The sequence below is a fragment of the Salvelinus fontinalis genome, chromosome 17 (genome assembly GCF_029448725.1).
Source record: "Salvelinus fontinalis isolate EN_2023a chromosome 17, ASM2944872v1, whole genome shotgun sequence".
NCBI classification, from domain to species: Eukaryota; Metazoa; Chordata; class Actinopteri; order Salmoniformes; family Salmonidae; genus Salvelinus; species Salvelinus fontinalis.
In genome coordinates this window covers 44128164-44230245 of record NC_074681.1, presented here as the reverse complement: position 1 = coordinate 44230245, position 102082 = coordinate 44128164, and the positions used below count along the sequence as shown (strand labels likewise).

The 102082-nt window shown below is 42.5% G+C and overlaps 1 protein-coding gene across 2 annotated transcripts; it reads right to left on the bottom strand.

Annotated features, from left to right (window-relative positions):
- Window positions 1-29424: 29424 nt before the first annotated feature.
- dnaaf11 (dynein axonemal assembly factor 11) lies at window positions 29425-101698 on the bottom strand. 2 transcript variants are annotated; one of them, XM_055867569.1, is made up of 12 exons: window positions 101383-101698; window positions 100910-101077; window positions 100658-100735; window positions 100298-100401; window positions 98574-98818; window positions 98203-98376; window positions 73562-73639; window positions 65398-65463; window positions 65230-65299; window positions 62089-62184; window positions 57747-57826; window positions 29425-29801 (listed from the first exon to the last, which is right to left on the bottom strand). In XM_055867569.1, exons 1-12 carry the CDS (start codon window positions 101390-101392, stop codon window positions 29648-29650), a joined length of 1323 nt encoding a protein of 440 aa, XP_055723544.1. In that variant the 5' UTR covers window positions 101393-101698; the 3' UTR covers window positions 29425-29647. The 2 variants fall into 2 exon arrangements, with proteins under 2 accessions (XP_055723544.1, XP_055723543.1); XM_055867568.1 differs by having other exon boundaries at window positions 100229-100401; window positions 101383-101697.
- Window positions 101699-102082: the final 384 nt, after the last annotated feature.

Sequence of the window (102082 nt, the reverse complement as noted above, 5' to 3'; positions counted from 1 at the left end):
CATTCGGCGGTCGACGTCACCGGCTTTCTAGCCATCGCCGCTCCATTTTTCATGTATCCATTTGTTTTGTCTTTTTCCCTACACACCTGGTTTTCATTCCCCAATCAATCTACATGTATTTATTCCTCTGTTCCCCATCATGTCTTTGTGGAAGATTGTTTGTGTTACGTGTAAATTGTTGACGCACCGGACTGGCTTGTTTTTGCCGTGTTATTTTCACAAATGTTTATTGTTAAACATAATTATTGTGACTGTTTTGCGCGTTTTGCACTTCTGCCTAAATAAAGTGTGCGCATGTTCACAAATCTCTGCTCTCCTGCACCTGACTTTTCTACCAGTACGCACACACCTGACAGAATCTTCCACCGACCATGGAGTCAGCAGGAGCATGTACCCCGGGTCAGAGGAGTCGAGGAGCGCGTCCAGGAACACGCGGCAATAATACATCATCTCGGTGCCATGATGGACCGCGTTGTCCAGACCCTGGACCACTGGAAGAGACAGGAAGACTCTCCAGCGCCTCGACCAGCGCAACCAGGGTTACCTCTACCCGTCCCGTCCGGATCCAGCGGGATGCGTCTCTCCCTTCCCAGGGAGTATGATGGGACGGCCGCACAGTGCCAGGGGTTCCTTTTACAAGTGGACCTTTACCTGGCCACCGTTCACCCAGCTCCCTCAGGAAGGGAGAGAGTATCCGCCCTCGTCTCATGCCTTTCGTGGAGAGCTCTGGAGTGGGCAAACGCCGTGTGGGGAGAGGAAGATGGGGCGTTGGACCACTTCGAGGAGTTCCCCCGCCGCTTCCGAGCCGTCTTTGATCATCCGCCCGAAGGAAGAGCAGTGGGGGAACGACTCTTCCATTTGAGGCAGGGGACGAGGAGCGCACAGGATTTCGCGCTGGAGTTCCGGACCTTGGCTGCCGGAGCAGGATGGAACGACAGGGCCCTCATCGATCACTATCGATGCAGCCTGCGTGAGGACGTCCGACTGGAGATGGCCTGCAGGGATGCCACCATCACCTGTACATCCGGTTGAATAACCTGCTGGTCATCCGTGGACGTCCTGAAGGGGCTCTGTCGGTTCCATCTCCCAGCACTCCCGCTCCGGTGCCCATGGAGTTGGGAGGGGCTGCGCGTAGGGAGGCTGGAGGAGGGGCTTTCACGTGCACCATCTGTGGCCGCAGAGGGCACACTGCCGGTCGGTGCCGGGTTGGTCCCTCTCGGAGTCGAGGCAGCAGGCAGGGCACTCTGGCGTCACCCCAGGTATGCACCACTCTTATCCAGAGTCCTCTGTTGTCCACCTGTTTGTACCTGTTTGTTTCCCTGAGTTCTCCCCGCATTCCTAGCATAAGGCGCTCGTCGATTCAGGCGCAGCTGGGAATTTTATCGACAGAGCATTAGCTCTTAGTTTAGGGTTACCCCATTCTTCCTGTGGATAGACCTTTCCCGGTTCACGCTCTGAATAGTCGACCATTAGGGTCCGTGCTAATCAGGGAAGCTACCATCTCCCTGGGCATGGAGACGCAGGGGGGTCACAAGGAGAGAATCAGTCTCTTTCTCATTGGGTCTCCTGCGTTTCCCGTGGTACTAGGCCTTCCCTGGTTGGCTCGTCATAACCCCACCATTTCCTGGCAACAAAGGGCTCTCACGGGGTAATCGCGAGAGTGGAGAGGCCCTGTTTACTGTGGAGGCCCTGTTTACACACGTCTTCCGGCACTACGGGGAGCCTGAGGATATAGTGTCTGATCGAGGTCCCCAGTTCACTTCGAGAGTCTGGAGGGCGTTCATGGAACGTTTGGGGTCTCGATCAGCCTCACCTCGGGTTTCCACACATCAAAAAGTTCTACAGCTGCACAATCGAGAGCATCCTGACTGGTTGCATCACCGCTTGGTATGGCAACTGCTTGGCATCCAGGACCTCTATACCAGGTGGCGTCAGAGGAAGGCCATAAAAATAGTCAAAGACTCCAGCCTCCCAAGTCGTAGACTGTTCTCTCTGTGACCACGCGGTAAGCTGTACCGGACCGCCTAGTCTGGGATCAAAAGGCTCCAACCTCTTCGGCACAAATCCCGTTATCGGGATCAAACTTGACAACATCCGGTGAAGCTGGAGCGCGTCAAATTCAAATGACAAAATTGTAATATTAAACATTCATGAACATACAAGTGTCCTACATCATTTAAAAGCTGAACTTCTTGTTAATACAGCCACTTTGTCAGATTTCAAAAAGGCTTTACAGCAAAAGCATACCATGCAATTATCTGAGGACAGTGCCCCACACACAAAAGCATTAAAAACATTTTCCAAACCAGCACAGGCGTCACAAAAGTCAGAAATAGCGATAAAATAAATCCCTTACCTTTGAAGATCTTCCTCTGTTGCAATCCCAAGGGTCCCAGCTACACATAAAATTGTTGTTTTGTTCGATAAAGTCCTTCTTTATATCCCAAAAAAGTCAGTTTAGTTGGCGTGTTTGATTCAGTAATCCACCCATTCCACTAGTTCAACATGCATACAAAGGAATCCCAAAAGTTACCAATAAACTTTGTCCAAACAAGTCAAACAACGTTTCTAATCAATCCTCAGGTACCCTAATATGTAAATAAACATTACATTTTAAGGCGGTGAATAGTGTGTTCATTACCGGAGATAAATAATGAAGTAAGCACCCTCATCCACGCGTGCCACAAGACTACAGTCCACTTTGGAAAAACTACAAATCCCAGCTCATTTTTCAAAAAACAAGCCTGAAACCCTTTCTAAAGACTGTTGACATAGGAACTGCAATCTGGGAGGTATTCCTTTGAATCTCCCATATACAAGGATTTCAATAGGTGGTCACCTCAAAAAGAAATCATTCTGGGTGGATTTTCCTCGGGTTTACGCCTGCCATATCAGTTCTGTTATACTCACAGACATTATTCTAGCAGTTTTAGAAACTTGAGAGTTTTTTTCTATATGCATATCCTAGCTTCTGGGCTTGAGTAACAGGCAGTTTACTTTAGGCACGTCAGTCATCTGAATTTCCGAACACTGGCCCCAGCCCTTAAGAAGTTTTAACTGCTTCTACTCCCAAGCCATAAGACTGCTCAAAAGTTAATCAAATGGCGTCCCGGACTATTTGCATTGACCCCCCTATTATATTTTTTCTTATTTCTTGCACAGGCTCAATGTACACTCATCACACACTCACACATACTATACTGACACTCCAACACACACACACGCAGGCACGCACAAAAAACACATACATGCCTGTTGACACCACACTCAGAGATTCACATTCCTTCACACTCTTTGCTCTCTGTTTATTATCTATGCGTAGTCACTTTACCCCTACCTACATGTACTGTACATATTACCTCAATTACCTTGACTAACCTGTAATCCTGCAAATTGACTCGGTACCTATACCCCTTGTATATAGCCTCGTTATTGTTATTTTATTGCGATACTATTTTTCCTTTCAGTTTATTTAGCGAAGTTCTTACTTACTTTTTTAAAACTACATTTTAGCAAATGTTTACTTTTTTAAAACTGCATTGTTGGTTAAAGGCTTGTATTAAGCATTTCACAGTAAGGTCTACACCTGTATTCGGTGTACAAACAAATACAATTTGATTTGATTTGATTATCCTGCTGAAAAGGTGAATTCATCTCCCAGTGTCTGGTGGAAAGCATACTGAATCAGGTTTTCCTCTAGGATTTTGCCTGTGATTGGCTCCATTCAGGTTATGTTTTATCCTAGAAAAACTCACCAGGCCTTAACGATTACAAGCATACCCATAACATGATGCAGCCACCACTATGCTTGGAAATATGGAGAATGGTACTCAGTAATGTGTTGTGTTAGACTTGAAATGTATTCAGGACAAAAAGTGAATTGCTTTGCCAAATTTTGTTGCAGTTGCAATATTTGTGAAGAGGCGAATCCGGGGTGCTGGCCTTCTATGCAGAGTTATAGAAGAAATTATCAGACTGGCCAATAAAAATAAAAGATTAAGATGGGCAAAAGAACACAGACACTGGGCAGAGGAACTTTGCCTAGAAGGCCAGCATCCCGGAGTCACCTCTTCACTGTTGACTTTGAGACTGGTGTTTTGCAGGTACTTTTTAATGAAGCTGCCAGTTGAGGACTTGTGAGGCGTCTGTTTCTCAAACTAGGCACTCTAATGTACTTGTCCTCTTGCTCAGTTGTGCAATACTCAACTATTCTAAAGAAGGCTAGTTTTATTGCTTCTTTATTCAGAACCACAGTTTGCAGCTGTGCTAACATAATTGCAAAATGGTTTTCTAATGATCAATTAACCTTTTAAAATTATAAACTTGGATTAGCTAACACAACGTGCCATTGGAACACAGGAGTGATGGTTGCTGATAATGGACCTCTGCACGCCTATGTAGATATTCCATAAAAATCTGCCATTTCCAGCGACAATAGTAATTTACAACATTAACAATGTCTACACTGTATTTCTGATCAATTTGATGTTATTTTAATGAACAAAGGGACTCGACTAAGGGACCTAACAGATAATTGTGTGTGGGGTACAGAGGTAGTGATTCAAAAATCATGTTAAACACAGAGTGAGTCCATGCAACTTATGATCTAACTTGTTAAGCACATTTTTACTGCTGAGCTTATTTAGGCTTGCCATAACAAAGGGGTTGAATACTTATTGATTCAAGACATTTCAGCTTTTCATTTTTAATACGTTTTCATAATTTACTTGGGAAAAACATAATTCTTTGACGTTATGGGGTATTGTGTGTTGGCGAGTGACGAAACATCTCAATTGAATCAATTTTAAATCCAGGCTGTAACACAGGAAAATGTTTGTGAATACTTTCTGAAGGCATACAGGATGAACTTTTACATGTGGAATTTTCAATGCAATCTCCACGTATCCATAGTTCTGATGATTATGTTTCAATTAGATTGATGTATCATACTCTCAGGTTAACTCATTGTAGTTTTACCCTATTTTCAATGTTTATAATGAAAACAGTACTGGTTGATGACGTTTTCAAATTGAATGTATATTCCACGTTGATTCCACGTCACAATATGTTGACAAAATGACGTTGAAATAACGTTGATTCAACCAGCATGTGCCCAGTGGGCACTCTTTATCCAGTCGTGACTCGCGTGTGCCTATATCTCTGAATGAGTAGACAACATGGCCTATGACAACATTTCTCCTTTAGGCTCATTTACAAACTCTACATTCTTATATCATTCTTTCCTTTGCTTGTGTTATACAAACGATATGAAATATGTTTTAAAATGCTTGTAGCCAAATAAACCCCATGGAATTCCCAAGCCAGTCCAAGTCCATACTATGCCTCTCTTCGAGTGAACGATTGAACTCTGGAGAGGAGCGCTCTCACAGTTTGTCCACCTCACGTAAAATATAGTTCACTATGAGCACTTCATGGGTAGTCATTGAAGTCTGTTATGCAGGTGCACGACACAAACGGACTGGCCGTAGGGCAGTACAGCTTTTCGGGCGAATGTCAGGTGGGCTGTTCCATCTTTAGCCCAGTGGATCAGGTTGCTAGACAGATGAGTGACAGAGGGACATGTTGCGATGGACCAGTGGTTTATATTTGAGTAATAGTGAGTACATTTTCTACTGCAGCTCTTATACAATAACATCTCTAACAGGCTTTTAAAGTAGAATTAAGATAAGTACCGGCACCTTTTTCATTCCACTTCATGCTATGGAGAAGGGTGTAACATGGCTCAGGTTTCTATGGACAGGGGTGTAACACAGGTCAGGTTGCTATGGATAATGGACTGATAAGGGACTGGTTGCTATGGAGTATACAGAATAAATGGGTCGGGATGGCAGGTTGCTATGACAGCCCAAGTCTCAGACAGTGCAGCAAAAGGGCCAGGGCAGAGCGGAGGAGTGGCAGAATGGGAAGGATAAGAATGGAAAATATATCTATGTATCCATTTGCACAGAATGTTCTATTTCTATTGCTACATATTTTACTAATAGTATACTGTATAGTAACATATATAATATCGCTACAGTTCCAGTTAAAAGTTTGGACACACTCAATCATTTTTCTTTATTTGACTATTTTCTACAATGTAGAAAATAGTAAAAATAAATAAAAACCCTTGGTGTCCAAACTTTTAACTGGAACTGTAGATACCAAACATGGATACATGGATTATTATATCACATTCAATAGGCAGTCCTCTGAATACTGTAACAGTGTCAGAGGGGGGAAGGGCTGACTGGTACTTTGGCATTGTCCTCCGTCTTCCAACTCCAGGTGTCAGACAGCACATAAACTAGGGCCGAGCCTACATGTGTGTGTGTGTATGGCATGTCAGGTTGGGTACCATATTCACTGAGGATAACTCTGATGCTATCTATAGGGATGTATTATCTCTGTGGTTACATTTATCTGTATAGGTTGAACTCCAAATGACTAAATACAACAATGTTTTATGGTCCTCTCAGGAATTAAGTCGTATTTACACTGGTCTCATCCCCCACACAAGCATTTAAATGCTGTGACACCCTGTTTAGATTGGGCCTTGTGGTCAGGTTACACTGTAAACTTGGTGTTGCTTGATTGGTCAAAGGGGGTATGTTTTGGGTTAAAAGGTTACACCTTCAGATGTTATAAATGGAATTAAATACCTATGTTCTCTCTCTTATCCTGTTTCAATCTATAGCTAAAGGACTCCTGGTATCTCCAGGAGTGATAAGTATACTTATTTTGTCTTTATCTGTTGTTGTCTTGTACTGTCTTTTTGCTAGCTAGGGCCATCTACTTTAACTTATTTTGGGAAAGGTGGGCAGTATTGAGTAGCTTGGATGAATAAGGTGCCCAGAGTAAACTGCTTGTTACCCAGGCCCAGAAGCTATGATATGCATAAAAGTAGTAGATTTGGATAGAAAACACTCTAAAGTTTCCAAAATTGTTAAAATAATGTCTGTGAGTATAACAGAACTCATATGGCAGGCAAAAACTTGAGACAAATCCAACCAGGAAGTGAATTTGGCGCCCTGCAATTTCACTGGCTGTTGGCGAGGTGGGACGCTAGTGTTCCGAACGATCCCAGAGAGGTTAAGTGCCGCATGTCTTCCCAGGAGCCTACTTGGAGTGTGAACGGCTGACTGCTCGTAATTTGCAGATAGTTGTTGACACATGAACCAGGATCAAGGAGGAGAGCAACTTGTGACTTGTTTTGGTAATCAGTGGCTGTATTAGAGGGGGAGTGGTTTCACCTCTCCTAGGCAATCAGCAATTAGTATAGGGAGGTGTGCTCTCCACCTCTGTTAGGCAATTAGCAATTAGTGTTAGTTCTTCAATCTCCACTCGTTTCTTAGTCGCAGCTGTAAGCGGTGGTCTTGTTAGTTGGCGGTTTTGTCGCAAAACTAAGACTGTCGCCGAAACAGACGGCACAGTTGTTCGAGGATACTCTCTCACTTGAGTATCTTACCTAGTTATTTACAGATTCTCATTTTGCAGGTTTGTCAACTATGTCTGTGTTTTCTCTACCTGTTCGCACCTCTCACTGTACACTTTACAGATGCTCCCCACCCCTTGGCTGCAACCCTTCCAATTTAGTGTACCCTGCGCGCACAACCCACGTGGAATTCCAGGTCTCTGGCAGCGTTTGAATTTGCCGACCTGCGGTCAAGAACGCCTAGTTCATCTCCGTCTATGCTGTCCTTCAGTCCCTTGACTTTTTGGCCCTGGCGGAGACATGAATCCCCCCAGAGAACACCGCTACTCCAGCTGCTCTTTCTTCATCTGACTGTTTTCTCTCATAGTCTGAAAGCATCTGTTTGTCGTGGTGGCACAGGTCTACTCAATCTCCATTTTAGGAGAAATTTCTCTTCTCCCTCATTTGAATTCCCTGCTGTCACTGTCACTTGTACACTCATGCTTAACATTGTCATCTATCGCCCACCAAGTGCCCCGGAGAGTTTCTCAATGAGCTTGACACCTTGATAAGCTCATTTCCTGATGTTGGCTTTTTGTACTTGGCGACTTCAACCTCCAAACATCTGCCTTTGATTAATTTATTTCCAAATCTCTTAACCCCTCCTTGACTCTTAATCTCACCATTTCCTAATCCCCTTCAAATCACAAGGGAGGCAATATGCTTGACTTTATCTTTATCTCATCTCCTAGTCTCTGATCACTACTTTGTTTCCTTTCCTGTCTCCCTTTCCTCCAACCCTAACCACTCAGCCCCTACCCAGATGGTCATGTGCCGTCGCAATATTCTCTCCTCTTCTATCCTATCATATCTCCCTTCTGCTAAATCCTTCTCTCTCCTGATTCTGCCTCTTCAACCCTACTCTCCTCCCTTTCCGCATCCTATTGGGGCAGCAGGTAGCCTAGTGCTTAGAGTGTTGTGCCAGTAACCGAATCCCCGAGCTGGCAAGGTAAACATCTGTCGTTCTGCCCCTGAACAACGCAGTTAACCCACTGTTCCCCGCTTGGCTGTAATTGTAAATAATAATTTGTTCTTAACAGACTTGCCTAGTTAAATAAAATAAATAAATAAAATCCTATGACTTGCACTGTCCCCTCTCCTCCCAGCCAGCTCAATCTTCCCCTCCTGCTCCGTGAATGAGTGACTCATTGCGAGCTTACAGAACGGGGCTGCAGGCAGCTGAGCAAAAATGGAAGAAAACTAAACGTATGGAGGACCATTCATCGTTTCACTCCCTCCTCTCTACCTTCTCTTTCTCTGTATCTGTTGCTAAATCCACTTTCTACCACCCTAAATTTCAAGCTTCTGCCTCTAACCCTAGGAAACTATGTTCCACCTTCTCCTCCATCTCTGTGGACAACTTTGTCAACCAATATGAAAAAAAGGTTGACGACATCAACTACTCATTCACTCAGCCTATTGAGTCCACTGGTCTCAGTCACACGGAACCTCCCTACGGCTTGACCTCTCTCTCCAGATGACATTCTGCAACTAGTGAGGTCTGGCCGCCCGGCAACCTGCCCTCTCGACCCCTTTCCCTTCTCTAGACCATCTCTGGAGACCTTCTCACTTCCCTCATCAACTCATCCCTGACCAATGGCTGCGTGTCCTCTGACTTCAAAATGGCCAGACTTGCTACAATAAATGTGACCTCAGGATTTGTGGTTTCCAGTGTAGTTCCTTGAGGGGGAATATACATGTCTGACTATAACCTAAAATAATTATCTTGGTAGGTAATACAGTCGGCATTTGATTGTGAGGTATTCTAGGTCGGGTGAAGAAAAGGACTTGATTTTCTGTTTATCACAATCACACCATGAGTAGTTAATCATGAAGCATACACCCCCACCTTATGAAGCCATTCTGTTGATTTACTTCTGTATTTTGGGTTGTTGTCCTGTTGCATCACTTAACTTCTGTTGAGCTTCAATTGGCGGACACAGCCTTACATTCTCCTGCAAATTGTCTTGATAAACTTGAATTCATTTTTCTGTTGACGATAGCAAGCTGTCCAGGCTCTGAGGCAGCAAAGCAACCCCAAACCATGATGCTCACTCAACCTGGCACGCCTGCTCCTGCTCTTCCCCCCCTGGCGCTCGAGGGGCCCTGCATTACGCACTCCTGCCACCATCATTTACGCACATCTGCCTTCCCTCGTCACGCGCTTCAGCGATATTGGACTCACCTGGACTCACTAAATCCCCTGTTTACCTCCCCTATATTTGTCAGTTCCCCGCTGCTGCATTGTTTGTCGTCTGTCTTTGTGTTTCCCAGTTCTGACGCTGTTCCTGTCCTGTAGCATGTCCGTTCCTAATTAATGTCAACTCCTCGTACCTACTTTTCTTCTCCAGCGTCATTCCTTACACCACCATAGTTTAGTTGGGATGCGGTTTTGATGTTGGTGTGCTGTGCCTTTTTTCTCTCCACACATAGTGTTGTGTGTTCCTTCCAAACAACACAACTGTAGTTTCATCTGTCCACAGAATATCTTGCCAGAAGCGCTGTGGAACATCCAGATGCTCTTTTGCGAACTTCAGACATGCAGCAATGTTTTGTTTTTGGACAGCAGTGGCTTCTTCCATGGTGTCCTCTCACGAACACCATTCTTGTTTAGTGTTTTACTTATTGTAGATTTGTCAACAGAGATGTTAGCATCTTACAGAAATCTCTGGAAGTCTTTAGCCGACACTCTAGGATTCTTCTTAACCTCATTGAGCATTCTGCGCTGTGCTCTTGCAGTCATCTTTGCAGGACGGCCAGTCCTAGGGAGAGTAGCAACAGTGCTGAAATTTTCTCCATTTATATACAATTTGTTTTACCTTGGACTGACTTTTAGAGATACTTTTGTAACCCTTTCCAGCTTTATCCAAGGCAACAAATCTTAATCTTAGGACTGCTGAGATCTCTTTTGTTCGAGGCATGGTTCACATCAGGCAATGCTTCTTGTGAATAGCACTCAAATAGCACTCAAAAGCTCTAACCAACATCTCCAATCTCGTCTCAATGATTATACTCCAGGTTAGCTGACTCCTGAATCCAATTAGCTTTTGGAGAAGTCATTAGCCTAGGGGGTCCACATACTTTTTCTAACATAATGATGTATTCACTATAGAGAAATACAATTTGTGTTATTAGCATACTGTGTTCGTCTATGTAAAATTTATGCAGACATCCAGGTAACTCCAAAGGGTTCACATACTTTTTCTTGCCACTGTAGATGAATGACATCCAAAAATGGACAGGTTTCATTAAAAGGAGGGTGTGAAAGGGAGACAAGGTTCTGAGAATTTACTCCAAGGCCAGTTATGTGCTTTACACTGTAGGCCATCTTCTCTGTTGACAGCTTAAAGAGCACAGGCTGTAACTTGTGTCTGTATGTTTGTCCAGGTCAAGGAACATTGTGTTCACACACAAGCACGCTTGCACACACACACTTGAGCCCCAGAGAATAGGGCAATTATCCTGCTGTTAAACAATGGAAGTGCTAATGAATTTACCTGCAGAAAAGCAGAGAACCATTCACACAGACCAGGTGCCTGTATTTTGGTTACAGGGTCTGTGAAAATGCAGGAATCATGACTAGGTGTTTTGTATGAAAGGGGTATTTAATTGCCCTGAATGCCCTCTTGAGTACAATGGATGCTGCACTAAAGTGTTGCAGAGAGGAAAGACACCCTCCATTTCTAACAATGTTAAACAGGCGTTGTTAAATTTTTCTGTGAACCTTTTCTTTAGTATTTCCTCAGTAATCCAATAGCCACTATATTATTGACAAAGGACAGAAATAATTATGAGCATCTAATTAGGTAAATATGATATATTTTAATATGAATATCATATGGTTAATAGTTCTGGAAAAGTACTATGAAATAAGACAGCTTGTATTCCCATAATTACAACACCTTCCGATTCAATAAATGAAAAATGTAGGCTACAGAGAAGTAGACTACTTGTTAATCAGTAGCATACAATAACCCTTCGAGAGGTAATAACCTAACTATGCTCCCTCATCTTCTAGCTATTAAACCATCAACCATAATAGCAATATTGTGATATAGAAGGGTAATTAATAAGATGCCTTTTTGTACTTGTCAGCTGGCTCCAATCAGTGGTAGTGTTTTCCTTCATTAATCTTTTATCTGGAGCCAGAGCTGCAGAGGGGTCACTTGCTGGCACGCACTTTGGCGTTTGTTGTCATGAGTCTTGTCCTGGACACACAAACGAGCGAATTCCCCTTATATAGGCCAGCTGCAAAGTCAAAATTGGCTATAATGTAACAATTAATGAAAACCAATTAGCTTTATTGTCTTAATTTAAGGTTACGGTTAGGCTTTAGGGTTAGCAATGTGGTTAAGATGATCTAAGCTTTCTAAAATCCGATGTGCCAGCTAGTGACCATTCTGCAAAGCTGCCTCCAGAAGAAGATTGATTTACAGGATAATTGTAAATGTGTGAAATCTTCTATCTGCCCATGGATCAACTATCACACACACACACACACACACACACACACACACACACACACACACACACACACACACACACACACACACACACACACACACACACACACACACACACACACACACAGCCATGGGGGTCCTCCAAACAGGATTTACTAAGAATAACATTAATAGTTCTAAGAATAGATTGATTCGGGCTCGATGCACAAACTATTTATACTTAATCATCGGCGGTGGGCGGATTTGACTAATCATTTGGATGAAAACTGTCACACCTGTCTTTGTGCTTGTCTCCACCCCCCTCCAGGTGTCGCCCATTATTACCTGTGTTCTCTGTCTGTTGCCAGTTTGATTTGTTTCGTCAAGCCTACAAGCAGTTTCCCCGTGCTCCTGTTTATCTCTTTCTTGTTTTGTAGCTTTCCAAGTTTTGGACCATTCTGCCTGCCTTGACCCTGAGCCTGCCAGTCGTTCTGTACCTTGTTATACCACCCTGGATTACTGACCTCTGCCTGCCCTGACAATGAGCCTGCCTGCAATTCTGTACTTTTCGGACTCTGCTCTGGACTACTGACCTCTGCCTGCCCTTGACCTGTCGTTTGCCTGCCACCTTTTTGTAATAAACTTGTGTTACTTTGAAACTGTCTGCATCTGGGTCATCTCCTGAGCCTTGATAGTACGAACTGACAATGACAGACCCAGCAGACTTGGACCAGCTCCGCAACGCCGTCTCCTCCCAAGGAGCCATGCCAAGTTGCATTGTGGTCTTATGAAAGGGTTCCAGACCTTGGCCGAATGCTATGACCGCGCATTGAACAATTTGCTGGAGCAATTCCGTGGGTTGCCTGTCAGACAGCCTACCACGACGGTAACCTCCCAGCCCCTCAGTAACCCAGCTGTTAGCAGTGTGGCCTCCCCGGCCACCCTGGTTTCCCAAGAGCCTGCTTACCTCCTCCGGAACTCTTCGCTGGAGAGTCGAGAACCTGTCGGAAGTTTCTCGAGCAGTGTTCTGTCATCATCGAGCTGCAACCCTCTTCATTCCCCTCGGACCGCTCGACGATAGCGTACCTCATCATGATGATGTCTGGGAGGGCTTTTGCCTGGGCTACGGCCATGTGGGAACAACAGTCGGTTGTTTGCTTCAGTCTGGAGGAGTTTGTGGCGGCGGTGAAGGTTTTTGATTCTCCATTGTCCGGGAGAGAGACTGCCCAGAAGTTACTCCAGCTTCGGCAAGACTCCCGCAGTGTGGCAGACTATGCAGTGGCTTTCCGCACGTTGGCAGCTGAGTGCCTGGAACCCGGAATCACTGTTCGACACGTTCCGAGTATTGGAGGAGGTTGAGGACGAACTAGCAGCCCTAGAACTACCTGCGGATCTCGACTCGCACATTTATTGCCTTGACCACCCAGATCGATGGGCGGCTGTGGGAAAGTAGGAAGGAGAGGAGGTCCGATTCCACTTGCCCTCCCAAGGATTCCATCTCATCTCAGAGGCATCCCAGAAGCCCCCAACCTCTCCATTGCCAAGAGGACCCAAGGCTACCCAAATTCCCCCGAGAGTCTCCGAAGTCTGCCGATTCACTTCAGCCGATGCAGCTAGGCAGAGCTAGGCTGTCCCTAGCAAAACGTCTACACCAGCTTCACACGAAGAGTTGCCTGTATTGCGGAACTACTGGTCATTTCGTGCCCTTCTGTCCACTAAAAGACCAGGCTCACCAGTAGGGCTGAGTACTCTGGTAGGCCATACAGAGAACTTTTCCTCTCCCCTAACTTACTTACCTACCCCTTTATATGCCATCATGCTGTGGGGGAACCAGTCAATCTCTCCGGGTACTCATCGACTCTGGTACCGATGAGAGCTTTATGGACGCTACCCTGCCTCCCGAACTGGGCATCCCCACTCAGCCCCTCTCCATTCCCATGGATGTTAGAGCGCTGAATGGGTGCTTTATAGGCTGGGTCACCCACAATACCACTCCCATCAACCTACGAGTGTCAAGGAACCAGAGCGAGGCTATCCAATTCATGCTGATTAAGTCTCCTCAGGGTCCCGTGGTATTGGGATTCTCTTGGCTCCATCGACACAATCCCCTTATTGACTGGACTGCTGGTGCTATCATGGGCTGGAGCCTGTTCTGCCACACACATTGCCTGAAATCAGCGCAGCCTGCCACGGGAATGTCTTCCGGCGGGCTCGGAAGTTGCCCCGGACCTCTCTGCCATTCCTGCGTTGTACCAGGACATCCGTGAGGATTTCAGTAAGGCCCGGGCCACTTCACTTCCACCGCACCCTATGACTGCGTGATCGACCTTCTCCCAGGCACCACACCACCCTGGGGACCACTGTACTCTCTGTCGGGTCCGGAGACCAAGGTTATGGAGACCTACATCGAGGACTTCCTAGCTGCAGCGCGTATCCGTCACCGTTTTCTCCAAGTTGGACGAGATGAATGCTTACCACCTGGTGTAGATACGGGAGGGGGACGAGTGGAAGACTGCCTTCAACATGACCGGCGGTCACTACGAATATCTGGTCATGCCTCGGCAAGCTCCGGTTGGTCTCCTTCAACCACTGCCTGTCCCTCACCGTCCCTGGTCTCACATATCCATGGACTTTGTCAGGGGTCTCCCCCTGTCTGATGGCAACACCGCCATCCTGACACTAGTGGACTGATTTTCCAAAGCCGCGCACTTTATTCCTCTCCCCATGCTACCCTCTGCCAAAGAGATGGCCCAGCTCATGGTGCAGCACGTCTTCCGGATCCATGGACTCCCGGTGGACATGGTCTCCGACTGGGGTCTTCAGTTCTTGTTCTGGAAGGCATTTTGCACTCTCTTTGGGTCGTCGGCCAGCCTGTCCTCCGGGATCCACCCTCAGTCCAACGGTCAGTCGGAGCGAGCCAATCAAGACCTGGAGATGACTCTCTGCTGCCTTGTCTCTGCCAACCCCACCACCTGGAGCCATTTTCCCCATTATCCCCAGTGTACTTACACCTGTGTTCTGTCTTTGTCGTTTTGTTTCATCAGCATTTTACTTTATTTATTTAGAAAATTATGTGCTCCTGCTTTTCTCTAGTTCCTGTTTTCTAGCTTTCCCGGTTTTTGAACATCCTGTCTGCCTTGACCCCGAGCCTGCCTGTCGTTCTGTACCTTGTTATACCACCCTGGAATACTGACCTCTGCCTGCCCTTGACCTGTCGTTTGCCTGCCCTCCTGTTTTTGTAATACATTTTTGTTACTTCGAAACTGTCCCCGTCCGGGTCTTCTCCTGGTCCTTGACAGAACTGTATGTACAACCCTGTAATTGAAAAGGCAATCATTTGACTTACCATGTCCACAGTACTATAGGCCCTCTCTCCCATTCACAATTCTGATGAAAAAGCGTCCGTAAAAGTGACAAAGAGAAGCACTACACGAGCAGGAGTGAAGCCATTGTCCACATCATACCAACTACTCCTATTGTTTTTGAAAAAATATTTTAGCACTCTGAATAAAGCCAACTTATCATATCCTATATTCTGTATCAGCAAAAAAAAAAAAATGTTTTACTTAACTCGCAGAATTTTAGCATAGCCCCATTTACACTCCTGGTTTACACCTACCACTAGAATCCTTGAAACACATCACTTATTAGCAATTCACTTTTCATATAGTTACATAAAATCAAGATAAACCTGTACCATCATAGTGGACATTGAACGTCTATAACCACACTGGCTAAAACTCTGTTGTTGGTAGCTATAGCTAGCCACAAGCTAACCTGAGTGCTATAATTAGCAGCAGTTAATCCAGTTATAATGGCTAAAAGAAACATTGGCCACCATGATATCCTGCAAGTTATATCGGCCAATAAAGATCAGGCAGTTCAGCAAAAATAAAGACATACCTTGAAATAAACAATGACATTTATCCGATTGGTATTTCATAATTTATTTCTGCAAAACGTGCAGTATTCTGATGATGTGTTTGTTGTAGCTTGCTTTCTAGCTAGCTCATTCCATCCCCAAACACCATGTTAGATCCGTGGGCTAGTTCGTTTTGCATGGCCCGGTGCACTTAGATAGCTGGCTCTTAGTTTATCATCTACTAGAAACATAACATGACAACTCTTTGGGCACTTTAGTACTACCTACTTACCCGATTCACCGAAGCCACCTGCAGTAGTAACACCGGTGGTGTCAGTGGACTTGGAGGCTATATTGACTGTGGGCACCTTTTTTTACTGTTGGTAACCATTGTAATTGCTTGGGACAAAGTGATTCCTGCATATGACTGAAGCGCCAGGTGTTCCCCTAACCCAGTCTGCCTGCCGTATCCTCATGAAGCGGTCCAGCTTTCTTCACATCTTCTCACATTTCGCCCAAACATGCATGCCGGTAAACACCAGGCCCCTCTCTTCTTAACCTTTTTATATTTAGCCACCAAAATCATGGTTAGACAATGTGAAATGTAGCTCAGCTGGTCAGAAAATGTCCTTGCGCCACTTAGACAGTGATCTACTCTTATACATAAATACTCATAAACGTGACTAAAAAATATAGGGTGGACAGGGATTGATAGACAATTTAATTCTTAATACAATTGCGGAATTACATTTTTTAATTTATCCTTACTTTTCAATACAGTTTGCGCCAAGCGAAGCTACGTCAAAAAACATGGCGTCCTAAGCCACTAAAATGTTTCGACAGAAACACGATTTATCATAATAAAAATGTCCTACTTTGAGCTGTTCTTCCATCAGTATCTTGGGCAAAGGATCCTTTCTTGGGAGTAATCGTCTTTTGGTGGAAAGCTGTCCTCTTGCCATGTGGAAATGCCAACTGCGTTCGGGATGAACTGAAAAGCGTGCCCAGCTATTCACATCGTTTCAAAAATAAATGTCCCAAAATCGCACTAAACGGATATAAATTGCTATAAAACGCTTTAAATTAACTACCTTATGATGTTTTTAACTCCTATAACGAGTGAAAAGATGACCGGAGAAATATAACAGGCTAAACTAACGCTTGGAACAGGGGCGGGCCGGTGTCCTCCACGCGCGTTACGCACCAAGAAAAGACTTGCTAGCTACAGGGTTTTTTAATTTATAGGGCCTGTGAACGCGCAATCGACCCCATTGGAATCGTCATCACGTAAAGGCATCCAGGGGAAGACGTAAGAAGTGTCCGTATAGTCATAGCAATAACAGTGCCCTTTTAACTGACTTCAGAACAGTGGCCAACATTTCTGAAATCTGACTCCATGTCAGGGAAATTGCTGTAGAATGGGCTCTGTTCCACTTAGAGACAAAATTTCAACTCCTATAGAAACTATAGACTGTTTTCTATCCAATAATAATAATAATATGCATATTGTACGATCAAGGATTTTGTGGGAAGCCGTTTCAAAAATTACCCAATTAGCATAAATAGTCTCAACAGCGCCCCCATCCTCAACAGGTTAACATCAAAGCCGCAATGTATTGTGGGTATGTACGTTTTTTCACAAATGTAATTCAATTTGCGAAAATCTAAGTGTAAATCCATTTTTCTATACTCTTTTGCATGAATACCATTTATATGGAATATCATCAATCTACGTTGTTAGGAAATATAGGGGCCCATTGGTCTCTTAAAAGAGTGTTGTAAATGTATGTCTAGTCCACCACAACCCTCACCAAGCAACCCAGTGTCACGACTTTTCATCAAATATTAATACAGCGAAGGGTTTCCGGTGGCCTTTTGGCAGAGATGCACGTGTAGTTCTGAGTACCATCTCAAAAGTTCAAAATCTGTCAAATTCATGACAACTGGCCTCTGAACCTTCAAAATGCTTAGTAACATGGACCCACGCAACCGAGGACACTCAACTAAGGCACAGGAAAGCCTAAAAGCGTCCCAAACAAAGAAAAACACTGAGCTAACAAACCTAACTAAAAAATAGAAAAGAGTAGAGGGCTTAGAGAGCTGCCCTGCGGTACACCACAGTTTACATGTTTGACATTAGAGAAGCTTCCATTAAAGAAAACCCTTTGAGTTCTATTAGATAGATAGATCTGAATCCACGATATGGCAGAGGTTGGAAAGCCATTTTTTCAACAACAGGTTATGGTCAATAATATCAAAGGCTGCACTAAAATCTAGTACTACCGCTCCCACAATCTTCTTATCAATTTCTTTCAACCAATCAGTAATTTTTGTCAGTGAGTACATGTTGAGTGCCCTTCTCTAGAAGCATGCTGAAAGTCTGTTGTTTACAGAGAAGTAGCAATATACACTGCTCAAAAAAATAAGCAGTGTATTTGGTCAAACACCATTTTTTCCAACAGTTTACTAAGAGCTGGCAGCAAGTTTATAGTTCTGCTGTTAGAACCAGTAAAGGCCGCTTTACCACTCTTGGGTAGATGAATTACTTTGGCTTCCCTCCAGGCCTGAGGACAAAGACTTTCCTCTAGGCTCAGTTAAAAAAAATATGACAGGAGTGGCTATAGAGTCAGCTACCATCCTCAGTAGTTTTCTATCTAAGTTGTCAATGCCAGGAGGTTTGTCATTATTGATCGATAACAATAATTATTCCACCTCTCCTACACTAACATAAAAAAATTCTAACTTGCAATGCTATTCTTTCATTATTAGTTTTTTAATGCTTGAATACAATTGCTCACTGTTCACTGTTGGCATTTCCTGCCTAAGTTCGCCTCCTTTGCCAATGAAATAATAATTCAAATAATTGGCAACATCAAATGGTTTTGTGATGAATAAGCCATCTGATTAGATGAAAGATGGAGTGGAATTTGTCTTTCTGCTCGTAATTTCACTTAAAGTACTCAAGTTTGTTTTCCATCATTCTTTATATCATTGATCTTGGCTTCATAATAAAGTTTCTTCTTCTTTTTGTTGAGTTTAGTCACATCATTTCTCAATTTGCAGTAAGTCAGATGTGCAGCCAGACTTATTAGCCACTCCTTTTGACCCATCTCTTTCAACCATACAGTTTTTCAATTCCTCATCAACCCAAGGAGCCTTAACAGTTCTAACAGTCAGTTTCTTCTCAGGTGCATGTGTAACGGATGTGAAATGGCTAGCTAGTTAGCGGGTACGCGCTAGTAGCATTTCAATCAGTTACGTCACTTGCTCTGAGACTTAAGTAGTGTTGCCCCTTGCTCTGCAAGAGCCGCGGCCTTTGTGGAGCGATGGGTAACGACGCTTCGTGGGTGTCAGTTGTTGATGTGTGCAGAGGGTCCCTGGTTCGCACCCGTGTCGGGGCGAGGGGACGACGTAAAGTTATACTGTTACATTGGTGCCGTGACCTGGATCACTGGTTGCTGCGGAAAAGGAGGAGGTTGAAAGGGGGGTGAGTGTAACGGATGCGAAATGGCTAGCTAGTTAGCGGGTACGCGCTAGTAGCATTTCAATCAGTTACGTCACTTGCTCTGAGACTTAAGTAGTGTTGCCCCTTGCTCTGCAAGGGCCGCGGCTTTTGTGGAGCGATGGGTAACGACGCTTCGTGGGTGTCAGTTGTTGATGTGTGCAGAGGGTCCCTGGTTCGCGCCCGTGTCGGGGCGAGGGGACGACGTAAAGTTATACTGTTACACATGTTTATCAATAATTGGAAGAAGCAATTTCATAAATTCATTAAGTGCAGCGTCTGGATGCTCCTCATTAATCACATCAGACCAACAAATATTTTTAACATCATCCACATAAGAGTCACAGCAAAATCTTTTGTATGATCTCTTATACACTATTTTAGGCCCAGCTGTTGGAACTTTGTCTTTCCTGAATATAGCCACTATATTGTGATCACTGAATCCAATGGGTATGAATACAGCTTTAGAACAAAATTCAACAGTATTAGTAAAAATGTGATCGATACATGTGGATGATCTTGTTCCTGTAGTGTTTGTAAACACCCTGGTAGGTTGATTAATAACCTGAACCAGATTACAGGCACTGGTTACAGTAAGAAGCTTGATGAAAACCAGTCAATATTCAGGTACCCAAGAAAGTAGACCTCTCTGTTTACATCACATACACAATCAAGCATTTCACACATATTATTTAGATTCTGACTGTTAGCACTTGGTGGCCTATAGCAACACCCCAAAAGAAAAGGCTTTAGATGTGCCAAGTGAACCTGCAACCACAACACTTCAATAACACTTGACATAAGATCTTCTCTAAGCATCACAGGGATATGGCTCTGAATATATACAGCAACACCTCCCTATTAAGCATTTCTGTCTCTTCTATAGATGTAATATCCTTGTATTATTACTGCTGTATCATCAAATGAATTATCTAAGTGAGTCTCAGAAATGGCTAATATATGAATGTTGTCTGATGTTAGCAAGTTATTGATTTCATGAACCTTATTTCTAAGGCTACTTATATTAATATGGGCTATTTCCAGCCCTTTCCTGGGTAGCTTATCAGATATAGACATAATACTGAAAAGAGCAAACAAAGCAAGATAAGAAGAAAATACATTTAGCAGTCCATTAATCAATTGGTGTGTGTGTGTGCTGAGGGGTTGAAGCTATGAACCCATAGGCCTGGCTCTCTCATCCCTTCCAGGCTTCTGGGAGGGAGGGTGGACAATGTCATAGCAGATGTAAGCAATGTCCTGACGCGCTCTGGCAGCTTTCATGGCTGGGATCAGTTCTTTCCTCTTTTGGCGCACAACTTCAGGATAGTCCTCGTTGAGGAAGGTATACGTTCCTCTCAAGTTCTTGGCTCTTTCCAGAACAGCTACCTTGTCCTTGAACCTCAGGAACTTGACTACTATCGGCCTGGGCCTATCACCTGGGCCGGTGGTGGGTTTTCCAGTCCTGTGGGCACGCTCCACCTCAATCTTCCTGTGGTCCATCTTCAATTTCTCAGATCATTTCCCTCACTTTGTCCTCAGACTCCATCCAGGTATCATGTGGAGATTCTGCAATTCATTCTACAACCAATCTGTCATTGTTATCATGGATTCACACACAGAACTGATGTCCTCTCTCAATGACTTACAGATTGCTGTCATCTTCCCGTTCTCCTGTTTCAACTCATCGAGCAGACCCTGGGAGAACTGCAAACTGTTCTTCAGGTCCTGGACCTATCTGGTCAGGTCGTCCATTATTTTATTAGTAGAATCCTTAAGTATTTGGACAAAACACTTGAAGCTATTTTGTTGTTGTTGTAACAACTACTTGTAGGACTCTTTTTGTTTGTTTAAAAGATCCTTCATGTGTGATAGAGAGACACCACTGCCCTCAACGGTACTCCTGCCGGCTTTGATCTTAGTCATGGTAGCAATGTAGGTGAGCTGTTACTTCTCACAGTTCCAGACAGGGCAGGTCACAGGGAAGATTGAAAACAACAAACAGCAGGGATCTAGACAGCCACAAACCCTTGATAATCCAAGGTCCCAGCCACAATGGCTAACCACGTCGCGGGCTGCGTTCAAGGAAACCCCGCTATCTTAATATGGGAGGGCCAAGCACAGGAAGTAGCTCTTTCAGTAGTTTAGTTGGAATAGGGTCCAGTATGCAACTTGACGGTTCAGAGGCCATGACTCTTTTCATGAATGTGTCAAGAGATACAGGATTTAAAAACTTGAGTGTCTCTGTTGATCCTGAAGTGAAAGCTATCCTTTCTTGTTGAATGCTGCTTTTTAGTTAGCTTTGCGACAGTATAAAAAAAGTGGATTGTTCTTATTCTCTTCAATTAGGTTGGAAAAATAGGATGATCGAGCAGCAGTGAGGGCTCTTTGGTATTGCACGGTACTGTCTTTCCAAGCTAGTCGGAAGACTTCCAGTTTGGTGGAAGCTTACAATACTTTTTGTTTTTAGGGATGTGACTGCATCTAGGGCATTACGCAAGGTAAAATGTATATCCTCAGTTAGGTGGTTAAATTATTTTTGTACTCTGACGTCCTTGAGGGAGTCTGGAAGGGCATCTAGGAATCTTTGGGTTGTCCGAGAATTTATATCGCGGCTTTTGAAGATCCTTGGTAGGGGTCTGAGCAGATTATTTATTGTGATTGCAAACGTAATAAAATGATGGTCCGATAGTCCAGGATTATGAGGAAAACCATTTAGATCCACAATATTTATTCCATGGGACAAAACTAGATCCTGGGTATGACGGTGGCAATGAGTAGGTCCAGAGACATGTTGGACAAAACCCACTGAGTCAATGATGGCTTCGAAAGCCTTCTGTGGACTTTTCCATCACCATCTGCCATGACTACAAGGTCCGATAGGAATTCAGGGAACTCTGTGAAGAAGGCTGTAGAGCTCATCACTCCCCCTAACTGAGAGGGCGCCAGAGAATATTACTCGATGCCGACACATCTTTCTAGCTGATTTACACACTGAAGCTGTGTTGCGCTTGGTGACCTCTGACTGTTCATCCTAACTTCGTTGGTGCCTATGTGGATAACAATATCCCTATACTCTCTACACTCGCCAGTTTTAGCCTTAGCCAGCACCATCTTCAGATTAGCCTTCACGTCGGTAGCCCTGCCCCGTGGTAAAACAGTGTATAATCGCTGGTTGATTATTTTTAAGTCTAATATTGCGGGTAATGGAGTCGCCAATGACTAGGGTTCTCAATTTGTCAGAGCTAATGGTGGGAGGCTTCGGCGGCTCAGACCCAGGCAACAGCTCTGGTGGACATTCCTGCAGTCAGCATGCCAATTGCACGTTCCCTCAAAACTTGAGAATTCCATGGCATTGTGTTTTGTGTCAAAACTCCACATTTTAGAGTGGTATTTTATTGTCCCTAGCACAAGGTGCACTTGTATAATGATCATGCTATTTAATCAGCTTCTTGATATGCCACACCTGTCAGGTGGAAGGTGGTCCCGTGTGGCTCAGTTGGTAGAGCATGGCGCTTGCAACGCCAGGGTTGTGGGTTCATTCCCCACGGGGGGACCAGGATGAATATGTATGAACTTTCCAATTTGTAAGTCGCTCTGGATAAGAGCGTCTGCTAAATGACGTAAATGTAAATTATCTTGGCAAAGGAGAAATGCTCACTAACAGGGATGTAAACAAATGTGAGCATTTTTTGAGAGTTAACCGTTTTGTGCCTATGGAAAATTTCTGGGATTTTCTTTTTTCAGCTCATGAAACATTTTACATGTTGCGTTGATTTTTTTTAATTGTATGAAATTGTACCAAAACTTCCTTTTTCCATCACAGCTGTCATGATTTTTTTAATGGGGTATGACTTTACTCACACAAAAACGGTGGAAGGAAACATGGTAAGTGATATAGTTTAAATTGTGATGGTGTGTAAAAAATGTTTTTGGATCCAACCTAATTTTAATATTCTGTCATAAAGAGCATATGTTGAAGTTCATACAAAGCCCATTTTCCCATCTCAATATATATTTTTTACTGTAGTAATTACTTCTCTTCAGAAAATCGGGCACTACGCTGTTCATTATTATATTACATTTTTTAGCGATTAAAACAAAAACATTGTTCAAAGCTCCACATTATGTCAAAGTGTAGGTCCATGTCTCGTGCTTCCATTGAGTGGTATTATACGGCAGATGGTTAGCGATGTTATGGTGTGTTCGTAAGCAAGTGGTAATTTACCACATATGGGAAAAATTCACTTGAATGGGCCTCCAACTGATAATTACTTGTCATCTATGAATCTCATTGTGAAAGGGTGAATGGAAGCTTGTTGTGTGCAATCGGGAGGGCAAATGAATGCAAGATTCACAAAAAATGTAAATTCTTAAAATATTTCTAGCCCGCTCAGTTTTTCACCAAAAAACATCAGAAAATGTCCAAAAAGAGTAGAAATGAGGGGCCAGCCAGAAGAGGACTTGCCACCCCTCATAGCCTGGTTCCTCTCTAGGTTTCTTCCTAGGTTTTGGCCTTTCTAGGGAGTTTTTCCTAGCCACCGTGCTTCTTCACCTGCATTCTAGCTGTTTGGGGTTTTAGGCTGGGTCTCTGTACAGCACTTCGAGATATTAGCTGATGTACGAAGGGCTATATTGTCACGTTCCTGACCTATTTATGTTAGTTTGTTATGTGTGTTAGTTGGTCAGGACGTGAGGTTGGGTGGGCATTCTATGTTTTCTGTTTCTGTGTTGGTTTTGGGTTGCCTGGTATGGCTCTTAATTAGAGGCAGGTGTTTGGCGTTCCTCTAATTAAGAGTCATATTTAGGTAGGCGTTGTCACAGTGTTCGTTGTGGGTGATTGTCTTCCGTGTCTGTGTAATTGTTTGCACCATATGGGACTGTGTACGGTTTGTTCGGTTTGTGTAGTCTAAATGTCCTATTCGTGCGTTCTTCTTGTTTTATGTGAGTTCGTCATATAGGTTTGTCTACACCGTTTGTTATTTTTGTTAGTTTATTCAAGTTCGTGTTTTTTCGTTAATAAAATGTCATTTCACTACGCTGCGCCTTGGTTCCCTCAATACTCCTCCTCTTCCGAAGATGAAGAGGAGGAGGACCGCCGTTACATATATAAAAAACTTGATTGATTGATTGATTGAGAAACAGCTCACCCACGTTTACACTATGGTTTAACTATTAGATGTTCAATGTTTCTTTTGAAATGAATATGTAAAGGAATAGTTTCACCACATTAAAACGAGAGTTCAGTTCACGCAACAGGGATGACCTTAAAATGAGTGGCAGACGTAAATTAATCATTAATCACAAAACATTTTGGGGTATTTTTGGGGGTTAGGGAATTAAAATCAGATTTATTGAATTCTCCGTGTTGTCTATATTAAAAGGCACAGGCTTTAACAGGCTTTTAAAATTCTGTATTGAAGCATAATTTCTCATTTTCTACACATCATTTTGTGGAATGACCCAGTACACATAAGTTCTGCCCGTTGGATGTTGGTTGCAATGCTCTTGTCAAGTTCGTTTATATATTTGTCATATGCACATGAAAGACATGGAGTCACTACATGACCGATAATGCATTATGTTTGTAGTTAAAAAATTATGCATGTTAGTGCTTTTGGTATGTGTCAAGTACAATAAAACATTATTTTGATAAAATATATTGTAGTGGCGGCTGCCTATTAGAAGACTTGGAGGCGTGGCTTGTTGCGGCGTAGCTTTGTTTTAGTGCTTTTTGGCCTCCCATGAGACGGCTTGTCATGCCATTTGTTCTGATGTGTTCTGTAATGGATTTTCTGTAATTAAACCAAAGAGTTAATTTGAACAAATGATCAAATAAAAGTTTGTACTTAAAAATATATTTGACTTGAATTGTTTTCCTGTATTGGTTCTGCGATACAGTTTGAATCGAGCCCTTAGAGTCAATTAAATGGCAAAATGAAGTGGGTTGGGATGAAAACCTACTGTACATGGGGTTTTGAGTGGACTTCGGGAGCCTTTGCTTAAAAACAATAGTCACTGAATCTTTTCCCAAAGTTGACACTTAGGGTTAAATGAGTTCCTAAATATCACTAATTAAGATGTGGGTGCCTCAGATAGCAAATGAAGCGGAGTGGGCATATTTCAAATGTAATCGTCATTGTTTTGTCTCCCTCATTAGATTGTAAAATAATTCTGGGAAAAAACTATGTACAGGCAATACGTGCTATCTTCATAGACCTGCCATATCAAAGAGTGTTCCCATTACTTAGGAATAATTATATGGCTCCATTTAGCTCCGTTTTGCAAAGGGCATGTTTTTTTCTTCATGAACAGCAGTTCAGAATTCAATTGGGGAAGTCTGGTGTTTTCTACAAACATTACACACATTTTTCTGTTAAAGCTACAATCTGGGATTCAAACAATAACAAAACCGCCAACCCCGCCACTTGTTTTGGTAAACAGTTGTGGGTTGGGGATGGAGAAATATAATCACTCTCAAATTTAAAGACGGTGCTATAGATGCAAGGACTGACCATGAAATCAAAATTATAGTTTTAACCATGTTTCTAAGCTAGACAGTGTTTGTTTACAATTACATTGTTTTATAGACTGGAGTAAAATAAGCTTCTAATAGGGGTTCTGATAGAGTAGTTGAACTAACCTCATGAGGCATTTAAAAGTTGTATTCTTCAAGAATCGGTGGCTAAAATTCTAAAACCAGTTGCTGAAATTCTAAAATGTTCACCCAATTTCAGTTTGACATTTAAAACCTTCTCAACCACTGAAATATATTTTCAATAACCAAAAATATTGTATTTTCAGCGGTTTGAAACTGGTATACATAACCGAAAGTAAAAAAAGATGCAAAAGCTAAACTTAATGTTTAGTTGAGAAGCAAGTTCAGGGAGTGAAGAATTTAATAAATAAACAAAACAAAACAAGAAACACGAACAACGCACAGACATGAAACTGAAACACCTGGTGAAGGAACCAAAGGAAGTGACATATATAGGGAAGGTAATCAGGCAGATGGAGTGCAGGTGAGTCTGAGGCGCGCGTAACGATGGTGACAGGTGTCCGTAATAATGAGCAGCCTGAGGAACAGGAACCTGATGAGCCGGCTGAAGCGCCGGAACTTGTCAAGCCGACTGTGACATGGGAGCCTGCCGAGTCACGAGAAATTGGCGAGCTAGCTAAGGCATGAAAGCCTGATGAGCTAGTTGAGGCACCTCGGTAGACTTGGCAACAGACGCTTGACCAACCAACCGAGTCTTGAGAACCTGATGTGCCGGCTGAGGCATCCTCGGTTGCTCCAGCAGCGGCACCCAGACCCGGCGTCACCTTCCAACACAAAAACTAAAAAACACTCCCTGATACTCCCCTTTGGTGAAGCGTTATTCTGTAATGTGTGTGCTGGGAAGCAAGTTCAGGGAGTGAAGAATTTAATAAATAAACTAAACATAATGCAAAACAAACAATGCACAGACTTGAAACAGAAACATCTGGAGAAGGAACCAAAGGGAGTGACATATATAGGGAAGGTAATCAGGCAGGTGATGGAGTCCAGGTGAGTCTGATGAGGCGCTGGTGCGTGTAACGATGGTGACAGGTGTGCGTAATAATGAGCAGCTTGGTGACCTAGAGCGCTCGAGAGGGAGTGTACGTGACACTTAAGGATAGGAAGAATAGAGCGACCATGTATGACACTTGCATTTAATGAGAATGGCCGATCCATAACTCAATATTTATTTCTATATCGTATCAGACTCGCTTTTGATAAATATGACAGATCTATAACTCATATTTCTATCTGAATTATGTCATGTCGCGCAAAACATAATTCAGCTTTAATTGAAAAGTACAAAAATGGATGTACCAATTGAAGTAAAAGAAAAGGGGGACTTTATTGGGGTTACAGAGGAACAAAATAAATCCCCCGTAAGTCTTTATTTGGTTTGGACAGCATTCACTGTGAAGAAAAATGTGCTTTGGTAGGCAACTGAGGGAGGATTCACATGAAACAATACTATAGTACAGTGCATTCGGAAAGTATTCCGACCCCTTGACTTGTTCCACATTTTTTTTCCACAATTCTCCTCATCAATCTACACACAATACCCCATTATGACAAAGCAAAAACAGGTTTTTATAAATTCTTACTCAGTACTTTGTTGAAGCACCTTTGGCAGCGATTACAGCTGCCAAAGATGTGACACTACAAGCTTGGCACACCTGTATTTGGGGAGTTTCTCCCATTCTTCTCTGCAGATCCTCTCAAGCTCTGTCAGGTTGGATGAGGAGGGTTGCTGCACAGCTATTTCCAGGTCTCTCCAGAGATGTTCGATCAGGTTGAAGTCTGGGCTCTGGCTGGGCCACTCAAGGACATTCAGAGACTTGTCCCGAAGCCACTCATGCGTTGACTTGGCTGTGTGCTTAGGGTCGTTGTGCTGTTGGAAGGTGAACCTTCACCCCAGTCTGAGGTCCTGGAGCAGGTTTTCATCTCTCTGTACTTTGCTCCATTCATCTTTCCCTCGATCCTGACTAGTCTCCCATTCCCTGCCGCTGAAAAACATCCCCACAGCATGATGCTGCCACCACCATGCTTCACGGTAGGGATGGTGCCAGGTTTCCTCCAGACGTGACGCTTGGAGTTCAATCTTGATTTCATCAGACCAGAGAAGCTTGTTTCTCATGGTCTGAGAGTCCTTTAGATGCCTTTTGGCTAACTCTAAGCGGGCTGTCATGTGCATTTTAGTGGCTTCCGTCTAACCACTCTACCAGAAATGCCTGATTGGTGGAGTGCTGCAGAGATGGTTGTCCTTCTGGAAGGTTCTCCCATCTCCAGAGAAATTCTGAAACTCTGACAGAGTGACCATCGGGTTCTTGGTCACCTCCCTGACCAAGGCGCTTATCCCTCGATTGCTCAGTTTGGCCAGGCGGCCAGCTCTAGGAAGAGTCTTGGTGGTTCCAATCTTCTTCCATTAAAGAATGATAGAGGTCACTGTGTTCTTGGGGACCTTCAATGTGGCAGAATTTTTTTGGTTTGGTACCCTTCTCCAGATCTGTTCCTCGACACAATCCTGTCTTGGAGCTCTACGGACAATTCCTTTGACCTCATGGCTTGGTTTTTGCTGACATGAACTGTCAACGGTGGGACCTTTATATTGACAGATGTGTGCCTTTCCAAATAGAGCCCAATCAATTTAATTTACCACAGGTGGTCTCAAATCAAATTGTAGAAGCAAGGATGATCAATACAGGATGCACCTGATCTCAATTTCAAGTCTCATAGCAAAGGGCTTGAATACTTATGTTAATAAGGTATTTCTGTTTTTATTTTTTATAAATTTGAAAACATTTCTAATAACCCTGTTTGCTTTGTCATTATGGGGTATTGTGTGCAGATTGATGAGTTACATTTTTTTATCCATTTTAGAAAAAGGCTTAAAAATGTTTAAAAAAAAAGGAAAACGTGAAGGGGTCTGAACTTTTCCAAATGCACTGTATACTATAGTATACTATGGTATAAATTATATACTATTTACTGTTGTGTTTTTGCTGACTTTACTGTAGTTTCAGTTAACTATAGTATAAAAACTATAGTATATAATATAGTAATTAATGTCATGTTTTTGCAGATTGTAGTATACTGTAGTATTAACTGTAGTGTTTTTGAGGACTGTACTATTTACTGAAGTGTTTTTGTTTTATCTTTAACATACTGTAGACGTAGAGGCTTTCTCCTTTAGAAAACCTACTAGAGAAATAATAAAAACACATTTTCCATAACCTGTAGGTAAGACTGGACTCTAAACAGCACTTCTACTCTTTTCTACAACCTGTCTTGAACACAATACTTGGTATGTAGGTTTCTTACTCATGGGTGGCACAAATTGCGATATGGGGGACGGGAATGGGCAGGGTATATACAAATTAAATAATGTAGTATTTACTATAGTGTTTTTTGTATGCAGATAATACTGTAGTATTTAATAAAGTATTTTCCAGTATACTACACTATTCTATAGTAAGTACTACAAATAAATCGAGAGATACTACAGTGTGTACTAAACTATATTCTTTTTTTTATGTGGGGAACATCACCAATGTAAACAGGAAAGGATATAAGTCAGTTCAAATAAAAATGGACCACAGAGCAACTAAACACACGTTCAGGAGGGTTTATTGTACTCCCATCATAACTTAATACACAATGATATACTGTACTGACATCTATGAGCATCTCTGACTTGCACAACATTCAAACAGATCTGCTGGATAGACATATCTTGCATTTACTGTATTAAATACATGTTTTACATTGATGTCAGATGATATGAAGATGTGTGTGTTCACAAATTTGTCCGACCGATTTTTGATTTTCACTCTCACATCAAAGGGGGAACGTCTGGGTCGTCCACAAAGTTATCATAAAAGGTGGTCTGCTCTCCAGACTTGTTCTCTCGTGGGACAATGTTGGCCAAGTCGACCCCCGAGTGTTTACTGGGATCCACCTCCAACCTCTGCCGGCTGTTACCTTTCCTACAATGGAAACAAATACCAAGTTAACCAACCCATATGGAAAGGATTTATACAAATTGTATGTCACATAACATTATAAATATTAAATAAATATTTCCTTCCTTCCAAATGTGTACATCAAATACTTTCATTATACTGCTGCTCTTGACTTGTACCAGGGAACCACATGTAATAGTCAGGGAAGTGCTAAATAATGCATGTTTGTCATTTATAAAGTATGCACAGTTTCTAATACTACACATAATGCATATTACAAACACAAAGAGTACATTACACACACAGAAATACTCCACGGCAGGACACACATCACTTTATTTGGACGGCAGATAGCCCCAAGTTATTTGTATTTATTAAGGATCTCCACCAACATTAAGGCAGTTATATACAATTACAAATATTACATGACATTACATTTCATAACACGTTTCACAACACATTAAGTGTGTTTTCCCTGAGGCCACTACCCTACTACCACATATCTAAAATACAAAATCCATGTGTACATGTGTGTAGAGTGTGTGTGTTAGCATGTGTATTTGTATGCGTGTGTCTGTGCCTGTGTGTGTGTCTCTTCACAGTCTCCGCTGTTCCAGTCTCCCTGTTCCATTTTTAAAATCTTTTTTTTTTTTCATCAGTTACCTGATGTGGAATAGAGTTCCATGTAGTCATGGGTCTATGTAGTACTGTGTGCCTCCGATAGTCTGTTCTGGACTTGGGGATTGTGAAGAGACCTCTGGTGGCATGTTTTGTGGGGTATGAATGGGTGTCTGAGCTGGGTGCTAGTAGTTTAAACAGACACCTCGGTGCATTCAGCATGTCACTACTTCTTACAAAAACAAGTAGTGATGAAGTCAATCTCTCTCTCCTCTACTTTGAGCCATGAGAGATTGACATGCATACATTTAAGGGCCACCCCTACTGCCCTGCCATGTTCTGAGCAAATTGCTATTTTCCTTAATCCTTCTTTGTGGCACCTGACCAAATGACTGGACAGTAGTCCATGTGCGATAAAACTAGGGCCTGTAAGACCTGCCTTGTTGATAATGTTGTTAAGAAGGCAGAGGACGGCTTTATTATGGAAAGACTTCTCCCCATCTTAGCTACTGTTGCATCAACATGTTTTGACCATGACAGTTTAAAATCCAGGGTTACTCCAAGCAGTTTAGTCACATCATCTTGCTCAATTTCCACGTTATTTATTACAAGATTTAGTTGAGATTCAGGGTTTAGTGAATGATTTTTCCCAAAAACAATGCATTTAGTGTTTTAAATATTTAGTACTAATTTATTCCTTGCCACCCATTCTGAAACTAACTGCAGCTCTTTGTTAAGTGTTGCAGTAATTTCACTCGCTGTAGTAGCTGACATGTATAGTGTTGAGTCATCCTCATACATAGACACACTGGCTTTACTCAAAGCTAGTGCCATGACATTAGTAAAGATTGAAAAAAGTAAAGGGCCTAGACATCTGCTCTGGGGAATTCCTGATTCTACCTGGAATTTGTTGGAGAGGCTTCCATTAAAGTACACCCTCTGTGTTCTGTTAGACAGGTAACTCTTGTCATGATGTGCCCTGGGGGAGGAGCATATCCCCCCTCTCTCACTCTCTCCAGTTTTACTTTACGACAGGTCATAAATACCTGGAAGAAACTTCCATGCAGTTTTGAGGGAGAGAGTCTACCAGAACAAAGAGCTTATCTTAGTTCAAAACTCCTAATCCCCAAAATGGGAGAACTAAACAATATTTCTACTTTTGAGAATGTGTGAATGGTCCATGGACACTTACGTGACAGTCATGTTGAGTGTGTTTCATTTGGTGATCTCATGAAAGACAGGAAACATACGTGAATAAATATGAAACTGTTTGTGAAAAGATATCATGTGATGTTAACCTTCTAAATGAGAGTATGGATTTTCATATAAAGATGACCTAGTCAGTTGCCACGCCCATGTAAGCATAGACATTACGTTGGGGTCATGTAACCCACTTTTTTACTCCAGAGTATAAAACCACCCATTACGAAATGTACATTTCATGCCAAAGAGACCCACGGTAAGCCAGATATTTCGAATGGTTAATAAGTCAGAGAATGACGGGACAGGATTCCCCACATTGGAATGGCAACAATTCTATAGGCCACAGAGACCATACGGCTGTAGTTTTGGCTACATGGCTGGAAATGGTTCAACTCTGAGACTAATCGATCACTACAGAATAAGAGCAAATTCTAGCCGACACAAATTACTAGTCTGCAGCTAGAAATTACGTAAACCTAGAACAAGAATACCGACAACTGCCGAAGCATCTATTCTATTAGAACATTTCTGAATGGTACTCTGAAGTACAACCACGAAAGACAGTGTGACTTCTGGGAAAGTTAACCAGAGACTCTGATGAACTCTACAGGAAAGTCGAGGATTCCACAGAGAAGACAACAACGACATACGGGTGTAAATATATAAATTGCAATTATTCTAGAATGAGCGGCCGTTCATGTGCAAAGGATTAGCAATTCAATGATTATATGTCACGTTCCTGACCTTATTTCCTTTGTTTAGCCTTGTTTAGTTGGTCAGGACGTGAGCTGGGTGGGCATTCTATGTTATGTCTTTATGTTGCTGTGTCTGTGTTTGTTTCACCACACGGTACTGTTTCGTTTCGTTCGTTCGTTTGTTCCTACCTGTTCGTGCGTTCATGTTTTATGTTCTCAAGTTCAGGTCTGTTCACGTCGTTTTGTTATTTTGTATTTTGTCAGTGTTCTGTTTATTTCGATAATTCATTAAAATTCAACATCATGAACATTCACCACGCTGCGCCTTGGTCCTCCTCTCTTCCACGTAAAGACGAGCGTTACAGAATCACCCACCAAAACCGGACCAAGCAGCGGGGTAACAGGCAGCGGCAGCAGGAGCAGCGCAAGGAGGAATGGACATGGGAAGAAATACTGGACGGAAAAAGACCCTGGGCACAACCGGGAGAATATCGCCGCCCTCGTGAAGAACTGGAGGCAGCTAAAGCCGAGAGGTGGTGGTATGAGGCGGCAGCACAGGAGCGAGGCTGGAAGCCTGAGAGTCAGCCCGAAAAATTTCTTGGGGGGGGGGGGGGGCTACAAGGGAGTGTGGCGAAGTCAGGTAGGAGACCTGCGCCAACACCCCGAGCTTACCGTGGAGAGCAAAAGTACGGGCAGACACCGTGTTATGCGATTAAGCGCACGGTGTCTCCTGTACGTGTGCTTAGCCCGGTGCGGTACATTCCAGCTCCTCGTATCAGCCGGGCTAGATTGAGCATTGAGCCAAGTGCCATGAAGCCGGCTCAACGCGTCTGGTCTCCAGTGCGTCTCCTCGGGCCGGCATACATGGCACCAGCCTTACGCATGGTGTCCCCGGTTCGCCAACACAGCCCAGTGTGGGTTATTCCACCTCCCCGCACTGGTCGGGCTACGGGGAGCATTCAACCAGGTAAGGTTGGGCAGGCTCGGTGCTCAAGGGAGCCAGTACGCCCGCACGGTCCGGTTTATCCGGCGCCACCTCCCCGACCCAGCCCAGTACCACCAGTGCCTACACCACGCACCAGACTTCCAGTGCGTCTCCAGAGCCCTGTTCCTCCTCCACGCACTCGCCCTGTGGTGCTTGTCTCCAGCCCGGTACCACCAGTTCCGGCACCACGCACCAAGCCTCCTGTGTGTCTCCAGAGCCCTGTGCGCCCTGTTGCTGCTCCCCGCACTAGCATTAAGGTGCGTGTCCTTAGCCCGGTACCACCAGTTCCGGCACTATGCACCAGGCCTACTGTGCGCCTCAGCCGGCCAGAGTCTGCCGTCTGCCCAGCGCCGGCACTGCCCGTCTGCCCAGCGTCGTCTGAGATGTCCGTCTGCCCAGCACCGCCTGCGCCGCCCGTCTGCCCAGCGCCGTCTGAGCCGCCCGTCTGTCCTGAGCCTTCAAAGCCGCCCGTCTGTCCTGAGCCTTCAGAGCCGCCCGCCAGACAGGAGCCTTCAGAGCCGCCCGCCAGACAGGAGCCTTCAGAGCCGCCAGCCAGCCAGGATCTGTCAGAGCCGCCAGCCAGCCAGGATCTGCCAGAGCCGCCAGCCAGCCAGGATCTGCCAGAGCCGCCAGCCAGCCAGGATCTGCCAGAGCCGCCAGCCAGCCATGACCTGCCAGAGCCGCCAGCCAGCCATGACCTACCAGAGCCTTCAGCCAGCCCTGACCTGCCAGAGCCGTCAGCCAGCCCTGACCTGCCAGAGCCGTCAGCCAGCCCTGACCTGCCAGAGCCGTCAGCCAGCCATGACCTGCCAGAGCCGTCAGCCAGCCATGACCTGCCAGAGCCGTCACTCAGTCCGGAGCTGCCCCTCGGTCCGGAGCTGCCCCTCGGTCCGGAGCTGCCCCTCGGTCCGGTGGGGATAATTTGGAGGGTCACCATTATGAGGAGGCCACGGAAGCGGGGATTAACTATGGTGGGGTGGGGGCCACGTCCAGAGCCAGAGCCACCGGGGGGGGGGGGGGGGGGGGGGTACTGTCACGTTCCTGACCTTATTTCCTTTGCTTAGCCTTGTTTAGTTGGTCAGGACGTGAGCTGGGTGGGCATTCTATGTTATGTCTTTATGTTGCTGTGTCTGTGTTTGTTTCACCACACGGTACTGTTTCGTTTCGTACGTTCGTTTGTTCCTACCTGTTCGTGCGTTCATGTTTTATGTTCTCAAGTTCAGGTCTGTTCACGTCGTTTTGTTATTTTGTATTTTGTCTAGTTCTGTTTAGTTGGATAATTCATTAAAATTCAACATCATGAACATTCACCACGCTGCGCCTTGGTCCTCCTCTCTTCCACATAAAGACGAGCATTACATTATAATTATCCACTGTGTGTAGTGAATCCATTTAGCCTTTCCCACTTTCTCAGTCCCCACCCCTTTTCTTTTGTCTACCAAGCCATCATATCGGCTTAGCCCACTAGGAACTTTTCTGTCATTGTTAGTAACCAACATCTACTCTTTGTTTTATGTATTTCTGTGATTATTTAGTTAGTTAGTAAAATAAATAATTAAACCAATTTGTATATTGTTGATTCATTATGGAAACTAGGGTTCGTGCAGATAACCAATACATTTACGACGTTTGGTTTGAGACTAATGAGGTAACAAATTAATCATTCATTAATAGAAGACTAATTGATCAGATGTTAAAATATCTGAAGAGTTATATTTGGAAAATTATAACTTTGTAATCTCAACATTTTCTGTGGTGCCCCAACTTCCTAGTTAATTCATGTTTACATGATTAGTTTAATCACGTAATAATTAAACCGAGAGAAATGATTTTATATAAATAAGTCTTCACATTTAATGATAGTCCAGACACAACACTCTTTATCCACACTATAGCAGGCGTGTAAGGCCATAGCACATATGTTTTTCCAGCAGCAGACTATGATCAATGATGTCAAAAGCCGCACTGAAGTTTAACAAAACAGCTCCAACAATCTTTTTATCATCAATTTCTCTCAGCCAATCATTAGTCATGTATCTAAGTGGCGTGCATGTTGAATGTTCTTCCCTATAAGCGTGCTAAAAATCTGGTCAAACAATTTTTCCCCAAAAATGTACTAAGGATTGGTCACCTATTTGGGCCAGTAAAGGGGGCTTTACTATTCTTGCGTAGCGGAATGACTTTTTCTTCCCTCCAGGCCTGAGGGGGCACACTTTCTTGTAGGCTTTGATTGAAGATATGGCAAATAGGAGTGGCAATAAAGTCCGCTATTATCCTCAGTAATTTTCCATCCAAGTTGTCTGGCCCAGGTGGCTTGTAATTTTTGATAGACAACAATAATAATAATGACCTCTTATACACTATATTAGGCCCAGCCTTTTGGAACTTTGGTTTTCCTAGATATGGTTATTATATTATGATCACTACATCCGATGGATTTGGATACTGCTTTCAAGCACATTTCTGCAGCATTAGTAAAGATGTAATCAATACATGTTGATGATTTCATTCCTGTGCTGTTTGTAACTACCCTGGTAGGTTGACTGATAACCTGAACCAGGTTCCAGGCACTTGTTACAGTTTGAAGCTTTTTCTTGATTGGGCAGCTTGATGAAAGCCAGACAATAATTAGGTCCCCCAGAAAATATACCTCACTGTTGATTTCACACATTATCCAGATACTGACTGTTAGCACTTGCTGGTCTATAGCAGCTTCCCACCAGAATGGGCTTTAGGTGAGGCAGGTGAACCTGTAGCCATATAACTTCAACAGTATTTAACGTGAGATCCTCTCTAAGCTTTCCAGGAATGTGGCTCTAAATATAGACTGCAACACTGCCCCCTTTGGCATTTCTGTATTTTCTGTAGATGTAATAACCATGTTTTGCTACCACTGTATCATTAAAGATATTATCTAAGTGAGTTTCAGAGTCAGAATATGAATAATTTGATACTAGCAAGTTATTGATTTCATGAACCTTGTTTCTTAAGCTTCTCAGTTGGAGACATGACAATGTTATTTATGTGTGAGCTGCACACATCAGACTTCCTACTAGGGCACACCGCCTCAGTGCTAATAGTTTAACTGCAAACGTTGGAGGCGGCCTATGGTAGAGAAATGATCATTAAATTCTCTGGCAACAGCTCTGGTGGACAATCCTGCAGTCAGCATGCCAATTGCACGCTCTCAAAACTGGAGACATCTGTGGCATTGTGTCGTGTGACAAAACTGCACATTTTAAAATGGCCTTCTATTGTTCCTAGCACAAGGTGCACCTATGTAATGACCCTGCTGTTTAATCAGCTTCTTGATATGGCACACCTGTCAGGTGGATGAATTATCCTGGCGAAGGAGAAATGCTCATAAATAATACCTATAATGATACAGTTATACTATGTGAGTCTCAGTCAGAATACGAATGTAATTTGTTACTAGCAAGTTCATGAACCTTGCTTCTTAAGCTTATCAGTTGTAGACATGACCATGTTATTTATGTTTGAGCTGATAGTGCAGGGTAGAGCTGCACACATCGGACTTCCTACTAGGGCACACCGCCTCAGTGCTAATAGTATAACTCTGGTTCATAGGCACATGATTACTGTATACAATAGCTGTAGGATTGACAGAGGCATTCAGGGGAGTTAGGTAACTAACATTGTGACTGCCAACGCCATTGGGATAATGTACATTTGCTGCAGCATTACAACAACTCAGCAACACAATGGTAGGGATTATCTGAGCTGGGCTTGGGTCTTTGAAAATTCATTGTCTCGATGCAGCCTTGAAATGCATGAACATTAACAATGTCTACTCTGTATTTCTGATCAATTTGATGTCATTTTTATGGACAAAAACATTGCTTTTCTTTCAAAAACAAGGACATTTCTAAGTGACCCCAAACTTTTGAATGGTGGTGTATTATTTTCCCCTAACCCTCCCCGCCCTCCCCTAATTGGAGTAAACTAATGGACAACAACACTTAGGCTTCTACTTCCAGCTTATACATACAAAATACATTTGACAGACACCGTATATTTTACAATAGTTACCTTTTGTTTGTTTTTAGTCCCATCCTTCAGCTCCACTCAACCCCTCCTTCTATTTGCCATTCATTTTTCAACTGTGCTGTGATGTTTCACAAAAATTCTGAACTTTTCTATTCTCATAGATTCTTCATATTGTAAATGAAAGCTAAACACGTTTGTTAAGAGTGTAAGACTATTATTATATTATTGATTGATAGATTTTTTAAAATACCCAGCAGTGCTATTTGCAGAGTTAGCTCCATGTAAATGTGTCAATTCTTCAGCCATTCCTGAACCTGCGACTAAAAACAAGCTACATACGGACAGTACCAAAACAAATTCTCATTATTCTGTCTCTTCGCAGCAAAATTTGCAGAACTGGGATGGTTTATCCTCCATATATATAACATTATATTGGTTGCAATAATTTTGTATAAGTTTTGAATCAAGCATCGTTTTGTGTATCAGTTCATAAACCATGTGCCATGGAATTGGTACATCCAAAACCTCTTCCCCACTATTTTGCAATCTAAACAAACAATGACAACACAGAGACTTCCCCAGCATTAACGTGGGAAACACTGAAGGCTTATTTGAGAGGCTGTATCATCTCCTTTCAGGCTGCCAGAAGTAGACAAAACAGAGAAACATTTGTAGAATTGGACAGACAAATTAATTTACTGGATAGGGAGAATGCTAGTCATCCATCTATGGAGAAACATAAAAAAATAAACACTTTGAAATTTGAATATAATCAGATTCTCTCAGCTAAAATTGCTAAATCTTTTCTCCCTGCCAAGCAAAAATATTTTCAATTTAGTGACAAACCACACAAATTACTTGCCAGACAACCCCCAAGGACATCAATGACAGATTCCGTCAGTTTTACAAGACTCAATATACATCTGAAGCAGATCCTAACCCCTTAATTATGTAAACGTTTTTGGAGGACTGTAATCTCCCTGCACTGAACCAGGAAGATTCCAACTTCCAAATATCTTGGAGAAATTCGAGAAACAATTACATCTTTAAAGAGTGGCAAGACCCTGGGCCCAGATGGATTCCCTGGTGAATTCTATAAAACATTCAGCAACATGCTCCCTACCTGTACAACATGTTGGTTCAGGCCAATGAGGATGGAGCTCTCCCACCTACTTTGGATGAGGTGTTTATTACAGTTATTCATATAAAGGGTAAAGATCCATAAGAGGTAGGCTCATACAGACCAATATTTCTCCTAAATATAAACCAAAAAGTTTTAGCAAAAACTCTGGCTAATAGGCTTAGCACTTTAGTGGGCAAATTGGATGGACCAGACCGGCTTTATCCCTAACAAAAACGTATTCTTCAATCTCAGGCGCCTCTTCAACATAATGTATTCTCAGAGGTTACCCAACATGGACCTTGCCGTTATATCTCTGGACGCCGAAAAGGCTTTTGACCAAGTTGAGTGGTTCTATCTATTCACGGTCCTTCAGAAATGTAATATTGGAGATGGGTTCACAAAATGGATCCAGCTTTTATATAGGAACCCATGTGCAAGAATACTCACTAACCAATCATTGTCGCCGAGATTGAACCATTATAGAGGGACAAGGCACGGTTGTGCGTTGTCGCCTCTGCTTTTTGCTCTAATCATTGAACCTCTCGCTCAGGCAATCAGGTCTCATGCAGCAATACACAGCTATAACACTAAAGATACTCTAAATAAGATTTCCCTATACGCAGATGACATTCTCCTCTATGTAACAGAACCCCAATCTAGTATTCCAGATATTCTTGATTGGATTAATTTGTTTGGTACCTTCTCTAGATTCAGAAAAAATTGGAACAAGAGCGAATTATGCCCATACGGTTGCAAAACACCTCTTGGTTAGAACATCTTCCCTTTAAGTTATCTTAAGAAAAATGTACCAATCTAGGAATTGTAGTTACCAAACAATACCCCTCAATATTTAAAGAAAATTTCCCCCTTTTGATGAAAAAACTCAAGGCAAACTCAAGAACTCTCCCAATTTCATTGCTCAGAAGAATTAATGCCATTAAAATGGTCTTCCTCCCACAACTGCTTTACCTATTCCAGAACAACCCAGTACTCATACCTAAGTAATTTCAGTTTGATTACTTGCAGTAGAGGAGCAGTACTGGATAATGGCGGACGGAAGACAGGGTGGTGCGGCAGGTGCCGCTTCTCATACGAATGCTGTTATTTTATCTAAAACATCAGGTGTACGCCGACCCGAGCTAAGTAACTCATGCAAAGAGTTAAAGCGCAATTATGTGTTTTATCTCCAGTACTTTGCCATGATTGTCAGTTATGTAGCTGCTCTACTGATAATCTCAGTGCGTTCTTGCTGGGATGACACAAATCTAATGCTGGAGAATATCAACACCAAACACATTGGTTCACCGTTCCACGGGAGCGGACAGTACACAGCATACCATAATGTTCTGAATAATGGCCAAGTCTACCTCGCTCCCTATTCCACTGAACCGCTTAGGCGTAACAAACACAAGTCCAACATTTATCGGAAACTGTTAAACTACCTGTTCACTACCCTCCTGCTCTCCGGGGATGTGCAACTCAATCCTGGGCCTAACATCACCGAGCCAGCGATACTCACCGGAGTGGAAAGCAGTGGATGGCCTCGTCCACTGATCATCGCCGCTGTGGAAGTGGGTGAGTGCTATGGTCCCATGGTTTCTCTCGACTCACCCGGCTCCAGGATAGATTTTGACTCTTCAAACATACCCAAGTCGCTATATGCGATCCCTGACTCTGCTTCTGGTACGCAAGCTGTTTTAATTAGTTCCCCACATCCAGTGCAGGCGGGAGGGATTGTTAATTGCGCTACCGAACTGCCCCTAATCAAAATGAAACAAAACGTCCTAAACCCAGCCGTCAGAAAATGTAACTTTTTTCAATGTGTCAATCACTCTCGAGTCATCTGGGACCCACGAGCTAAGCCCAAGGGACTATTAGGGGGGCACTTGAACATTCGTAGTGTCATTCCAAAAAGTGATCAAATTCAACATCTACTCACAGACTCCAACCTTGACTTCCTCTGCCTCTCAGAGACATGGCTCCATAAAAACTCTCCATATGCTGCTTTGATTGTGCCTGGCTACAATGTTTTCAGGAGAGACAGGACTGAAGGAAGAGGGGGTGTGATGGTTTACATTAAAGAACATATCAGATGTAAACAAATTGAGTGGTCATGTGATAATGAACTAGAATGTATTGGCCTGAACGTTACACTGTCTCCCCAAATGTCTTTTACCCTTATTGGAATGTATAGACCACCTTCCACCAAAAGTGTGTTTTTTGATCCGTTTAATAACATGCTTAGGGAATGTGATTTTGGGAAAGAGGTCATCTTAATGGGAGATTTTAATATTAATTATAAAGACAAGTCTGGTAGGAAAACCCTCAAACGGATCACTAATACCTTTGACCTTACACAGCTAGTTAAAGGGCCAACCAGGGTGACTTGTTGCTCTAAAACTCAGATTGATTTGGTGTTCAGTAATAAACCAGAGAGAGTGACTAAATCATTCAATATGGTTACTGGGCTATCTGATCATAATCTGACACTTATAGCCAGAAAGCTGTCTAAGAGCAGGTTTAACCTCTCTACTGGTAGAAAGCCGGATCAACTTAGAATACCTAAGAGTGAATTAAACTATTTTGAAAACGCAATTAAGGGAATTAACTGGAATGATCTCTTGTCCTATACAGACGTGGAAGCTGATAGTCAGGTTTTTATATCCACAATCCAGACTACAATAAATGGTTTCCTAAAGAAAATCAAATCCAAACCTGGCCAAAAGAGCACTCTTCCTTGGCTAAATGGAGAAATCTGGAAATTGATGAAAGAACGAGATTATGCTCTAAAAATAGCCCTAAAATCCAAATTAGAGCATGACAGACGTAGGTTTACCATGTTGAGAAATAAGGTGATGAAAGAAATCAGACAGGCCAAGGCAAACTTTTTTATTGACATAATTGGTGAAGCAAAGGGAAATTCTAAATTGATCTGGGAGAATCTAAAAAAGTTAACAGGGAAAGACCATTGTAACACTGCAAAAAGACTAGAAATCATGGTGAATAACAATCTAACACAGGATGCAGTCGAAATAGCAATAGCCTTCAATTCCTACTTTATTGAGTCTGTCAGGGTACTGACACAGAACCCCTCCACTCGTTTCTTGGGCTCAGTGCTAGTGAATGACGCTCAACCTGTCTTCATCATAAGGGAGGCTTCTGAGTCAAAGGTGAACAAGGTGATTAGCTCACTAAAAAACTCTAAAGCCAAAGATGTGTTTGGGCTGGACTCTACCTTTCTTAAAAACTGCAGAGTCACTCATTGGCCCCATTACTAAGGTCACCAACACATCTATTGGTCTGTGGGTGTTTCCAAGGGTATGGAAGTTGGCCATAACAACGGCCCTCTTAAATCGGGCGACCCTGCTGACGTGAGTAACTACAGGCCCATTAGTATACTACCTGTGGTGTCAAAGGTTGTTGAAAAGTGTGTAGCAGAACAACTGATTGCCCACCTCAACAACAGCCCCTTCACATTACACTCCGTGCAGTTTGGCTTCAGAGCGAAACACCCCACAGAAACGGCCACTGCTTTCTTCTGGAAAATGTGAAGTCCAAGATGGACAAAGGGGGCGTTGTTGGGGCTGTGTTTCTGGACCTAAGGAAGGCTTTTGATACTGTTAACCATGAGATTCTCATCACAAAATTGTACAAGTTCAACTTTTCCCCCGATGCTTGAGATGGATGAAATCATATGTTGAAGGCAGAACTCAATGTGTCAGAGTGAGCAATGAGCTGTCTCCCACTCTTAACTATGATGTGGGCGTGCCCCAAGGGTAAATACTGGGGCCCCTCCTGTTCAGCCTGTACATTAATGATATGCCTTCTGTCTGTACTGGGTCTGAAGTTCAAATGTATGCAGATGATACAGTGATATATGTGCATGCAAAGAGCAAACAACAAGCTGCACAAGAACTCACTACTGTAATGGTCCAGGTTACAAAGTGGCTCAGTGACTCGTGTTTGCATCTCAATGTGAAAAAAACTGTTTGCATGTTCTTCACAAAGAGGGCAACAGATGCTACCGAGCCAGATGTCTATGTGTCAGGGGAGAAGCTCCAGGTAGCATCTGATTTTAAGTACCTTTGCATCATACTTGATTCCAACCTCTCTTTTAAAAAGCATGTGAAAAAGGTAATTCAAATAACCAAATTCAACCTAGCTAATTTCCGATTTATACGAAATTGTTTGACTACAGAGATAGCAAAACTGTACTTCAAATCTACGATACTCCCCCACTTAACATACTGCTTGACTAGTTGGGCCCAAGCTTGCTGTACAACATTAAAACCTATTCAGTCTGTCTACAAACAGGCTCTCAAAGTGCTTGATAGGAAGCCCAATAGCCATCATCACTGTTACATCCTCAGAAAGCATGAGCTCCTGAGTTGGGAAAATCTTGTGCAATACACCGATGCATGTCTTGTTTTCAAGATCCTAAATGGCCTGGCTCCCCCTCCACTCAGTATTGGCAGCAGATCCACAAGGTCTGCCATGAGAGGTGACTGTATAGTTCCCTTAAGGAAAAGCACCTTCAGTAAATCCGCTTTCTCTGTGAGAGCTTCCCATGTCTGGAATACACTGCCATCAGACACACATAACTGCACTACATATCACACTTTAACAAAATGCATGAACACATGGCTAAAGGTCCATCAGATTTGTGAACATAATCCCTAGCTGTTTATTGCCGCTTTCCATGTTGTCTGTTGTCTGTAGCTTGGGAGGTGTGGAAACACTTTGTTGCTTTTATGAATTTTGTCTTGCTGCTTTTTGTTCTGTTGCTCTGTCTGTATGCTACTTCTTGCTTGTCCTATGTTGCTCTGTCTGTATGCTACTTCTTGCTTGTCCTATGTTGCTCTGTCTGTATGCTATGTCTTGCTTGTCCTATGTTGCTCTGTCTGTATGCTATGTCTTGCTTGTCCTATGTTGCTCTGCGTGTGCTCACTGCTTAATGACTGTCTATATTGTAATTGTTTTTAATAACCTGCCCAGGGACTGCGGGTTGAAAATTAGCCAGCTGGCTAAAACCGGCACTTTTACTGAAACGTTGATTAATGTGCACTGTCCCTGTAAAAAATCAAATCAATAAACAACTGGACTCAATTATCAATCCTTTCATCTGGGATAATAAAACACACAGGGTTGGTAAAAAACACCTCTGTAAATCCAAGATGGAAAGAGGATTGTCTCTCCCAAATGTTATATTTTACTATTGGGCCGCTAACCTCCGGGCTGTTACGTTTTGACTGGATGATGCACTTCCGTCATCCAGCTGGCTTAGTATGGAGCGTGAGGATTGCCACCCCTTCTCTATTGGCACTGTGATTTTGTCGCCTGTCAATTTGGAGATGTCACTTTACAGTAACAATCCTATTATACGTAGCACAGTCCGAATCTGGAAGCAATTTAAAGTCTATTTTGACCTTAAAATTGCCCCACCGATGCCCCACCGCAGGTAAACTGATATCTCGTCTATATGACGCTTTTCAATCTAGCGCTATGCATTCTGCTAGAATTTTTGAAGTGTAACGCTGAAGTGTAAAGGTCCTCAAAAAATTTTTATGGGATGGATCTTTGTATTCACCACTTGGGCCCTGTTTCAGTAATAATAAAATCAGGCGTTCTTGCTGAGTATCTGATAATTTACATTTGTTTTGGCAGTGGTTAAAACATGCTAAAAACAGTCCTGAGTACATCAAAAAAGGTTTGTTATGTCTCAACTGTTATCCAGACTTAAAGGCTTTAAATGCATCAAGAAGTTGGATTAGTGGAGATGGAGGAGACTGAAACGAAAACATATGCTTAAAGTACTTTGCTTCCTTTTCAAAATATAGTTTGGTGAATCATTGGTGACTCCATTTGTAACAAGTTTCAGTAAATTATTTTTGGTAGCATGTTGAAGATAAAACAATTATTTGGTGCACTTTTCCCCATATTCCATCCAGTTTGCTTAATTTTTTAATAATATTTTACACTTGATCTTTCTTGAATAAGTTTCTCCATTTCTTTTAGTTTTTCCTGACATTCTGTGCCTCTATGGTACAGTTTTTATTGCTATCAATCTGTACTGTTTGTCCCTCTATTTTCTTTCTTAATATGTGACTCACCACCTGGATTCTTTCTTATGTAGCAAAATTTGAAATTGTGTTTATTTTTTATATTGGATAAAAGTAGAGACTCAGAGCTACAAACTGGTATATCAAACACTGCATTTGACGAACAATGGGAAAGTAATTCTGGTTTGAATGTTGATCAACTTGTAAACTCACTTTTGAGAAAATGGCCTTTGAATTTTTGGTATCTAGTGAAGAGCACCCATCCTAAAAAGAGCACACGGTGCCAACCACAGAACAGAAACAGATTAACTGCCAAAGCATTTCCAACGCACTCACCTCGATGTTTCTTTGTCATGCCTAGTAGCCAGCTCTGTTTGTGCTTTAGTCAACGTCTCTATCATTTATAGCCATGCTAAACATTCCAGAATAATAAAAAAGATAACCAACGGCATTTATATACTGAACAAAAATATAAACGCAACATGTTTACGTCAACATATTTACATCCCTGTTAGTGAGCATTTCTCCTTTGCCAAGATAATCCATCCACCTGACAAGTGTGGCATATCAAGAAGCTGATTAATCAGCATGATCGTTATACAGGTGCACCTTGTGCTGGGGCCAATAAAAGGTCACTGTAAAATGTGCAGTTTTGTCACACAACAAAATGCCACAGATGTGTCTCAATTAATTAATTAATAGATTAATAGAATGGAATTAGAAGGGTGAAGTCCTTTGAAAGGAAAGGAAGTGTTGGCTGTGTACTTGACCAGGCATTCCACATTTAACCCCACCCATATTTGAACAACAAAATATAAAGTTGAAAACAGACCATTTTTACATTCCTGATTGTTTTCCCGAGTTAAAACTGAGCATACGATCAAAACGTACATGGACCGCAATCTTACCTCAGGAATCTTGATTAAATATTGTCCTTTGAAGGAGGCTAATCATCTTGACCACCGTAACAACATAGACACCAACATTTTCTGTCAATCCTCGAGATGAAATTAATTCCTGCACTTTGGCTGTTAAATCACGTGCAATATCACAAAACTTCTATCACTTGACTGTCATTCAGAAAACCCTTTCCTGAATCAGATGATGTTGTGTAATAATGTCCCCATGTAAATAAACAGCTAGACATCAAAGGCACATCAAACTATAATGCATAATTATTGAAGAACCCTGTTAATGACCATATCAATTTTTGTTTTATCAATCATATTAAAGTTACTCTTTCTGTTTGTAGCATTGGATTTTGCAATCAAATAAATGGAGGTTCCTCAGAGGAGGAAAAGGAGGACCATCCTCCTCAGTGAATTTCATAAAAAAATGTATTAACATAATATATTCATGTCACCAAATAATTTATTAAACCACACTGTTTTCTAATGAAGGTCTACAGTAGCCTCAACAGCACTTTGTAGGGTAGCACCACGGTGTAGCCGGAGGACAACTAGCTTCCGTCCTCCTCTGGGTATGTTGACTTCAATACAAAACCTAGGAGACTCATGGTTCTCACTCATTTCCATAGACTTACACAGTAATTGTGATAACTTCCAGGGGACCTCCTCCAACCTATCAGAGCTCTTGCAGCATGAACTGACATGTCGTCCACCCAACCAAAAGATCAGAGAATTAATCTAGTACTGAAAGCATTCTGACTAGTCTCCCAGTCCCTGCCGCTGAAAAACCTCCCCACAGCATGATGCTGCCACCACCATGCTTTACCGTAGGGATACATCCAGGTTTCCTCCAGATGTGACGCTTGGCATTCAGGCCAAAGAGTTCAATCTTGGTTTCATCAGACCAGAGAATATTGTTTCTCATTGTCTGAGTCCTTTAAGTGCCTTTTGGCAAACTTCAAGTGGGCTATCATGTGCCTTTTACTGAGGAGTGGATTCCATCTGGCCACTAAACCATAAAGGCCTGATTGGTGGAGTGCTGCAGAGATGGTTGTCCTACTGGAAGGTTCTCCCATCTCCACAGAGGAAATCTGGAGCTCTGTCAGAGTGACCATCGGGTTCTTGGTTCTGACCAAGGCCCTTCTCCCCCGATTGCTCAGTTTGGTCGGGAAGCCAGCTCTAGTAAGAGTCTTGGTGCTTCTAAACTTCTTCCATTTAAGAATGATGGAGGCCACCGTGTTCTTGGGGAATTCAATACTGAAGACATGTTTTGGTAACCTTCCCCAGATCTGTGCCTTGACACAATCCTGTCTCGGGGCTCTACGGACAATCCTTTCGATCTCATGGCTCGGTTTTTGCTCTGACATGCACTGTCAACTGTGGGACCTTATTTAGACAGGTGTGTGCCTTTCCAAATCATGACCAATCAATTGAATTTACCACAGGTGGACTCCAATCAAGTTGTAGAAACATCTCAAGTATGATCAATGGAAACAGGATGCACCTGAGCTCAATATTGAGTCTCATAGCAAAGGGTCTCAATACTTATGTAAATAAGGTACTTCTTTGTCAATTTTGGGATGCTTAAAAGGTAACATAGGTCCTACAAAGTCTGCACAAAGACTTCAATGCATTTAAATAAAAAAGTAGCTTAGATATTGTTTTCCATCAAAAAATAGATAACTTTACTTTTTCAAATTCAAATGAGCGCCTGCTACACGAGACTGTATTTAAGAAATAACAGGTACTGGCATTATTTGCAACTCCCCTTAAAAACAGGGGTTCTTATCAGTGATAGGAGAGCTTACACCAGAGAATTTTAATAATATTTTAACACACATGGCTACTCATCGATAAAACAACACACAAAACAGCTCTCAGAAACAAAAACAGGAAACGCCCGTGCTCAGGTCTGTTCAACGCTGGTCCGACCAATCTGATTCCACGCTTCAAGATTGCTTCGATCACGTGGACTAGGATATGTTCCGGATAGCCTCAGACAGCAACATTGATGTATACGCTGATTCGGTGAGCGAGTTTATTAGCAAGTGCATCGGTGATGATGTACCCACGGTGACTATTAAAACCTTCCCCAAACCAGAAACCGTGGATTGATGGCAGCATTCGCGCAAAACTGAACCACTGCTTTTAATCATGGCAAGGAGAGACCGGAAACATGACCAAATACAAACAGTGTAGCTAATCCCTCCGCAAGGCAATCAAACAAGCTAAGCGTTAGTATAGAGACAAAGTAGAGTCACAATTCGACGGCTCAGACACGAGACGTATGTTGCAGGGTCTACAGTCAATCACGGATTACAAAAAGAAACCAGCCCCGTCGCAGACACCGACGTCTTGCTCCCAGACAAACTAGACAACTTCTTTGCTCGCTTTGAGGACAATACAGTGCCACTGATACGGCCCGCTACCAAAACCTGCGGGTTCTCCTTCACCGCAGCCAATATGAGTAAAACATTTAAACGTGTTAACCCTCGCAAGGCTGCTGTCCCAGACGGCATCACTAGCCACGTCCTCAGAGCATGTGCAGACCAGCTGGCTGGTGTGTTAACGGACATATTCAATCAATCCCTATCCCAGTCTGCAATTCCCACATGCTTCAAGAGGGCCACCATTGTTCCTGTTCCCAAGAAACCTAAGGTAATTGAGCTAAATGACTATCGCCCCGTAGCACTCACTTCCGTCATCATGAAGTGCTTTGAGAGACTAGTCAAGGATCATATCACCTCCACCCTACCTGACACCCTAGACCATCTCCAATTTGCTTACCGCCCCAATAGATCCACAGACGACGCAATCGCATCTGGACAAGAGGAATACCTATGTAAGAATGCTGTTCAACGATTACAGCTTAGCATTTAACACCATAGTACCCTCCAAACTTGTCATTAAGCTCGAGACCCTGGGTCTCAACCCCGCCCTGTGCAACTGGGTCCTGGACTTTCTGACGGGCCGCCCCCAGGTGGTGAGGGTAGGAAACAACATCTCCACCCCACTGATCCTCAACACTGGGGCCCCACAAGGGTGCGTTCTCAGCCCTCTCCTGTACTCCCTGTTCACCCATGACTGCGTGGCTATACACGCCTCCAACGTTTGCAGACGACACTACAGTGGTAGGCTTGATTACCAACAACAACGAGACGGCCTACAGGGAGGAGGTGAGGGCCCTTGGAGTGTGGTGTCAGCAAAATAACCTCACACTCAATGTAAACAAAACAAAGAAGATGATCGTGGACTTCAGGAAACAGCAGAGGGAGCAGTGGTGGAGAAGGTGGAAAGTTTTAAGTTCCTCGGCGTACACATCACGGACAAACTGAAATGGTCCACCCACACAGACAGCGTGGTGAAGAAGGCGCAACAGCACCTCTTCAACCTCAGGAGGCTTAAGAAATTTGGCTTGTCACCTAAAACACTCACAAACATTTACAGATGCACAATCGAGAGCATCCTGTCGGGCTGTATCACTGCTTGGTACAGCAACTGCTCCGCCCACAAACGTAAGGCTCTCCAGAGGGTAGTGAGGTCTGCACAATGCATCACCGGGGGCAAACTACCTGCCCTCCAGGACACCTACACCACCCGGTGTCACAGGAAATCCAAAAAGATCATCAAGGACAACAACCAACCTAGCCACTGCCTGTTCACCCCGCTATCATCCAGAAGGCGAGGTCAGTACAGGTGCATCAAAGCTGGGACCGAGAGACTGAAATACAGCGTCTATCTCAAGGCCATCAGACTGTTAAACAGCCATCACTAACATTGAGTGGCTGCTGTCAACATACTGACTCAAATCTCTAGCCACTTTAATAATAAAAAAATGGATGTAATAAATGTATCACTAGTCACTTTAAACAATGCCACTTTATATAATGTTAACATGCCCTACATTACTCATCTCATATGTATATACTGTACTCTATGCCATCTACTGCATCTTGCCTATGCCGCACAGCCATCGCTCATCTTATTCATTCCTCTACACTTGTGTGTATATAAGGTAGTTGTTGTGAAATTGTTAGATATTAGATATTATTGCACGGTCAGAACTAGAAGCACAAGCATTTTGCTTTCGAAATCTTCTAGCCTGGAATCCAACATCTGCCCTCACCCTCTCCCCATTTACACTTAATATTCCTTTAACCCCCCCCCCCCCCCCCCCCCCCCCCCCTAAATCTGATTAATTGCCAGGGCGGGCAGCATTTTGATTGGCCAGCTCATTACCGCAATAACAATGCAGACAGGACCTTTTCCCTCTCTGACAAAATTAAGCTGCTTTAAAGAAAGCCCCACCACATTCACTTACAACACATAATTTACCAATGTAGCAAGGGGGTGGCAGTTAGGGTGGCCAATGCCAGTGGGATGCAGAGAAATGAAAGGGGACTGATTTACCAGGAAGAGCGAGGCAATTATAATTTAATCTCGCTGTGCAACCGATGACATAAACGCCCCGGTGGAGGAGGGGCCCCGCCACCACTTCATTACACCTCGCATTTCACAACTCAATTAATTGGCGGGCGAATGAAGCCAGTGGATAACAAAACCGAACCGTGAGTTTCTAATTGCCTCGGCGCTCTCTGATATGAATGGCTGGTTTGCAGGTGCAGGAAAAGCACCAGGGTCACAATGTTCGCTTAGGGAGAAGAAGAAATCTGTGGCTTGAATGAGGACATCGGAAGGTATCAATCTCTGCTTCGGTGACTGGCCGGCAAAAAATTGCATTGTCATCAAAATGGGGCTTGGTAATAGCATCACAAAGTTCTGGTTAGCCTCAGTACCTGCCAGGAATCTATACCGAATTGGATTTGAAGTAGATGTGGTTGCATGTGGGCCTGTTTGCGTGCTCTCAAACTCTTAAAATAATCAAATCAAATGACATCTAGATAAAAGAAGCAGAGAACAGAGAGGATCAAATGGAGTTACACCTGCATCAAAAAGGTGGTTGCGTTGCTCTTCCTCACTTTTAGTTTTCCTTAACTGACAGCTTACTTATTGGAAGAGTGTGAGCTAATCCATAGTAAATGAATCATGAGGGATCAAGGAAAGATTAATGACACCTGTGAGCCTCTGGTCTAAGTTTAGCCAACACTTGTCTTCGTAACGCACAGGTAAACCCAGATGTCAGCCCTTTCCTGTGGGAGACGGATGGCGCCATTAGTTTGAGAGTGGTCTAATAATGCACTCCTAGTTAGGGAGAGTTCAAAATGGCTTCCTGTAATGGGCTGTGTAATAGGTGAACGCCGACACTCATATAATGAGCAAGTCTGAAGAATCGTCCACAGTGGAACACGGCCACTGCTGTTTACCCTTATAATCAGAATGAGGAAGTATTGTAATGTTCTGATGTCCGCTGACTAAGACTAATGGTTTGAGAAACGCACGTTATTGGCAAAGCAATTAGATTCAATTTTCAACTGCTTGGGTCGTGATGTATGGGGTTAGGGGTTGGAGGAAAAGTAAACACTGCGAAAGAAACCAATCAAATGCACAGCACTTCAAGGTACAAAAAAGGATGAAAATGTATGCACTCATTACTGTAGTCGCTCTGGATAAGACACTAAAATGTAAAATGTAAGCACAGGGGTCTTTACCTCTATAATTCTAAATGACCAACTGATCAAAAGGGTATCTTCTTATATTGGATTGTGGTGACATTTTCATTACATGCGATCCTCCGCCAGTAACCTTAAGGTGCTGGATGCTGTGTATCACGGAGCACTTAGGTTCATAACTAATGCAAGACCACTCATCCAACACTGTGCACTATACAACATGGTGAAGTGACCCTCCTTTCATACTAGAAGACTTAAAGGGTAGGTCGCATAAACGTAACCACATGTAACATACGGATTTGCATAAGAATACACATCAAAAGTCACCATGCAGTTACACCTCACTTGTACATTTTTTCTAGTTATTACATAAAACTGATCAGAATTCGGAAGAATGCCAAAGTCATGCCGGAAAAACATTTGTGGGGTGTGACGTAATATGGAGGACCTAGCAAGCCAGCCTATTCCCTATCATATAAACTCCAACAGAAATAACTTCAAATGTATAACTTCAAATTAAACCAAATCGTTTGAAGTCATGACTACTGGTTTCAATACAATATTCAGCCAACTTACAAGCAAATTCTTTATGAATTTATTGTTACAAATCAGCTTGCAAGGTTGCTAGCCAACTAGCGTGCTAACGTTAGCTTCAGTCCTTGCTTGCAACATTCACTGTCGAGGAAAACGCTACCTGCCTGAATGCATAGTGCCAACTGTAAAGTTTGGTGGAGGATGAATAATGGTCTGGGGCTGTTTTTCATGGTCAGGGCTAGGCCCCTTAGTTCAAGTGAAGAGAAATCTTAACGCTTCAGCATACAATGACATTCTAGAAGATTCTGCGCTTCCAACTTCGTGGCAACAGTTTGGGGAAGGACCTTTCCTGTTTCAAAATGATAATGCCCTGTGCTAAAAAGCGAAGCACGTAGTGTATAAAGTATAAAGAGCGCAGACTCACCGATTGACGGCTGAGTTAGCTACCAAAGTCAAAGAAGAGCCTTTAGAGGAAGAGGCCAATTCACCGGCAGAGGGAGAGTCAGATAATCCACATTGAATTTACCCGGTTTATCTCCATCACTGCTGACACTTGTAATGACCCAGCAGGTCGGTAGGAAATAAAGGTTGCAGGCTTGACATTCACGCTCGACACATCACCTGATTTCAGTCGGAGTGTCATTCTGAATCCTGCCTTCCACTTGTTATTCTAAGCCATTGAAGTCTTCTGGGCTGCGCACAATCCCATACTGTCACGATCGTGTGGAGGATTGATGGACCAAAACGCAGCTTTAGGAAAATAAGCCATCTTCTTTTATTTTAAAAGATGACGAAAAATAAACACGAAACACTTTAACAAAACGAACAAAACAACAAACGACCGTGAAGCTAAATAACGTTGTGCACTTACACACACAGGCTACAAACGTTCTGACATAGACAATTACTCACAACCAATGAGAGCCTATGGCTACCCTAAATAAGGCTCCCAATCAGAGACAACCGAAATCAGCTGTCTCTAATTGGGAACTCATTCAGGTAACCATAGACTCTCCTAGACAACTAAACATACATAGACAACACTAGACACATGTACTCCACACAAACCCATATATTATACCCAACAACCCCTTTACCATAAAAACACCCAAAACCAACAAAACACAAACATTCCCCATGTCACACCCTGACCTAACTAAAATAATAAAGAAAACAAAGAATACTAAGGCCAGGGCGTGACACATACTCCAAAACCACACACTTCAACCCGGAAAAAACAGTCCCACTTCAAAGCTAGAGTCTTGTTTTTGGGCCACAAATGAGTCGTAACCCTGTCCTTGTGGGTATTACTGTACTAGCGACAAACGACCGAAAACTACGACAACAGTCACTCACTCGCTCGACTACCACTAACAAACACAAAGCTTTTTGCATGAATTTATATGGTTTCTCATTCGTGGATGTACATAGCTCACCAGCGCCCACACGTGGTTTGGAATGTAATTACATGCTAGCATGGCTACTAGCGAATGTTAGTCGGTTGGAACTAGCTAGGTAGCATATTTCGTTGAGATATAGTGCATTGTGGATAGGGCTCTGGTGGTCATAGAATTGGGTCAGCTGGTTATTGGTTATTGTCATGCAAAAGACTGCCGGTCTCACAGTAACTAAACGTTAATTAACATAAACACATTTAGCATCTCCAGGCCTCCATGCATTCAAGCAACATATAAAGAAAATGTATTTCAGAAGAACAGAATATGAATTGACCTACTGTACGTTATCTGGCGATGCTCCATGCCATAGGCTGTAGGTTTGCTCATTTAACAGACAATATGTTTATAAGTCCTGTGCCATTATTTTATATTATATGATTTTATAGTAAGAAAAATATAATTGAACTTGGCTAAATCAAATAGAAAGGATATTCTTCCCATTCCGGAGCAAGTGCGCACATGAAGTGGCTATGCTGAGCATAAAAGTGATCATTTGAAACAGGTACTATAGTTATTTGGCAACTTTAGTTGTGAATGATACAAACCTTAGAAATCAAATACAGTATGGGCTGCATGATGCGACTATAGGCTATTGATTTGAACAGGTTGCAGAAAAAGCTGGCGTTCTGTTCCTTGCCTCAGGCTGCACACTCTGTTCACCCATCAAGTGATCATATTTTCACCCATCGGACTATTCTCGATTTCATCTCGTCGGCACTAATATGTACAATTTGTTTCGATTTCGAATGGCACATTATCAAACGGGCAGGAACAGGGGCAGGGGACAAAATAATATGCAATCTGTATGCACTCGAATAGCAAGCGAATGGAGGCCAATTTACCCGCCTGTTTGTTTTTCACTAAGTAGGCTATTCCAGTTATTTCACCCCACACATCAACCGCTGTTTAAAGAGCATACAGCTGCTAGCTGCGCGACAGGTGATATTCCACACAAACTCTGTATGCCATGGGCTCTCCAATCCTATTCCTGAAGCTACCCAGTGCTTCATTTGGGAAACCAAGGTAACCCATCCATCTAGTATGCATAATAACAGTCCACACTCAAAGGCGATTGCCATAAATTGTTTAATTTTGGAGTATACTGTAGGCTATACCAATTATCTTGAATCATATATTTAATTGTTTTATGTTATTCTGCCATGCATAACATGCGGTAGGCTATGTATTGTATAATGACACAATCATTATTTTAAATAAAATATTTTTTTCTTGTCTTGGGCTCATATATACAGTAGGCCTATGCATATTCATAAGCTCTAATATGCATGCATGTTTTAAATGAATCATCACCTTAGAAAGCACTGTCCATTTCATTGTGTCAGGCTTTGAAAATACATGTTTTCCACTCAGTTTCAACCTGTTGTTGAACTTCTTTCTTCAAAATGATCAATCACAGTGAGGTGAGTTTTAAAGGCACATACTGTTTTGATTATAATTTTTGATTGCGTTTGCATTGATGTCAGAGTGGTTAGAAGGACAATAGAGCCCTGAAAACCAGGCCATTAGCGACCTGACGATCATTAGCGAGTTGGGTGATACCAACGCATGTCTAGTGCATAAGGGAATATTACTTGTTAGTCAACGGTCTTGCGGAATTTTACTGCGGTTAGGGCTGTTATGGTGACCATATTACCGACACACCTGTGGTCACGAGTCATGATTGCAGTCAATTAGGCTCTTCCAAGCTCTGATGCTGCTGACGGTCATTTGCAGCCTACCAAACTTGCTAACTGCCTGGTACTCAGCATTCTATTGTCCCTCTAATCACTCTGACATCAATGTAAATGTAATGGAATATCTAATCAAACAATTCATATGAGCTCATGTTGTGCAATATTTCTATCGGCTATGTAATTGCGTGAGAAAACAGAGTGATGGCCTCTATTAAAAAGAAGAGGTTCCCATCAGCTTTCTATAGGCTAGGCCTACTTGATTTATTTCTCAACTTTCCTAATATTAAGCACATTGCTTTTCTTTACAATAAGAGTATAGCCTACCTGGCTGGCATGAAAATGAACCACGGGAAAAGCATCCTCCATTTGCTATTTAGGTGCATACACGACATGCATTCCCCCCCCCCGCCTGTGTTGAGACAGGTGCATGCATTCATACACAATCAAACTTTGATGGAAACTGCTGCTCATCGCTTTTTAAGGTAACATCCCCACATAACTACCTTTTCCATTGCTGACTATTACCTTTAATGTGAATTAGAATCTTGCCTTGCTTAGTGATACCAAAGCTATTGCAACACAATCATGGCCCTCAGTTCCTCTCGCGCTGACTGCCTCCTTTGCTGCCGCAACCTCAGTGTGGGTCAAATGTCAGATCTAATCAGGTCCAAATGGGGCAATAACTCAGTGCCAAGCAGCGCATATTCACCTATCACCCTGCGATGTTAGTGCCTAAGTCACTTACACATTCAACAAAATGCTAATTTAAACGCATGGAATTAGCCCGCACTCCCGTGGCTTCTGATGGGACCAGCTGAAGGGCAAGGACTGGGGAACCAGTTGTAAAATGGAAATGTGGCAGTTAGCCAGTTAAAGAGGCAGCACACCTCAAGGCAAGGTGAGGAAGCCAAACTAGTCGTCGACTGGAGATCAGCCAAGGACACTTGACGTTTTTGGTTTCAACCAATTATGTATATAAACCTTGAATTGTTGATGCTATGTATTGGCCATTGTGAGGCTTTAAAGCCATTGGTCGGCCAAACAATACATGTATTTAAGTATTGTTTTGTTGTAGTGGGGACAGTAACATTAGTAGGAGGTTAAAAAGGTTTGGTATGGGCCCTGAAATCCTCAAAAAGTTCTACACCTGTACCATTGAGAGCATCTTGACTGGTTGCATCACTGCTTGGTATGGCAGTAGAACCGCCCTCAATGATATGGCGCTACAGAGGGTGGTGCGGACAGCCCAGTACATCACTGGGGCCGAGCTCCCTGCAATCCAGGACCTCTATACCAGGCGGTGTGAAAGGAAGGCCCGGAAAATCGTTAAAGACTCCAGCCGCCCAAGCCATTGACTGTTCTCTCTACTTCCGCACGACAAACGGAACTGGTGCATCAAGCCTGACACCAACAGGCTCCTGAACAGCTTCTATCCCCAAGCCATAAGACTGCTAAATAGGTAACAAAATGGCTACAAACTGAGTTGACCTTTGTATTTTATTTTTGCACTGTCACAGGGGCCTACACACTCAGACACTCCAACACACACACACACTCACTTCATAATTTGCTGATACGCACATAATATGCACATACATTTTTATACTGACTTTACACACTTTACATACAATCATCATATACGCTGCTGCTACTCTGTTTATCATATATCCTGATGACTAGTCACCTTACCCCTCGACATATCTACTTCTATCCCTCCAGTATCCTTGCACATTGTAAATATGCTACTGGAACTGACTGACCCTGTATATAGTATGCTTATTTACTTTCTCGTGTTCTTCTTATTTCTTATTTTAATTTCTCGTGTTTTTGTTCTACCTTACATTTTTTTTGTATTCAATTATTGATTACTGCACTGTTGGGATAAAAGCTTGCAAGAAAGGCATTTCACTGTAAAAAAAAAACTTGAATTTCACACTACAGGGCCCCGCAAAGCCAAGCTGTACTGCACTGGCCCGGAAAAGCATCCATCATAGCTGCTGGAACCGTGCTGGGTTCAAATACCATCTTAAATCAAATTGAGCTACTCTGATGTAGCTTATCTGTTACAATGGAACCATTAGAAAAAAACAAAGAAGTGCAAACACCACCCAAACACTTTCAAACATTTCAAATAGTATTTGTACCAAGGTCTGGACAGCTCCTGTGTCAGTTTTCCGAACCCGTATCCAAACTTCAACCCTTTTGGAGTTGAGAAATAAAACTGGCCTTGGACCAGAGCTTAGGGGCAATTTCGAACCACTCTGTAAAAAGTGTATAAAGTATAAAGCGTACCCTTATGACAGGCTAAACTGGTCAAGGTAACCTGTGCCTGTAGGAAATGCACTCATTAATATGGAGCCCAGGGCTCTGTTAAAAAGTACTGCACTATATAGGGAATATGGTGCCATTTGGAACGTAGCCCAACTTTCATCTTAACAGTGGCTCAGGCGAAGCATTGTGGGTGTTTAATATACAGCTAGCTGGCATCAACAAGGGGGACTATGGCACCTTATTCCTTATATAACTACTTTGGACCAGAATCCAATGGACTCTGGTCAAAAGTAGTGCACCATAAAGGGAATAGGGCGCCATTTAGGACAGTCAATGTGGAAGATTGAGAGCCATGACACGAGCAGATGTGTGCATTCTAAATGCGGGGTGAAGACAGTGGTCATGAAAAGTATGCTTACTTTTAGCATAGCCTTGCTGGATGCATTGTTTGGTGGTTATTCTATACCAGAGTAGTGGGCATTTGAGTCAATGCTTTGGCAAGGTCAGTCTTTACATCAGCTACTTCACATCCAATGGATTAACCCTGTAAATTCTTCCCCTTGTGGGATTTATTTGCTCTCACTTTGCATACAGTATTTACACAAAAAGCCGCCTACACTTACTAATCAGAAAATTATGTTTTAATACATATGCCATTTAACAGACACTTTTATACAAAGCAAGGTGGTAAGCCCCATGCTCTACCTACTGAGCTACACAGGACCATAGTGCTACAAGTTTGTACAATGGTACTTATTAATTACCCTGGCATAATGTCACCTTTAAAGGGTAACAACTGGCATTAAAACAAAGGAAGATCATCTCAATAAATGGGAGTGATTACCTTGTCTTCTCTTCAGGTGTGTTGCTGCTTTGAGAAACTTTGGGAGGACGAGGGGTTGTCAGTATGATTTCACCCTGAGCCTACAAAAAGATGTATTTCCATCAGAACATATCATAGATGCAGAAACCGTGGTTGGCTTCTGCAAATAAGGGCAGAATTTCCCAAAAACATTAAGACCTTCTTCAGCGTTAAGGTCATTGTTCATTCATTGCTTACCAATGGACTTAAAATTATTTTAGTGCTAAAGATGATCTTTGGGATACTCACCTCTTATTTGCAGAAGATCCTTTGCTAATTCCATTGATACTGGTGAAAGACTACATTGTGATCTGTCCTCTAGCTTTGTATAGTGCAAGTTAACTATATGGGTATTTATAGAAACAGGGAGATGCTCAACCACAACAACACCTGCCCTTCTTTATTTGGATGTACCTCCCTTTAAACAAGATCCTAACCTTAACACTGCAGTAAAAGTTGTTTTTACCGAAAAAGGTCAGTGCTTTTCAAAGACCTTAAGTCTATTTACAATGCATGTTCTCTTAAGGTGATATATTAACTTATATTAGGCTCTATCTGGCCTCCCGAGTGGCACAGCGGTCTAAGGCACTGCATCGCAGTGCATGATGCGTCACTACAGACCCTGGATCAATCCCAGGCTGTGTCGTAGCAGGCCGCAAACGGGAGACGCATGAGGCAGCGCACAATTGGCCCAGCATCGTCCGGGCTGGGATGTCCTTGTCCCATCGTGCTCTAGCGACTCCTTGTGGCGGGCCGGGCGCATGCACGCTGACTACGGTCGCCAGCTGTACGGTGTTTCCTCCGACACATTGGTGCGGCTGGCTTCAGGGTTCAGCAAGCAGTGTGTCAAGAGTGGGTCGTGTTTCGGAGGAAGCATGGCATTTGACATTCGTCTCTCCAGAGTCCGTCCGGGAGTTGCAGTGATGGGACAAGACTGTAACTACCAATTGGATATCACGAAATTGGGGAGAAAAAGGGGTAAACAACAAAAGATCAATTATAGAATCATTTTTTTAAATCTTCCTTAAAAGGGTCCTCATATAGCTGTCTGAACTGCTTCAGATGCACCAATTCATTCAATTTCAGTGAATTCTGTGGACAATTCCACAAGCAAAGTGCAAAACTGCTAAAGGCAGTCTCTATCGAGATCAAAAGGATCGCTAGTATCTCTGTAGGTTACCAGAGAAGTGAGGTACGTTGGTAGTTTACACAAGAGGGCTTTAGACAAAAAGAATGCAATGCATCGATCTGCCGAGACTTCAGAGGGCCAGTCTACTTAATCATACAGAGTACAGTGATGTGTGCTGAACCCATCACCCGTAATGAAGCATAATGCAATATGATATACAGCATCCAGTGGCTTCAATACAATGGCAGCTGCATTCATAAATGTTATCGCCACAGTCTAAAATCAGAATAAATGGCGACAATGATTTGTGTCGGGATTTCTTATAAGCTTCCGGATTAGTGTCCACTCCTTGAAAGCGGCAGTTCTAGCCTTTAGCTCAGCGCGGATGCTGCCTGTAATACATGGCTTCTGGTTGGAATATGTACAGCACCAGTTAAACGTTTGGACACACCTAATCATTCAAGGGTTTTTCTTTATTTTTTATTATTTTCTACATTGTAGAATAATAGTGAAGACATCAACACTATGAAATAACACATATGGAATCATGTAGTAACCAAAAAAAGTGTTCAACAAATCAAAATATATTTGAGATTTGAGATTCTTCAAATTAGCCACCCTTTGCCTTGACAGCTTTGCACACTCTTGGCATTTCAATTAACATGGGGTGCCTTGTTAAATGTTAATTTGTAGAATTTCTTTCCTTCATAATGCATTTGAGTCAGTCAGTTGTGTTGTGACAAGGTAGGTCTCAAGACTTCCTTAATATTATTGATCGCGCATCAGCTGTTGTTAAGAAAGACACACACTACCCTTCTGTCCTGCCGATGCAAAGAAACACCAGCTAGATGTACAGTGCATTCGGAAAGTATTCAGACCCTTTGACCTTTTCCACATTTTGTTACGTTACAGCCTTATTCTAAAATTGAATAAATAGTTCCCCCCCCTCATCAATCTACACACAATACCCAATAATGACAAAGCAAAAACAGTTGTTTTTTTTGCAAATAAAAATAACTAAACTGAAATATCACATTTACATAAGTATTTAGACACTTTACTCAATGCCTACTTGAAGCACCTTTAGCAGCGATTACAGCCTCAAGTCGTCTTGGGTATGATGCTACAAGCTTCGCACACCTGTATTTGGGAAGTTTTCCCATTCTTCTCTGCAGATCCTCTCAAAGTCTGTCAGGTTGGACGGGGAGTGTCGCTGCGTAGATATTTTGAGGTCTCTCCAGAGATGTACGATCGAGTTCAAGTCCGAGCTCTGGTTGGGCCACTCAAGGACATTCAGAGACTTGTCCAGAAGCCACTCCTGTGTTGTCTTGGCTGTGTGCTTATGGTCGTTGTCCTGTTGGAAGGTGAACCTTCGTCCCAGTCTGAGCTCCTGAGCAGTTTTTCCATCAAGGATCTCTCAGTACTTTGCTCTGTTCATCTTTCGATCCTGACGAGTCTCCCAGTCCCTGCCGCTGAAAAACATCCCTAAAGCATTATGCTGCCACCACCATGCTTCACCGTAGGGATGGTGCTAGGTTTCCTCCAGACGCTTAGCATTCAGGCCAAAGAGTTCAATCTTGGTTTTATCAGACAAGAGCATCTTGTTTCTCATGGTCTGAGAGTCCTTTAGGTGCATTTTGGCAAACTCTAAGAGCGGCTGTCATGTGCATTTTACTGGGGAGTGGCTTCCGTCTGTCCACTCTACCATAAAGGCCTGATTGCTGGAGTGCTGCAGAGATGGTTGTCCTTTATGAAGGTTCTCCCATCTCCACAAAGGAACTCTGGAGCTCTGTCAGAGTGCCCATCGGGTTCTTGGTCACCTCCCTGACCAAGGCCCTTCTCCCCGAATTGCTCAACTAGTAAGAGTCTTGTTGGTTCCAAACTTCTTCCATTTAAGAATGATGGAGGTCACTGTGTTCTTCGGGACCTTCAATGCTGCAGAAATGTTTCGGTACCCTTCCCGAGATCTGTGCCTCCACACAATCCTGTCTCGGAACTCTACGGACAATTCCTTAGACCTCATGGCTTGGTTTTTGTTCTGACATGCACTGTCAACTGTGGGACCTTATATAGACAGGTGTGTGCCTTTCCAAATCATGTCCAATCAATTGAATTTACCACAGGTGGACTCCAATCAAGTTGTAGAAACATTTCAAGGATGATCACTGGAAACAGGGATGCACCTGAGCTCAATTTCGAGACTCATAGCAAAGGGTCTGAATACTTATGTAAATATGGTATGTCTGTTTTTTATTTGTAATACATTTGGGAAAACAATTATGTAATCCACTTTAGAATAAGGCTGTGGAAAAAGTCAAGGGGTCTGAACACTTTTCAAATACACTGTACATGATAGTTGGAAAACGAGCTCATTCACAAAAATGTATCCGGACGCTGGTGTATGTTTCAAACTAACCACGACACACGAGAGTGATGGATCTCTATCAGTGAAGGGTATCCATCGTTGTATCAATATGCACTCTCATTTAACTCCTGCACATATTCATGCATAAAACATGAATTCAAGTAACTGTATAAGGGATTTAAAAGCCTCCATGTGGATGCACCGGGTTCAAACTGAGGTCAACGCCACTTCACATTTTAGGTGTAAGTGATAAAAATGCTGGGTTAATAATACACAATGACAAGGCTGTTTCCAAAGAGATTACTTCATCGATATACTGTATCTCTTAAATATATTATAGTATCATGCACTGATACGAGGAATACAGAACGTACTTTAGGCATTGTGAGGACCCGAATAAGTTTGACTACATACTTTAGGCATTGTGAGGAGCAGGATAGGTTTGACTACATACCTTTGGCATTGAGAGGACCAGGATAGGTGTGACTACATTTATTTTTTTTTTACCCATATTTTACCAGGTAAATTGACTGAGAACACATTCTTATTTACAGCAACGACATGGGGAATAGTTACAGGGGAGAGGAGGGGGAAGGAATGAGCCAATTGTAAACTGGGGATGATTAGGTGGCCATGATGGTATCAAGGCCAGATTGGGAATTTAGCCAGGACACCGAGGTTAACACCCCTACTCTTACAATGAGTGTCATGGGATCTTTAGTGACCACAGAGTCAGGACACTCGTTTAATGTCCCATCCGAAAGACAGCACCCTACTGTACATACTGTACCTTTAGCTTTGTGAGGACCAGGATAGGTTTTACTACATACCTTTGGCATTGTGAGGACCAAGTGGCCGGTGATTTGGGACCTCTTCGCTGTCGAGCTGTCAGGCCTCACTTCTGCAGGCAGCACCAGCTGAAAAATCTGTGGTGTAAATTATTCACAAGTTTAATTACTAAGATGAATGCCCTGTTCCTACACCGACAAAGTTACAGTATGTCAAATGACTTTAATCATTAGTGGGGCTTTTTATAGATAGAGTTACGGGAAGAGTTGGAAAAGCTTGCTGAATATCTCACTGTGCAACACTTGAATTCATCAATCACTCCTAATTCCACCAAAACTAGACCACATAGAAAAAAACATCTAACTTAAAACTAGAGTCCCTGTAACTGTCAGAGAGTAACAGGTCGTCGAACTGTAAAGTGGACTTGATATGCACACCCCGAATGACTCTTCAGATACATTTCCTCCGATCCTTAAATGAGTTCATTTTAATAACGGATTTTAAAGGCGTCCGTCATTCCGTGATGTGTCTTCGGATACATCACCTGGGGTCCAATCAGACCAACAATACTTGGCATAAAACATTGATCCATAAATAGGCTAACAGCTTGAAGTGCACCTGAGCTAGAGAGCAAGAACCCCAAACTCAGGAAAACTGCCAACGTTTCATCACCCTCATTTGTATCCTCCAAGATTTAAAAAAAATCGAACAAAAACAAAATTACAGTCCTGGAATTGATTGATCACCAAACAGCTGTTTAATCAGGCTTAAAGTTCACTCTGGCCTGGTTGCGTCAGATTGCCTGACTGCACCTCTCCGAATGTGCTGTAAGGAATTATGACCATGACCGGACACAAAGATAAACATTCACTCCTTGTGATGGCACACTACTCCCCCTAATGGAAATTAGATGTCAGTCCGACGGATGGCAAAAAATGGCAGTTCGCTAACTAACGTTGGATGGATGACGTTTCTAAAAACTTAAAGTTCATAGGCAGAAAATGACCTCACGCTGAGGTGCGATAACTTACTTTCATCTTAAAGGTGCACTACTTAATCTCTATTTCCGCCCACAGTGAGGCACGTAAAATGTAAAAAGGAGGGTAGTTTGTGGCAAATGTTTTAGTGGCGGTTACCACAATATTCAAATAACTCAGTGGCATTTACATTTGCCAAAACTGACCCATTTGTTTACAAATCAGAATCTTTAGGACCTCACTGCACCTTTAAAAGTTTGCAGTGCTCTAACAGAGACTATCAGATACTGAGTCATACGAAACGAGTGCCTTTTGCATCCCTTTGATATTTGAAGTAGAAATTGTACAACAATATTGAATATTAAAAGCCTGTTATATTAAATCAAGTGCCCTGTATTATAGAGACGTCATGGACAATTCAATAAATCAGATTTTTTATATGAATAAAGGCTTGATAAAGTGGAAAAATTCAGCATTTTGACATGTCCGTCCATGCACCCTCTATGACTTCTAGGAGGATTTTAACCCACTTAATCCCAACATTTCTCCAAGTTTCACCATCATTGTAAAGCCCTAGTTATTTTGTTGCATTGATCAATTTATTTCTGAAGATTATTTTTATTTCATGCGATTCATTTACATCTGTCCCTCATTTTAGGGTAAACCCTGTTAAATGAACCGCACTCTCATTATTGATATGGTGAAACTACTAAGTTGTAAAAAAATAAAAATAATAATTACTCAAAAGAAATTGAACATTTAATATTCAAATCAAAGTGTAAAAGCAGGTGAGGTGGTTCGAATCTTTTTGGACATTTTCTGGTGTTTTGTTGTGGGAAACTGAGCGGGTCGAGCATAGCATGTCAACCCTGTTACCCATAAATAAATAGACAGGCTAGAAATATTTAACAATTTAATTTTTTTTGTTTTTGTGATGCTTGCATTCAATTACCAATTACCTCCCTGTTGCACAAAACATTTATTATGAAGTTAAACTTGTGCTCTTTCTGATAGAATGTTAATTAGATGAAATCAAAGGTTTTTGGGTGGAACGACCCTACCGACCGTAGTTGAACAAATGTTTGGAGATCCAATATCTTCTGAATGCATTGATTGAGGTTCCTTTCATCATCATTTTAGCGGCATGTTAAAAATTTTGACGAATTACATTTTGATGAATTAACTAATCACGCATTTGTGATTTGGTGTGATTGTGTCGTACAAGCATGAGGTAACGAGAGACCAGAATGACACTGGAGGGTCCTCACACTTGTTTTCACACTTCTAGAACTAAGAGAGTGAGGGGAAAAAGCCTGTTGCATCTCACCAATGTGCCGCCTGCGAAAAATACTGCCAGGCTGCCATAACTCAGAGTGTAATCGCAGCACTGGAACGGCTGCCTGCAGTCTGCCTGGCGACGTTCCCACTGTTACCCAATGCAGCGTTTAGGAGGACTAGCTGTTGGAATCGTAGGCGCCCATCAACACTCTTTGTAAAAAGTGCGAATTCTTCCCTGCATATTTCCGCGTGCTTCCGCTAAAAGAGCGCGCGTTGTTATGCCACATATGTAAACATATGACATGACGATGCGCTAAGCAACACAGAGTCTGTGGAACGGCAAATGAAGAACAACAGCCTATGTTACAGCGGCAAAGAAAATAAAAGAGGAATAGCCTTGACATACACAGATTGGCGAGGAAGAAAGGAGCATTTTAGAAAGTATTAAGGTCAATTGAACTACGATACTAAATCCTTATCTGTGACATAAATTTGTCATTTGAAAAGTGTATCAATAGTCATGTTAGATGGGCCACAGGTCGGTCTAGCAGTAGTGCTGCCACCTTCCGGACACATATTGCCCGTGGAGACCAATGTTCGATCCCCCAGTTTCACCTCTTCACCATTCATCCCTCTCAACGGTCTCCCCATCTCAAATCCTATCTATAGGCCCTTTCACTTGATTTATGCAAGCCACAGTGCTTGCTGGGTTCGCTCTCACTCCGTTGAAGTACAATGGCTTGCCCTGCACAATGTCGTTCTTGCACGAGTCATGTGAATGTGCCTTACGCCTGTACAACAATGAAATATGAAAAGGACAGCAGAATTCCGTTCTCCTAAACACATATCTTCATGATAAACAGAAGTTAGCTAGCAGATTAAAACTCAGACTTTGCAACAGACAATATCCAACATGTGAGGGAGTACCTTTCCTTTGACAGTCACTCGGGCGTACGTTGGTTGAACATCAACATCCATCAGGGAAGTGTCCATATGCCTGCAAACAAAAGGAATTCCATTTTGACACGGGGATATAAGGTACGTCTATTTGGACATGAGAAATGTTCATGTTCTGTTTTAAACAATTATACCAACCTGTAGACTTCCAGATCCAAGACAATGGTGTTATTGTCCCCATCTTCTGTTAGTTTGAAATCCAGCCTACGGATCATATTGTTATTAGATAGACCATTGATGTATAACTTACCAAAGTGACTCTTGTGTGGGCCAAGTCACAAACATCTCTTTGAAACAAATGCCACTACACCATGTTATCTGATCTGCATTGGTCTCAATGCTTAGACCAAATGGTACTGTACATGCCACTGACCCATCAGTGTGGAACTCATATCACTCATCATGAAGACTCAAGTACATACACAAACTCCAGAGCACTCTGATCCAGTAAGGAAACAATTACAAATCTTTATTAACTTGCTCCTTATCTCAGCAACCCAAATCCAAATCTCGCCTGAGTGCTGGTCTCCGACCAGCTTTGAACTTGGTTTTAGGGGGAGAGGTTGAGATGTTAGGCCTAGTGTGAGTGGCGGAACCAATGCGGATCCTCTTTGGCAGCAGACCAAAGTCCACAAACCCTCCCCTCTGAATGCCTCCAAGTCTATGGGTCAAATAAACCCTACCCCTTCCAAAATGTTAAAGATGCCAGGTGTAGGTGCACCCACACAGATTGTGATTAAGTGTTAAGACCAGAGACATACACTCAGCGGCCAGTTTATTAGGTACACCCATCTAGTACTGGTTTGGACCCCCCTTTGCCTCCAGAACAGCCTGAATTCTCGAGGGGGCATGGAAACGTTGCTCAATTGGTGTTGCAGGAAAACTTTCCCCCACACCACTACCACCAGCCTGTACCGTTGACATCAGGTAGGAAGGGGGTTTTAGCTGATAGGAGAGGAACCCGGCGTGGTTGTTTGCTGCAATAGCCCATCCGTGACAAGGACCGACGAGTTGTGTGTTCCAAGATGCCGTTCTGCACACCACTGTTGTACTGTAACGTTATTTGCCTGTTTGTGGCCCGCCCGTTAGCTTGCCATTCTCCTTGGATCTCTCATCAGGACTGCCGCTGACTGGATGTTTTTTGTTTGACGCACAATTCTCGATAAACACTAGACACTGTCGTGCCTGAAAAGCCCAGGAGGCTGGCCATTCTGAGATACTGGAACCCGCGAGCCTGGCACCGACGATCATACCACACTCGAAGTCGCTTAGGTCACTCGTTTCGCCCATTCTAACGTTCAATCAAACAGTAACTGAATGCCTTGATGTCTGTCTGCCTGCTTTATTTGGCAAGCCACGGCCACACGACTCACTGTCTGTAGGAGCAAACCACTTTTGTGAATAATATACATGGATCTGAATAATATACATGGATCTACCACCCACATCATCATAAACTACACTGCCCATCTCACAACATCATACCATAGCTAAATGTAAAAAGACAAATTAGAAATAAAATCAGCTATGCTTTAGAACCTTGACCTCTTGCATCCCCCATCCGCCACCCCCATCCACCTAGATACACTCAAAGCTAACGGAAGCCACCAGCGCAATTCTGTGAAAGACAGACGGCCCAAATGAACAACAACGACGGCCGAGCTAATGTACCGATCACCGCCAACCAGCAGTTTCCAACTGGTTAATGACCAAGCAGTTCCTCGTCGGAGGTGGTCAAGAGTTACACGAAGCGATCGAGGTACTCAAATAAAAACACAACGCATTTCATGAGATTTTACAAGGTATAGTGTCAGGAAACTGAGGAGGGTAGACCCTGTGACCCTTTTCTTGAACATGATGGATCTACTGATGGGGTATGTTAGAATTTTTAGGGGTGGCGCTGCTCTCATGTGGCAGAGTCAATTACATTATATTACAGAGCACGCTCAGCTACAGCTGGACAGAATGCTCCTTTGTCCTTAATGCCTATTATGGTCACAAACATCATTGCAGTGTCCCCTTGGGGTGACAGAGGTTGAGACTCGGGTCCAATGTGTGAGGTGGAATACAGAGCGGACGATAACCGGCCTTCATTGATGGCCTTGGTCCGTACAATAGTGGTAGGCTGTAGTTAGTCCTGCTTAGTCACGGTCAATGGAGATCCCAATACTCCAGTCACTGGTCTAATGAGATCCCAATCCCCAGGGCAGTGAAGGGGCCATTGCCCTGCATGGGGTGCCGGTCCTGTTAACGTAAGAGCAGGGTTGTTAACTCCGGTGTCCTGGACAAATTTCCAGCCTGGCCCCATTCAATCATGCAGGGCAGGATTCAATACGATCGCTGGTTATAAGCATTGCAGCTTTTAAAGGCAATTTCTAATTGAGCAGACATATCAAGCATTTACTGTAAATGCGATCTTCACGAAGGGGGAAACATTGCCTTTAAAAGATGTAATTCCGATAACCGGCAATCAAATTGAATCGCAGCCCTAATCATCCCCATGATTCCCAATTGGCATACAGTGCCTTGCAAAAGTATTCATCCCTCTTGGCATTTTTCCTATTTTGTTGCATTACAACCTGTAATTTAAATAGATTTTTATTTGGATTTCATGTAATGGACATACACCTGTTCTGAAAGGCCCCAGAGTCTGCAACACCACTAAGCAAGGGGCATCACCAAGCAAGCGGCACCATGAAGACCAAGGAGCTCTCTAAACAGATCAGGGACAAAGTTGTGGAGAAGTACAGATCAGGGTTGGGTTATAAAAAAATATTTCTGAACATCCCACGGAGCAACATTAAATCCATTATTAAAAGATGGAAAGAACTTAGCACCACAACAAACCTGCCAAGAGAGGGCCACCAAAACGTACAGATCAGGCAAGGAGGACATTAATCAGAAAGGCAACAAAGAGACCAAAGATAACCCCGAAGGAGCTGCAAAGCTCACAGAGTATCTGTCCATAGAACCACTTTAAGCCGTACACTCCACAGAGCTGGGCTTTACGGAAGAGTGGCCAGAAAAAAGCCATTGCTTAAAGTGTTCGCCATAAGGCATGTGGGAGACTCCCCAAACATATGGAAGAAGGTACTCTGGTCAGATGAGACAGAAATTGAGCTTTTTGGCCATCAAGATAAACGCCTTGTCTGGCGCAAACCCAACACCTCTCATCACCTTGAGTACACCATCCCCACAGTGAAGCATGGTGGTGGCAGCATCATGCTGTGGAGATGTTTTCATCGACATGGACTGGGAAACTGGTCAGAATTGAAGGAATGATGGATGGTGCTAAATACAGGGAAATTCTTGAGGGAAACCTGTTTCAGTCTTCCAGAGATTTGAGACTGGGACGGAGGTTCACCTTCCAGCAGGACAATGACCCTAAGCATACTGCTAAAGCAACACTTGAGATGTTTATGGGGAAACATTTAAATGTCTTGGAATGGCCTAGTCAAAGCTCAGAACTCAATCCAATTGAGAATCTGTGGTAGGACTTAAAGATTGCTGTACAGCAGCGGAACCCATCCAACTTGAGGGATCTGGAGCAGTTTGTCTTGACGAATGGGGGAAAAAATCCCAGTGGCTAGATGTGCCAAGCTTATATATTTTTTTTTTGTCTTATTTCTTGCTTGTCTCACAATAAACAATATTTGTAATGTTCAAAGTGGCAGGCATGTTGTGTGAAATCAAATGATACAAACACCCCAAAAAATCTATTTTAATTCCCGGTTGTAAGGCTACAAAATCTTAAAAATGCCAAGGGAGGTGAATACTTTCGCAAGCCACTGTACAATGTAGGTATACATATACAGTACATGGGCTTGGACCTTCTTTTTTGATATTTTTAGTGGTATTGCTAACAAATACGCGCCCATAAAGAAAATGAGAATTTTGTGGGAAAAGGACTGGGGGGGGGAGCAAATGTATTACTCCCATGGGCAAAGAAATTCAAAAGGGGTGATATTAATAACAGTAATTTTTATCCAAATGTGCAAATTGTCCAAACAGATCATCAAGGTAGATGGATTATTTTAAATATGTTATTGGACCATAAACAGATATGGCTCATTAACCTATACTGTCCAAATAATGATGATCCAAGCTTCTTTGAAAATATATATAAGACTTGATCAACTCTACATGCAACACTAAACTCTATTATTATTATAGTGGGAGGATTTTAATATGGTTTTACACACCTCTATGGACCGTAAAAGAAATCACACTACAAACTATCACCCTCAGGCACTTAAGTAAATCATGAATGTCATGGAATATTGGAATTAGTGGATATATGCAGGCTTAAATTCTCTTACCAAGTGAGATATACATGGCGGAGGCTTAATCAAGTTAGTTGTCTTGATTACTTTCTTATGTCAATCTCTCTGGCACCAAAAGTTTAAAAAGTGTTGATTGGGGACAGAATGCTGTCGGATCATCACATACTTGGCATATACTATACCCTTACATAATTTCCACGTGGGCGAGGATAATGGAAATTGAATCAAAGCCTACTGGATGATAATTTGTTTTTAACTAGAGCAGAATAATTTATAACTGACTTTTTCCGACATAACAGGTACGGCAGATCCCCTTATTGTATAGGACACATTTAAATGTGCCTTTAGAGGCCACACAATTCAGTACTCATCTATAAAACAAAAGCAATTTAGGTCAAAAGTGTTCATATTAACAAAGGAAATTGAAGGACTAGAAGTACAGTTAGATAGCAATAAAAACTGTACCATAGAGGCACAGAATAAGTTACAGGAAAAACAAAAAGAAATGGAGGAACTTATTCAAGAAAGATCCAGTGTAATATATTATAAAAATAAAGCGAACTGGATGGAATATGGGGAAAAATGCCTCAAATTCTTTAACATAGAAATGCTACCAATTTTCTTTATTGAAACTTGTTACAAATTAATGGGCAAAAATGATTCACTCATGATTCACCAAACTATATTTTCAAATAGGAAGTAAAATACTTTAAGAATATGTTTTCGTTTCAGTCTCCTTCATCTCCACTAACCGAAGCTAATTGTATGGATTTTTTACTATTAATAACATAAAATTAACATCTGTACAGAAAGACTCATGTGAAGGCCAAATTACAGAGGAGGAACATCTTGATGCAATTAAAGCCTTTAAGGCTGGGAAAACTCCTGGGCTGGATGACATACCAGTGGAAGTATACCAAACTTTTTTTTGATATACTAAGAGGACCATTATTAGCGTGTTTTAACCACTCCTATAGAAATGGTAGATTATCAAACACTCAACAAGAAGGTCTGATTTCATTATTACCGAAACAGGATCCAAGTGGTAAATATAAAGATCCAGTCCATACAAAAAATTGGAGGCCTCTTACACTTCAGTGTTGTGATGCAAAAAATTCTAGCTAAATGCTTGGCGCATAGAAATAGAGACTTGTCCCGAAGCCACTCCTGCGTTGTCTTGGCTGTGTGCTTAGGGTCGTTGTCCTGTTGGAAGGTGAACCTTCACCCCAGTCTGAGGTCCTGAGCGCTCTAGAGGTTTTCATCAAAGATCTTTCTGTACTTTGCTCCGTTCCTTTTTCCATCGATCCTGACTAGGCTGCCTGTCCCTGCCGCTGAAAAATATCCCCACAGCATGCCACCATGCTTGACTGTAGGGATGGTGCCAGGTTTTCTCCAGTTGTGACGCTTGGCATTCAGGCCAAAGAGATCAATCTTGGTTTCATCAAACCAGAGAATCTTGTTTCTCATAGTCTGAGAGTCCTTTAGGTGCCTTTTGGAAAACTCCAAGAGGGCTGTCATGTGCCTTTTACTGAGGAGTGAGTGGCTTCTGTCTGGTCCCTCTACCATAAAGGCTTGACTGGTGGAGTGCTGCAGAGACGGTTGTCCTTCTGGAAGGTTGTCCCATCTCCACAGAAGAACTCTGGAGCTCTGTCAGAGTGACCATCGGGTCTTGGTCACCTCACTGACCAAGGCCCTTCTCCCTCGATCGCTCAGTTTGGCTCTAGGAAGAGTCTTGGTGGTTACAAACTTCTTCCATTTAAAAATGATGGAGGCCACTTTGTTCTTGGGGACCTTCAATGCTGCAGACATTTTTTGGTACCTTTTCCCAGATCTGTGCCTTGACCCAATTCTGTCTCAGAGATCTATGGACAATTTCTTTGACCTGGCTTGGCTTTTGCTCTGACATGCACTGTCAACTGTGGGACCTTACATAGACAGGTGTGTGCCTTTCCAAATCATGTCCAATCAATTGAATTTACCACAAGTGGACTCCAATCAAGTTGTAGAAAGGATGATCAATGGGAAACAGGATGCACCGGAGCTCAATTTCGAGTCTTTTAGCAAAGAGTCTGAATACTTATGTAAATAAGGTATCTGTTTTTTATTTTTGATAAATTAGCAAAAATGTCTAAAAACCTGTTTTCGCTTTGTCATTATGGAGTATTGTGTGTAGATTGATGAAGATATTCTAACATTGATAAAAAAAATAAAAAAAATAAGCATAACAAAAATAAGTATAACAAAATGTGGAAAAAGGGAAGTGGTCTGAATACTTTCCGAATGCACTGTACATGCAATGACTTGTTCAACTACAGATCTGTCTATCTATTGAGGATACCAGACAGCCCCTTTCATTATTTTGTCTTCAACACATTTTTATTGTAAAATAGGGACCTTGTAGCAGTCTGTAAGGGCAGGAAATCAGCAGAAGGCAAGGCAGGTTGACATGCTCAGAGTGTACATGTATTTACAGATCTTGGTGATCCAATGGTGAAAGCACCATATCATACAAAATATACAAGTAGATTGACCAAATATACACAGGCAATAGCCCCAATGAAATAGCCTCTGCATCAGCCTTTAACTTGTCCTATTTGAACAGAGACAGGTAGCGGGCCAGACTGCACAGTTTTCCCTTGAGAAACCAAATCGGTCTAACAGGACCTCAAACAAGTACATATAAGCACTTGCGTCCACTCAGAGGGTAAGAAATGGTTGGCTAAATGAAAATGTATCGTATCAAACATGAAACAGAAATGTTTAATTGTTGCAATAAACGTTACAGGGACGGAACATTGAAATGTTAGCAATTATTGTAGGATTAGAAGGAATATAGATTTACCACATATGCATTTAAAACGTGTGAAAGAAAGCGAGAGCAAGCATTTCAACAAGAGAACAAAGTGCTCTCCACTGGCGGGAGTTTGGAGAGCGCACAGTAATAATACATTTTAACAACAAATTTCAAATGCTAACTTCATATACTTTGTAAATAATCAATTTCAAGCAATTTTAACATACCAAAAGACCAGTAGGCTAGTAATTGTTGCTTGATGCCCCATTGCTGGAGAGCTTGCAAAGTAAACAGTTAATATTCTTGATCACTAAACTATTTTTGGAGTTGCATATTTATTTATTACGGCAATCCTCTCTCCCTAAAATTGTACATTTGTCGTGCACAGCAAATCAGCAATCTGTTTGCTAGCTCACCCGACCTTTGTTGTTTGACAGTTAGCTGGTCCAATCAGAGGGCTGAGTGTGTGTGTTTCACTAGCCAATCTGTTGCAATCTTTTTTGCAAGGGCGATGTTGCGGCTACTGTCTCTGGCTGCGTGGAGAGTAATCGACGGACTCTGTGCTACAAAATTTGTGACAAAACATGGCCAGATAATTTCAAGTCATCAGTTTCAAGTCAAAGTCGAGTCCCGAGGCTCCAAGTCCAAGTTAAGTCTTAAGTGATTTTATTTTCTATCAAGCCAAGTCTCAAGTCATCAAATTTGTGAGAGACTCGAGTCCACAACTCTGCTAACTTGATTATAAAAGGCAACAATGTCAACACTGACCTGATCAGGAGAACCATTTATTTATGACTGTCACTTGTCAGTGCGTGTTGGCTATGTCTGCTGTGTTTGACTTTGGTTGCAGTAGTAGCAGCTAGAGAGGCTTCCTCTCACTCCACTGGTTCCCAGAGCAAAGCACGATGAAGGTCATTTAAGTGGGTGGGATTTAGTGCAAAGACACACCTTTCCCCAAGGCCAGCCCAGCGGCTATGGCTGAGCCAAACCCCCATGTTTTCGTTCAAACTATATTTTTTTATTTCTTTCAACACAAGCAGTGAGGTGCCTTCTGTTGGGAAAAGCAACTGCGGATCCAGGCATTAACGCCAGCCGAAAATAGAGCCCTTTGTGTGTTAATGCATCTGTGCGTGTGTGTGTGAGAATGTGTGCGTGCGTGTGAGAGAGAAAACCACAGTGTGGGTGTGTGTGTACTGTATCCCCTTGTCATTCCCCACATACGTACTTGGGTTCATTGACATTCATCACCCGTCCATGGGGTGTGATCAGAGTCCTCGGGGCCTTGGGCGTCTTCACAGTCTTCCTGCAGGGAGAAGCAAAGCATGAACCAGGGTGGGAGGGAGCTCTCTGGGCTGACTGAATGCAAATGACACTTTCAGAGTTATGGAGCCGTCGAGATGAAGGTGAGACCCAATATCCGAGAACTAGGAATGGGACATTTATGAAATGAGTTGTGGTGACAGATGTTTTAAAAAGCATTACTGGCGAACACACTCTACGCAGACACGCACAGTACAGATGGAAGGCAAGCAAACTCTGCAGTGGCCAACATTTGGCATGGTTGTAAACTGGCTTTCTGCTGGTAGTGATGTCAAATCACAACCAGGGAAAGACGTTTTATTTCCATGGCCGAGACGGCATTGAAACATCTTGCAAATTTGTCATATTTTGCTGTAGTGTGTCTGAGTAAAAAAACAAGAAACATCAACCTTTTACCAGGTCATTTCAGAGGTCATCCAGTTCTGCCCGCTGGACCCAGCTGTAGCTGATAATATCACTGATGAAATTACCTGCTACCCTATACTGTGGCAGATCTGTTTGTTTAACCAATCATTGCATGAACGGAATATACACTGTGTCAAAACACACACACACACACACACACACACACACACACACACACACACACACACACACACACACACACACACACAAAAACCCATTAGGCTAGCCCAGCAGCGGATTATTCATGAGAGTTGCTGGTCAAGGAGAACTAGCTCTGGTCCTTTAGCACCCTGCGGGGAGTTGACCGTTAGGGGCATTACTGCAGTATATCACCGTGCAGAAGAACTGCAGGATACACACAGCTGCATCAGCCGGGGACATCCCCTCAATCATCTTCCCTCTCGGGTTCTCAAACTGACAACTCAGGTCTTCATCAGAACACCGGGTTTGTGGATGACCCAGGGTCACAACTTTTTCTTTTTTTTTCGGGAGAAATGTTGGGGCGGAGAGAGAGAGAGAGAGAGAGAGAGAGAGAGAGTGTGTACAGTTGGAAAGATTCAAAGACGTAACTATGAAAGACACACAAAGAGCACTTTGTCAAGACTGCAGTGGAGGGGCTCTAACTCAAAATGCCCTTTATCGTTACATTCCACCACCATATTTCTCTTTCTTTCTCCCTTTTCTGTCTTCCTGTTTTTCACAGCGTGCGGACTTCTCAAAGTTAAGGGATGAGGTCGTGTTCTCCCCGCTATAAAACTGTGGGCCAGAGAATCAGTCAAACAGCTGAGTCAGTCGCACATCGGTGTTGACAGCTCCACTGGCAGGTTATGTGAGCACAATGTGTTCAGACAGCTACTTAGCGAAGCGCCTTTGCATTCAGCCATGCACACACCGAACACTACACTGACTAAGCGTGCAATTGTTTCTTCGGTCGACGTATTTTACATTTGACTCCTTGTCTGGGGTGTTTCCTGAGCAAATGCAGGAAGAAATTAGGTGTTCTGAATTCCAAATCAACCCTTGATCCCTTCTCCCTAGCTAGTAGCTGCTCCTGTAGATCTGAGAAGATTGGAATAGCATGCATATCATGGGGCATTTAACAAGGTTTCATTTTGGGTCCGGTACTGTTCAGTTTATATGTTATCCCTTGGCAGCGTTATCAGAAAGCACAGCATTGATTTCCACTGCTATGCAGTCGATACACAACTTTACACTTCTGTGTCACCAGAGGATTTTAGCTCTACGGATAAATGATTCGATTGTATTAGGGATTTCAATAATTTGATGGCTCACAACTTCCTCCAGCTAAATCAAGACAAGACCGAGGAACTTATTGTCGGTGCCAAAGCACAGAGAGAGAATCTAGCTGCACATTTTCATTCACGGGCAATAAAGGAAAAAAAACCTTGGTGTCATCTTAGATTCTGAACTAAATTTCAAATCACACATTAGGAATGTGACCAAAATAGCTTTTTACCACCAGTGGATCATTGCCAAGGTGTGGCCGTTTCTCTCTCAGGCTGATACAGAGAGACTGCTTTTACAGAGATCCATTTACAGAGATCCATGCTTTTACTACAAGCAGGCATGACTACTGTAATGCTCTCCTGTCTGGTCTACCAATGAAAGTCATTGGTCAACTGCAAAACATACAAAATGCTGCAGCACAGATACTGACCAAGACCAGACGGAGAGCTCACATTACATCGGTTTTAAAAGTCTGCCTGTGAGTTTTAGAATTCATTTTACGATTATTCTATTGGTTTTTAAATCAATCCACGATTGATGTCGGACATGCTTTTAAGTGATGTACCGAGTAGGGCCCTCAGGTCCTCTGGCACTGGCTTTTTAACTATCCCAAAGCCTAGAACCAAGAGGCAGCCTTTAGTTATGCCCCCAGCCTTTGGGATAGCCTGCCAGAGAACCTGAGGGGGGCTGAAACTGTAGACATTTTTAAAAGAGATCATAAGACATTTTTTTTTTGCTTTGCTTTTACTTAGGGTGTTTTGAGTTGTTCCGTTTGTGTCATTTTCTTATGTTTGTTGTGTAGTAAATATTTCTGCTTTTATTTTCATTTTTTTTAATTACCTTTTCCCCCCCCAAAATAATATTGTTTTGCATTCCATGTCTGACATGTGCTGTATAAATAAAGCTTTATTATTGGTCATTGGTGTGCCCGAGCATTAGCAACGAGGTCTTAATCCTGACTTGAAAACTTATGGCCAGTTTTGCCAGCTGGGAAGTCAGGTCCTTTTGCATGGCAACCCATACCCTACATAGTGCACTACTTTTGACCAGAGCCCTATGGACCACATCCTGGTCTAAAGTAGTGGACTGGGGTAGGAATGGGGTGCAATTTGGGATTCACACCCATAATCCCCCTATTGTCCTGTCAGTGACAATACACTGACAGGATGACTAGGTGGATCAAGTCAGTGCACCGTGACAACTGTGTATAAGGATATGGTAAAAACTGTAATGTTGTATTATCCTGATTGTATGCCTGGACGACATTTAGTCTGAGTTCCCCTGATAGGCCTACATATTTGGAAGTTGATCATTGTGTATTCATGTTTTCATGGTAAGCGTCAGCACACTATGTATATACTAAAATGTACAAAGCCAGGGAACACCAGATAAGAGGTTGGGACAGTAATTGCAGCACAAGATCTTTACCACCCCTTGATAGGGACTTCCTCTTTTCCAAGGCACGGTTGTTACCGTTACCTCAGATATCCAACGCTTTATACACAAACACAAAGTATAGGAACTTTCTCTCCCCTTTTCCTGTTCAAGGTAAATCAAGCAACTTGACTCTCGTGCGTGAGAGAAATCAATTAACAAAACAACATTGAATGAAATAAACACCCTGCACTCATTCAATAAACTAAGCATGCTGACGTAGTCCCAGGGCTCTGAATAAAAACAAATTAATTGGGAGCACTGGTGCTCCCAATTTACCGTAAACAAAAAAGGTTAGGAGCACAATATAAAATGTAGAAGTACCAGAATAAATCGTTGTTTTAATTGATTAAGATACAGCCTATTTGAATTCTAGCTACGTTTGAAGCACAGGTTGTGCGCTGAAGACTAATATGTAACCCTGTAAAGACATTTTTTCTATTATAAAAATGTAAAATGTTGATACAAAAAAAAAGGTGATTGAAATTAAAGTCATTTGTGGTTTCTACAGTGTGTAAAAAGTACTACCTATTGATACATTACATTTAACATTTTGCACTGTCTCTTTAAGTTTGAAGTTTCACAGTGATTACATGCAATATATCATTTATTCATTGCTATGATCATTGACCTTCTGAAGAAGCTATCCCTTTTCTTTTTGTGCCCCCGAATGTTTGGATATACTGGTAAAGTAACCAAAACTAGCTAATGAGGTAACATGACTGAACAAGGTGCACACAAAATGTCAGAGAGTGATTTTGGAAAGTAAATAATGTATATGTGCAGTGAAAAAGTATTCTCTATTTTTACATCTTTTTGAAAGTGAATGTTATCAGATCTTGTAAGAACCTCATACCAACGGTCAAGCATGGTGGTGGTAGTGTGATGGTTTGGGAATGCTTTGCTGCCTTAGGACCTGGATGACTTGCCTTAATAAAAAGAACCATGAATTCTGCTCTGTATCAGAGAATTCTACAGGAGAATGCCAGGCCGTGTCTGTAACCTGAAGCGCAGCAAGACACATTATCCAAAACACACAATCAAGTGTAAATGAAAATAGCTAAAAAGCAACAAATTTGAAGTTTTGGAATGGCCTAGTCAAAGTCCAGACCTAATCCCAATTGAGATGTTGTGGCAGGACTTGCGCAGTTCATGCTTGAAAACCCACAAATGTCGCTGAGTTACAGCAGTTCTGCATGGAAGACTGGGCCAAAATTCCTCCACAGCGACACTGATCAACAACTACAGGAAGTTTTTGAACATTTTATTTAACCAGGAAAGTCAATTAAGAACAAATTCTTATTTAAAATGACAGCCTACCAGGAAACAATGGGTTAACTGCCTTGTTCAGGGGCAGAATGACAGATTTCTACCTTGTCAGCTCTGGGATTCGATTCAGCAACCTTTCGGTTACTGGCCCAATGCTCTAACCACTAGGCTACCTGCCATGTTTGGTGGGAGTCATTGCAGCTAAAGGTGGCACAACCAGTTATTGAGTGTAAGGGGGCAATTACTTTTTCACACAGGGCTGTCATGACGTATCATTAATGTGACGACTGCTATTCATCGAATTATTAACTGTGTTTATAATTACTTGATTAAATAAAATCAGCCAACCACTAACTCAGTAACCTGGGGCACCATGGGAAAAGTTTGTTTAATGAGTTACCGTTTCCCAAATTAACTCAAAGAATATCAGAATATCGATTTCATAGCAGTCGCTAATTAATGAATTTCCTAATCAGTCCTGAACGTCACATAATTCGTAAATCTGCACAAACCCGGGTCTCACTAAATCATTCCGTACCACACCAATTCAGTTCATTATTTATTTACTAACAAGCTAAATGATATGAGATACAAACACAGTTTAAGCTATTGATTAGAACGTCATTCAATGAAACAGGTCCCTAGCGGACCAACACAATATGACATGTGTTGAGAGCGAGAGAGGCACACGTGGATACATTTGTAAACTATGCTTAGTTTAGCCCTAACACCTTGCCTCGATCTGCCGCTCTTATGGGTCAGAATTATAATGAATGTAATTACTTGTTGAAGGTCTCCATTGAGTATCTCTTCGTGGACCGAGTTAAGCTTACTGGGCGGTTCGGCGAGGCCTGTTCCTTCGATGGAGGTCTCCTTTGTTATCGGGTGTAAGTCTCTGATTTTCCACACGATGTCAGTGTCCTTTCTCTTAGTGGTCCGTTCCCTTGCACTTGTTCTGTGAGAGTGGACTTCGATGCTCCCAGCATGGGTAGGAGGGCCGTGTAGACAGCCGATGATTTGAAGAGAATAGCTGGTTGGTCCTTCTTGAATTCACCTTCGTAGATCTAGTGCTCAATCGTAGCCTTGATTGTTAAGAGTATCTTTTGTCCTCTTACTCGTGTTGCGTTTGTGGGGTTGCGACTATCTTACATCACTCTGCAGCTGTGGTCCGTTTTAGTCTGATATGTAAATTCTTAACTCACATGTTTTATACCCCCGGGTCACAAAGGGGCGTTTCCATCTTTATGGTAAGTTCTCTGGGGCGTATCTAGTTACGAGGCAAGTTATCACAATGTACTATGATCTCGTTAGACAACTAAAATCATAGTTTGTTGTTACAAAAACATTATTTTTGATCTGGATATTTTCTACACAACGCACAGCATGTAAACATGTACATATTATGAAAACTCTTCAAGTTACAATGTTTTCGTTATAACATTGTCATTTAACTTTTAATAACATAACAAAAAAACGACATTCATTTTCATATTCCATCTATCATCGTAAGCACCATTTTGGCTGATGAAATATAATGTCCCAAAGTCCATTTATTGCATGTTACCGTTCTGAGGTAGATTCTCCATAGGCCCACCATACATTCCAATCCTCCACACTGAGAGGACAAAGGATTCGTCTGCTGCCTTAAGATTTACAATGTCCGTGAGGTGTCATAACCCCCCCCCCCCTCCTCCAATCAATCCCTCTCCCCCTCTGCGGGAGTGAGAGATGTCTCTGTAGGCCTGTGATCCACGGTAAGCTGACCAGTCATGACAGGGGCATTGGGTGTTGCATAACTTTATGAAATAAATGAAATAAGTATGTAATTGTTGTGTTATTTGTTCACTCAAGTTCCCTTTATCTAATATTAGGTTTAGGTTGAAGATCTGATAACATTCAGTATAAACATTTTGAAAGGGGCAAATACTTTTTCATGGTATATACTGTAAATATATATTTTTTGTGTTATTGTTATTATTAATATTTTTGGGGGGCGCACAGCATAATATGGTCACACTGTAGAGCCCTGCTTAGGCCTATATCTTGATATTTTAAAATCTACAAAGTAACATATGATGCTAGAAAATGGCATGATTCCAAACCATCAAATATCAAGTCTCATCAGCAAAAGCGTATCATACCTGCAACTCAACAAGTCCTGACAAAGTAAACATGTATGCTATCTGTGGTCTTCCCTCAGCCCTTTCAGATAGTGATTTTTGAGTCCAATCTTTTAAATACCTTTACAGTAATTAAATGAGTACATGTGAAACTTCAATTAATAGCCTGGGCTTTTATTTACTTTAAATCACTGAACACAACTGCTGCTTATTATTGACAGGCTTCTGTTTGAGCCAGGCTTCTATTTCCTTAACGCACACAGCCTTTGCTCAATAAAATGTTGAAAAGACTACCACACTGTTTATAATAAAATATTGAAAAAAACTACCAGACTGTTTATAACATTATAATATCAAATCCATCACAGATCAGACTAGGCTGCCTATCATACACCCCGCTTCAGCACCTTGGAGAGAGGTACAAGTAGCTTGAATTTGATATTGCGTTTTCCTTTTGATGGCGCCATGGCTGGAAGCACGTGTCCATGGTAACCTCGTAAACAATGCATTGACACTCACCGTTTATTTGAAACTTGCCTTTATTTGCTGAAATGTGTGCCAATGCCCAGCTATCAAAAAAGGGACAGGTGACTACTTGAGAATGTGTTTAATTTAACTTTTAAGGTAACTAAACAAATATCTTGACTATGACCTATTAAATTAAGCTCTAGGCTGTATGTAGGCCTGACTCTCTGTTGTGTGTTTTGGGCCTGTGGTTGTGGCTGCAGCCTGTGGCAAAGTTAGAGGCTGCATTATTCCAAATGGCACCCTATTTCCTATATGGTGAACTACTTTTGAACAGAGCCCTATAGGCCCTGGACAAAAGTAGTGCACTATAAAGGAAACAAGGTGCCATTTGGGACACAGACAAAGCTTAAAATATGCTGTAATAACATTGGAGTGAGAGAGAGAGACCGAGAGAGAGAGAGAGAGCAGCAGGGAGAAACACACACACCCAATTAAAACCACAGCAAATGGGTCACCTGTAGGGTGAGTGGGCCACCATTAATTAACAACATGGCGGGCAAATTAATTAAGCTTGATTTAACCTGTACACGAGAAAAAGGAAGGGATGAGGGATTATTATGATGCTACCTCTGTGTGAAGTGTCTGAATAACACACGCAGTAGGTCAGGGTGATCAACTAGACTCAGCCGCGGGCCATTTTTTTCTTGTGCGAATGGTCAGGGGGCCGAAAAACACACACTACACAACCAAAAGTATGTGGACACCTGCTCATCGAACATCTCATTCCAAAATCATGGGCATTAATATGGAGTTGGTCCCCCCTTTGCAGCTATAACAGCCTCCACTCTTCTGGGAAGGCTTTCCACTAGATGTTGGAACATTGCTGTGGGGACTTGCTTCCATTCAGCCACAAAAGCATTAGTGAGGTCGGGCACTGATGTTGGGCGATTGGGCCTTGCTCGCATTCGGCGTTCCAATTCATCCCAAAGGGCTCTGTGCAGGCAGATCAAGTTCTTCCACACTGATCTCAACAATCCATTTCTTGATTTCACCTCACTTTGTGCACGGGGGCATTGTCAGGGTGAAACAGGAAAGGGCCTAACCCCAAACTGTTGCTACAATGTTGGAAGCACAGAATGGTTTGGAATGTCACTGTATCCTGCAGCATTAAGATTTCCCTTCACTGGATCTAAGGGGTCTAGCCCAAACCATGAAAAACAGCCCCAGACCATTATTCCTCTCCCACCAAAATTTACAGTTGGCACTTTGCATTCACGCAGGTAGCGTTCACCTGGCATCCGCCTAACCAAGATTTGTCCGTAGGACTGCCAGACGGTGAAGCATGATTCGTCACTCCAGAGATCGAGTTTCCATCGTTAGAGTCCAATGGCGGTGAGCTCTACACCAATTCAGCCGACGCTTGGCATTGTGCATGGTGATCTTAGGCTTGTGTGAGGCTGCTCGGTCATGGACACACATTTCAACAGTTCTTGTACTGACATTGCTTCCAGAGGCAGTTCGGAACTCGGTAGTGAATGTTGCAACCGAGGACAGACAATTTTTACTCGCTATACGCTTCAACACTCGGCGGTCACATTCTGTGAGCTTGTGAGGCCTACCACTTTATGGCTGACGTTTCCACTTCACAATAATAGCACTTACAGTTGACTGGGTCAGCTCTAGCAGGGCAGAAATTTGACTAACTGAATTGTTGGAAAGGTGGCACGTTGAAAGCTGAGCTCTTCAGTAAGTCCATTCTACTGCCAATGTTTGTCTATGGAGATTGCATGGATGTGTGATCAATTTTATACACCTATCAGAAACGGGTGTGGCTGAAATAGCCGAATCCAGTAATTTGAAGGGTCCACATACACACACACACACATATATAAATATACATGTGTGTGTGCATATACAGTGGGGAGAACAAGTATTTGATACACTGCCGATTTTGCAGGTTTTCCTACTTACAAAGCATGTAGAGGTCTGTAATTTTTTATCATAGGCACACTTCAACTGTGAGAGACGGAATCTAAAAAAAAATCCAGAAAATCACATTGTATGATTTTTAAGTAATTCATTTGCATTTTATTGCATGACATAAGTATTTGATCACCTACCAGCCAGTAAGAATTCCGGCTCTCACAGACCTGTTAGTTTTTCTTTAAGAAGCCCTCCTGTTCTCCACTCATTACCTGTATTAACTGCACCTGTTTGAACTCGTTACCTGTATAAAAGACACCTGTCCACACACTCAATCAAACAGACTCCAACCTCTCCACAATGGCCAAGACCAGAGAGCTGTCTAAGGACATCAGGGATAACTGTATATATACAGTTGAAGTCAGAGGTTTACCTCCACCTTAGCCAAACACATTTAAAAACTCAGTTTTTCACAATTCCTGACATTTAATCATAGTAAAAATTCCCTGTCTTAGGTCAGTTAGGATGACCGCTTTATTTTAAGAATGTGAAATGTCAGAATAATTGTAGAGAGAGTTATTTATTTCAGCTTTTCTTTCTTTCATCACATTCCCAGTGGGTCAGAAGTTTACATACACCCAATTATTATTTGGTAGCATTGCCTTTAAATTGTTTATCTTGGGTCCAACGTTACGGGTAGCCTTCCACAAGCTTCCCACAATAAGTTGGGTGAATATTGTCACATTCCTCCTGACAGAGCTGGTGTAACTGAGTCAGGTTAGTAGGCCTCCTTGCTCGCACACGCTTTTTCAGTTCTGCCCACAGATTTTCTATGGGATTGAGGTCAGGGCTTTGTGATGGCCACTCCAATACCTTACATTTACATTTAACATTTAAGTCATTTAGCAGACGCTCTTATCCAGAGCGACTTACAAATTGGAAAGTTCATACATATTCATCCTGGTCCCCCCGTGGGAATTGAACCCTGGTCCCCCCGTGGGAATTGAACCCACAACCCTGGCGTTGCAAGCGCCATGCTCTACCAACTGAGCCACACGGGACTACCTTGACTTTGTTGTCCTTAAGCAATTTTGCCACAACTTTGGAAGTATGCTTGGGGTCATTGTCCATTTGGAAGACCCATTTGTGACCAAGCTTTAACTTATGTCTTCAAGCTTTAACTGATGTCTTCAGATGTTGCGTCAATATATACACATAATTTTCATACCTCATGATGCCATCTATTTTGTGAGGTAAAGCACCCCCACAACATGATGCTGCCACCACTGTACCTCACGGTTGGGATGGTGTTCTTCGGCTTATAAACCTCCCCCTTTTCCCTCCAAACATAACGATGGTCATTATGGCCAAACAGTTCTATTTTTGTTTCATCAGGCCAGAGGACATTTCTCCAAAAAGTACAATCTTTGTCCCCATGTACAGTTGCAAACCCTAGTCTGGCTTTTTTATGGCGGTTTCCGAGCAGTGGCTTCTTCCTTGCTGGGCAGCCTTTCAGGTTATGTCGATATAGGACTCGTTTTACTGTGGATATAGATACTTTTGTACCTGTTTCCTCCAGCATCTTCACAAGGTCCTTTGCTGTTGTTCTGGGATTGATTTGCACTTATCAGACCAAAGTACTTCATCTCTAGGAGACAGAACGCATCTCCTTCCTGAGAGGTATGACGGATGTGTGGTCCCCATGGTGTTTATACTTGCGTACTATTGTTTGTACAGATGAACGTGGTACCTTCAGGCGTTTGGAAATTGCTCCCAAGGATGAACCAGACTTGTGGAGGTCTCCATTTTTTTTCTCCTGAGGTCTTGGCTGATTTATTTTGATTTTTGCATGATGTCAAGCAAAGAGGCACTGAGTTTGAAGGTAGACCTTGAAATACATCCACAGGTACACCTCCAATTGGCTCAAATTATGTCAATTAGATTATCAGAAGCTTCTAAAGCCATGACATTATTTTCTGGAATTTTCCAAGCTGTTTAAAGGCACAGTCAACTTAGTGTATGTAAACTTCTGACCCACTGGAATTGTGATATAATGAATTATAAGTGAAATAATCTGTCTGTAAACAATTGTTGGAAAAAATGACTTGTGTCATGCACAAAATAGATGTCCTAACCGACTTGCCAAAACTATAGTTTGTTAACAAGGAATTTGTGGAGTGGTTGAAAAGCGAGTCTTAATGACTCCAACCTAAGTGTATGTAAACTTCCTACCTCAACTGTACATTGATCATCTCAGCAAGGTTTTACCTGTGGTCGTGGAACTGGTTGGAAGTGCGACTAAAATGTAGTTTATATATATCATTATTTTATTAACGTAAGCATAAAGATGTTGATGAAGAAATACTGTAACACTTTAGAGTTCTTGATGAAGAAATGTAACACTTTAGAGTACTTGATGAAGAAATGTAACACTTTAGAGTACTTAAGCATCGAATACAATACAAGTTGAGGGGTTTTCACAACAGTAGCCGGGCTATAAAAAGTACATTGTCCTGCTAATAGGAAAGATTTGCATGATGGGCTACACCTGCTGCAGTTGTGAAGACACAGCAGCTTGTTTACATCTGCTTTACATTCTTTATTGTAACCAATGTCACACATCATTTGTATCTTCCTTTCCAATTACTTTTAGAGTTTGGAATTTACAAATGTGCGCTTTTCATTATTAGTTACATTGTTTTAGTTTGAATGTACAGACTTCTTTTCTTTAAATGATAGTTTTATGTAGGATGCTACATTTTTTACCAGTTGCATGTAGGATGCTACATTTTTAACCAGTTGCAATTGTAAGTAGGCCTAATTTAAAAAAAATCATACTTCTATTAGGCTGTTAAGCCTCATAGCCTACCTCAGCCAGTTAAGTTCTTTTATATAGGTCTTGGCTCTGAAGAAATAGACTCCAATTAAGCCCTCTTGTTGTTTGTAAAGTCAAATTAAAATGAAGATTATTGTTGAAATGAATTGCTTGACTGGTGTAGGCTTTCTCCACCTGTTGGTGTGCAACACTTGCATAAACAAGTTTGCTATATTTTCAGCACCAGCCACTGTTCAACTCCTATTGATTGCGCTGCGGTTGCCGCCAGTTGATTTTTAAATTGAACCTTTATTTAACTAGGCAAGTCAGGTAAGAACTAATTCTTCTTTACAATGACGGCCTACCCCGGCCAAACCCGGATGAAGCTGGGACAATTGTGCACCCTATGGCACTCCCAATCGGATGTGATAAGGCCTGAATTCAAACCAGGGACTGTAGTAAAGCCTCTTGCACCGAGATGCAGTGCCTTAGGACTGCTGCGCCACTCGGGAGCCATGACACACACACATATATATACATTTTTTCAGAACATTAACCGTGTGTAGGTAGATACGTGTGTAGGTAGATGTGGAAAGATAGATACAAATGATTTGCAGCAAGTTGGGGGGGGGGGTCCACACCTAGCTCGGCTTTTAGACAATTCTTTAGTAAAGGTTGAATAGTCTATTGTTCAGCTAAAAGCCCATCCTGCTACGCTGGTGAAAAACTAATAATAATACTTTTTCCCCTTTCCACATGTTAAAGATTCCAATTGATAGTGTTTTCAGCCACAATCGGCCCAATCCCTATTAATACATTTGGGCACAGTCAATAGCGTACTGGACTTCGGTCTAGAATGTTCAGGGTTCGAAACCTGCTCCCTGCTTGTTTCATTACATTATTATGCCGGTCTCAGAGCAAATAGCCTGGATTGTTACTCCCATCTCGTTCCTCGCTCTCTTCTACGCGTCATTTTTTGCCTGAGTGGCTCGCTTGTGGGCGTGCAGGCAAGATGTGCTGTTTTTTATTCTGTATATATGAATTACAAATCAGCCTTTACTTAAAATGTGTAATCATTGATGTCCCAGGAGCAAGAGTGGTAAACACTGTAGAAGTGTACAATTGTAATACATATATGCAGACACAGCATCATTCAAAGAATGGATTTTTGATACACCTGGTATTGGATATGACTGCTTAATAGCGATTCTCGTAAATTAACTCTATGACAAAAAAATATGCACAATTGATTGTCTACACTAACTAACATATTCCTCTCAATTGTATTTTTTTTGCTTGACTCGTTATGACGTTATAATTAATTACATTTGCTTCCACCGTAATGTTTTGTCAGCCATCTTTGCTGAAGAAAGTCACCAGGGACGGGTGGCTCGCATCACATTCGTCATTGGAACCACTCGATATGATTGGTCATATAAAAACCTTGGGACCCAAATGCATAATGAGTGCTCTAACTCCCCCTTGTGGTGGTCTGGAGCAATGAAGCAGAGACGCTGGGTACCTCTAAGTCCCGCAGTGTAAGCTCGCAACTTTTAAAGGAGGAACCGCTGTACTGTACCTTCAATAATCCCCCCCAAATTAAGCAGAAAACAGAATCTTCAACAGATAGAGACAAATGTTGGCATAATAAATTGGCCTGAATCTTAACTTGAGATACAAGTGTGTACGTCCACACAATTCTCCCACTAACTTCAACAAAGACCTACAAGCAAATTGAAAATTCTGTGGACTTATCTCAAGTTAGGATTTGGCTGGTGACTATATCAAAAGTAGTTACATCTGACTGCATCAATACGGTTAAAAACCTCTTCATGAGCTAGCTAGCTAGGCTAATTAAAGCTGCAGTGCATACACGTTCTCATCCTAACAACAACTCCTTTCAGAATATTGAGTAGCAGCCTACCTGTTGGCTCTTAATAAGGTCCTTGGTGGCACCCCATTTCGTACACAATGCACTACTTTGGACCAGAGTCTATAGTGCACTATGTATGAAATAGTGTGCCATTTAGTCTACATTCATCAGATCACTTGAAACTACTACCCCCCCCCCCCCCCCCCCCCCAATTGGGCAAAAACTGGTTGAATAAACATTATTTCGACCCCAAAAACATCGATGTGCTGAGGTTGAATAAACGTGGAAAACTGATTGGATTTGCAAAAAGTCATCACGTAAGGACATTGACTTTTTCCCCCCCAACGTTTAACCTAAATCCAATGACATGGTGACAAGTGTGGAAAGCTGTCATCAAGGCAAAGGGTGGCTACTTTGAAGAATCTCAAATAATATAGATTTAGATTTGTTTAACACTTTTTTGGTTACTACATGACTCCATGTGTGTTATTTCATAGTCTACAATGTAGAAAAACCATGGAATGAGTAGGTGTGTCCAAACTTTTGACGGGTACTGTATTTGACCCAGATCAAATTACTCCAAAGCCTCGGCCTGATTTGCAAGAGACAACACTGGAATCGGGACAAGTATTGTATACAGACGGCTCTAGCTACCTGACTATAGAATGGAAGAGAGTAACGGGGTATGCTGTGTGTAAATGACAGGGGTGTAGTAAAGGCTGGCCCACTGCCAGCCTCTGTTTCAGCCCAGGGGGCGGATTACATGCATTAGCCGAGGCCCGTAAGTTGTCGGAAGGGGAGAATGTTACAATATACCCTGATTCTCGATATGCATTTGGGGTAGTTCATGATTTCGGCACATTGTGGTCACAACGGGCATGTTAACGGTGACAGAAACACCAATTTTAAAAAAGGGACATGAGGTAGAGGCATTATTAGAAGCGTGTCAGCTACCCAGTAAATTAGCAGTGGTGAAATGTGAAGCTCACACTTGTCGTACAGATAAAACAGACATAGGGAATCGCCGAGCAGACAAAACGGCTAAGAGAAGGTGTTAAGGAACCGCATGTAAATATTGTAAATCCCAAGGCTGGGATTCTAAGTCTAAAAGATTTACAGCAGCAAACTAAGAAGAAAGAAATGTGGGGTGGTTAGATCATGAGTGCCAAGTAGACACTGACGGGTTGTGGTATAATACGACCACTGGAAGACCAGTAGCACCAAGCTGGATACATATTACTCTTTCTGAAATGTATCATGGACCAATACATCAATCGGCTGTGAACATGTACTCCCAGTTCAAGACGATGTGGTGGGGAAAGGGCATGTTAGAAACATTTCGGGACTGGGTTAAAAGATGTGTGATATGTGCCCAACATAATATTGCACCTACAATGCCTACTCCTGCCCGACAGCAACACCTGCTGGACCATTTACATCATTACAGATAGACTTTATAGGGCCACCCCCTCGAAGCAGGGGGAAGACCCATGCATTACAGATAGACTTTATAGGTCCTCTCCCTGGAAGCAGGGGGAAGACCCATGCATTGCAGATAGATTTTATAGGGCCTCTCCCTTGAAGCAGGGGGAAGATCCATGCATTGGTGGGGGTGGACAGATTCTCCAGATGGACAGAAGTACTTGCAACTTCCTCAGTTTCAGCGAAGTTTGCAGCACAAATTTTGTTAAGGAAAGTGATACAGAGATGGGGCTTATTCCGGACACTAGACTTTGTTAAGGAAAGTGATACAGCGATGGGGCTTATTCCGGACACTAGACTTTGTTAAGGGAAGTGATACAGAGATGGGGCTTATTCCGGACACTAGACTTTGTTAAGGGAAGTGATACAGAGATGGGGCTTATTCCGGACACTAGACTTTGTTAAGGGAAGTGATACAGAGATGGGGCTTATTCCGGACACTAGACTTTGTTAAGGGAAGTGATACAGAGATGGGGCTTATTCCGGACACTAGACTTTGTTAAGGGAAGTGATACAGAGATGGGGCTTATTCCGGACACTAGACTCGGATCAAGGGAAACATTTCACATCCAAAGTGCTACAGGCTGTGTGTAAGGCTTTGGGAATCGTACAAGCCTTTCATTGTCCATATAGGCCGGAAACAGCGGGGATAAAGGAGCGTCAGAACTGTTCCATTAAGGAGAAATTGGCCAAGACGTTGAGCATTGGGTTTCGAATTTACCCGTGGTACTGATGTCAATAAGGGTGTTAACTAACGCCACCATAGGACTCACACCACATGAACAGGCAACTGGGAGACCCGATGAGAGAACCAGGAGCTGTTATTCACACGTCACAAATTAGTGATCTAGAAAATAATGAGAGAGTCTATGTTGTCCTATTGTCAGAAAACGACCCATGCATGGCAGTGTGTATATTCCCAGGTGAAAGCAGCACATGAGGAGCAGGTGCCAGGAGATAACCGAGAGCACGGGCTGAATCCTGGAGATGGAGTGTACATCCAGATCCACCAGGCGGGGGTGTTGGGACGGTGTTGGTCTGGACCACACACACACGCGCGGTACTCCTTACAGCACCTGCAGCGGCGAAGACCACAGCCTCTCCTCACGTGAAACGCTTCTCACGTGAAACGAGATCCAGCTGCACAATGGGTGAGCTGGAAGACGCTTTGATAAAAGGAAGTAGAGCTAAAGAGAGAGCGGAAGAGTAGATTCCACTGTAGTCAAGCAGTTGGGTTGGGTCTGGGAGCTACTTTAACCGCCATCGTTTGTGTCAGTTGCTTTAAATGGTTCATGCACCATGTAAAAAGGATAGGTTGACGATTCGCGTAGAACGGGTCGCCAAATGAGGACACGAGAATGCACTGAGGTAGAGTCAGTATAACACTACAGATACCAGACAGGTCACTAATCAAAGATATGGTGATCTGGGTGGAGCCACTTGATAACAAGACTAGTACATTGGACATAGGCTGTTCAGAACAAGGTGTAGTAGTATTACAGACAGGAGTGTGGAAGGAACGTAATGACAAAGAGTCTAAAGAACAAAACTGGATTTTCTCTTTCGCCTCAGATGGACATAATGTGCCAAGGTTCTAAATCAGCTGAAGGTCCGTTGATAAACTTTCAGACTAGTGCTACCAGAACAAAAAAATCTGGAGGTTGAAAACGTTGACACAACCGTTGCTGACGATAGAGCAGTAAAGGATAGTGTGGGGGAAGTGCTATCGCGTAAAATGAGTTTCTATTCGCCAGTGATGCCCTTTAGTACAGCAACTAAGGGAGTGAAGAGGTCAGGGAAAGTTTCAGACACCAGTAGACCACAAACATGGGGAAAGATAGTTTGTTGGGGTAATTATACTCTGGACAACATCTAAGGCGTGAATATGGGGGGGAAAAAAATATTCTTACGGTCAAGCGTCAGGGGAAGAATGAAGGCATACTTAGAGTCATTTAGGGGCTGAACTAGTGACAAACAGAAATCCATCAGTGTAAATTGTATGACGAGGGGGTCAAGGGTCAGTTCTGCGGTGTTAGTTGCAGATTCTGGCATGACCGATATCAGTGCATTCTATGGAGTCCCAAAAACCAAGGTGTTAACGTTACAGGGAATTGGGAAAGTGACATTTAACATGACTGGGGCAGAGATTTGTGTGGCTAATAAATGAAGGAAGTTGGTAAAAGAGCCTTCAGGGAACGATATCACTCCTCTGTGTATAGTGATACAGGGGATAGCTCGTAGGTGAGGAAGGACAGCTAACTGTGCACAATATAGAGACTACTATGAAGTCAAGTTGAACGTCACACATACCCAGATCATGGTGGGAGTAGCAGAAATAGTGTTGTCATTTCAGACACTATTGCCAACTTTCAGTGAGGGGTTCGTCGAAGAAGGTACAACGCCTGAAAGAAAGGCCACAGAACCCTGTATACCTCGCCGGGAATGGAAGTTTGCTGTAATAACAGCATCACATCACCTGCAGTTTGATAAAGAAACATTTGACTCAGAGTTAAGGTTGGATACTCTTCCAACGCCACTAATCTCTCCTCCATTCCTAACCGCCAGCAAACATTTGACATATGTCCCAGAAAAGATTGGGACCGAGTGACGGTAAACGGAAAGTGTCAGAAGGTGGCTGCTTATCTATGTGGGACCAAACGTTTACAAGGTAATGAGGATGTTCAAAAAGGGGTGGGGTGTAGAACGGCCTCGGGCTGAGAGAAGTGTACCTAACCTGAGCATAGGAAAATATTATGCACAGGTACCAACTGTAGCAGAATATAGGATGTCATTGGAGATGTTGGTGACTAGAAAACTGGGTATGAGTTGGGAGAGAGGCAGGGAGTATCTAAAAGGTTCTGTCCTAGATCTAGCAGTGAACCAAAGACAATAGGAGTTCAGGAGCAGGAGACAGATTCAATGCAATAGCTATTCTCACAGCAGTCGCTGCAGGGACAGTAACTGAAGGAGCTGTAGTAGTGGTGAAGGATGCTATTAGCAACAGCATGGAACTGGACTACAGCGCAAATGAGGGGTATTTTGAAGTATGTATTATGGCCAGTGTTAGTGGTCCTTCTGAGGACATTGATGTTGAAACGTGTATACAGTGCTGATTTAACTCAAAATGAGGTAAAGTTGATTTAGGCCACCGCACGTGTATATCGGGTGGCTATGGAAGAAGGAGATGGGGAGCGAAGTGAAAATGATACGGCATTAGACATAACCTGTGGCCGAACGGGGGAAGACGGGGTGAAAGCATGAGGAGGCTTTTTAGGACCTTCATTTTTGTGTAGTCCAGCAGAAACGTATCCTGGAGGCATGGAGTCAGGTGAAGAGAGAATGGGAATTGTCATGTTATCAAACTTCGTTTTTTCTTTGCATATATAATTATGCATAATAATTGGTATGTTTTGTGTGTTTTTTTGCTGTTACGCTCTTAGGAACTCGGAGGAAGTGAGGGAGAGAGTCAAAAGCTCCAGCTGAAATGTCGTCGTACAACTGATAATGACAGGGGGAAATAAGAGTGTGCATAGTGTGATTATAGATCAGTAGTGGACTTTGAGGTTAGCCTTCAAAATAAAAGTATGGCATAAGTCTACTATTTGAATTCATTTGCATCACTGTCAATTACATACTTTTATTTTGAAGGCAAAATGCAAATTCCACTATTGTGCCTAATCCTTATTGTGGCTCGCTTCACAACACATAACCCGGTCCGGTCGAGCCTCACTAGGCAGATGACGCTAGCTGGCTGCTTATAACGTTAGCTTTGAGCAACAGGGTTAAGTAGCTGACTAGCTATTTATTTTCATGAAGTTCAATTTCAATAGATGAACAACAAGTGGCAACCTAGCTAATACTTACTCACAAGGATTCCTAAATCATTGCTAAGAATAATGAAAATGACTGCAGTTTCTACTGGTCATTGCTTTCAGGCTGGTTGTATTGGTGCTAGCTAGGTACCAAGCTAAAGCTAGCTACCCCATAAGTTGCGGTCGAACAAATGATGCTTTATTACCAACGCGGTATTGTAAACACATCGTTCGTGGCCGGTGTTTGCAGACTTGTTTGTACAGCATTGACAGTGCTACTGTTTATTTTTTGACACGTAAAGACCCAAACGGCTTTCAATAGTATGTATATCGTGAAGCTAATAGCAGTGACACTATTACTGTGGGGTAGGGCAACATCTAAAAAAAAATAGCGCACTTGGTAGTGTGTACCGGTGCTCGTCCAGTCGGCGAAAGCCAACATCACCCACGACAGAGAACGGTGGATTGTCAAGGTCAATGAATTCAATTAATACTTATGGCCCTTCCTTGGACACTGTGGTATCTAACATCAAAACGAGCTTCAATGCCATACAACACTCCTTCTGTGGCCTCCAACTGCTCTTAAACGCTAGTAAAACCAAATGCATGCTTTTCAACCGTTCGCTGCCTGCACCCGCACGCCCGACTAGCATCATCACCCTGGACGGTTCCGACCTAGAATATGTGGACATCTATAAGTACCTAGGTGTCTGGCTAGACTGCAAACTCTCCTTCCAGACTCATATCAAACATCTCCAATCCAAAATCAAATCTAGAGTCGGCTTTCTATTTCGCAACAAAGCCTCCTTCACTCACGCCGCCAAACTTACCCTAGTAAAACTGACTATCCTACCGATCCTCGACTTCGGCGATGTCATCTACAAAATAGCTTCCAATACTCTACTCAGCAAACTGGATGCAGTTTATCACAGTGCCATCCGTTTTGTTACTAAAGCACCTTATACGACCCACCACTGCGACCTGTATGCCCTAGTCGGCTGGCCCTCGCTACATGTTCGTCGTCAGACCCACTGGCTCCAGGTCATCTACAAGGCTATGCTAGGTAAAGTGCCACCTTATCTCAGTTCACTGGTCACGATGGCTACACCCACCCGTAGCACGCGCTACAGCAGGTGTATCTCACTGATCATCCCTAAAGCCAAAACCTCATTTGGCCGCCTTTCCTTCCAGTTCTCTGCTGCCTGCGACTGGAACGAATTGCAAAAATCTCTGAAATTGGAGACTTTTATCTCCCTCAACAACTTTAAACATCTGCTATCTGAGCAGCTAACCGATCGCTGCAGCTGTACATAGTCCATCGGTATATAGCCCACCCAATTTACCTACCTCACCCCCATACTGTTTTTATTTATTTACTTTTCTGCTCTTTTGCACACCAGTATCTCTACTTGCACATGATCATCTGATGATTTATCACTCCAGTGTTAATCTGCTAAATTGTAATTATTCGATTTATTGCCTACCTCATGCCTTTTGCACACATTGTATATAGATTCTCTTTTTTTTCCTACTATGTTATTGACTTGTTTATTGTTTACTCCATGTGTAACTCTGTGTTGTTGTCTGTTCACACTGCTATGCTTTATCTTGGCCAGGTCGCAGTTGCAAATGAGAACTTGTTCTCAACTAGCCTACCTGGTTAAATAAAGGTGAAAAAAAAAAAAATAATCTTGGCTTTAATGGATTTCGCTTTTGAGTTGTCTCGCTGAAATGTTCTTACTCTTTCAAATGACTGCTGGACTTGTTGACTGCTCGAGCCGCACAGCAGACATTGTGGGCTAGGTTAAGAATGCTGTGTGCACGTGTAGTGCTAAATTTTACGTACCGTCATTACGTCATGTACCTATGTTATATAGGTATCCACGTCAGCTTTGACATCGGTTTTGCAGATCGGCGTTAAACTAGACATCGTGTCGATACAGATGTTGGCATTTTTAGCTAATGTCGGCCGATTCCGATATGTTCCCCGATATATTGAGCATCCCCTATTCAACCCCCTTCCCTTTTTCCATATTTTGTTATGTTACGGCCTTAGTGTAAAATATTTTTTTAATCCGTCTACACACAATACCCCAAAATGACAAAGCGAAAACAGGTTTTGAGAAATGTTTGCAAATGTATTAAAATAAAAACAGAAATACCTTATTTACATAAGTATTCAGACCCTTTGCTATGAGACTCGAAATTGAGCTCAGGTGCATCCTGATCATCCTTGGGATGTTTCTACAACTTGATTGGAGTCCACCTGTGGTTAATTCAATTGACTGTTCATGATTTGGAAAGCCACACACCTGTCTATATAAGGTCCCACTGTTGACAGCATATGTCAGAACAAAAACCAAGCCATGAGGTTCAAGGAATTGTCAATTGAGCTCCGAGACCAAAACATTTCTGCAACATTGAAGGTCCCTGAGAATACAGTGGCCTCCATCATTCTAAAATGCAAGAAGTTTGGAACCACCAAGGCTCTTCCTAGAGCTGGCTGCCTGGACAAACTGAGCAATTGGTGGAAAAGGGCCTTGGTCAGGGAGGTGACCAAAGAACCCGATGGTCACTCTGACAGAGTTCCTCTGTGGAGATGGGAGAACCTTCCAGAAGGACAACCATCTCTGCAGCACTCCACCAATTAGGTATTTACGGTAGAGTGGCTAGACGGAAGCCACTCCTCAGTAAAAGGCACATGACAGCCCACTTGGAGTTTGCCAAAAAGCACCTAAAGGACTCTCAGACCATGAGAAACAAGATTCTCTGGTCTGATAAAACCAAGATTTAACTCTTTGGCCTGAATGCTAAGCGACACGTAAGAAGAAATCCTGGCACCATCCCTACAGTGAAGCATGGTGGTGGCAGCATCATGCTGTTGGATGTTATTCAGCGGCAGGGACTGGGAAACTAGTCCGGGTTGAAGGAAAGATGAACAGAGCAAAGTACAGAGAGATCCTTGATGAAAACCTGCTCCAGAGCGCTCAGGACCTCAGACTGGGGTGAAGGTTCACCTTCCAACAGGACAACAACCCTAAGCACACAGCCAAAACAATGCAGGATTGGCTAGGGGACAAGTCTCTGAATGTCCTTGAGCGGCCCAGCCAGAGCCCGGAGAATCGGACAAACTTCTCAAATACAGGTGTGCCAAGCTTGTAGTGTCATACCAAAGAGACTAGAGGTTGTAATCGCTGCCAAAGGTGCTTCAACAAAGTACTGAGTAAAGGGTCTGAATAATTAGGTAAATGTAATATTTCAGTTTTGTATTTAAAAAAAAAAAAATTTGCAAACATTTCTAAAACCCTGTTTTTGCTTTGTCATTATTGGGTATTGTGTGAAGATTGATAAAAATAAACTTTCCAAATGCACTGTATATGATAGACGGACGGACAGAGACAGACAGATCGATAGAAAGTGGGGACCTATAACATATTGGATTATTTGTAAATGAGTGTACCCAGCTATCAACAAACGTCCCCACAACTTCAGAGAATGTTCCGTTAAGAGTCTCATTAGGTCTTTAGGAGAATATTCCATCAACGTCCCGCCAAACATTCACATTACAAGGTTGCCATGTTCTCAGAACATAAGATATTAATGCTCTAGACACGCTTCATGGGACGTTGCAGGAACATTTCTGTTTATCAGTTGTGAGGATGTCGCCTGATGAAAGACGACAAAGAAAATGTAAAATCAATACACATCGGACCTTATCACTGCTGCCGCTGCCCATCAAGGACCTGATTAGTGAACCACTGATCCATTCACAACTCTTTGTCTGTTGGCAAAGTTAGGGACACACTCAAACAGCACTTTCAACTGACATATGATTCAATTGTGAAAGTTCATTTATACAGTAATTATTACTCAACATGTCCTCACCTGGGATTTGAACTCACAACCTCTTGGTTCACAGTACTCTGATGTTCCTGCTATGCCACCATGTCCTTGGCAGGTATCAGTTTATCTTAATATACTCTCATCATTGATCTTAGTTACTTATTTCAGCAATTTAAGCGCTTTCTGTATTGTTGTCTAATGTTGGTGGGGCATGTTAACCTGTTTTAATGATACTCCTGAATCACTATGATCAATAAACATTTTCTTGAGGGTACTTTTAACAGAGCTGAGATTTACTTCAAAGTGCATTCCCACTAGGGAGAGTTCTCTTTGAGATGCTCACCTATAGCCTCTAGGATGAATAAATAATATTTTATTACGTAGTGGAAATATGTTCATAATTCATGCTCAAGGGAAATCCTACAGATTTCCATCTTTCAATGATAAACTCATTTTAATTCGATCAGATAGGTGTGTTGTAGCGCTGCATTCACATGCTAGTTGGAACTCGGAAATGTACGACTTGTTAATTCGTTGAACGCGGCACATGTATAACTAGAACCAGTTATCAAGTCAAACATTTCTGAGTTTCCTAGTTCCGGCTAGCAGGTGAACGTGGCATAACTGTAACATATATTGCGAAGAATGTGAGAGTAGGGTGACTCCCCTAGCGGGTCTCGATCCCAGGCAGGCCAACATCACCAATGACAAAAGCTCTCGCCACTGTCCCAATAAGGGATATCTCTAGGGCAGCGTTTCCCAAACTCGGCCCTCAGGACCCCAAGGGGTGCACATTTTGGTTTTTGCTAACACTACATAGCTGTTTCAAATGATCAAAGCTTGATGATTAGTTGACTCAGCTGCGTAGTGCTAGCGAAAAAGAAAAAAAACTCATTGGGGTTCAGAGGACCGTGTTTGGGAAACCCTGCTCTAGGTCATGTCCTTATTGAGCCAGTATAGTTAGGGCCTATCCAGAAGCAAACTCTAACCACTCCTCCCTAGGCACTTGTGTAGATCTGAAACAACTTGATGGGTTTAAGGCTGTAAGCAATAGGGGGAATGCACTTCGAAGTAAATCTGAGCTCTGTTAAAAGTACAAAAACTTGTATTGATCATTGTGATTCAGGAGTATCATTAAAACAGGTTACTGTGCCCCACTAACATTAGACAACTGTAACCCCTGGTGAATAAGAATTACTGTAGAAATGAACATGCACAATGTAATAATGTATTTCAAAGTGTGTAAAATATTTCAGTTGAAAACACTGTGTTGAAAGCACTGTGTGTGAGAGTACCCCAAACATTGGCAACAGACAAAAAGCTATCAGTGGTTCACCAATCAGGGCCTTGATTGGCTCAGCAACAGTAACCAGGTGTGATGTGAAATTCATATTTTTTGCGGGGGAGAACGACTCTTTGGGACTGTCGACATCCTGACTGACAACTGATACAGACACATTTTCCTGCAACGTTCTCATGAAACGTGTCTAGAACATGAATATCTTATATTCTGAGAACATGGCAAACCGTGTTCTGTGTATGTTTGGCGAGGCGTTGATGGAATATTCTCCTAACCCTCAGAAAACTGGACACGTGCTACAAACCCATAAAACGCATCTAGAATATTCATGTTGTTTATTCTGAGGTCATTGTAACCACATTCCAGATAAGTTCTGCTTAATATGAAGGGAATGCTCTCCTAACTTTAACAGCAAAACATGCTAAGGTTTTTGATAATATAGATAGGGGAACATTCTAACTAAGGGAAAACTGTACAATCAAACAGTAGGGGAGCATTACGAGTAACAATACAAAAACATTCGCTCTCCCTAGAATTGTTAGCTGTTTACCTACCTTTCTTTTGCCTTTTTCTTCTCGCCAAGGTGGCGGTGAGCCTCCAGGCGTGACTCTGGAGTATAGGCACAAGGTTTCTCCCAAAACTCCCTCTCCTGGTCTTCTGAAGAAAGGCAGCTTGTCTTCTCTTTCTCCTCTCTCCCTTGGATCTCCTTGTTTTCTTCAGGCACAGGGCTATAGATCAATAAACCAAACTCTTCAGAGTTATTAAGAACATTTAAATAAACGGAGTGATTGATAGTGAACTGAAATACAGTATCGGGCCAACTGAATTGAATAACTTCAGATGAGGTTAGGGTTACTCCACAGATACACCAGTTATCCTTGCTGTTCTACATGAAATAAAATCAAGGTGGAAAGCTTGAACATACATGGTGTTGTTGATGTCAGTGTACCAGCGACCATCAAAGCCAGGATTCTTCGCTTTAGCAGAGGAGCGGCTTTCCCTTATCGGCCCCCGCTGCTCCTCTCCTCCCTCTCTCTGGGCCTCCTCTTTCTCACCCGCTCTCTTCCGCAGGTAATCCTGCTCCTGCTGCCGAATCCGCCTCCTTACCTCATCTAGGCCTTGTCTGGCTCGGATCCTTTCCGACCTGCCAATCTCTTTCCCATCCAGATACTGCAAAAAATGTAAAAAATATCTCCAGGCGAGCAAGTGCATGCTAGACTAGTGATGTTGTGTGTGTGTGTTTGCGCATATCTTTTAAGAAAATGCATGGACACTACTGTGAGCCGCTTTGGATAAAGGTATCTGTTAAAGGCATACACCGAGTGTACAAAACATTAAGGACACCTGCTTTTTTCCATGACAGACTTACCAGATGAATCCAGGTTTCAATGTTACATGCACAAGTACAGTGAAATGCCTTTCTTGCAAATGCTAACCCCAACAGCGCAGTAATCAATAACAATATAATACAAACATTTTTTAAGGTAGAACAAAACACACACAAGATATAGAAATAAGAAGATGAACAGGATAAAGTAAGTAAGCATACTATATACTGGGTCAGATCAAGTACCATATTTACATTGTGCAGGGATACTATGATGTCACTTGCTAAATCCACTTCAATCAGTGTAGATGAAGGGGAAGAGACAGGTTAAAACATTTTTAAGCCTTGAGACAACTGAGACATTGATGTGCATGTGTGTCATTCAAAGGGTGAATGGGCAAGACAAAATATTTAAGTGCCTTTGAACGGGGTATGGTAGTAGGTGCCAGAACTGCAACGCTCATAGGTTTTTCCAGTGCATATCAAGAATGGCCATTCAGCCAACTTGACAACTGTGGGAAACATTGGAGTGAACATGGGCCAGCATCCCTGTGTAACGCTTTCAACACCTTGAAGAGTCCACATCCCAACAAATTGAGGTTATTCTGAGGGCAAAGGGGGGGGGGGGGGTAACACAATATTCGGAAGGTGTTCCTAATGTTTAGTGTACTCAGTGTATATTTGAAGCCCATATAGCACATTTGCTTCCTTGGAACTTTTTGGTTTCCAATTGGTTCTGGGAACGAAGCCATAAGTTTCCTGACTTGTAAAACGGAATTGTTTTTTTTAAGAGAAAGGAAGTGAACATTTCGCCTGTTCTGGAAATGTTACTTTTTAGGTTGTTGGGAGGTTCTGAGAACATTTTACGATGGTTACCTGAAAATTGTCCTGAGAGTTTTTATTAACGTTCTAACTACGGAAATTATAGGTTATTTGAAGGTAATTAAATAAAGTACTGAGAACTTGTTTCAATAAGAGTTTTAATAACACTGCTAGCTTAGTTAGGGTTAATTGTTTTGAACTCCAAGCATAGATAGGACATGTGGAAATGTATTTGCTTAGGCATTAATCATGCAAGCATCTATTATTTATTGTGGCACGGCGTCAGTGAGATTTGAACTTCTGATCTTAATTTAACTGTACTTGTGCACGTGACATTAAAACTTGACATTTCTGTTTTATATCCCTCCTGATTTTTCTTCTAGATTTTTTTTCTTCTAGATTTTTTTCTTCTAGAATATCCCTCCTGATACCTTCAGTTGGGGCAGTGAAGCCACAACGTATTGCCTGTAGCCCTCAAACTCAGTGCAGGGATTCCCCACCAGGAAAAGCTCTTGGAGATGGAGGTTGTGCTTCAATGACTCCACACTGCTCAACCGGCCCACAAAGTTCACTGTCAGGTCCAGCTTCTGGAGACTCTCACATCCTGTTGTAACGGTTGAGGAGGCAAGAATAGTATGAGTAAAGAGCTATTTGGCCTATTTCATTCTCTAAAGCCAGAATGGAATTACTATTTTTAGAGTCAAAGCACAGGTGGATCTGTTTTATGTAAATTTAAAATATGGTTGAGGAGAAATGCTATTAAAAATAGACTTTTGGTCATCTCCTTAGCCTACATTAATACAAACAGATAGGACAATGTTGTAAAACAGTAGAAGTGGCTATGTGCACAAAATACTAACCTTCCAGGTTTTCAATCAGTTCAATGTTGTTCAAAGCAAGGTTTAGATACTCCAACTTTTTCAATCTATATACATTTTCTATGGAGAGCAAATAAATACATATTTCAAAATATTGAAATTGCATTGATGGTCAATGAAATACAAATATAAAATATAGGGTAGTTAGATTAGGCCCAAATTAAATTAAACAATGTAAAGTTAATTGAATTGCAATTATATAAAAAAGAGGAAGGGTAAAGAAATTAGAATCACCTATTCTGGGAATGAGATTGTTTTGAAGATACAGAATTTTGAGGTCCCTGCACCATTTATCAATGTGTTCTATTTTCTCAATATCTTGTTGATGCAAAGACACCTCCTCTAACGAAAGGATCTCGCAGTTGTTATGCTCTGCCCGACGTCGTACCAGGTCTTCTGTGACTGTAGATTATGGAAAAAGGGTGAAGCAAATGATATAGCTACATTACTGTAGTAGGCCAAAGTAGAAACAACGAGTGACACGATGATGCTAGCTAGGCTACCTATCTAGCTAGCTTATTCGGTTGCCTGTATCACTGAAGTTAACAAGTTAAGTAGCTAACTTAGCTAGTTGAAGAATACAAAATAAGACAGCACCATAGTGTCATTCCATTTTGTCTAATAACGACTCGCTAGCCATATTTCTTGCGTGCATTGGTGACAAAATGGTTATATTATCGGGATTAGCCAACCAACTTTCTACTTACTCAGGACCATCTTTCTTCTCTTCTGTTTGGCAGGCGTTGCTACTGGAAACCAACACTGTTTGGAAGATGTCAGTGGGTGCGCTCGGTTTGCACAGCCAGGGGATTCCTTTAAATTGGCCCGCGGTCAGCTCCCTTCGTAGTCCGAATGCAGTAGGGTCCAGGGGGCGTTCGCTGACAAGTGGGCGGTCCTTGACAAGGGTTAATTCCCAGACAAAGCCCCTTCTTTCTTCTCATTGGCACCTCGCTAGCTGTCGTGTCTTTGCCGCTTTCTTCTTTAACTACACACTATGCCTCCATTACAGACCATTCTCACAAGTGTTTGACTTTGCTTGTCACGCTTGTAGTCCTAAAAAACGGAAATTGAGTGACTTCTGGTTCGTTCAGCCATTGCTATGGGGAAAATGAATGGGGTTTTGGGATTAACATCGAAAGAAAGTCTGAGGTTAACACAGGTTTAAGATAATTTATACATTTTGTTCTATGAGATAATATCAGTCAGTTAACACAACCCTTATGAATTATCAAGCCTTTTATGTGCTTTAAAAAAAATTACATAAATGGTTAAAAATTCACATAAAGTGACATTAGCTGATTAATATTATCTCATAGAACAAAACGTATTAGAGCAACTAAGCCTGTGTTTACCACGGACCTTATTAAAAAAGATAGTGCCTACAAAAAGATAGGGGAGGATTAGGGG

Bases quoted from the DNA above. Each gene is read 5' to 3' on its own strand.
- dnaaf11 (XM_055867568.1), bottom strand. The intron at 100,736-100,909 runs GTGATTCTAATT...TGCTCTCCATAG, and splicing joins CAATCTCATTCCCAGAATAG to AAAATGTATATAGATTGAAA. The intron at 98,377-98,573 runs GTATGTTCAAGC...ATTGATCTATAG, and splicing joins ACTGACATCAACAACACCAT to CCCTGTGCCTGAAGAAAACA.